The sequence below is a fragment of the Plectropomus leopardus genome, chromosome 4 (genome assembly GCF_008729295.1).
Source record: "Plectropomus leopardus isolate mb chromosome 4, YSFRI_Pleo_2.0, whole genome shotgun sequence".
Taxonomy (NCBI): Eukaryota; Metazoa; Chordata; class Actinopteri; order Perciformes; family Serranidae; genus Plectropomus; species Plectropomus leopardus.
The window spans coordinates 6,521,728-6,665,906 of NC_056466.1; the positions used below are offsets into that span (position 1 = coordinate 6,521,728).

General features: G+C 40.0%; 4 protein-coding genes and 1 long non-coding RNA gene across 5 annotated transcripts in view; all 5 read left to right on the forward strand.

Annotated features, from left to right (window-relative positions):
* The first annotated feature begins 4,571 nt into the window (after positions 1 to 4,571).
* rnf38 (ring finger protein 38) lies at positions 4,572 to 33,657 on the forward strand. Its single transcript, XM_042484609.1, has 12 exons — positions 4,572 to 5,246; positions 18,321 to 18,382; positions 25,349 to 25,551; positions 26,045 to 26,438; positions 27,488 to 27,652; positions 27,946 to 28,116; positions 28,490 to 28,675; positions 28,797 to 28,900; positions 28,979 to 29,063; positions 29,316 to 29,437; positions 29,535 to 29,634; positions 30,199 to 33,657. Exons 1-12 carry the CDS (start codon positions 4,649 to 4,651, stop codon positions 30,259 to 30,261), a joined length of 2,253 nt encoding a protein of 750 aa, XP_042340543.1. The 5' UTR covers positions 4,572 to 4,648; the 3' UTR covers positions 30,262 to 33,657.
* A 4,234-nt stretch (positions 33,658 to 37,891) lies between these two features.
* On the forward strand, positions 37,892 to 47,564 carry LOC121941929. Its single transcript, XR_006105785.1, has 3 exons — positions 37,892 to 37,969; positions 46,613 to 46,700; positions 47,490 to 47,564. It is a non-coding gene; the product is annotated as an uncharacterized LOC121941929 (long non-coding RNA).
* A 3,574-nt stretch (positions 47,565 to 51,138) lies between these two features.
* LOC121941603 (neuronal acetylcholine receptor subunit beta-2-like) lies at positions 51,139 to 96,312 on the forward strand. The gene is made up of 12 exons (XM_042484430.1): positions 51,139 to 51,208; positions 57,135 to 57,280; positions 61,501 to 61,545; positions 61,634 to 61,743; positions 63,500 to 64,026; positions 65,354 to 65,844; positions 68,567 to 68,712; positions 82,048 to 82,180; positions 82,267 to 82,376; positions 83,919 to 83,929; positions 95,324 to 95,463; positions 96,283 to 96,312. The coding sequence occupies exons 1-12, from the start codon at positions 51,163 to 51,165 to the stop codon at positions 96,310 to 96,312; spliced, it is 1,935 nt and encodes a 644-aa protein (XP_042340364.1). The 5' UTR covers positions 51,139 to 51,162.
* On the forward strand, positions 84,788 to 110,597 carry chrna6 (cholinergic receptor, nicotinic, alpha 6). The gene is made up of 8 exons (XM_042485043.1): positions 84,788 to 84,928; positions 95,324 to 95,463; positions 97,682 to 97,726; positions 100,047 to 100,156; positions 102,215 to 102,422; positions 103,774 to 104,385; positions 107,326 to 107,598; positions 110,472 to 110,597. The coding sequence occupies exons 3-8, from the start codon at positions 97,700 to 97,702 to the stop codon at positions 110,595 to 110,597; spliced, it is 1,356 nt and encodes a 451-aa protein (XP_042340977.1). The 5' UTR covers positions 84,788 to 84,928; positions 95,324 to 95,463; positions 97,682 to 97,699.
* A 25,744-nt stretch (positions 110,598 to 136,341) lies between these two features.
* The window catches only part of chrnb3a (cholinergic receptor nicotinic beta 3 subunit a), a 16,667-nt gene continuing 8,829 nt past the window's right edge, over positions 136,342 to 144,179 (forward strand). Inside the window, exon 1 of the mRNA XM_042485487.1 lies at positions 136,342 to 136,677. Within this exon, the coding sequence (XP_042341421.1) occupies positions 136,602 to 136,677 (76 nt within the window). The 5' untranslated portion in view covers positions 136,342 to 136,601. The remainder of the gene's footprint in view (positions 136,678 to 144,179) is intronic.

The following is a 144,179-nucleotide window of genomic DNA, read 5'->3' on the forward strand; positions in this document are numbered from 1 at the left end:
GCAGGGAGGGGGGAGAGGAGGAGTGAGGAAAGGAGGGTGGGAGGGATATTTGCATATCATCAAAGTAGGGAAAGGGAGTGTAATGAGGAGAGAATGTGTGTGTGTGTGTTGGGTGTGTGTGTGTATTAGGAGTGGTGTTGATGGGTTGGGGTTGAGTGTGTGTGAAATGAGAGACCAAGAGAATATGGCATGGGAGGTGAGATGGACTGGGATGGGTTTTAGGTGTGTGTGTGTGTGTGTGTGAGAGAGAGAGAACAGACAGAGATCTCATGCATGCTTACCTTCACATGCCGTCCATAACACCCCTCACACACACAGGATACACAGAATATCTACACTATATTACTAATACTAGTTTATATCAGAACTCTGTAATATCTACGTAGCTGCCAATGTTTTGTTGTTGTTTTGTCCCTGTTTATTGTCTCTCTTTTATTTTTTATTTTAATATTTTGTGCTAATTTTGTGCTGCTGAACAGGAACCTGCTGAAAGAAGGTTTTTGCCTGAATCAGGCCTGTTTTAACTGTAACACACCTAATGTTATGTTTAATTCCTGTCTTGTGTAAATAAATGAAATGAAATGAAATGAAATGTGTCATGTGTAGGCCATATCCTGACCTTTGACGCAAAATGTGTAGTCTCAAGTCTCATTAATTGCTAGAAAATGAGAGAAATTGCCATGCTTCAACACACCACTGTAAGATGGAGCAAAATTGGTGTATGTAGGGGTAAAGACACATGCACAAACTTGTTCTATCCATTGAGAGATGTATCTCACAAACACTGTCACAGACGCAGGCTGGCCTCATTTATAGTTATAGTTTACAGGATATGGATGTCACAGTTGCATTAGAAATGTAGCTACGTTTGTGCACAAGAAATGTTTTTATAGTGAAATGCAAAATTGCAGCAACCACAGCAAGCAGGGAATGTTCCCACAACACTGGCTAATGTTGCCTTCAAATTGCAATAATGTTTTAAGAATACATTTTAATCTACATTTTAAAGAATGTTTAGCAATTGAAATAATGTTCCTTTACGGTTGAATGCGAACTAAGATGTGACATTTTAACTGCAACATGTTTTGGTGATGTTGATAATGTTCTTTTATAAAACGTTCCCGAAATGTTACATGAGAACAAAGGAAGAACATTTTAAAAACAACATTCAGGATGTTATTGAGGACTGAGATTACAGACTATTTTTTAATGAAAACGTGATGTAATGTGACAATAAAAGTAACTATAAAAAATCCCCCAAAACATTTTAACATTTTGATGATGTTTAGAGAATGTTACCCCAACTTTAAAAGGAACATTCTGAGAACTAAAAGAAAACTTGCTGCTAAAATGTTACTAAAACATTGCATCAGTTTTATTGTACCATTCTCAGAATGAACGCAAAAATTTCTTGTCGGACCTGTCCTGACCTGGCTTGTAAATGTTTTTTTTTTTTTTTTAAAAAAAGAAAAAAAAAATAAATACAATGTTAAAAAGAAAAGAAAATTAATTCACACACACACACACAAAGCATCAGTAAAACCACACACAAATATTACCATTAATATCACAAATAAGATACATTCACAAACACACACACACACACAATACATCCTCAAATACATACACACAATTTACAAAATACACGCGTGTCTACTGTGCCATTAAGTGTGAAAATATTGTTGTCTTTCAGCCTTGATGCTCAAAATTGAATTAATTTATTTCAAACATGAGCTAAATAAACCTCTTTTTTTCTGTTTGTCACTCCGTATATTCTGTCCACCTCTGACACTGTAAAACAGCACGCAACTTTTGCAAACACAGCGAACAGTTATTCTTAAAGCGAACTTCCAGAAGAAACAGCTGCAATGGGTAGGCTTGGTATTTGTAAATAAATAATTTAAAGCCCCTTTTAGCCTGCCTCTCTGCTATCCGCAGCTTCTGATTTAACAGGGAACATAATCGATTACCGAGCACCCACCTATTCATATTACCATAAAACTCTTTATGTTACAGTAAATTTAATAAAAATAAGTGATATTTAAGAGTTCTAAATATAGTTTCGTGGTGTTTTGTTGTCGGTGGATGTGTGGGAGTGGCGTGTGCTAAAACCCGACTACAAACGATGTCTGTGTTCTGGTATCGATTGGGCCCGCCTGGTGAAATCCGACTTGAGCGTTGACGGTCTGTCACATTTCACGCTGACACCAAGCGAGCACTGGGCTCATACACACACACATACACACACACTCGCATACACTCACACGCTGGGCTCACCATATTATCGACAGATCCGAGTCAGGAGTACAGTCGAGGAGAGCACATTGAAGGTAAGTTGTGGTGAGAAAAACTACTCCGGGCCGGGAAATTAGACCGGGTTTCAGCGGTGAGACTCAGAGGCGGGGTCATTGCTTTAAGATCGTGTTAATTTTAGCCGTTGGTTCTTTCTTTGTAATTTTAGGTTGACCACTTTTTAAAAAATCTTTCCCTCTGTGCGCTTTGCTGTTTGCCACCTTTCCAGTCGGGGAAACATCAACCCAACTCAACGAAATCAACCAGAATAAGTTTTTTTATGAAAGCCATTTTGTTTTGTTACTATTAACCAAGCAATTTAAAGGGATCCGAGGCGTGGGTGGCTAGCTACGGGATTTTTCTGTGTGTTGGTCGGTGGAGGAGGAGGGGTTGGTTCGGCTTGGCAAGCTAGTGAACGACATTACGCAGACTGGCTAAACAAGTTTAAATGGGTGTTAAAGTGGGTAAAGTTGCCGTAAACTCACAGGGGTGATTAATGTGGTTATTAGAAGGCGAATGGGTGTGATAAAACCGTCGTTATACGGGTGAATTAAGCGTTATAACGCGTTTACCACAGTATGCTATGCGCACTAGCATTAGCCTCCTGTGAGCTAGCGAGCCATGGCCGTTCGCTGCTCGGTTGTTGTGAACTAAACGTCGCTCGTGAACCAGGAGATGTAGCGTTACTATAATGTGGAAGTGTTTCCATATATTTGTTGTACTTAAGTTGTGGACCCATGGATACAGTTGCTGTCAGTTAAAAACGAGAGAAAATCGATGTTATCTCGTAATGAGGTCGTTGTTTAGTTAGTTGTTGAACCAGTTTCGGGGATCAGGCTTACGTTACTTCGACAAACTTGAGGGAAGTAGATACATCGGAATTAAAAACGCTGAAGTTAGTTTCTGATTCAACAGAGAGTCACGGTACACTGAATTTACATTGGTTAATGAGTTTTTTTATGCACTTCCTACTGCGGGCAAAGCATGTTGGAGTTTTTAAGCGAAGTTTCATAGCTGTCTGACATCTACTTTAAATTTGTGAAACCTTTCTTCTATCTGTGAAAATGTAAAAAAAAAAAAAAAAAGGTACATTTTACTGCATTTTGGACATGCAGATCAAATTTAACTAGGTCTAGATCAAAGAAAGGGGCAAAATATAATTTGAAACACAGTGTCTGATTTGTGAAACCTTTATTCTATTTGAGAAAATGTTAAAAAGAGACATTTGGTGGCGTTTTTCACATGCAGACCTCATTGAACGAGGTCCAGGACAAAAACCACAAAGACTTGGCAAATCTGGACAAAATTATTCCAGAGAGGCTAAAGATAACTAATATACAGTTTCAGGCTTGTGAAACCTGTGTGTAAAAATGCAAAAAAGGGAAGATGTCACTGCGTTTTTTGTAAGTAGACCACATTGAAACAGGTCTCTCTTGAAAACCACTATGACAGATCTGGACTACATAATCATACAGAAGCTAAATATAATTTAAAATACAGTTTCATATTTTTAAACTCTAATTTTATTTATGGCAAAGCTAAAAGGGAAGGTTTCTGCATTTTCACATGTAGAGTAGACCACATTTAACAAGGTCTCTATACTTAGATTTGTAAAATCAGGACTAGATTATCCCAGAGAGGTTAAAAAGTTGATACAAACACATTTACAGATTTATGCAAGAAAGGGGACATTTAACAGTGCTTTTCACATCCAGACCACATTAAACCACATCTCTTGAAATCCACAATACTTACTTCTACAGTACGAACACAGTCGAATCTGGACTGTCTTATCTCGGAGAGGCTAGATATTTTTTTAAAAGGCATTTTCAGATTTATGAAACCTTTTATTCTATTTGTGACACTCTAAAAAAATAACAGTACTTCACACTACAAAAGTTTAACACTACTTCACACGTATACCACATTGAACCACTACTCATTATACTTAGACTTGTCAAATCCGGACTAGATCACCCCAGATTGGCTAAATGTTGATACAAACACAGTTTCAGATTTGTGAGACCTTTATTCTGTTTGTGAAAGTGCAAAAAAGGAGGATTTCACTTCTTCGCTCACATGCAGACCACATTGAACCGAGTCTGGTTTAAAACCACTTAGTTAGTGAAGCGACGAATCTGAAGCTAACTTCAGCGTCGTGAGTTAAAACACACATGTTTGTGTAAATAAACAGTGGAGGTTAACATTTGTGTGAACAGTAAAAAAGAGCTCAGTTTAACTGTTGGCCACTTTGCCAACTTTGTGTTTTTAAACAGTGGCTAAAAGCTTCTTCTGTGAGAGGAAACGAGAGGAAAAACGCAGAAAAAAAGAAACAGAGGAAATCCCCCGAAAGGAAATGCCAATCGCAGCCGCTGGACAGCCAACGACTCAGGAGCCTCGAGTTTGCCCCCGGCTGCCCTCCACCCCGGAGCCTGTCCCTAAAGGGGCTGATTTATTCGACGAGGCGGGGGCGGCGGAGTCGGCGGAGCGGACAGAGTACGGGGGCGCGGAGGGGGGCAGAGGACTCGGGGGCTATAGTTACAGCCAGAGCGGCGCTAGGGGCTTTGTACAGCCCGGATCCACCAACGGCAGTCCGCCACAGTCCCCAGCCGCGTCCTCCTCTTTTCTCTTCCATCCACTGCACCCCCACCCCCACCAAATGGCCATGGAGCCCCCGAGGACTCGATCGCGATCTCGGTCTGGATATTACCAGCAGTACGGTGGTGGGAATGGCAATGGGATTACTGGCAGCGGAGTCATGGGATCTAACCATCACCACCACCACCACCATCAGCAGCAACTGCATCCACAGCAGCAGCACGGTGCCGGTTGCGCACCACTTGGAGCTCACAGCAACCACCCGGAGAACCAGCCGAGAGCACCAGGAAGTAACGCCTCCTCCGGCATTCAGAGGCTGTCCTCGGTTCCCGGAGCGCACCGCATCCCGGCGGCAGGTAAATGTCCCCACTTGTCATTGTCACTGACTGTTTCTATGCACCTTCTACCAAGAGATGAATTGCACGTTTTATTATTTGCATAAGCACTAAGTTGAGGTGATAAAAGTCGAGGTGTTTAAGGGGATAGTTCAGAATTTTTCAAGTGGGGTTGTATTATCTATTGCCATTATATTACATACAGAAGATGTTAGTCAACACACCCCCAGTTTGAAGAAAAAGACTGAAATCAGACATGGAAAAGATGAAATTTACAGCTCTGGAGGGGGGTCAGCAACAAAACAATGAAGTTTAGCCACTTCAAAAAAGTACCATCTGAAAAACATAAAGAGCAGATAAAGTGTATGCTATTTTGAGAGTATTTTCATCACTTTACCTTTCCATCAGACGTCTTCTTTTTACAGAGGAGCCAGTAATTGCTTCAGTTTCTCATCTATGTTCTCATCAATTCTACCAGACTCCATTAAGAAATTGAGCAATTTTAGCTCGCTGAACACAGGAGCTGTTTGTGTGCCGCTGCTTCAATCAGTCAGTTAATTTGTTATTTTGGTGAATCCAAACTAACCCTTTAAGTGCCAAAGACACACAATAAGACAAACAAAATAACTGATTGAGACAGCGGTGGACCAGCATCTCGATGTTAAATCTCAATTTTTCTGAATGGAGTCTGGCTTTTAAGAGAGCTATATAACATCTTAACTTTCCAGTTGAAAATCACGGCCTGACATTAAGTTAAAGCAGTGAAAATACTGTCAGTATAGAGCACACTTTAGCTGATATTGAAATTATTAAGAGGGAGTTTTTTTTAGGTGGCTAAAATCTGTTTTTTTGCTGACCCCTCCACAGCAGTAGATTGCTTAGCTACCATGTCAGATGCCTGCCTGCTTCTCCAAACTGGGGTTGTGCTGACTGACATCTACTGTCTTTAGTATAGTGTCTATGGATAAGGAACCAAAACAAACCCACTTCAAAAAAATTGAACTATACCTTGAATGCCTTGGACTGGTTTTTAGAGGCAAATTAAGAGAAGGAGGGGGCTGTCCTGGGGTAGGCATGACAAAAGTGTCTGTGCACGTGTGGACACATTTGTTCTATTCTAATTAGACAGGGTGTTTTATGTGCTTGACACAGAGCTGCAGTGTGGATGTGGTGCACACAGTTCGCACATACAGTAGGTAAATGAACAACAGCAGTCTGTGGTGTGGACCAAGGTAGCCTCAAGCTTATTGAACTGCTGTGCATAGTTAGTTACCCAGACGGTGTCTCTTAAGGCACTGTGGCATGTCTACTTTTAGTCAACTACACAAATATTGATGTAGCTAGGTAACAAGCCTTACAGGGTGAACAGGCTAATCTTTGTCTAAACTAGGCATAGCTACAAAATGATGGCTAGATAACCCAGAGTTTGGCTTTAAATGTGAAGTTGTGAAGAAGAAATAAGACATAAGACGTCACTTGTCGTATATTTCTGTGACCCCCATGTAAGGGCTTGTACAGCTGTTAAAGATACAGCTTTTTCACATTCACATCATCACAGTACTGTAAATCTTCACCCAATGCAGCACTTAGGATAAGAGAATCAGCCAAAAGACAAAGTAGGATGTGTCATACTATATGAAAGCAGATGGCTATGGCCTCTATAATAACAACAGGCATACCTTATCCCTGAGAAGGGCATATTTTGTTTCAGACAGGGGGTTCTCTGCTGTAACTATCTGGGTGAGCCATGCTTTGATATTTGTGCTTCACTGCCAAGCAAAACTTAGCATGAGTGTGCATGGACTGGCGCTGGGTGTAGAATACATGTGAGGGCACTCTGACACAGTGAATGCAGTGCAGCGAACCACACAACATAGAAACAGCACAGCTAGAGTTTCACAGTCAGCGAGGCTATGGAAAAGCTTTTCTTTCAGCACACCTAAACAGGCTTCTCAGGTTAGGAAAATGCAGGGTTGGTAGTTGTCTCCTGCGGTGCTTTGGGGAATATTTTTTTGTAAGTGGTAACTTGTTAATGAAACAAGTGGAAAAGGTGACAGAAAGAAGTGATTTACTTTTTTTTCAGCATTTCCTAATAAATGAACAACACCACATTGTTTTTACAAAGTATAAATTTGAATTACCGGCCACAGAAATGTAAGGACTAAATGACACCAGGGTTTTAAGAGGGATTTCTTATCCAAAAGCCTCCAGTGGATGGTTTGCTCTATTCTGAGCAGACTGACTGCTCATACTGATTTTACATATCGGGATAACTTAACATGCACTGACTAAGAACCCAGTCATTCCTCTCATTGAGCAACTCAAGATGTAGCTTAGTCACTACAGGTGTTATCTTTTTTTCTTTTGGGCTCACTGTTCAACCACACAATGAAATTATTAAATTTGCATAAAAAATCACAAAACAACACTCCAAATTCTACACTTACAGCTCCGAAAGTCTCTGTGTTGTCACCTTTAAACAAAAAGTGTCTGCATGTGTGTGTGTGCATTGAAGACTAAGCAACTGCATATAGGGACTGGAAAAACCTGTCTGGGAGAGTGAGAGTAAGAAAAAAAACCAGCTGAACATACATAAACAAACAAAGGCCCCTTCTGGACTGCCAGCCTATTGGTTGTCTAGCAGTTTGTGCGTTAAGGATAGGTCTAGCTTTGTATAGGCTTGCTAGTTTTGAAGGTGTGTTTTTGTTTGAGAGCCCATGAAGATGTGAGACACAGGATTTAAAAAGAAAAGAAGAAGAAAAATACTGTACACCAAGTTGCACTGCATCTCCACAGATAGATAGTGAACTAGTCAGCGGCCGAGTTTATCGGTCTGCTGTGACCTATGACCCATACTCTGTCATTGCAGCTTGGCTATGACATGTAGGATAGCACAAATCAATGGATAGAATGACTGTATTGTATTTCCATCCAAATGGATTTCGATCTAAAGGGGGAAGGCTCTGGCTAGAAATTCTATAGACACTCACTCATTATCTGGATTAATTTCAATTAGACCTGAAACGCACAGCACACAAAAGAACAGTAATGTGGGGAAAATCATAGGTGTGTGTATGTCTTTATGCGGTGGGAATAGTAAAATCTGTTGCAAAAGGACTAAATACTGCTGGAAGTCCTTCTTCATAGCTGCCATTAAACTGTTTAATGCATATCTATATATGTAAGGCATAATACTGTTTATTGTGTAGATGTGTGTTCACATGTTTATGCATTAATATGGGTAGTTTTTAAATGTCATATATTTATTGTTATATTTTCAGGGGTGATGTTGTATATACTTTCTATATTAATATATGCATACTTTTTTTATAATGATAGAGAAACCACATTGCACACTGGTCACTCTGCACATTACAAACTGTTTTTTTTTTAGCTTTATACATTACATGTAATTTCTATCTATCTATCTAAGGGTTTGCTTCATTCAGTAGCTGTGAAGCGCTTCAAAATTAAAGCGAAATGAATGAAATGAAATAAAAAACAGACAGCTTTTGAGTGCTATTTATACTGTGAATTAGCCAGAGGAGCTAATTTCTAGTTGAATATTCTTGTACACAACTGAAGCAGCTGGCTAGCCGGACCCTCCCCAGCACTACACACCTTTTATTAGACCCTCTTTCCATTTCCAGAGTGCGTCCTGCTTGTTGGGAGAGAGTGAGAGAGAATAGACTAAGTATCTCACTTAGTCCATTCTTCATGTGCTAGTCACCTGCGTTGGGCATGAAAGCTAATGATATCCTGTACTCTTCAGTCCCTCCCCTCTCTCTAGTAGTCTATTCTTAATCTTTTGGTCCCTTTGTGCCTTGTTCTTTCATGCGCGTTTTATACAGTTTGTAGTGCTCACATTTTTTTTACTTGCTATCTCATGTACAGTTCGCACCACTGTGCTTACCATTTTAAAGAAAATTAACATGTCTAGTGAGGTAAAAATACTCCTGAGAGCCCACGTCTGCAAAATTTAGACTCAAGGTGCAATAGAGAAGCATGGAAAATGAAGTTTAAGTTCCCACTGAATGCTTAAAACTGCTGCCAAATTGGTCCAAGTGGATAAAAACATCCTCTGTAGCAGCTGATATCCTATCCTGATCCCGATCCACCTCTGTCACAACCTGTCCCCTGCTAGTCGCACTCACTTCTCCCTCCCCCCTTTGGATCAGTCAACCTTTTCTGTACCCCTCCGGTCCATTTTCTCTGGCCTCCTCTCTCACATTTGTCTAATGGAGGGATCGTTTTAATGGATTGCCCAAAGCAGCAGAGGGGCAGACACTCCTGCCACTCTACCTTTACCCCTTCACTCCACTCCTATCCTCTCCATCCTTCTGTCTGAAGCAGAAGTGGAAACATGCACTCTGTTTTTCTTCTTCTTCTTTTTTTTTTTTTAACTCTCCTTTTGTCTTGTCGCCCAGGCAACCCCCTCCGGTTTGAAGAGAAACTCTTTCACTTGGATCGACCAAGTAGCAGGGGTTCCCTGCCACTCCGTCACTCCAAATAAACAACAAAGCAGTCACTTTGGTCAATAAGAGAAGATCCTGGGGGTAGAGGACGGTGACCTCAAATTAGCTTTAAACCCAATAGATGGCCTCTGATCTGGTTCGAAAACAAGATGTACTTCTAAGAGGGAGTGGGAGTGAGAGAACCAAAGGTCACTAAAAGCCTTAAGTAAGGTAAATATCGAAAGAACACGAGGGAAGCCAGCGAGAGTGCAATAACTGGGCTGGAAATGGAGACAACAGGAGAGTCAGCTTTAAAAGAAGTCAAACAGTGGATAATGGAGTTATAGGAGTTGATGTTAGGAGGAAGTGCATTGCATGAGATTTAAAGGAAGGTCAGGCGCAGAGAGGACGGGGAAGGAAAGGAAGAGCTGATTAGACGGAAGCACAGGAGAAATGGCCACATGAGGAAGTTTCATGGAAAAGGGCTTGAGGGAGACACAATCATGAGTATTATTGTAAGCAAAACACAGAGAGGAAGCATACCTCACACACGCAGCTGTGTGTGCAACCTGGGACGAGGCGTGGATACTGTGACCGCTAAGAGAAAGATGAAAATGACATGATAGTGGGGCCGGTATATAGGTGGTTGGAGCTGAAACTAGAAGCATTAAGTTTGTGTGTGTAGGTAAAAGTGTGTGTAATAAAGAGGATGCAGTCAGATGACACCATGAGAGATGACGTAAACACCAAAGCATACGCACGTTTTTAGCGAGTCTACTTTTTAATTATTTTGATTTTGGCGTTTCTGCTCACTCTGTGTGGCACATAAAAAGAGATGGATGCAGAGTTAACCCCTTGAATTAATCAGTTTACAATCCAACCTTAAGAAGATTAAATTCTCATCAGCCACAGATACTTAACAATTCCACCATTTATTGGTGCCTCACTCTTTCACTTGAATCTCCAGTTGCTTTTGCAGCATTTCTCTACAGATTGTTAGCATTAGTGATGTGCATAATTAGTCGACTAGTCTATCAGGCCTAATATTACCCCCCTCCCTAGTTAGCACCAGAAATACTCATCAGTTAAAGTAATTATTAATGATATTAAATGAATGTGCACATTTAAACTACCTAATAACACACATTTAAATTATTATTTCTTTAGGTCATTTCCAATGCGATTGTGTTCACGTGATGCAAATTCCATTATAATATTCACGTACATTCCCTAAAGATGTATTTTCCTAAAGAATATTGTTGTCATTAAATGTTATTTGTTAACTTTTAGTGAGTTGTGTAGGATAATGGGCAAAGTGTCGCTCATTTCAGCAGCATTAAAAATACGATTTGGATATCTCAAGAGGGAATAGAATATCTTGTTTTCATACAATGTTAAACCTTATGGACTCAGTTTTGCTCAGTTTAGACTAGTCAGATAGTCTGAATTTAAACTTCTGTTTAACGGGCAGGGAAGTTATTCATTGGGAACACCCTAGAAAGCATCTTCAGGTTTTTCTTGCCATTTGAACATAAACCCTGTTTGAGTTCTTCCCTATTCCCTCCTCTTGTTGCCTCTTTCTGCCTCTGTTGTAACGGTTATGCAAAGTGAGTTTGCACCGTACAGGTACACGGACTGAGTTCCCCACTGCAAGTCTGCGTACATGTTTATTTTGGGAAGTAAAAATGTTTGTTTTGATCCTTTCTGTAGGCTTATAGTTGCAAAAAACATATTTTGTGTTGTATTTTTGGCCAAACAAGGATGGTTTAGAACATACTAACGATCAGTCTTTTTGGGTTTTTAATTTTCACTGATTTAGACAAACTTTTTCAGCCAGAATGCATGTATTTGTAAAGCCACAGCGTGTATATGTTTGTGCAGGCTTTCCTCATCTATAAAGTGACAACTACCTTTTATTATCAGCATCATACAGCCATGTATTGCGGTATTTGTGGTCACTTATTGAACCAAAATTGAAGTATCTCGAAAGAAATAATGATCTCAAATTCAGATAAAATGATATTTGAATTTATTCATTTCTCCCCTCCTTCAGTGTCATTGTCATTGATCATGAGGCTATAAATTGTTCTTTCAGTGCCCTTAAGACACAGAACAAGTACATTTCTTCCGAGTTATTTCCATTTGGCTCCTCGCAATGTAGTTTCAATGAGTTGATAGCTCAGTTTGTGGTGATAGTGTCAAGATTTATGATCGAAGAAGAGAATTAATGCTGTCATCTTTCTCTGCATTTCTGTCCATTACTTTATCTCCCCTAATGCTCCCTCTCAGCTGGCTTCTGTCTTTCAATGAGCAATAAGGAGGAGAGGGAGATAGTGAGGACAGAACGGGTAGTGAGAAAGAGTAAGGAGTGTGAAGGAGTATGTGTATGTTCATGTGCCTCTCTGGCTTTGTGTGTGTGTGTGTGTGTGTGTGTGTGTGTGTGTGTGTGTGTGTGTGGCCTTGTTTGGTGCCTGCCTGGGTGGGCTGGGAGCAGAAAGAGTGTCAGAAATGTATGCATACATACATACAGATTGACGTCACCATAGAAACATAGTACTTTTACAGCACTAGGAAGAAGTTAACATACGTGAAAGCAGGAGGGCAAAGGTAGATTGTATGTAAATTAATGTGTTTATTTGTGTTTAGGATATGTATCTTAGAGCTATTACCGGCAGTGAAACTATGGGAATCACAGTCTGACAGGTATTGTCCTTGAGCTGCTAGTGAGTGCTGGATATAGTGCTAGAGGCTACTTTAAAAACTCATGTCTAAATTCAAACTTTTTGGAAGATTATTTTTTGATTAATAGTGTTTTGTATGCCTACAGTGTAAGACAGTGTGTTAGGATTAGCAGCTGTCTCACAGTGCACACAGTTTCTCAGTTTTGTGGCCAGAAATATAACAAGAAGATGACAAGATGTAATGGGTTCATTTTAGGAGTCGCCAAAAACGTCCCTGATACTTCACTGTCTTAAAAAGACACTTGGTAATCCTTCACACATATAGTCTTTAAAGAGAGTAGAGCACTATTTTAAATATCCCATGAAAATAAGAATATGCAAATATTTTGCTATTTAAAAGTTTAATTGCTGGACACAAGATGCCTTTCATTTCACAGGAAAGTCCTTTCCCCTGTGCATGTGTTCTGAAGGTTTCAGTTTTCCATATCACACTTGCTGCATACTTGATCCTGATTTGTTTACAAATGTGTTGTGATGCAACAGTATTATCCCTGTATGCATGTCTTAAATGCCGATTTCAGGTGAGCACAGAGACACTTTCCTCTTCAGCAGATGAATGCAAAAACAATTGTCTCTGCATGTAAATCCTTAAGCAGGACAATCATAAGTAAGCAACAATGAGCAAAATAGATTCTTAAGTGGCAGGGGACTCTAAATATTTTTGGCATAGTGAATCTTAGTTTGAAAAAAACATGGCTATAAAGGCTGTTATTAGCCATGTAATAGGTGATGCCAAACTCAGGTATGTGTTGGGTGTGTCGAGGAGTTCAAGCCAAAACATCAAAACATGCCTCAGCAAAATTACATAAATTGATTCTTGTGAAGGATGCATGAATAGACTAACTGTAGCTCTCGCAGGCTTATAAATTAAAAATTTCAACTTCACATGATATTTGCAGTTTTGTGTCAATCAAGCCAACTGAGATTGGTTTGTCAAGGAGGGATATGCAAAAGCATTCAATTCATTCTCTCATTTTATTTTATATACTTTCTATGGTTGAAAACAGGTTGTTTCTTTGCATTTCAAGTGTATTCTCATTTTAGCCAAAGCAATACTTTTGCCCATAATAACTTTGCGGTCGAGTATGTTGAGTGCGAACACCTGCGCGTGTTCTGTGGGATGCATAAGCGGTTTTCAGACTTGAGAAGAAGTGCGGGATGGAGGAGCAACCTCAAGGACTGCAGCAGTAACAGAACAAGAGAGGACGATAATGAGAAAGATAATGAGGAAGGAGAGAACAATAAATAGATGGTGGAGGACAATGAAGTGGGAGAGAGGTAGAATCAGTCCCATTTCTACACACATACACACACACACAAACACACATGGTCTGTGTGAAGCAGTGTTAGGCAGGTAATGGCTGGGCAGGCGTTACATGGCTGCCTATTTTAAGCCCGTATGCCAGCTTGTTACTCGCCTCAGCTTTGCACTAGGGTGTGAGGTGTGCTGTGACATGTGTTAAGGAGGCGGGGTGATGTGAGAGGTGTGTGTGTTACACATATGCCCGGCTGAAATTTGTCTTTACGTTCTGTATGCATAAATTTGCAAAGTTCTGCAGCAGTCGAGAATGTTTCTGTCCATTTTCTCATTTGTTTCTGTTCAGCTGCTGATTTGTTAAGTAGGCCTGTCACTTATTTATCATCTTATCGGTCCAGCCATCCTTTCTGTTCACCCCCTTTTTCCTTGTTTTTTTCAGTTTTGACACAAGAAGGGACGTTTAATGGAGAAAGACTGCAACAGAGAGGGTGATGGAGATCATGGGCAGAGATGGTGCGATAGGAAAAGCAAGGAAATGTGGATGCTGTGAGATAAAGCAACAGGAATATATGGAAGAGAGAGACAGGCCAGGCAGATAGGGAAATAGATCTTCGGCAGGAAGGGATGGTGATGAAGTGATGGAGAGTGTGAGGAGGAGGAGGATGTGTGAGGAGGGTGTCTGAGCTGAGTGCAGGTGGGGTGGGGATGAAAAAGGGAGGGAGAGGTGGAGGAAATGGATAGAAATAGCTGATGCACTCTGAGGCTTACAGAAAATCAATAGCAGTCAAGAGGGGAAGCCACAACCCCCACCCTACACCCTCTCCCTCTCTGAATGCTCTCTCTCCCCCTCCAGTCGTCTTCCTTATGTTTTTTCCTCCCTCTTTATCTTTCCCCACCTCCCTTTCCTCCTCATTGCTCTCACCCTTTCATGTGCATTTCTAGCCTTGTCCTCTTCTTCTGTACTGCCACTTTGCCTTCTTCTTGTCCCCCACATTCTCTCCCCCAGTTGTTTCTCCCTCCTTCACACCCCCTCTTCATCCTCACCTCCCATCGCTGTTGTGCCGGCCTTGTCTTTCACCCTCTTTCCAAGACAGCCTCTTTTATGGGCTGCTTCATGCATTAGATGGATCAACGGGTATCCATAATTTTTTTTTTTACTTTCCAAAACAAACACTTAAAGTCGATGGTATTGTCTGGATAATAAAGCAGATCAGAGGAAAAGATCACAATCACATCCCTCTGTAGGATGGACACCAACTTATACCAAATTTACATTTAGCTTGGCAGTCTGTTGTGGTCAAAGTTAATTGCTTTAAACATGCGCACACCTTCTAAGTGTGTTAAAGGTTGTCAAATAGTTATTGTAAATGAAAGCTGCCCATAAAGGCCCAAACTGACATCAAAGACCTAGCGTCAACAAATGCAAATGCAATGAGTGTTGCAATGTCTTGGCGAAAAAGTTGCACCTAAGAACAAATTCTATTTAGTTTATGCTAGCAAACAATAGCACAAACAGTTACTAAACATTTCTACCAAAAAGCTTAATGCTTAATGCACTTGAATTGAATGGCTGAGTTTCATTTAAAAGCGCCTGACGTTCTGCTGCTCCATCTGAGCCCAGAGTATGCTCTCCGCATCGGAGAGGTGCAGTGCATAATCGAATGGTATAAATATTTCAACAACACAAGGTCCAGCCCCAAAAAAAAGAAATGTTGCGGCAGATGTTTTAATCGTGGTTGGTTGCCACAAATAAATGAATGTGTGGGAAACTATGCTGTTGACTTAAGCCATTTGTTTGCTGTCCTCACGTCTGTTTCTCTTTTCATGCACTGAGTTGAACTGCCAATCGGAATGATTTCATTCTCCAACAGGCTCAGCCAGCTCTCACAATGTGCTGAATTGGTTATAAATCAAGATGATAAGGGCTGTATAGTGCCAATGGTGCGAGACACATCGCAAAAACTTGGGCGACACTCGTTCACTGGTGGTCTGACATTGACTTTTGGCAGATTGTGGCTTGATGTGTTTGGGCCCTAAGGCTTATATTTGTTTTTGGTAACACATATCCATTTTGGATGTGCTTTTTCTTACCCTAAAAGTGCAGGTTGTCTTTATTAAATCCCATTGTTTCAGTTATTGGTGTTTTTGTTAAATTTAACCCCTGAATTCTCTCCTTCATCCATTCCCTCTTCTTTGCTTCCTTTCCCACCAACATTTGCAACACTGACACCGACTCTGCCCAAAATGTGTCTGTTATGTGTGTGTGCATAAGTCTCCAGTATCTTCCTTGACAGGAGCGTGTGTGTGTGTGTTTTAAGTATTAACATATTTTAAAAGTTTTATAATATTCATGAAATCGTCCATATTAGCATTTTTTAAAATTTCCTAGACGTAGGCGAAGAAATTACCGTGTCCACACGCATTGAAATTCATCCCGCAGTCCCACTATTCAACTTTCCTTGAGGCCCTTAGTGTCGACACTAAACTGTGTGTGCAGTGCTGTGTGCAGTCTTTTAGTCCAACAGTGGACATGATGTCATCGAAACATTTTAAACCTGTTCTGTAGCTTCTGTATCGCGCTCTATAGAGTGACTCCGACTGAATGACTCGTCTCTGACTCAATTTACCGGACTCCGACAATGTGCAAGTGAGACCATATTCAGGGAAGGAGCTGGATTTTTGCCTATTGTCACCAGTGAATGAGTGTTGTACAGAAGAGCGCTATGCAGCCGCCGAGTCCCATGAATGCTTCACCAGTACTCCGTCCCAAATCATCTCTGCAAAAATAGCCTTTTAGCCGGTTTTCACTACACTAATGTAAGCTTTACTTAACTCAACCTTTTCAATCCATTTATTTTGCCTGCTCTGGGGATTGGAGAGGAAATGCTTTTTTGAGGATTGAGGAATTCAGTTGTGAAAACCTCACTCTGTCTGCCCCCCCCCCCCCTCTCTCTTCTTTGTTGTCAATCACAGCTTTTCTTCAAAGAGGGAGGCTGTGAGCAGGAAAAATCCCACAAACAAACAGCCGAGAGGTGAAAAATGCTCTGTTAAAAAGGCTTTTTTTGCATCTATTCCCTTCTAGTTTAGCTCTCTTCATCTCCATCGTAAAGGTAGCCTTGTCTGGAGTGCCCTTGGGAGTGCTTACCCTTGGTGTGTATACCACTGCCACCATCTGTGGTGAGGACGTCCCCAGCTAAAGACGTGCCCATGACAAAGGGAAAAACAAAAGCCAGAATGAATAGAAAAGACAATAAAAAGATGAAAGGATTGTGGAAAAACAAAAGAGTAAAAGTCTTAGCCGTGATGCAAGCGGCGGTATCATCAGAAAGCTTCTCTAATCCAGGATTACTGTGTTTATTTTGTGTGTGTGTGTGTGTGTGTGTGTGTGTGTGTGTGTGTGTGTGTGTGTGTGAGTGCAAACCTACATCTACTGCCTCTGATCTCCAGAGTATACCATATGTGTTTTTGTCACTTTTGCGCTGTACACACGGTCACCACCCCTTCTCATAAACATGTTGTCATTGTTTTCAGCTGCTGTGTTTTAAATCCAAGTTGCATGAGAACAATAACAACAAAAGGATTAAACGTACTGTATGTAGATAAACAGAAGTCTCCCCAAAATGCCAGGGTATAATGGTGCTATCAGTTTCAACAAAGGGTATTACCGACACGTACGGTATATTGAACTGTAAATGAATACACAATACAGTGAAAATTAACTCAGGAGCCAATGCTAGTTGAAACACACAAAGCAGGACAAAACTTTGTTGAGTGTAAGGTATCCTTGCAGGTGCTTCCGCTTACCTGTAAATGTAGAAAAGTGCAGAAAAGTGATTTTATGATTTGGCCTTTCACACCAACTCGAGGTCTTGTGTTTTTATGTCAAATGCACATTGTTCCGGTCAAAGTTAAATCACATAAATAAAGAAACTCATAAATATTATGACAGTGTTGGCTGATTGTAGGCAATGTCCAGTGATAGTGAATGTATGAAAACTACTTTAGCAATTTCAAATTTAAGTATTGTTTGGAGAATATTACCAAACTTAGAAGGTCTTTCAAGTGTTGATTACTCTATGTATGTCGGAAATTGTGGAAATTGAGGTGTGGGTTTGTTTTTAAGCAAGTGGATGATGCACCACAAAGAGAAACTGGATAAGTAAAAGATATAAAAAAGAAGTAACCATCAAATCATTTTTACAGACCTTCATGCAGCTTTTTTTCTTTTTTTTTACTCTTTTTACTAACGCTGTTTTCTGGCGCATTTGTGATGACAACGGACACACCAGAAAAAACAAAAAAGAAAGGAAAAGGCAATGGAAAAGTTGTCTATTGCCTATTTTCAGCATGGTTTTCCATGTTTAAAAAACCTGCATATACATGCTAATTTTGGCTGAACATTTACAGTGACTAACATTTCATTTTTATGTTTTGATGGTCTTGACCTTTCAAACAAAAACTTCTCAGAATTTCAGAATCAAATGTGTCACAGTTCTGAAATGTGGAACGTGTAGGATCCCTGACCAAGTTTAACACTGTTTATATAAAAAAAACTGAAGTGTATGTAAAAAACATCAGGCTTTTAAAAGATTTGTGGGTCAAATATGTCTCACTGTGTTTTACCTTTACCTTATCTGTGCAGGAGCCTCTGGTGGGTCCTACCACTGCCACCCAGATCATGCATACGGAGAGGAAAGTGATAAGGTAAGCTACACACCTTTTAAAATATTCATGTTTCAACATATGAAATGAATGGATGTTTTTAAGTTGCACACTGTTGTGCACCCTGTTTGAGCTTGTGCTGCGCTATGACTCAATATTAGATAATTTCTTCTCTCAGCTGTTGCTGGGTGAAGGACGCATACACAAAGAACCAGGCCACATCCTGACTTTGTGTGTGTGTGTGTGTGTGTGTGTGTGTGTGTGTGTGTGTGTGTGTGTGTGTGTGTGTGTGTGTGTACACGCAATGTATATGCACAGTGCTGTAAGTGAGTCTCGTTCTCCCCTGGTGATCTCACAGTAGTCTAAGAGAGTAGGAGGCCAAGTTGTAGCCAGCAAATATGACTGGAATTATTTTTGGTGTTGCCACAGTCATGAACTTAAGTAACCCATAACTTTAACTCATTTTGATATGGATGTCTACTGTCAAAAAATTACAGTTGTTAAAATTCCCTAAGAATTTCTGCTATAGATGCAGTAAATTGAAAAACTGCAGGTAAACACTGCTCTTTAATGAGTAATAAATGTTACACTCTGATTCACATATTGTGTCCCCCTGCACATAATTGTTTTTTCTTATACAACTATACAGCAATAACATAAAAGTGAAACATTTAATGTTTTAATGAAACATTCATATTTATATATTTTTAAAAAATAGACAAAAGGGCATTTGTCCTGAAATAAATTTGAATTTGGGCTATTTAGATTGAAGCTTTAGCTCTGAGAAACTGATATTGTTCAGTATGAAGTACTCTTAGGCTGTTAGCCATGTTTGTTCTGTATATGCTTTTAACAGTAGTACCTCCTTGAGAAACTTAAACACAGCACAGTTAGCAAATCTCAACTGTGTTTCAAAAATGCTAAAGTATGTTTATACAGTATGCATTAAATACATTATACAGGTTTAGAGAGCCTGCATAGAGAGCATAAGCCTGTGGCAAGTATGTCCTCCCAAGGGTGGAGAAATGTAAAGTCTGCTTGGTTGTTGTTTAAGCACAATCCTTGTGGAAAGTTGTACTCACAATGCTCCACTTTTTTCAGTTTTCTTTCTTTTGATTTGATTAAAAAGACATTGGAGGAGCTGATCGAATATGGGTGCAGTATGGGTGGTACATAAATGCGCCCTCCATACTGCATCTACAATGTCTATGAATACATAAGGGGAATTTTGTATACATTGCACATTTTCAGCATAGTATTACTGATCACTTCAGCAATATTACACTTACTGCTCTCTTCACTGCCCTAAGTCTCTGCCAGTTCTCAAACTTTTGTTGCTACCTTGAAACAAGTTACACCTAGCGCTGCCGCTGGCCATCAGCCTGCTGTGTACCACAGGGCAGGGGTTTGTGCTTGCTAAATTTGACTTGCTACAGCAGCTAAGGTCCAAGCTGTCGTGTACTCTCTTCCTCCTGGGGAAGTAGTGACCTAGCATTTGGGAGAGTCTGGGAGTCTGCGTCTGCTTTAGCTAGCTAATTCCTGTCTCATTTGTGGTCTGATAAATAATAAATCCATTAAATGTGATGCCCTGTGTCAAACCTTCCAACATTAGAGGAAACATCGACATGAAATATAACGTCATATTGAGGTGTTACTCGGCTAACGTTAGCTTGATTGTTAACTCAGAATAATTGCTAACTTGCTAATGTAGCTGTTGCTATCTTGCTGTTTGTACTTTATCAGCTGATGTTACAAACGGCACCACATCAATGCAGTTTAGCTTACTTACAGCTAGCTGGCAAACCTTAGCTTGCTAACTGTATTGCTAGCAAAACACTATCTGAGTGCATATGACAGTTGGCTAGCTGGCCAAATTACTTTCCCAGCTAACATGATCCATGATACTAAGTTTTGTATTACAACAACTGGTGTTGATTTAGTCAGCAATAAATAATGTAATGGTACAAAATGCTTTCTTCAGGGGCGGCTACTGAGCTAACCATAGCCAGAGCTAAGGTTAACCAGCTACATATAACTTAGTTAATTACTCAATATGGGTCTGCTGTTTGTTGCTTTGTGAATAAACTAATTTACAAACAGCAAGCTACTTAGTATCATGGAGCCAATAGTCCAAATGGTCCTCGAGTGTGAGCAAGAGGATGCTGACTGCAGTTCACTTAAAGGCCTTGTAGAGAGGTGTCACTAATAACAAGGATTTTTTGAAAGTTAACATCCAGAAGCTTCAAAAAGCAGGCGGGGGGGGCAAAAAATGGTGAGGAAGGAGAAGGGGGGAGGCAGGATGCTGAGGTAGGTGTTGTAGAAAGCTTGGAGGGAGAGAGGGAAGGGAGAGAGGGGGGTGAGGCCAAAAACAGGGAGGGGGTATTGCTAATGATTTCACCTCCAGCTGTGGGACTTGGTTGGAGTGAGGGAAGGGAAAGGAGGGGAATGAGCGAGGGAGGGAGGGGGAGGAAGGGAGGAACAGTGGCAGAGGAAACAAAATGGGCTTTGAAATCTTGTTGATGGAAAGAAAATAAGTGGGGGAGGGAGAAGTGTTTGAGTGTTAGTGGAAGCATGTCTGCAAATATTAATGAATCTGTAAAAGCAAATGACCATATTTGCTCAGTGTGCAGTGTGCACGTTCAGGCGCAATTTCTGGGGCACGAATGCTGGAAAACAGAAACCTGGGCTCAGTCGTGTTTCTTAGGTGTGTGATCGCATGCACTCTGCGGGCCTCGCTTTATTTTGGTTCTCAGCAATGACAGCGAAGCCACAACAGCTGCTGGTCAGAGTTACTGTGTGTGTGCGCGCGAGTGGATGCATGCACATCCCAAATGTGGACATAGTGAACTAGAACGTGGTAGGGTGTGTCTCTACTCATGCTTCAGGATATCTGCTCAGCCTGGTGTGTGCACATGCTGAATGTGGACACAGTGAAAGGAATTGAGGGTGTGTGTGTGTGTGTGTGTGGTCTCCACATTGTGAGCACTGCAGAATGTGCTGTAATATCAGCCATAGAGCTGTTCACAATGTTTCTGGGCCGTGCCGGGAGTCACCGTGTGCATCTGTTTGTCTGTCTATGTGTGTGTGCTGAGCCTGCGAGAGTCAGCATGTTTTTTTTTTCTCTATTTTTCTGGCTTTAGTGGAAACACGTTTGAACCAGACGTGTGTGTGTGTTTATATGTTCACAGCCAGCACTCTATAAGAACATAAGGCCACATTAAGGCATATTGCTTGAGGACACACACACACACACAGACACACTCCTTTGTCTGACACCGCTCCCCTCCCACTAACGCGGGTAGACAGGCCCATCAAACTTTCATACTAATGGGCAATAGTCTGCATGTGTTAAGATAGTGTGTACGTGTGTCTCTGTGTGTGCCCCGTCTAAGAACTTCTTGTCTTGTCCCCTCAGATTTTAGGTTGGGGTCTCGGACAGGATAGGACAGACAGAGGCAAAAAAGGGGGAGGCAGCAAGAGGAAGAGGGGTTCGGCTTATCTGATGGAAGGAAAGGGGGGGATGGGAGGGCGTTGTTGAGGAGGGTGGGGAGTGTGTGTGAGGAGGGGATATGTCAGGCTTGGGATGGAGGAGGCTGCCTTAGATATGAAAATGGGCACAGTACATGTCCCTAGGGTGTTGGTGTTGGGGCTAGACTGGTACAGAGGTTGTGGGGTGTCGGTCGGAGGAGAGGGGGGTTGTTGCTGAGAAGAACAGAGGGGTTTGGGGGTTGGGGTGGATCACTGGTGCCCTCCAGCCTGTGTAGAAATGGGCATGGAGTGTGGTTTCTATGGTTCTTTTGATTATAGCGTGATCATAGCTTTACTAAATGATGAAGATGACTGTATGACTTTCAGTGCGTCTTTGTGTGCAAAGATCCTCAGTAACACAAGAAGACCTAATTGTATCTGAACAATTTGAATCAAAGTACTTTTTTTTCTGCCGGTAAATACGTAGCCTTTGAGAGCTCCTAACGTCGCCTCTTGTTAAAAATCTCTTGGTGTATCCTACACTTAGACCCTCTTTGCTCCTTACATTAAAATTTTGGGTGATGCTTGACCAAATGAAGATATAGGTGAAAATGCACCCAACATGCCTTAAGGACGAATTGTGATCTGATCGGTGAGACCACCTCCAGAGTTCATCAAAGATGCGTTGTGACCACATTGAACACAAGTTTAAATGCATTTACCCCTTCAGTCCACAAACAACAACTACATGGGCAGAAATATCGCACTGTTTCAAACCAGCAAGGTAGCAGCCATTACTCAGTTAACGAGCTAAGCAACTAGCAAAAAAGCAGCAAGAAAGTCTATAGATATTGAAGACTCTCATGAATGGAGTCAAGACCAAAGTATACAAGCAAAACGTGCCAATTCACATCAAAATCAAACCGTTTATGAAGTAATGTGGTGGAGAACAGCTACCACTGGTCCGGGACAGAACAAATAGACCTCATAATAGACACTGAGGAGACCTGTTAATATCAGACGTCAATGTCATCAGGTTAAATCATATGTAGATACAATCTGGATCCGAGATGCATCTTAGTCTGTTATGACTTTATTGTTTTTGTGATAGCTAGGGTCTTTTTTTCTAATTCATAAAAATAGTATGTCTAGTTTTTCATTGTTTTAAGTACCTTTGTTTGACAAGGGTATTCCGATTAATGATGAAAGGTAATTTTCAAAAAGCAGTTAAAACTGGGTATCGGCACTCAATACCTTGTAGGTATCTACCGAAATAACCCAGTACCAAGTAGTATCAAAACTTCTTCAGTTGAACAATAACTACATTTGATCCTTTTGCACGCATATCAAAGCCAATCACTCGAAGCATTCTTTGATTTAATCCAACATGTGATCAGCCCACTGCAGCAGCAGGTACAACCCACAGTACACAGTCTGTGGTGTAGTAAAGTTGAGTGCGATGTATTTGACGGAACTGGCAGTTCGCCATACCAAAATGCCACCAAGACATTTGAAAGTATGACTAGACCTCACCCCTGTAGTACTCTGTACTCTGTCTCGGTATTGGCATGACTTTTAAGGGTACTGGTTTTGGTACTGGTATCGTAGTTTGTTTTTTTTTTAAACAATACACATCTTTAGTAACAAAGGTTAATATTAAAATTCCTAAAGACTGTGACATGTTGGCAATTATGGAAAACAACAGTATGTTTAAAACAGTATGAATAGAAAATGAACATAAAACTATTCCTTTGTTTTGGGTCATTCTACTGCACAACTCAAAAGCTGGTTGTGAAGTATATTATGCCATTACTTCCAGAGAGAACGAGAGAACAGAAATGCATATTGAACTATGGATGAGCAGGTAAGGATGCTTTTAGATGTAACACAGCTTTGAGACGTTGGGACCGGCCTTGTCTTGGGCACAAAGGCGCAGGCATGGTAATTTACATTGACTTATTAAAATACAAGCAGACACACACACTCAAAATCGTGGTTTGTAACCGTCGCGACGACCCAAATATGTTCTGTCATTAAGGGTCTGCGCGCCCTGAGGCTCCCAAAAGCTTCAAAGCTTCTCCTCTTTTTATTATAACCTTAATTTAACCAGATAAAAAACCCATTGAGATCAGGATCTCGTTCACAAGGGTGACCTGGCCAAGAGGTTGGCAGCACATGTCATAAACGGTAACATACAAGTTACTTTATCAGTCTTACGCACTTATTCTGTCCGTACTTCCCCCTTATCCATGTTTCTCTTTTTCCTCTTCTTTCTGTTCCTCTGCTATCATGCAATCCACTCTGGTCAAGACTAAATGAAGTCATTATAATTGTTTGTCTTTCCCACGAGCTGGTTGAGCTCAGGTCACTTCCAGTGCTCAGAGTAAGCGATAGAGCCATTAGTGTACAGTGTGTTTTGGCCCTACAGTCAGAATATATTTTGCTCAGGTTTGTTTGAAGAGCAGCGACTGCCTCTAAAGAGCTTCAGAAGGTATTGTTCTTTATAGGCTGTAGAACTCAAACAGTGGCCGCTGCCCATGTGTGAATGTGAATTTGCGCAGGTCTGCGGGCGTTTCCATTACTGTGTGTGTTTCTGCAGCCTGCTCTCCAGCTGTTTCCTGTTAGCTATCACACTGCTCTCAAGGTTGCTGAGCTGTGTGTGTATGTGTGTGTCTGTGTGTGTGTGTGTGTGTGTGTGTGCGTGTGTTAAAAGTCACAGCCGCTGAGTCATTTTTATCACACTTTTACAACGTGTCTCTCCCACGAAGAGGGGAGGTGGAAGCAGGGATCAAGTAAGTAGAGGAGGGGGGAAATGTGTGGACATGGTAACTCTGAGGAAGTGTGTGTGTGTGTGTGTGTGTGTTGTGTCTCTGTGGTGTCTCTTAAAGAACCGGTGTGTTCTTCAGAGCACAGCTAAGGTCTGCGTTAGGGCGAATGACTAAGAACTGACACATGAGCGTGAGTGTGTGTTCTTGCCTCACCGAGTGCCAAGTGTGAGAGTCACTGCTTGACTGTAAGTGAAGTGACTCACAGATGAGTTGATAGGGTTGAAACAGAGTATACGATCACTCAGACTGAACCTGGATGACTACATGTTAAGCTATGTCACAGTTTTTCGGTGTATCACTGACTTTATTTTATTCTCAGAGAGAAAGTATTTGTCAAGCTCTCCAGTCGAGGGTGTGTAAGTATGACTCGCACATGGGCTTGTGAGTGCTTGTCTTGCATTTCCTCAGTCCAAGAGGAAGTGACTTTGCACCCTCGGGGCCTCAGAGCACTGGTGGTGTAATATGCTCTCTTTCACACACACATGCATACAAATACATATTGAGCACACACACTGGATCATACAGGAAATGCCATGAGTCACAAAGGAACTTAGTGTCTATGCACTAGTATGGATTGTAGGTTAGAGGGACTGTAAAGCATGGTGAAATTGATTTGATACGAGTGCTATGGGTCACTAACCACAACACTCATCCTCTCTTCCACTCGCGTTTTTTTCCCCTCCTTCGTCCTCCTCCTCCTCTCCCTCTGCAGAGTGAGGAAAGCCCCAGTCCAAAGCGCCAGAGGCTGTCCAGTCAGTCTGTCTTGGAACAACTAACCTCATCCGCCCCCCCACCATCCACTCCATCTCCCCCCATCCGCCCCTGGGAGTCAGGACCCCCAAGTCGGAGACAGCCTCACCCCCACACACACTACCACCAGGAGAGATGCCTCACTCCTGCTCGGCACAGACGCAGGTGAGTTGGTTTTTCTTTTTCTACAGCTTATGCCTGCCATACACAAGTAGTGTATGGTAGGCATTTAGTCACACACCACAAGATTTTGCAAAGACTGGGAATCTTGCAGGGTCACTATTTGTAATACTACACCTTCCATGTTAGCTGTCTACCCATTTTGCTGCTTCCTGTTTGGTCCATGAGAGAGGGCACCTATTGGTTGTAGACAGTGTTCACGTCACTGAACTTCAGTATTTACACGAGCTAAGACTATGATGATATTAAACATACTTGATTTTGTGGGAACATCAAGATAAGAAAAAGACTTAAAACGGCTCGCACTGAGTTTTATGATCACTTGACACCAAATAATCAATTGAGATCCTAGAAGACACCACAACTATAGCAAAATTCATTATTTTATCCTAACATTGGAAATTGCTCCATAGCATTGAAGTCACTCAAAAAGTAATGCAGCGTAATAAGTTTACTCTGCGCCTTTTCCCACCTATAGCCCTCCAGCAAGGCGTCAGCGTGGCCGACTCTCCAGACCCACCCGACACCTGCCTCCCCATCACCACCCCTCCACCCAAGGCCCCACACCTCGCCTGTCGCCATCGGAGCACCAGGATGAAAATTTCCACCACAACCCCCATCCCTCCACACACCAGACATACCCAACACACACTCCCAGCGCCTACGGTCAGCCTCCCACAGCCGGAGGAGGGGGGGGCGGTTTGGAGGAGCCCCGAGCCTTCCACCCTCCCACCTTGTCGCCACGACTACTGCACCCGGCTGCCCACCACCACCACCCACATCATCATCATCATCACCATCATCATCATCAGCAACAGCATCATGCAACGCAACAGCAGCAAGGAGCCATGGTCATGGACTTACATGAGCAGGTTAGTCTGCAAATTCTTTCAATTTAAGCATGAGAACGCAAGAGACTTTCAGTACATTGACATGCACAGTTTAGTTAAGCTACGGGCATACCTCTATTAGAACATATACCCAGACTACTGTCCTTGTCCCAGTAAACATGCACTGGGGGAAAATGGATTTATTGACGGAAGTATGTCCTACTCCACTAATGCAGGTGGAGAAATGCCCTCTCTCAGCTGGTTGCATTAAACCTACATTATTTATACAGCCTCTGATACAGACCGAATCACAGTCACAACTGTTTATTTACAATAACTTTGAGGCATAAAAACGCCACGTCACATACATATTATCAAAAAAAAAATCAGTTTAACTGTAGCATATGCTGTATTTTCGAATATTTTCACAGCTTTACCTTGCCTTACAACAGCCCTTACCGAAAGGGGATTAAAAGCCATTACATTAAAAAACACCAGACTCCATTTTACTACACTGAACAGCAGAGTTAGAGAGGAACAATTAGTAAAATATAGTGTATACTTAAACTGATGGTGACTTCTTTCTTTCCGGTGGCTTAATATGTTGCTGCAGCACCGTCCACAGCAGTGCAATGCGTAGCTTCCCTGCCATTATGGTGGGACTGTACTTTATTTTTAAGAGGAAGGGGGGTTGCTGGGGTGTGACTATTTTGATTAAAATAAATATAAAATACTGCCTTTTAAAATTTTGTATTTCCCTTCCTCCTCTTCAATGCTTTTATTTTTTAAATGACTGGCCCATTTTGCAGCACCCCTTCAACTCTCTTAAGTGACAAACAGTCCCTGTCTGTAAACCAAGGGAGGCCGGTGCGGCAATGAGGATCAAATTATCAGGGCGTTAGTCTGATTTTGAGAAGTCCAAATCAGCACAATTTCAGTTAGACTAACATGTTTACATGTATTTTGAGTCCACTTTAGTCAGAATAACACAATAGTTCGACTTTTTCTGACATGATGTAAACATACTGACTGTATTTGTCTGTGTGTGTGTGAGCTTTATATTAACTGGTGTGTGTGTGTGTTCTTCCTAGCTGCAGCAGGCCAGTGTACCCGTCTCCTACACAGTGACCCCAGTTCCTCCACACGGTCTCGCAGCACCTTTGTGTAGCGGCCAGCACCTTCCCCCTACCTGTTCCTCACAACAACAAGTCCCCGCTTGCAGCGTGGTCTTCAGCACTGGACAACACTACCACCCGGTGAGAAGAACACAGCAGTTTGTAGGAGTGTGTGGGTTTGTTTGCTAAGAAAAAAGTACACTTTGTGCTGTATAGTCTCTCTGATGGCTCAGCCAAAGAAAAAATGCTCAAATGGAAAGATGGGGTGTAAGTCAACATGCAGAGCATTTCACCGTTTGAAGGAGCTTTTTAGTCTTGTGTGTCTTGGCTGCCACCTTGTGGCAACTTATGGCACATTACAATCACTGCAGAGAGAAAACATGCATTTAAAACTTTTCTTTTCGTCTTTTTCTGCCTATTCACCACTTTTCCAGATGCTGCAGGCATGCTCAATGCAACATTTGCCGGTGCCCTATGCCTTCCCCTCACTGCTATCCAGTGACCCTCAGTTCCTGCTTCCACATCCACCCCACCTCTCTCACCACCCGCCCCACCTCCCCACACCCGGACAGTTCCTGCCTTTCCAGACGCAGCAGCCCCGATCGGTAAGTGAATGGCTTGTGTTTTTATAGTTTTTCTGGTATTTATTTCTATTAATTTGCACCATTATATGCTAACATTATTTTTAGCATAGAATGATGCATTGTAAAGACTTGGGTGTGAAAACAGGAAGTCATTAATGTTGTAGTTTACTAGTGGCATTTTTATATAGACTTTAAAAGCAATACTAGTTATTAAATAAGTTGTTGCTGAATTAGTTCTTGTCAGATAACAAAGAGGTATCTTCTATCCAGAAATAATATTATATTAATAGAATAATAATAGATAAATGTTCTGCAACACAACTTGTAGACATGTTTGGCCCAGTTTTTGTCCCACCAATTGTCATGATCGATAACGTAGCGTGTTTCTTCTCAGCCCTTACAGAGGATCGAAAATGAGGTCGAGCTTCTGGGAGACCAGCTTTCTGTAGGTGGAGGCTTCAGCTACGCCCACCATCACCACCACCACCATCACCACCAGCCGCCCTCCACCCTGCCGCCCTCCACTCCACTCCAGTTCCTCTCGCACCATGACCCCCTGTCGCAGGAGCTCTTTACAGTGGTGAGTGGATGCATTACCATGACATCATCATCATTTTTTTTTTCGATAATGGCAGACAAGTATGATAAAATTAAGCTTTTACACTTGGTGGAATAAAAATTCTTTGTCCCATTTTTCACAGCCCTATCCCCACTTTATGCCTCGACGGTTCACAAGCCGGCGTTACCGCTCTCAGCAGACTGTACCCCCGTCACCCTACCACCCCAGCTTCCTGCCTTACTTCCTGTAAGTCATTTTCACTTCCTGAAGTTTATGTATCTCCTCAGAGATGTAGCAAATATACTAAATGAACCATGTCTACAGGTCAATGCTTCCTGTGCCCCCAAATGTGGCCCCCACTATCAATCTAGAGCTGGATGTGGACGACGGAGAGGTGGAGAACTATGAGGTAGGACAAACTTCCCCAACATTCAGCACCTAATAATAATAACACATAATATACAGAACTTATTGAGGCTTTTTTAAACTTCTTTTGTCAGCCAGGTCACTCCCAATCAGTTTCCACATACAGAAATGATTTCTTCATACCTTTTGAAGACTTGACTTGGACTAGAGAGAATCTGTCTTCAAACAGCTTTAAATACTGTTTCCACTGTGAACTTTGTTCGCTAAACTCTGCATTTCTGTATGACACCTTTAGGCCCTGCTGAACCTCGCAGAACGTCTCGGAGAGGCTAAGCCCCGTGGTCTAACTAAGGCGGATATAGAGCAGCTTCCATCATACAGATTCAACTCCAACAACCATCAGTCTGAGCAAACACTGTGAGTTACCTTTCTGCCTTGAAAAATCTTTGTGTTGTGGGGAATCCGTCTTGTGGATGAATGTTTTCAGTGCCACCAATCTCATTTTGTCTTTCAGGTGTGTGGTGTGTATGTGTGACTTTGAGTCTCGCCAGCTCCTAAGGGTCTTGCCGTGTAATCACGAGTTCCACGCCAAATGTGTAGACAAGTGGCTAAAGGTGAGTTAAAAAAACACAGCGTCATGGAAAACTGTAAATGTATTGACTGTTTTTCTTTGTTTCCCTAAAATCAAGTCACACCTTAGTCTGGTACAGCAGAATTCATCCACTCATCGTTGATTTGATTTATTTTGATTTGATTAATTTAGCACATGTTAAAAACGACAGTTATATATTTTAAGAAAAGGAGACATACGGGGAAAACCCAGAAAACCCTCAAGGGGATTGACAAGTGGGATTCCCCACGAAACTATCCATCAGTACATCCAATCTCTTAACACTGATCAAAAACAATTAGAAAGTTGGGTATAGTAAAAATATATAAAAAAGAAAGGGACAGGCAGATGAGAACAGAAATAATTATGTAAAGAAAAGAAAAAAACGTCATCATATTGGGCTGTTGTTGTAGTAGGATAGTGCTACTTTGGCATATATTGTATGTCTGTCTGTCCTTGAAGAGGGAAAAAAATTGAGCTGTGGTGTGTTTATCTATTATGTACTATCTTCTAGCATTTTTGTTTTTACCTGTTTAACCCTCATCTCCTTATTTTTCATTCTTTCCAGGCTAACCGAACCTGTCCTATCTGTCGAGCCGATGCCTCTGAGGTCCAGCGGGATTCTGAGTGACCTCATATCGCCACCCACAATCCCTTACTCCCCTTTTGAATGCACCAACCAATCAGTGAACTTCTCTCCTTATGACATACACCTCAGTTCACACATTCTGCTACATAACTGGGACCAGTGCTCCTTTTTCTTTCACTCCCTATCCCCTGGGACACTGAACAGTAATTCTCACCTGGGATCAGCAACTTTCTACTGACTCGTGCTCACCTTAACGCTGGACTTCCTGGGCCTTCTGTTTTGGACTATTACACCCCCACTACTCTGCCTTCTGCTTTTGGTTACCCCTTACTATGAATGGCCTTTGAAACACATACACACAGTGTCATGTGCAGGTGGACATATATATATGTGTATTTTTCTAAACTCGTTATGAGCCCTGGAAAGAAAGAAAGACATTCTTTTGAAAACATCTGTATAGTTGTACTAACATTTAGGGAGAATTGGCAGTCCAAAGATTATGATAAATCCCATTGTTGTTATTCTGGTTATGATTAAGCATTCACATCTTGGCTTGCAGAGACTGTCATTTTTTTTACTAAACTTATTATAATTGCAGTTGAACAGTATCAGTCCATTTTTTATTTCTTAATGTGTATTCTTGCATTCCTCAGCGTGAGAGCAGTCTGTTTGGGACGAAACAAAGATACTGTACACTGTATATCAAAGAATGAGCAACTTTGGAACAGTGAAAAATAGACTTTATTTTCTCTATACGCGCGTTTGTGTGCAAGTGTGTGCAAGTATGTGTTCTTGCGCTCGTGTGTGGGTGTGTATGTGTGTGTGTGACTCCTGTGGTATTTATACAGTTCATGTGGTACAGTGCATTGACTTCCTTAATCCTGTATTTTCCACTCAGACTTAGACTCACTGGAAGCTGAGGGTAACTTCAGCAGTAACTTTATAGCCAAGATTTGTTTAAAAATCAAACTTTAAAATCAAAGTTTAGGAGCAGGAACACCTCGAGGGAAGTTAACAATGCTTTTGTGTCATGTTTCTTTTTATTTTCTAAGCCACAGATCATTAACACACTCTTTGATTCCGTCACTCCATGTCTGTCCGTCTGAGTCACTTATGCCTCAAAAGAAGGCATTTGAGAACCATTTTTGTAATACAGTACGTCCTAACTTAAAAGAAACAGATTGGGACTATTTTTCTTTCTTTTTTTGACATTTCCACTAGGGCACATTATGTGAATATAGTCAAACTTACAGAGCTGACAAGGTGGATGCAAAATATTCATTAAAAATGTCACCAAAACATTAAAACATGCTCAGTTTACTAGCTTTCTTCCAGGGATGAGGCCTTTGAAAACATGTGTCTATATCTGTCTTTGTAACCAAACAGCTTTTTGTCACTGTTGGTAGATATAGATGTAATGCTTTCTCCATTACTGACAGGGAACAAGTTTGAAGAGACTTAAAAGGTCACAGCTAAATCTACTGTTTCACCAGATGGTGGATGTGACACTTCAGCACTTTAATATGTAGATATCTAGACCTACACGCTCTTGTCATTCAGAAAAAAACACTGATCAGTTTTCCCACAGTCCCTTTGTACGAAAACAAACACTCAAATGCATTAAAATCACTTATGTTCTCCACATCGACTTTCAGTACCTACCGAATCCCAATATGTCAGTTCTCTTATTTTTCTCACAGCACATTCACTTCCAGATGTTTGGGGTTATGTTCACTCTGTAAGGTTTACGTAAGCATGTGATAATGTAACTCAGAGATGTTCCCGCACAAGCACAGAGCAGGCTTTTTAATGTAATTACAGCCGTAAGTGGCCGTTCGGAGTTCAAGCCCTTTCTCGGCCAACAGAAGGAAACAGCTCAGTTGCCAAAATCAAAGTTGCAACCAGCAGCAAGCAGGTTTCAGGCTTCACAAAGTGGAACAAAGTCACTTTGACGATTCAATTCTGTATGAAAAAGGAGTGAGACCAATCACAAGCTTGTATTTATCATCACAATGTATGCAATATTTCAGCAATTATACACTTAAAGTTCTGCCTTTTGCTCTGCCTTTATCGGATGTGAACGAAACTTGGTGTGTATGTTCAGGATGTAGTGCAGGATGTCTCCACTGAGTTTAATCAGGATTGCTTGAAGACAACATGAGTTCTGACCTATTTCCTGCTAAGCCCCGCCCTTTGTGAAGAGTTTTTGATTGATAGCAACCATTTTTTTGTCTTACCAATCCTGCCTATTTATAATAGACCTGTGTAGCTCTGTCCTGTAATACTGTATTTCAAATTTGGTATTGAGACAGTCAAAACCCAAAAAAGTAAATGTCACAAAACTGTTTTTGACATTATGCACATTAGCAAAATATCCAACATGGTGGCCTTTATTGTCAGAGAGGCTCTTTCTTTTGAGAACATTGACATGTGGCTGTGTTTCAGATTTCAAGTTTGTGTCTCTAGCGCGTTCCATCTCACAGCAAATTGAGTAAAAAAGCAGATAATGTTTATTAGTCCACGCCTACATGCACCAATAACTATAACACTTCAGATCGTGGTTAATACTTGGCCTCAGAGTATTTGTACCAGATTTGGTGAAATTCGGACCACCAGTTATTGAGGTACATGTTTCTGGCCTCTGTGGTGCCCTATGTGTCAAACTCTAAATATTTTAACGAGCACATTTCCATCCACTAAAGATATTCACCAAGATCAATGATGATTTGACTAATTGTTAATGAGTTATATCCAATTTCCTGCTAAATTCTGCACTTGCAAAGATCTTATGATTGGTGCATCCTGTTTTATTCTGGATACAAAATAGTATGACACAAAACTACAGTGGTGCTAATTTTATTTTTATTCCAGGATGGTAAAATTTAAGCAATGTCACTAATGGGTCGAGCATTAAACTAACTGTTACACAGGAACAAAGTAAAATAGATATCACCTCACAATGAAATTAACCCTCTTCAGCAACAGGTTCAGGCATTAATTAACCTTTAAATATAGTTTCAGCACTCTCAGCTCATCCTATCAGACATGTCAACACATCACTTTCCCTTCATTCATGCCATTGCATGTTCACATCTGGTACATTTTCTGAAACTTAACGTTGCAGTCATCAAAGTCCAAGCCAAGCGAAGCTGCACAAATACTGTACTGTTTACCAGGACCAACACTCATGTAACAGGTGGTTATACTGTCTGGCTTAAAATACATTTAACGTCCACATGAGGGGTATGTCCAAGTTTCTGTCCTTGCTCTTGCAAAAAGTCCACTGAAGGATCCACTTATGTTGGCTACATGTGTGACCTGTTCACTATTTCTCTACTGCTTCCTACAGGCTCTGCTAAACATTTTAGTGTTCAGAGTCCTCCTTTATTTTTGGCCTCAGGGTGGTGCTAGGGAAAGGTAATAAAGTATTTTATATCAGCTGTTGTTTTTTTTTTTTTCTCACAGAAGTACATGACTTTCTCAATGAATTACCAGATTTTTTTTTTGTTGTTGTTTTTTTAATGAACTGTATTATTCTCATATGCGTTTATCAACATGCTGATTGGATAAATCCATAAATGCAAAATAATCCATTTAAGGATTTATTTAATAAAAATCTGTAAATGAAAAAATACTTGATTATTTTATTTATTTTACAATAGATCCCCTTTTGTTGTTACTTTTGCAACGACTAACCTTCTCTTCTTTGTGCTCTATATCAAAACATTGCACTCACACAACATTCAATGGGCAAAGATAATGAAGTTATGGCAAAAATGTCCACCTTTATGAACCATTTAAACACAACAAAACTTAACATATGGTATAGATATAAATAAACATTTTAATTTTTTTACCATGGCCTTTGCAGTGATGTGTAATTTCCCAAAATAGTCCAAGAATGTGAGGGCTGAAACTGATACTGTTTAATAGTTCTCTTTTTAAACTCATTTACAATGTTTGAAATAAAACATTACTTGAGTTTCTCATGGCATGGCCTGTTGACATAAGCTCATTTAACTCAAAGATGATATTAAGCTGAACAGACTTCTTAGAAACATTTAAAAGTGGACAATAATTTGACTGCAGCCATGTTATTGACTTTTTACCCTGGTAAGCGCTTTTGCCACAAAATTGACCCCACAGATACAGAGTCACACATTTTGACGGCTTCCCTAAACCAATCTGAACTGTTGTGTTTCCCTAAACCAATCTAAACTAATCTATCACCTCACCTACTGACATCTGGTCGATCTTCTCATTAAATTAACACTATCTAATCCTCTACATCAGTTACATTACTGTGTACTATATAAACTTAATTAGCTGATGCTTTTATTGAAAGCAACTTACAGTAAGTGCATGTGGATAAAACCCAGAAATTGCAAGAATCAAAAAAGTAACATTCACTTCAGCAAGTATACTGAACTGCTTCAAATGCTAACTTCCATCACAGTCATAGGGATGGGTTACAGATGAGACTGCAGCTACTATAATGGAAACTTTTAAACTACTTAACTACTTTTTTAGAGAAACATGCAGTTTTAAGTCTGTTGAAGTGAACAAGCAGTTAGAATTTGATGTAAAGGGCCACAGGTGTTTCAGTTCAGAGCACATCTTTGTCCCAATCTATAAAACAGCATAATTCTAAGCAAGTTTTGAGCATGAAGTGTGGTCACACAGGAGGAGTGAACTTTCAGTAGGCTATATTTAAAACCGTAAGCATGCATATTAAAAGAACACTTGATATGTTAGGGTTGCTGGTGCATTGTACCACAGCACATTGCACAAGGTAAATAAGGGAGCTCCTTGCAGCTGAAAACATTTTGAGGGATGAGGCACAAAGAGTTATATTTTTGAAAACCATTTTGTTTTTTTCTTGGCAGAAGCATTTCAAGGTTCCAGTGTACATTGGTGCATCTATTTTATCATTTCGTTTTTTTTCCGAACAAAATAGAGTATGCCAGATATTGTGAACTAACTGCAAGAACACAAAACTATGACAATGCTGGTTATACAGCTTGTCCTAAAGTGTTATATGGACACATGTCTCCCTCTGGAGGAGGAAAAAAGCAGTACCATGAATACAACCTGCTCTCTTCAAAGATCGAGCACTCCCTGTTTAAATGTGGCCCCATAGCTGAGTCCCATATTTCCAGAAACAACCCCCACACTCTTAAAGGAACTGGACCTCGTTCCTATATTACATAATTTAGGTATTCATTCATTCAGGATTGCTATTCTTTTTTTTCCTTAAAGTGTTTTTCTCCCTGTGTGTCATCAATATGCTCCACCATATCACTATCACCAAGGTCAGGAGGTGTTTCCTTCTTCAACTATTATTATCATATGGATCCCTCATATGCATGAAAAGCCAACTTATATCATTACTTAAAACAACAAAATAATGAATAAAAAAGTTCAAAACAGCCATCCTTGTAATCCAGGCTTGCTTTGTTATTCATCCTGAGTACTCACAACATACAAGTCAAAATGAACACATACACTGCCTGCCTGTTTTGTGCAGGATGGTCTGCAGACATTGTTGCTGCAGTGCAGTTCCCCGTTGCTCAGGGTTGCTACTGTTCTCGGTTTGGGACTTATTATAAGGTCCCTATTCGTGATGCTTAGGTGAAGGAAAGGGACAGGCGATGAGGATTTTAGAATTGGCCTTCATCGCATGGTCCTTGAGGAAGATGGAGTGTCGTTTGAGTTTAAGTGGCACATTTTTTCACCACGCACTTTGGACTTGAACTGTCCTCACCCTCTGGAGCAATACAGACAGGCTTGTCGGATGCAGCCAGCAAGCTTCAAATCACAGCGACAGAGTAACTGTTAGAGCTCTTTTACCTTTAGTTGGGTGTGTGCATCAATGTGTTGGTGATTTTGGTCACAGTTAAAGTAAAAGGATTTCACTGTTAATCACGTGGCCTTCAAGTCTTTGCTCAATTTCCACATGATTGATTTACCAACCAGGCAAAGTGGGCAGCTGCCCCGGGGCCCAAGGAACCGGTTCCACCATCTCTTTGAAAATTTAGACTTATCTTGTCATAACAAACATGTTTACTAATTTACAAATTTACACATCACTAAATTAAAACAGGTTGCACCATGTAAACTTATTCTTTGATTACACCCAGTAACTGCCAGGCAAAAAAATTGTCAAACTAATTTAACCAACTGGCAAAGCTAATGGTAGCTTGCTAATAAATGACCCCTGTATCTGACCAGACACTTAAGGATAACTGATGTCTTTATTTCAAACATGTTAAATACAAAAAAAACAAAAACAACCAACCAAACAAACAAAAATACCCAAAACAACCAATAGTTAAAAACATATCAATAACAAGAAGAAAACAAACAAAGACATAATAAATACAGCTACATAATGCCTCAATTTACGTGTGCAAAAAGTAGGAAGAAGTATAAATGCATTTTATCTTATACCTTTATTCAATGATTAAACCATTATCAATAACAACCTTATAGAAATCCTAACAATGTCACACACATACACAGCTATATGTACATATTTAATATAATTATAATTTTTGATAATATTTACTACTTTTTACACACCTAGCTATATATAGACCCTTATTTAGATTTAAGCATTAAATATATACACATTACGTCATTACCCAATTAACTGGAAATACTGACTATTCAGTTCAATTAGGAAAAACATTTCACAAAAATAAGTAAACAACATGTTTGATATCGACTTCCTGTTTACATTATTGGTTGCCTGTGATTGGACAGGGTTTCAGACGTTTCCTGGCAACCGTTTTACTTCACCGGGTATTAGCCTTATTAGCCGGTTAGCATGAGCTGCAGAGCTTCAGAGGCCGTTCATGTGGCGGAGGAAAACTCGGAAAAATTGAGTCCCGACTGGAAAAAAAAAGGACGTAAACGCGCCCCTTCAGTTGGAGCAACAACTCGGGAATTATGCGAACATTTTGGGTACACAAACGTGCCGACTTTGACAAAAATGGCGGACGAACGTACATGTTTACTTTTTGGTAAGTAACTTTTTGTGGTCAGTTCATCTATCCGTGCACTTCAGTTCTTCTCACATGTGATTTCTAATGTGGTATTAGGTTGCAGTTGTTAGTTGCTGTTCGCGTAGAGTGACCTAGTTAAGTAAGAAATGTTATTTGCCCTAAAACGTCGTGTGTTTGCGGTTGTAGGAGCTGTGGTGCAGACAGCTGTCAGCTTGTTGTTCATCAGTTTTCTCGTGCTGCATTCAGACGCCTTTTCACATACATTTAAAGTTTTGAAACGTGATCAAGCTGGTTTGACTTATTTTGAAAACACGGTTAAAAAGACAAGGGGCAACTTGAAAAGAGATTTCTCACAATATGCAAGAAAGTTGGAAAAGTGACCTTAAAATTAGTTAAAAAAAGGGAGTAAAATTATTCTTGATTAATTATCAATAAAAAAATAAGGGGAAGTGTTCAGAAAACTATTTTTTTATACTTTTAAATTAACTTTTTAATCTGTCTATCTGTTTTGTAACTGAACCTGTATCATCTTCCCCTGTTTTTGACAGAAATCAAGATAATTTGCACAAGTTTCAAAGTGTTATATTCTCTGAGCAACAAAAATGCAACGCATTTTCTTTGTTTTCCATGTTGTTTCCACTTCTGACTGGAAAGCCTTCACACTGAAGACTGAGGAACAACTCATCAACTCAGGAAATGGGACCATTGGAGGACCATGTGAATGCAGCTCATGGCTTTACCAAGTAAGAGTTTTGTCAAGATTTAATGGTGCAAAATGATTTAATAAATCAACAGTTTACTAAACCGGGTTAGACTGAGATTTACACTAAGTACTTACGAAGGAGTTTATGCATACACTTACTGATGAATTAATGAAGAGCTGCAGCTTATGACAGATTTAAGATGAGTCTTGCTGAATGACCTGATCTTAAAGCACAGTGTCAGATTGAAATTAATTATTCACTGATATTGTTTTTTAAGGGCCAATACTGGTTATTAGTAGTTAATTAAACTGATATTTTTAACCGATATGCATTCACAGTTAGAACATCGAAATTTTTCTGTCAATATTTAGAATTTGAAATATAACAAAGTCCCACACAAAACTTTGTTTAAAGGCCTTTAACAAATGTTTAATCAAAACTGAAACATTCAACTTTTTTTTTTTTTTTTTTACAATCAAGTGAAAATTTAAATAAAAAAAAATAAAAATAGCTCCCTGAGTTTTTACAAAATAAAAGTTCCTCCTGTGCTGACACTTTTACAGTTTTTAATTAATTCATTTTATTGGCAGCCATTCAAATAAATAGCTGATATAGATAATTGGCAAAGTGCCAAATATTGACCCCAATAATTAGCCAGGCTGATAATCCATCAACCCCATGTGTTTATATGAGATATGTTTTGTACTGTTAACCTCATGACCACACTGTTAAGCAGGTGCAATGCTTTTTCCCAGCATAGTAATAATCTACACAAAACAGAGAATGAGAAGGAATGGTGAGTTAATGGGGGCTCTGCTTCTTGTTTTTGCCGCCCGGCAGGATCACCAAGCCGTTAATGTCCACATACGTCACTATAGGAGTGTTACAGGAAGAAATGGGATGCAAAGCCTCACTGTCCATTTGTTTGTGACTTAAAAATAACGATATGGCTTCAAAATGTAGAGCTGAAACGTTAATAGGACCCCGTCATTAGGTTACTATTGCCATCTAGTGGTGATGCATTATATGCATGACCACATAATATACATGCATACAGTTCTGTAGTCTTAACTTCTTTATCGGGATGGATTTAACTAATTAGCTTTAGTTTTTTCAGAAGCTGTATTTCAACCATACAACAGGTAATAAAAGAGAAATTCTAAACTGTTGATTTAACCTTCATCTATAGGAAAATTTGAGTAAATGTTCACCTGGTTTGTGCCACAGAAGCTCATGTTCATGCTCATGCTGTGAAAGCTTAAACTGAGTGTCTGATGTTTGACTGAAATTGTTTTGAAAGAAACGTTTGACTGATTGTTTGAATCCGATCCAAGCTGCTGTCACAATGTATCAGCAAAGTGGCAGATGTTGCACTAAGAGCCAGCTAATCCGCCTAATCTGAGTAAAACACTTCCAAAACATCAGTAAATGTAATCAGCTACACTGAAATATCGTGCCAATAAAGAAAATAGATCAATTTTAAGGGCTGCCTTTCAGAGACGCCCCCTCCATTGCAACCTGAGGTGAATTTACAGCTGCTTGAATGTCCTGGGTTGTGATCTTACCTGCATTGTGCATAAACCCAGGTGAAGATTTTAATCTTATTGACAATCCAGTCATGTTCAGTAATCACTGAGACAAGATCCTCTTTCATTTAATAGATGGAATTACAGGTTGGTCTTAAACATCATCTGTTAAAGGTCCAATCAGTAACTTGAGGACTCTGAGCTAAGAGATATCTGTTATTTAAACTACAGTAAAAATTTGTTTAAACCGAGCAACATACATAATGTTTAAATATACTTTGTAGAAGTTTTTCTTGACAATAGATTGCAGTATTTGATTTGGCAGTTCCTCCTATTATTTTGTACGACAACATAACAGCACATATACATTTTTATACTTTAAAAAAAAAACCTTTAAACTGTGTTTAGTGAACTGGAAACCTGTGAAATGTGCAGATCAAAATCTAAAGTTTCTATAACATAACATATAGTTACAAATATAGGGTGAACAACATATTGCCTTGCTTATATCTCTGTATATCTCTAACATCTGTTTATTACTAATTTATTTGTAGTATTTTTCTCCTTTTATATGTATGTGTTAAACTATTATAAAGAAAATTATTTTCCTGCTATGAAACTGTAGCAAGGACTTGTGCCAAAAAAAAAACTAAAACTAAAAAAGTCACTAAGTGGAGTGCAGATCTCCACCAGTGGGCTGCCCAGACTGATCGCAGCCTTTCTAGACACTGCAGTGCATCCCAGAAGCATCGTAGAGGATAATAAAAATATGTGCCATGCCTATTTTTGATGGAGCCACATTGGTGTGTTGCACAGGGCAGATTGAGTTTTCCTGATAACAGGCATTGTATGAGAAATATAGATATGATGTAATAACGAGGAAGGATGTACCTTTACACCTTTAAAAACCATTTGATCTTTGATTCATGTGGTCTTTTAGATTTTTTGGATCTATTTACTGGACTTTTGACTTTTAACTGAGTAAACTTTAGGCTACAGCACACCGAAGTAGTTAGTAACAATAAAAACAATTAAGATAGGCCAAAATGGTTCAAAATGAAAACAAACTTTTCTCTGGATGTCAGTTTTTGAGACATGACAAAAGGCCAAAATGTGGCCAACAAGGCTAGCTGTTTTTAGCCAAGACAATTTTGGAAATCCTGTTTCCCTTACTGAACGGTTAGGAGGCATCAGTAGTCTGTTACAATAAAAGTATTAATAAAACAGGTTTTTCCAACTGTTGTAAATTACAGCAACCACAAGAGGTCCTAGAGCATACAGTCATAAATATGCACCAAAGATTTTAGTTTGCTAGATGAGCTGTGGACAGACAGATACTCACACACGCAAACACACAACCAGACGCACGATCCCCTCCAGACTTATGCCTGGGGAGATAATGATAATAATTACACTCCCATAACAGGCTGCAGACATTTACTCACGTATGAATGCACATGTGCTCACGAAAAAAAATAAAAATTATAAGCTAATGTGATGATATAAGAGCACAGAAGGAGGACTAAATGCAGGATAAAAGCTCAGGGGGCTTTGATGACTGTGACATATTACACCTGTTACCCTCTGTGTATTTGTGTGTGTGACTGTGTGACTTTGCCTGCTTGTCTGTGTCAGCGCTTTTCCCCCTGGACAATATGTATTACTGCAAAATAAACTCCACCTGGTTAATATAATACTTGCATCAAGGTACAAGCATTTGCCATATTTTAGTTATTTTTAACTTAAACATGCTACAAAAACTGAAGTCTAAGTAAAATGAAATATCTTTAACCAAGACAGTATGTGCTTGTTTTTTGGCTGGCAAGTTTATGACTTGCTGTAAGATGTTTTGTCTTTTTGCAGCATTTTTTTTGTAGTGTAGCAATGCCAGTTTTTAAAAATTTCCAAACTTATAGCCTTATTCTAAGGCAATGGCTCTAGAATTTGCTAGATTTTTCTTCATATTGAGAAAACAACTTAGATCTTGTATCCAGACAGATGTGCTTGCTTTTAGTCTGGCCACACTAGTTTTCAGATATCTGTTGTTCTTTGGGATAAGATATTTTCACCTGTTACAAAAAATCTTGTTCAGAGAGTTTTTACTGTTCTGTTGGCAGATAATTTTGCTATTTTTAAGGAATATTTTCCCCATTTATAGCTTTGTCCCCTTGTGTTTAGAGTTGAGGTTCTGGCGTAATGATTTGAAATACAGGAAATTGGATATATGTTTTATGTTTTGCAGGACACCAGTGACTTTTTCTTCACACTCACCAATTTGCCACTGAACCAAGCAACTGTGCCATAAATATAGTACCCAGATTACCAAGTTTGTATTGACAAATGACATAAGATTATAGGGTCAAGTGAGCTGGTGCTGTTGGGTCAGATGTTTTGTGTTTGATCTGTACAAATACATTCATCAGATAGGTGAAAGGGAGCAGTGCCTCTTGAGTCTCTATTTGCTTCTCTCTCCAGTTTATTTTATCACAACATCCCTCACCTCCCATTACTGTGCCAATGACACTCAGATCTCCTCTACTCTCCCAGCCTCAAGCCCTCGGGCTGAGCTGTACATGTCTTGTACACCTCCAGCTCTTATCCACTCTCAAGAAGACGGAGTGACTCTGCTCTGTGGAAAACTCTGCCCTGCACACAACCTCGTACATTACTGCTCATGAACCCACAGTGGCTTCTTTTACAGATCTTTCTGTGATTTCGGAAAACTGTTATCCACAGCTTTGCTGTTACTTCTGGTAACTTAAAACATTCCCTGATAGAGGGACGTACTGCGATTGAAAAATGGCCCTGGACTCTTTGACACAGACCATCCATCAATTTTTAGTATATTCATATCATTTCATATAATAGTATATTATATACCACTTGTGTAATAATAATTTCAGTTGGTTGATGCAGCAGTTTAATGGTCTGGTTTGTGGATTTCGGATGATATATTGGTAGAAATTGTATCTAATATTCATTGCTATGTTTTCATTAGTGCATAATCACCTGAAACTGAGAATCATGTTTTCGTTACTTGAGACATTTATCTCAGCCTGTTCTCATTCTGAACTAAAATACTGCAGCTTTGACGGTGCTTTTGGTGTAAGATGGTGACGCCAAAAGCAAATTTTTGCCTGTGCATGAAATGCCACTGGATGGCGTCAGGTGAGAAGAATGCAGATGGACAGAACTGTTCCCGGTTTTATTATATGCTGACAGATGTTTGTTGATGTTCCACGGTTAATTTCCATGTGCTTGTGTTGTCTAAACGTAACCATGTGCGGTGTCATCCCACCATGTGCATTTGTTGGCATCAATTTAGCGCCATCCTTGAACGTAAACAGCAGAGGCTGAAGGATACCTAAAACATAATATGTAGACGTGGACATCCACCACAAAGTGGCAACATGTGACAACTTGGGATGAGGACGTGTTGTTTTTCTATATATAGAGCAGTTTCTCTTCCACAGAGTGATTTAGATTATAGATTTATTAGTAATTTTTACAGCACAGTTTTAAAAAAATGAAAAATGAAAAAAAGTATCAAGGCTCTGAGGAGTTACATCTACACGTACTGCTGTCGTTGTTCATGCTTTCATGTCAGCCACCGTAGTTCTTGTTCATGCTTGGCACATGAAAGAAGTTTCAGTTGGTTGCAGTCTGCAATCTCGCCACTAGATATCAATCAGTACTAGACCTTTCTGAAATGCATAACCAATATTCTTTTTTTTTTTTTTTTTGAGTTTTTGTTGTTCAGTAATGAGTTCTAAATTGTCACTAATTATAACCATTCAGAGTTTATCATCCAGGCTGTGATTGATCAGTTCAGGAAAAAGACATTTGAGTTGAACATGTTTCAATTAAATGCACCTGGCATAACTAAACAGCCAGCTAGCCAAACCCAAACCTCGCTTAACTTACCCCTGCTGTCTTCTGTCTTACTGCTTGAGCTGCAGAACGTAGTTAAACTGGTGTCACTGGGCTCACTGAGCCATGCTCTGCTCTACCTCCTCTCCCTCCTTTCTGCTGTTGGTGCCCTCAGACTCACTAGACTGTGAGGTTTTACTGGCAACAGAGCTAAATAAATAATTAGTTATTTTAAAACATTTGGCTGCATCAGCCTCAGATGATCTCTTATCTCTCAGATTTTCAGCACCACCTTTTTGTTTTTTTTTATCTTTGCTGGAACATCTTGCTCCACATTCCCTGATTTCTCCAAATGTCACCTCTTGAGAGAAATGATGAGGGGGTGGGACCCGTGAGGACTTGACCAAAAGTAATTGGCTGGGCGAGAGAGGCTGGCAGGTATAACAACCAACTGCAGTGAGCCGGCAGCCCATTTGTCTGGGCCAGTCACCCAAACAGCACCTGGTTATTATTTTTGTGTATATTTTGCGTTGCATTGGCTCATTTGTCAAGCGGCCCACCGGGAAAACTCCCGGTGCTCCAGCTGGCCAGTCCGACTGTGACCCCATATGACTCTGATGAGTCTTTCTACTGGCTCACTGTGATATTTCATGCTTTGATGCCCACCCTTGGTTGTTCCCTTCCTCCTTCTATTTCTATCCTCATGCTCCTCCTAAAGGGCTGCATATTCATCTGCTGCTCTGCTGCCCATTCCCTACCCACTTCCTCTTATCTGAACACAACCTTGTTGTGGAAAAGATGAGCAACAGGGTCCTTAGAAAGTCTTAAAAGGCACTGAATTCATTAATCTAAAAATAAGGCCTAATGTATTTTAGAAGTCTTAAAAGTAGGATTCTGTGAATCTTTTTTTTTTCTTTTCAAAATCTCAAAATAATTGGTGACATATATATCTGTATATCGCTAACATCTTTTTCTTTTTAAAATAATTTACCAAATGCCTCTCTCATTTACATCAGGCAACTCAGGGTAGCAGAACCAACACAATTCATGTTTTAAATTACAAAACACATTTGAGCAAAATTGTTCTACAACCCCCGTTTTTTTTCCTTTTTTTCATTCATCATAAAATTAGTCTTTAATTTAATTCCAAGTGGCATTAAAGTCTTGAAAAGTCTTAAATCTAAAGTGCCTTGATCTGTGGGAACTCTGCACAAGAAGTGAGATCTTTTGACCTTTTTAGGCACTTCACTAGAAAGGTCAGTTTACTGGTTATTAGGGGAAAATAACACTTGATGTTGTAATTTGACTGGACATCTTAGCTGCATAAGGAAAAACTAAGGCAATCTGACTAATTTGCATTTTTACATCTGATCTGATCACATTTTAATACTCAGGTCTGAATACAGAGACCCATGGATTGGATGTCATCATCCATGTACTATATGGTGACACTGATGACATGTCAGGTGTAAATGGGGGCATAGTGAGGTTTTTTTTTTGTTTATCTTAGCTTGGGCTAGGAGGCTAAAAAATCAGCATTTCTTTGCATTTGGGGAAGTGTGAGCTTTACAGGGACCAAAAATCAGGATATCTCAATCTCTGCTGCTTTAATTTTGACCATATACACAAAAAAATCTCTCACTGGCCCATCCCTTAATTTTAAAACAAAGTGTGACACAGACCCTTTAGACCTTAAGTATCCCTTTAAAGCCTCCTGCAGACTGTGAGATTATTTGCAATCTTATAAGTTTAGTGCAAGCTACACTGTGCAACATGGATCTTAATAAACTTGGGTACGACATCAAGTTTGATGTATGCATACTGTACGATGACATCACTTACTGAATCGCAGGCTATAACCTACGTCCATGACGTCAATATGCAAGAACAAAACGTTGTCGTTGTGTGTCATCCATGAATGCTGCTTTAGTGGTTAAAAGCAAATTGTAAACAAACAAATCAAGCCCTTTCTATTGTGGCATTTATGTGTCAAAAAAAGTATGAAGAAGAGGAGGAAGAGAATGTAGAGGCTTTCGTGGCTAGGGAAAAGAGGCCAACTTCGCATGCCAATTTTGCAACAAGAGCTTAAACTAAGTATTAGCATCTACTGGCATTCAGCAGTGTTGTGTTGATCAGTGCATCATTTCATGCTGCATTTCTGTGGGTTGGTTAGTAGACGTAGGTCGTAACAGCAGTCACACAGTGGGATGATCATTACAAATTTCTGACACTGTCAGAATTTTAAATTTAATGACAACAGCCATCCTTGAATCACTTTAGACCTATAGCAATGCTTAAAGTAAAAAAATCAAATCAAATCAGAATGTAAAAAGTAAAGAAATAAATAGATATATTAATAAAAATGTTCATTTCCATAATATTTTTTGTCCAAGCCACAGGGAGCTACTGGAGAGGGGCTACCCCTTGGCTGGCATGAGCACACTCACTCAGGTGTAAGTGTGTGTGTGTGTGTGTGTGTGTGTTTATGAATGGGACTGGAGGCTGTTTGCTGCAGCCTCAGCAATCCTTCCAACATGCATACTCAGCAGACCTTATCTGGATAAATAAAGATTTAAAACCAACAAGCACAGAGCTCTAACAGAGGAACTCCTCCTCTGTGTGATAAGTTGATACACTGGTCTCACCAAACACAGTGTGACCAGATTGTAAATATACAAATGTGTCAGGTGTCATCTTGGCACTGTTATTCAGCAGCCTGCAGCTGAGAGAGAAAGGTAGTGATGGAGCCGTAGAGTCGGGGAGTGTTGTGGATTGCTGTAAGCTGTGGCGCACTCATGCCAGTTAACTTGACTGAAGCAGAAACACACTTCCATTATGGCAGATTGAAATGTCCACTGGGCCGTGTGAAGGAGTAATATGTTAGTTATATGGCCTGGACTGTGATTCATTTATGCACATGCTAAACCCATCAACAATGGCACAAGAGTAAATCTCTTATCCGTCTTTGTTGTGACATCATTATTTCTGTTTTCAGGAGATTATGTGAGTGCACGTGCATTAGGAGATTGTGTGTGACAGCATGCAAAAGAAGTGTATTCTGCTTATGAACTGCATGTTTTATCATATCTCATAAAACAAAAACAAACCTCTCAATCCCCCCTCGCCAAAAGAAATCCACGCTTGCGTCTGTCAGCTGCTGAATCTGCAATGGGTTATTTATGAGCGACAAGCAGAAATATCTTAAAAAGGTGCGTCTTGTTCATGTCCTCTCCTCTTTATTGCATTCACACCGAGCCTTTCTCTCTTTTCACTGCGACTTCTGCAGCAGAGTGGCCCGCGACATGACTCTCCTCTTAGTGTGATGGAAAATCATAGCCATGTGCACCGATCCAACTGTTAAAAATACACTTGGCGTGAGTATAAAGGCATGCCCACACACACACACACACACAAACACACATGCAGCATAACTGAGTATTCTGTATAGCAGCTCAGAGGTAGATGATGCAGGATAGTAATATGTACCGCAGACATTAGATCCTATCTTTTAACCCTTTGAAACCTGAGTAAATTGGCTTCATTGCTGTCAAATACATTGGAAGAAGGCAATGAGTTTTTCCTTAGCTTTTTTCTTTTTCCCAAGATGTTTCTCCTAGATTTTTAAAAATAATTTTCTTATTACACCAGTTACTTGCAATTCGTAAAACATGAATCAACAAGTAGCTTATTGTCTTTTTGTCCGTGTTTTTGAAAGAAATCGCACCAATTTGCTCAAGGTTTAAAGGCTTAAATACTTAAAAGGCGTCTGAAAGCAGCACAAGAAAAGTGATGTCCCTCCAGGCTTCAGAGGTTTAATACAGTCTCCCAAAAAAATGTTTGTATTGTACGTTTCTGCAAACAATGGATATGTTACATTTGTACATATTTTTAGCAGATACATTGAAACTTTGTGTTTCTCAACAATGTTGTTTTGCAGGCATTTACAGTTTAGGCATAAAATCCACTTCGTTATGGGAAGAAAAAGATTAAGTTTGGCTCAAAACACCCAGGCTTGGTGGCTCAAATGCTGCTGGGAAATGCTGCAAAGTGCCGCTAATATCACCTAGGTTCAGTGCCACAAACACCAGTGGAAATGCTGCAAAGGTTAGCCAAAAAAACCCCAAAAACAGCCAATGCTTATATTATTTGTTGGTCTCGAACAGTGGTCTGCACTGGCCTACAGCTTGGAAGATGTCCTGCCAAGGTGACATGCCATCCACCATCCCCTCCACCTCCAGATGACGTAATCAGCTCATAAAATGTCAATTTAGAAGCAGTGCTATGCTATGTATGAAATGTACCAATGAAATATGTACTTGAATATTCTTAGATTCTGGATGTTCACTAAGGAAGAATAAGTATAAGAGTTAGAGGGAAACATTTTGTATCAAGATATTTTGGCAATATTGTATTGATAGATGGATGCCAAGAATCATTTTTATCGTAAAATAATAAAATAAATTGCTGTTTCAGTCCACTTGCACAGTAAAATCTGACAAGTTAGTCCTACATAAAATAATCTTGGAAACTGATTGCCTTGATGAAATTACCTTGTTCTTTCTAAGTGTTAGCAACTTCAGTAAAGTTAGTTAGTCTGACTTAACTTGATCATGACAAAGAGGATTTTACCAACGATGAAGTAGACCTCAGAGGTCTGTTTTGTTGACATGTTTAAGAAAATACAAATATGACTGACTAGTTTGCAACTAGCAGAATGCAGATATAAAAACTTGGTTTACTGAAGTTGCTTCAACTTGGAGGGATTGATTTAACTGAACATGTTATATTTAAGTTGCAACAACTTCACAAAATTTATTTCAAAATGATTACATTTAAGTAATCTTAACAATTAGATAATATGTGAACATAAATTAAGTCTAACAGTTACATTTAGTTACACTCTTCAAGGCAATCCGTTTCATAGATCTTTTAAAAAGTAAAATCAGCTTGTCAGATTTTACAGTGTGACATAGTTTACTGCAATAAAATGACTGAAGTGAGATGAACAGACCGAAAACGTAATCTTATTAAATAAACAGATGTTGACAAAGTTCTCTTTTGGGGACATAGCAGTTGAACTATAAAGTTAATAATCCCAATATACAGTATACTATCCTAGTACTCAGTATGTCACAAAACGTTTAAAACACCAAGAATATTGTATTGTTACTTTAGTGTCGTGATATTATGGTATCACTGGGCCTCAGGTGATTAGCACCCCAAATGATTATGTCCATCCACCCATGCACCCATGTATCCATGCATCCATCCATCCATCCATGCATTCATGCATTCATGTATCCATTTATGCATTTTCATCCGCTTATCCGGGGCCAGGTCGTGGGGTCAGCAGGCAGAGCAAAGCTCTCAGATGTCCTTTTTCCAAACACTTTCCAGCTCCTCCCATGGGGTTCCTGGGGGTGTTCCTAGGCCGGACGAGCTGCTGAAATGATTTTCCTCCAGAAGGTATCTGGGCTCAGCCTTAGAAAAAGGTTAAGGAGCTCAGATATCGGGGGGAGCTCGGAGTAGAGCCACTGCTCCTTTGCTCCCTCGAAAGGGGACAGTTGAGGTGGTTTGTGCATCTGATCCCCCTCTGTGAGAGGTGTTCTGGCACATCCAACTGAGGCCCCCGGGCAGACCTAGAACACGCTGAGCATATGTCATTTTAAGAAAAAATAATTATGTAATTTAACATTTTTTTGCATGTGGAAGAAACAGATTACACAAATTATTTTAGGCAGTCTTTAATGCTAAAGATTTGCCCTGATATGCTACCAAAGCTGTGCAGCAGTGCTGTATGGCTTGTCTTCCTCAGTGACACCTGAGCAGCTCATGATACTGTTATTGGGGATCAACAAAACTGGTTTATTGATTAGGATCCCCATGAACTGTTACAAGCATGACAGTTGCTCTTCCTTAGCCACTCTTCCTGCATTTCTTAATCGCACATTGTATATGTTGTGCTTTTTTTTACTCATTGTCAGTACTTTGCTGCAGAACAGTGGAGAGAAATCCTCTCCCCACTCCTCTTTCACACCCTCTTCTCCCTCATTATGAGCACATCTGCTCACAGCTGGCTCTCTACGGGTGTCTGCTGCTATTTCAAACCATATTCCAGTGATCAAAAGCTTATATTCAAACTAAACTCACTTTGAGTAAACTAAACAATCAGACTAAACAATCAGCTTTGAACTCCCATCATATTGTCTTGATTTCTTTCAAAAACATGGGAAGAGGGCCCTGAGCAACAAAAGAAGAAATGACCCAAAAAATTGCAAGAGATTAGTAAAAAATACAATGAAATTATCTGAAAATTATTTTTTTAGGGAGGGGGGTGCTTTAAAATGTACAATAATTCTATAACATAATTTTAAATATGTAATTGTGATCATTGTATATAGTTTTCCCCTTGACATTTTTCCCTAGCGTTTTTAAAAATAATTTCTAAATCTGTTAGTTTCTTGCAGTTCATGGAACAATTCTTACCAAGTTGGTCATTGCTCCCCACCATTTTTTTAAAGAAACCACACCAGTTTTGTTAGGGTTCAAAGGTTTCAACACTTGTGAGAGGTGTCCGAAAGAAGCACAAGAAAAGTTATGTCACTCCAGCGCTTAAGTCAATTCAAGTCCATTCAATTTTATTTATAAAGCCCATTTTCACCAAACATGGTTTGCCTCAGAGGGCTTTACAGCATACAACATCCCTCTACCCTTAGACCCTCACATCACCTAAGGAAAAACTCCCAAAATGGTTAAATGGTTAAAATAACTTGTGCTTGTCTCACATGCAGATTTGCAAGTACAAATGGTTTCACACATTTTCGATTACAACCACGTGTTATGGTCTCTTGTGCGTTTTTTCCTGTTTGTATTGTTCAAGTTTTGGTTCACTTAGTGCCATGAAAAGTAGGCTATGAAAGCACCACTGGCAGAACAGAGGCCATCCAGAGCAGACAGGCAGCTGAACATCAGTTAAAGCCGTGACGTTAATGTTTTCCACTCCTCAAGGAGCATACACACACACACACACACACACACACACACACACACACACACACACACACACACACACACACACACACACACACACACACCTCCTCTCCCTGACCCCCCTCCTCCTCCTCCTCCCGCTTCTCCTCCTGGCTTCACCTCGGGGCAACACGGACTTTCATGGAAAATCGTCCCTGGCTTCTTTTTTGGACTTAAACTGCAGGTAGTTTCCCCGAGGTGATAAATGCACAAGAGTCTTCTCTTCGCGCCCTGCACTTTTTCCAGCTGCGCCAGTTTCTTTGCGCACCAGAACTTGTCCGCGCTTCATCCAGAGGAGAGCGAACTTGACGCAGGTGAGCGCTGATAATTTCATCCACAGGAGAAGAAAAAGTTCGGTGAGGATTTTCTTTTGGATGACAACAACAACAAAGACAACAACACCCATTTGGACAGCTGGATTTTGGATCGAGTTTAAATTTCACCGCGGCTGATTTGTGGCTGACGGCGTCGCGCAATGGGCAGCACAGCTCCTTTAATACTCGGCTATAAAACAAAAGACCAACATGCTGTCTTTGGCAAATAAACATTTTCCACAAAGAACCTCTTTGCTGTATTAGAGAAGTTTCATATTCCGTTTATTTTTTGCGGCAGAAGACGACCAACCGGAGCAGGTGTTTGCCAACCAGCGCAGAGAAGAGAAAGGAGTTCAGTTGAAGGAACGAAGGATTTCTACATCACGACAGGATATAAACACCGTTTATTACCGCTCTTCACATTCAAAACACTTTTTTTGAAGGAGGACAATATAATAAAGTATCGAAGTTTGTCCAGTGAAGCGGAGAGGAGATGACTGTCAACACTCTTCTCCTGCTCTTCACTCTCTCTCTCACAAGTGAGCTCCAAAATTTCTTTTTTCTTAATATTTAATTGTTTTGTGGTAAATGTCTTGTTTGTTTTAGTTTGTCTCTCATAGTGCTGTGCTCTATATTGTAATATTTTTGAACTTGATTCCTTGGTTAATTTATTTTAGGTGTGTGTATGTTTGTGAGTAGCGCTTTGTGACTGTGTATCTTAAAAAGTGCTGTATAAATAAAGCTTTACTTACTTAAATTAGACGCTGTCCAGGGTGCTGATGGACACACAACTTTGCCATCATGCATTAATCTTTTATACAGATAAAGAGACGAAGACATGAGATGAAGTCTCTCTCTCTCTCTCTCTCTCTCTCTCTCTCTCTCTCTCTCTCTGACACACACGCATTAAGATGGAAGATGAGTTAATTACATGCAGGAGAGATAACTTGAAAGCAGTAGCATGTAGATAATCATGCACAGGTCACATTAAAGGTGGCACCAGTTTGATATTAACTTTTAATCAGATGCTGCACGAGCTCTAATTCAGATGCTTCTTTGCAGTCAGTGGTTCATTAAATCATCAAGCCAACAGACTGAACAAACTGCTGCCTTCTATTTTGGAAAGATATGTTCCCATTCATTAAATTTGTATGTACTTAAGTTACTTAAAATATACAGTTAAGGGTTCAAGGATGCCTACTGGATTACATTACTCTTAAATCTGATTTGATCATAACACCATCTTAAAGAGTGAAGCCAATCCTCTACCAGAGAGACATCTTGTTGTGTCATGGTAGCTAGGGCCATTCTTAGACATTTTTGACTATAGTTTGTAAAATAGGCAGTGGCATTTTCTTACTTTTTTTAGCCTACATGTAATCTGGCTATTGATATGACTGTTTTTATATCTCTATGATGCTATTGAGGTTTTGAATGCTATTCAAAACCTTCTGCACATGCCTGCCCAGTCACCAGAAGAAAATGTTGGCGTTGTATGCTTCTGCAAACCATGAATAAGTGACACTGGCACGTTTCATACGCATCACATCACCGTTTCTAAAGTGACGTAGTATATGAACCGTCATGTGGAGGTGGAGGGGATCGGGGATGTGTGCCAGCGAGGCCAGAAACCTGCAAAGCTGAGACCAACAAACAACAAAGCAGGATTTAATGGGTCATTGCTGTGTTTTCAGCCTTTTTTAAGGCAACAGATGTGAGTGTTTTGTAGTGACCTGTCGCTGTTTTTCCATGAAAAGTGGTTGTTTTTTTAACCAAGACATCACTGCTTGGTAAGGTGGGGATTGTGCCCCCAAAACCTGGCATTTTTTTTAAAGATATTTTTGGGGGGCTTTTTTCAGCTTTAATTGATAGGACAGAGTGTACCTGTGAAAGGGGGAGAGAGAGGGGACGACATGCAGCAAAGAGCCGAGGCCGGAGTCGAACCCACGACCGCTGCGGCGAGGACTCAGCCTCTGAACCTGGGGCGCCTTCTCTATCCACTAAGCTGCCGAAGTCCAAAACCTGACATTTTAAGCCAAATCATGATCTTTTCCCACCTGCAACCAAGTGGTTTTTGTGCCTAAACCTAACCATGTGTTAACCAACAGTTATTTTGGGGGTGATTTGGTTGGCCGGTCATATCAAATACCACTAAATTGCATTCTTTTATGGAGGTAATGTTTTATTGACACAACTACATTTGAAATTGCAAACGGATATCATAATCGGCACAAAATAATCCATCGTGAGTAGTCTGTCCTCAGGCTGCTAAAATCCCCAAATTTCTAGAAAGAGCAATATCAAGACATAATGTCAGTGTCCTTATTGATAGCTACAGCACTGAGAAGCTCACTCTGTGCTTAACAACATAAACAGTTTCCAATGTATGCATGCGCTTCACGCTGCCTTTTAAAAAACATTGTGGAAATGATCTTACACAACCTGTCTCACCTACATTTGTATTCTGTGACATCTGATTTTCATTGTCGGTGTAGAGCTTGATAATAAGTGTGAGCCCTTTCCAACTAAAGACTGAGACACAAACTCAGAAGACCCCGGTGTATCCCAAACGGGGAGGATACGTCTTCGACAACAAAGTTGAGTTTTTGAATCAAAAGCAGCCACAACGCTCAACTTTTGCCCCAGAGACAGGGTTTGAACACTGTGTGTAGTGTTCCTACTTTTAAAATACTTGTAAGTAAAAGCAGACGGGCTCTTTGAATAATTCACGAAAGGCTATTTTATACCTACCACCAAGAAAGCACAGTCTCCTGTCTTTTAGGGAGAACGCTTAGATGTCTCCAGCACTGTCCTCAAAGAAGTGCTTCCCTTTATTAACCTGACCTTGTTTCAGGTTGACTCTTTTGCATGCTTTTCATATGAAATTGGATTCACTTTTAAGTTTTAGCGTTAGCTTGGAGGTTGGACATACATGTCTTTAAACAGGGCTCCAATAAACCAAAATTAACAAGACAAATTTAAAAAAAAATCAGAGCCATCAATGGTCATATTTGCTCTACAAAAACAACTGGACCCTGACATGAATCAGGTGTGACAGGCAACACAGTCGAGCATTATTCTGCAACATCCATCAAGACGAAGATACCCTGAAATCTAGGTTTGAATTATTTAAATGATGTAATACACCGAGAAGGCACATAGCACTTTGCTGTGTCTCCCACCATGTTGTTGTGAGTGTTTGTCTTTCCCTCGAGGCCCGGAGACTTGACCAGGCCTTGTACTATGCAATGGTGTTTGGCACCATTCCTCAGTCGCAGCTTCTGGGGTTTAGCTGAAGCTGTCGAATGGAGATTAAAAGACACAGACAGTCCAATAAAAATCTCCATCAATTTTAAACGATAAAGTTCGTTTACAGGTCTTTGGAAGTTGTGTTACCCCTGTTGTCACTCCAAAGGCTGCTGTTTAAAATCTGATAAATTGCCACGAATGATGTCACTTAAGTCTGTCTCTGTTTGGGCTGAAGGCTACAAGGTTAATAGCTAAGTCATCTGAAGAAAATGTTTGCATTTTTGTTTTTCCAGCAGCTTTTTAGACTCCAAACGTGGGTGTGTTGTAGTGACCTGTTGCTGTTTTTGCAGTGGGGATTGTGTCACAAAAAGCGGTTGTTGTTCATGGAGACATCACTGCCTTTCCTGCAGGATTGTGGTAGTAAATCATGTATTTTAAGACAAAACACGATCTTTTCCAAACCAGAATTGCTCCACATGTGCAATATTTATTTTTTGGGACATGCAATAATGTTAAATACTTGTATAGCTGCACTGCAATGTGTTCAACCATGTTAATAGGTTTATATGATGTATGTGTTTTGTTGATGAATGTATACGTGTATGTATGTTTTTTATGCTGCTGTAGCAGGAGAGTCCAAAGCAAATTTCCCTACAGGAACAATTAAAGTAAATCCTATATATTCTAATCTTGCCTTATCTAATGAAATGGTTTTTTGCGCCTAAACTTTATCGCACATTAACCACAGTGTTGTTAAAATATGAAATGTCAAGGTATATAATAACATGCAATTGAAACGCATCCTTCTTTTGCAGATGTGCACCATGCCAACTTTTTTTTTCTGGTGACTGAGTTGAGTTTAAAAATGCAAAAAAAAAAAAAAAAATACATCTGGGGGTGTAGAATTTAAAAGAAGTGAGCTCAGCAGAAAACTTTAGCCCACTAATCATCTCTGCTTTAGGCCAGCAACTTGAGGCTGCTTTAGCCGCTCTTAGCATAACACGCCCAACCTCACTGGACTACAGCAAATCAAGTTGCATTGTGGGTAATGTGAAGAATGTGTTGAATGAAGGGGATAATGTCTCTGGCTCTGCTTCAAGTTTACTACTTTTTTAACTGTCCATTGTGAGTCAGGCATGAGAGTTTTAATCGTCTCATCTAACTCTCAAAAACAAAGAAAATAAGTGCATTTCCTAAAATGTTGAGCGTTTGCTTCCCATTCTACCCACTGAGCTACTGGGCACCCTTTAGCTTTTACTTTAACAATGTATTTTTGTATTTGTGTTTCACGTCATCTGGTGCATTTTTGATGGCTTTATGACTGTTGTTGGATCTACAGATTGTACACATGGAAACAAAGAGTATAGCAGTGGATCAATAGAGACCCGCCCCTCAGTCTCTTTCTCTCTTTCTCTCTGAAAACTCAGACCAAACTCAGATGAAACAGTAAATGTAAGCAATTATGCTGCACTGCTGTAATATAAAAATTTGTGAACAAAGGATTGGTGCCATACTGTTTCCTGTATTGTTAAATTTGAGAAAAAATTACAGTAAAACTAAGCAGCGCAGATCAAATATAAACCAAGATTCTACTACTGCATTGCCTGTTTCTCACCAAAAAAAGGTTTTCACATATTTTAGCTTTCTTTTTGACTGTAATACGAGATCATTTTTTATCAGCCAATATATTGCAAAAGCGAAGGTCACAGCCGTTTTTTCTTTTTTCTCCAACCTCCGAGGCTGAAAAATTAAGCCAATGCTGCAGTACCAAAAACTGTAGTTCATTGAACGACCACTTGGGGCCTGCTTCAAAACACATCCCCATAGATCCCCATTTTATGCCAAAAAAATGCCAGACTTTTAAGTAGAAATGAGCATGTTTACAGCTCTGTAGCTAATTTCAACACCAATGACAGCTGCACGAGGGGTGAATTCTTTTATAACTCACCCGTTTACATTTTATTAAGGCCTAAAGTTACACTTAATTAAGGGCAGAGTCACTCAAGTGACAGGCTGAATGTGAGTCGTCGCCACAGTCTGTGAGTCAGATCCACCCCTAGCTCCTCCACAGCGCCAGCCTCTTGTCCAAATAAGGTCACTCCTGCCACACAACAACCAAAATGCCAAACTTGACTATGTCCATAATTATCAATTCTATAGTTTTCTCTGGTAATATAGCCCCAAATTCTAAAGTATTTATTCCTTTCTCCTACTTAGACAGCCCAGTGTTTTTAAAAAGACCACTTTTCCAGCAGTAAAATACTTCTTAAAGGCCTCTAACTATTAAGTTAACCTTCATTTTAACATCTCTCATGTGCAAAGAGACTACTCATGTTCTCACTTGATGGCAATTCATCTAATCCCTGAAGTTAAACTGTAGACTGAAATTCCATTAAGTTGTAATAGATTCCCCTGCCTCTCTCAGGCTGAACACATCGGCAGTCACATGCAAACTTAAAACAGCAGGGTGCTGTAGTTAAAAAAGGAACATCCATGCTCACTCAGCCTTCCCTGCATGTAATCTTACAAAAACAGACAACTCATGTGGCACAGAGGGGGCGAAGCATTCCAGATATTAAACGCTCTCTGCGCTGTTGTCAGTTTGTTTGACAACGTAGACATAATGGCTGTGGGAGCTAGGAGAGTGGGTCAAAAGCATTTTGCTTCTGACTTATTCATACGATCACTTTTACATAACCAATATTTTAGGGCTCAGGAAACACAAAGCTTGAGGGATCCTCTCACAGGGATGGATGCATGGCTGGATTTTTGTTTGTTCTTTTGCTCTAAAACCCTGCAGTAAAGCGTGAGACTGCGAGATGCTCATCCATACACACACTGTCACATTTTAAAGAGGACACGTGATTCAGCCTAAATGCCCGTTGGTAAATTTACTTCATTTACAGCCAACTTGTTTATTGTTCATCATTCATGGTGACAGTGGACTGAAAACATACTGTGACAGAGAGGGGATATCACGCTTGAAACTGCAACCCACACGCACACATAATGTGGTGACATTTTTATATGCCATGTTATACTGAAATGGAGATGCAGAATCATTATACAAATACTGTTTTCTCTTCAAACAGAGCAATAAAGGTACATGCAATCTACTAATATAGTAAAGATTTCAAAACAAAGATGCATCCTGGGGTTTATAACTCTTTCAAAATAAAACGTTTTTTCTCTCTCTGTGTTGTGAATGGTCTGCAGGCAGCAGGGCAGAGAATGCAGAGGAGCGGCTGGTGAACTACCTGTTGGGTCCAGAGCGCTACAACAAACTGATCAGGCCAGCTGTCAATAAGAGCCAACAGGTCACCATCTCCATACAGGTGTCTCTGTCGCAGCTCATCAGCGTCGTAAGTATATTTATATGTAAAAACACACATTTGTACACATGCAAAAATACAGATGATCATGTATCAGAGACACTTTGCGGGTCTGCAAATAATTGCTAATTATTTCTACATTACCTATTACACTAACATCCTTATCAGGACAAATTGTTAATAACCAATATCCCTTTTTTTATATTATCATGATTGTGACAACATGGATTCATATGTTTTAAAGCTTCTAGCAATCACAGCTCTGTAAAAAATCATAACAAACTTGTAATATGTAGCAAAATTTTACATTACTTTAAAGGGATATAGATTGGATCTTTTCAAGTGGACTGCTGTCAGTGTATTAGCTGCAGAAACTGTCACTTGGCTTACCCCTAATTTGGAAAAGCAGGCTGAAATCCAACACAAAAGCTAAGCAATGTACTCTTGTCAGCAACAAATGTATTTTAGTGACCTTAAAGAGTCCTACCTAAAAAAAATCTACATCAGTCTAAGTGTACACTATATTTAGAATATTTTCACTGCTTTATCTTGCCATCAGGCAGCAATATTTGAGAGTCTGGTGGCTTTGATGAGAGCATAGATGGGGAGCTGCTGTTAACGGCTTCCACGTTGGAGCAGGGGTAAAGTGATGAAAATACTCTAAATATATTATACATTTAAACTGATAATGATGATAACTGATAATGCCCCATCCACAGCAGTACATTGTTTAGCTTCTGTATATGCCCTCCAGCTGCCTCCCCAAACTGGGCAATGCAGACATCTTCTGTATGTAATAGACAGACTACGGAAAAGCACCGCACATAACCCCACTTCAAAAAATCCGAACTATCCCTTTAAGCCTTTAAAGACCGCATGATTATTGTATACTTTTTTTTGTATCATAATCCCCCACACAGTTGATTTCACTTACGTAGCCTGATTAGTGCTCTTCTCATGACTGTGTGGATCTGTACCAGCGGTGCTTGTTTGAGGCCTCCATCAGGACAGGACACCCTGACAATTACCATATTAATGCTATTAGTTTCGAGTTTGGTGACATTGCATGAAACCAAGCATTACACTCAGGACATTTTTTCACAATGGGAACAGCACACAAGTGTTACTGATAACGTCATTCAACTGTCCCAGTATGCTGTGACTTTACAATTACACAACATACACTGCAACAGCTTCAGTGTAGCGTCTTTATACAGCTTCATAAATATTACAACACTGAATAAATATTACATTTTCATGTGTTATAATAAAAACTTTATGATAATGCAGGTTAGGTGAACCTGCAACTTTGAATTGCCTGTGGGTGTAAAAAAGTCTAAGGGTGCACCTCAAGTCTCTTAAATTGCATCCATATTGCAGTCAGTTGTGTCTTCGTCACTACCACCGGAGACATGTGGAAAGACATAAGAAAATCATAGAAGGAGCAAGGAAACAAGGAAAAGTGTTTTTAAAGAAATGAGTCCTTTCCTCCAAAGTGCTGTGAAGCAATGTCTGTTTCTGATCACAGCTGGATGCTGTAGAGACTTTTGATGGAGTTTTTGTTTCTGTACACATGAGCACTGTGCTAATACTAATAGAGGCACAAAGTTATCAGTGGCAGAGCAGCAGTTATTTCTGTTTAACAAACACCTGCACATGAATAACAACCTGCAGTCTGTATTTATGATATTGTGTTTCGCTCAGAGGCACAGAATGCGTTTACATTATTTATTCATTATTTGCTTCTGTTTTTTGTTTTTTTTATACTGATTGTGAATTCATCATTTAATAACCCAGAATATGAATATGGTGTCTTCTCAACACTGGAAATAATTTATTAGGCTAAATGTTTCTGGGAAAATTGAAATTATGCAGCTCATCATACTGGACGCTCGGGAATTATCAGTCCCGCATGTGACTGAATGGTAATGATAATTAATGTAAAAAGTGTGCCTTGCTGACAGACAGACTCTCTCTGACATTAATTGTTTCCATAATGAAAGTTAATGAGGGAAATAATATATTACAAAAAGAAAAATATCTCTAATAAATGGAGAAAGTTGTTTGCAGTCCTTTTTTTCTGATTTTTAACTTGGCGGCGAACTGGTAAACATCTCGGGAGTAATACTCTTGAGGTTAATCTGTTAACTGACTTCACTCTGGTATGAAACTCCAGCATTGTTGTGATGAATCAGATCGGTCCGATCAGCTGCAGTGTCCAATCAATAACTGACAGGTAAAAGACTTCCATGGCTGCTCTCTTGTACCTTCACTCATGGCTCCTCGCTTCTCGAGCAGAAATAAGAGCTTTTAGAGGGTCTTCAAGATCAGACCAGAGCGAGAAAATATCAAATAAGAGACTTGGGATGCACCCTGAATCTGCTGGTCTGTCTCTTCGATTTAGTCCTGTGATGGACAGGTAACTAATCAGGATGTACGCCGCCTCGCCACCTCGCCACCTCACCACCTCGCCACCTCACCACCTCGCTGCCTCACACCCAACACATGCAGGGATAGGCTGCATCTTTCCCACAACCTTGAACAGAATAAGCAACTTAGAAAATAGATGGATGAATAACTTTGGATTTCTGTATTATAAATAATCCATCTCTGGATTATATATGTTATTTGAACACTAAATGGAGTCCCTAACTGTGTTATTAGCACTCTAAAAGCCAACACACACCAAATGGACATAAAAAAAAACAGTGCTGGCGATGGACGGCTGTTGTGTCGCATCATGTTGCATGTATGTCGGCCAGACAGTTGTGCTCGGATATGCCGCAAAGACTACAGCCAACGGGCGACTTGTATGTACATTCTGCGCTTGTGTGAGAGGAAATAACTCTCCATACCAGCAGGCGGCAGTAGTTTGTATTCGACGTTCAAAAAGAGAAGCCAGAGGACCGACAGGACAGATTTAAAATGCAGGTCAGCAAGTTAGCACATTAACAACACAACCTGATGTTGATAGAACAAATGATATTTACTGTGTGTTTACAATAACGTTTCAATGGCTAAAAATGTAATCTCATCTAATATAACAAGTCTGTTTCGATTTCACGCCCTCCTGACTTAAGCTGTTTGTTTTCTTTTTATAACAAGCATTTCTGTTCTTGTGCACTGAGCTGAACAACCAATCAGAGTGTTTTCACAGATAAACTCTGCCGGCCCTGAAACAATCAACATGCTGAATAGAGCCAAAAAATAAAGCATACAAGGGCCGACTAGCCACGATGTGGGACACACCACAAAAACTGTTTCGACAGACGCTGACTGACGGCCCGACATTGACTGACGGCTGACCGTTAGCTTGGTGTGTCAGGGACATAACACACTTGATTCACTGCAATGAAGGTTTTCAAAAGCTTCACTGTGGAAAACTGTAGTGCCGACAAGCAAGATATGAACAAAGTGAAGAAATATCACAGGCATTTTAAGAGTCCTCACCTCATTATACCTTGAAACATGATTTGCTATTTCATGTAATGGTATAGATATATAGACATACTTGTCATAACACTTTCTGTTACTCAGCCTAGCTCCGTCAAAAGTGCTTCCCAGCAACCCCAAAGCCATCAGACACACAGTAGTCTCACAGTTTCATTCTGTAGCCACCAAATTTACTTCGGGTGCACACCCTGAACTGTCAAACTCCTGCACAATGAAATAAATTCAGCTCCATTTTAAGTCTAAGTTTGTGACATTTTGTGAAGGTGTTGGAAGAGAGGTGATTTTTCTCGAAAATGTCTGTTATTGCCCTAAAGGTGTGCTCTGATATTTTGGTTTGACCTTCAGCGTGTTGTGCTAAAATCACTGCCAGTCGTCATTGTGACGGTCCCTTTGGTTGGTTTCTTTGCTGTGTCTGTGCTTTCCCCATTCCAGACTGCAGACCTGGGTCCAGCAGTCAGTCTGGTGTATGCAGACCTCATCACCATAATTCTTTGCTTTGAGCGTTTTGTTTCCCTTTTCCTTGTTTTTACACCACGACACCCAGATAGCACATTTTCACTCATCCACTCACCACACTACTGACTCTAGAAAGTTCTCCTGTTTATGTGTGACTTGTTTTGATTACTTTTTTTTGGTTAATACATTACTTATTTTTTTAGTTTACCTGTCTGTTTCCCACTTTTGTGTCCAACTTTAGAGCCAGGCTGTGACAACAACATTATAAATATTCAGCGAGGGATTTTTTTAAAAGGATGTGATGCTCACTGTGTGATGAGCTAACTATTGTTTTCTTGCAGAATGAGAGAGAACAGATAATGACGACCAACTTGTGGCTATTTCAGGTACAATACAATCTTTTCAAATGCCCATACAGTGTTCAATATGCAGTGTATACAGTATGTTGATGGTTTTTAAACGCTCTCCCTGCAGGAGTGGAATGACTACAGGCTGAGATGGGACCCAGAAAAGTACGAAGGCATAAAGAAACTACGAATACCATCCAAACATATCTGGCTCCCTGATATAGTGCTCTACAACAAGTAAGTATGAGCACGTCATCACACCAAACAAAAGACCAGTTTGACATTTAGGTAATGTAGTTCTATTACTAAATTCAAGTAAAAATGCTACTACATTTACAGTTTGTATGTGTGTGTGTGTGTGTGTGTGTGTTAGCCTCACATTCATGGATTACAGTATGGTAATAATGGATTTACAGTACATTCATTCTTCAGTATTAAGAGGTTTTCCAGCATCACCAACAGAGCGTTACAAGCAGAAGATCTGCTGCTAAAATAAGCACGTCTTTAAATAGGGATTTTGTAATTAAAATGTTCTGCATTCTCTCTCTTCTAAGCCTGTTTTTTTTTTTTTTGCTGAGGTGGAGGGGATTAGTAAGTGCTTAATCAATGTCTGCTTTAGTATCGCTTCAGACGATCACTGGGGAGAGTGTAGATTTGTCAGATTATTATCACTGCAACTAACACAGAGAGAAAGAGAAAGAGAGAGAGAGCGCTACAGTGCTTCCTCAAAGTTAGATGACTTCAAGTATGCCTAATTTTAAACTTAGGTTGGTAGAAATCTTAAAAAGGCAAAAAAGCAAAACAAACAAACAAACAAAAAAACGCAGAATTTGAAATTACACCCTCATTCTGCAGCTCTCCCCTCTCTGTCATGAGCCCCTCACATCAGACAACCACAGATATATGCACATGATTCATACAGTAACCCATTGTTCATAAAGTGATTTATTTCCTTGCCGCACTCTTTTTCTTTTTGTTTATCAGACGACAAATGAGACAAGAATTAGCTAACTAGCCACCCCACGCTCCCTGCGCCTCACCCTAAAGCTGTGGACTGCTTCCCTGTGAGGATAGTGGGCAGCAGCTTGGGAGACAGATCTTTGGTTGCTGGTGGTATTGGCTCAAATTTGGTCAGTGGCAGTGCAAAGCCTTCAGCGCCAGGTGTCACAGCAGGCTGGTGGCCATGTGGCAGTGCTAGGTCTAACCTGTGTAACAGCAGCAACAGAAAGTTTGCTGATCCAACAGGGAGCTAACCGGTCCCCCAGAGATGGGGTTTGTGCCAGCCGGTTTCAGGTTGCTGCTACCACTGACTGGAGGTCCATATCTGGAGCTGCTGCCAACTCCCACCCATATGAGGTGGTTTGTAGCATCGTGGAGTGGGTTGGAGGAAACACTGTGATTTAAGGCTCTTGCTAATGTCAGCTACATAAACGTAAACTTGAAGCTGCAGCTGTGAGCAGAAGGTTAGCAGAAGGCAAAAGTATTAACAACATTTGTTCTCCATTTCAGAAGCACTTTGCCAGTATTGACGTGTTTTGTTTTGGTTTATTGTCAGACCCTTTTTTAGACTCTCTTTTTTGAGAAGTCAGTCATCCTTTTTTGGGTTGCTTTGCAGTGTAGGCAGTTGGTGCCAATGTTGCAATAGTAACTTTCTGCAGGATTCTCCATTGAATCATACTTTTACCATCTGAGGTGACGTTCACGAACATCTTCATTGTAGAACAATCATTAGGAACACCTCTCTGAAATGACCTGTGACTGGCCAGAGTCTCTCGTCACAGTGTGGATTTTCAAGAGTCTGAAAAAGTGCACAGAGGAGGTGCAGAAGCCTGTTTCTTTCTCAGACCACTACAGTATTCTCAAAGTTTAAATGGGATTTTTGCACTTGAATGCCAAAGTCAAACTGCCTTCCCCATCTGAAAGTGTTAATTGTAATTGTAGACTCTGAATCCATACTGTCTAATTTTACACCTCACCTACGACCTCTTCACAGTGCTGATGGCGTGTACGAGGTTTCCTTCTATTGCAATGCTGTGGTCTCCAACACAGGAGACATCTTCTGGCTTCCCCCGGCCATCTACAAGTCGGCCTGCGCCATCGAGGTGCAGAACTTCCCCTTCGACCAGCAGAACTGCACCCTCAAGTTCCGCTCCTGGACCTACGACCACACAGAAGTGGATCTAATCCTCACGAGCGACTTTGCCAGCCGTGACGACTTCACTCCAAGCGGAGAGTGGGACATCGTCTCGCTCCCAGCTCGCAAAAACGAGGACCCCAATGACATCACCTACTTGGATATCACCTATGACTTTGTGATCAAGAGGAAGCCGCTGTTTTACACCATTAATCTGATCATTCCGTGTGTGCTGATCACGTCGCTGGCCATCCTGGTGTTCTACCTGCCGTCGGATTGCGGGGAGAAGATGACGCTTTGCATCTCAGTGCTGCTGGCGCTCACTGTGTTCCTGCTGCTGATATCCAAGATAGTTCCACCCACCTCTCTCGCTGTGCCACTCATAGGTCAGTCAAATCTATGTGTTTATGTGGACGTGTACGTAGTTAGAAGTCTGAACCATAACCTACAGATGAGTCATGCATTATTGATAAGTCAAAATCTTTGCTAAGTTATGATAAACAATTCCTGTGTGTTACTTTTTTCAAATCCTCATTGCTACATGAAAATAGTCTCTCATAGCCAGACTTATCTCCACACTTGTTTTAGGGCTGTTGTGAAACAACAGCCTATGAGAAAGCAGCCTATATGGTAAAATGTCTTAAAATGTTTTATGTGGTGTCTTCTTTTGAAGGGATTTAGCCATTTTAATGCCTGAGCTCGCCTACCCATGTGCAAATATTTCACTAAAACAAATTTCTTCAGACACTATTTTACGAGAGCACTGTTGCTGAATCCTGCTTTGTTAAAAGAAAAACAAACAACCCATAGCATTTTTTCCACTTTGGGTCCAGACACACCAAGTGGATGGTCAATCCGTTGGTCAATGTTTGCCTGTCTGTGAGTGTCTTTGATAAATTCCTCAAATTCTCAAATTGTGCTTGTACAACAGAGGCCTTTATTTGAAAAGGGATTATGTTAGCGACAGACCTTTATTTCTAATTTTCCCTGATTTGTCAACACATTCTCACTCCAATGCTTGGTCAGTGGCCGTACATGTCAAAATATGATGCTTTAGGTATCACTCAAGTGTCATTTTTGGATGCTCAGGGATGAAGTGTCAATTTGCACTCATTACATACATTGCTTTTCAAAATAAACTGAGGATTTCACAGTAAATGTATAGTTTCCGCTTGTTAAATACACAGTCCATCTTTAGGCTTCTTCTCTTAGCGTAAGCAGCAGAAAGATGTGGTTGGATTCCAAAATAAAATACATAATGGTTTTCCTAAAATAAGTGTTTGCTGATGAGGTTACCTGACAAATGTCACTCACATAGTAAACTACACATACCAGCACGTTATGTTGTCAGTAAAATAACAAACAGTAGTTTACCAGATGAAAGTCCGGAGTCTGTTTGACCCATTCACCTCCACTCCCACCTGCCCTATGCAGCCTTTCTCGCTCTTCACTTTCTTGACTTTATGCTGCTGACCGCTGCGTCTCATACCGCCACCAAAGGGTAATTTGTTGCATTGGTATCTGATGGAATTTGTGACGTGAAAACATACTGATGTGGAGCAACATGTCCATTTTGGACATGTTGCCAGCAATTATTTGAGATGCAGCCTTATTCAAAAACCAAGTAACTATTAACTCACTGAGAGCAGTGTGACTAAAGGCAGCAGCAATATTATCTGTTAATGATGCCATCTCGTCTTTTCTCTCTTTAAGGTAAATACTTGATGTTCACGATGGTGCTGGTCACTTTCTCCATCGTGACCACCGTGTGTGTCCTCAACGTGCATCACCGCTCCCCATCCACCCACCACATGCCCGACTGGGTCAAACGCCTTTTCTTAGTTCGCCTCCCCAACTTCCTCCTCATGAGGCGTCCGGGCTCCTCCAACGTCCGCGATAAACTCCGCAGGAAGTACACCAACCCGAGCACCGTGGGGAAAAACAATTTCCAGAGCAGCACAGACAAGAGGCAGTACTCCAACATCAGACTCGGTGGGATCCGAACAGACGCAGACTCTTTCTACGTCAATGAGGACTTGGCACACAAGTTTTGCTGGAAGGTGGACGACATCCCAGATGGGGGTGGAGGGTTTTCAGACTTCCGGAGGCGTTTGGCTGTTCAGTGGGATGCAGATGTGGAGGAGGCAGTGGATGGAGTAAGGTACATCGCTGAACACATGAAGACAGAAGACGACGATGAAGGGGTGAGAGATAAAGCCGTGGTTAAAAGAATGAATGAGTGCTGATGAGCAGGAAGGGATAGGATCAGTGGATAAAAGACTGAGTCATTTTCTTTGTTTATGTGACATGCACACAAAGTGTCCAACCTTTATGAGTTTACAAGACACCTAAGTTGCAGTGGTCCAACATTTCATTACTTTTCAGTTATTTCACGTTGCAGTCTAAAACAAGATATTCTGCTTTCTCTAGAATATATAATTGGACAGAATGAGAGAAGAAGAGACCTATGAGAGCAAATTATTGAAATGAATGATGACAAGGATGCAACAGGGAGCAAAAATATTTGTACAAAAAAGAGGTTGTAAAGGCCAAATGGAATATGCCATGTCTTTAATAATTCAGTATTTGCTTATGTCTTTCTGTTTCGTTATTCCAACCTGTCAATCATCTATTATTTCCTCTGAAAATTTCCAATAACCTCATAAAACCCTGCACATACTCTCTTACAAACACAAACCCGAACCCCAGAATTGTGGCTCTGGGCTTGTAAACTTCCACCAAACTCCCACACTTAATAAATATTACAAAAAAGTTTTGCAGCTCTAATTGCTCTTGGCAACTTTAATCTAGCTGCCTCTCTTCCTATCAGCAGCTGCAGCGCAGTTAAAATTATACCCTGATATGCATTTGGTGTCCTCAGCGGTTCATAGACACAGCGGCAGTTAAAAAAAGAAGCTAATTCAATTAGTGCCTCTGATCACTACTAGTAAGCTTTAAGATTTAGCTCCATGAGTCGGTTAAAAAACCCCTCGCTGGCGTACTTTATTGTCTTAAACTGATTTGTATTAAAATGAGAACCCAATAAAAGTGGATTAAATATGCAACCAATGGTAGATATGATATGCTAGATATGATATTGTGCCAAAAAGTGATGGCAAAACTACATGTATTGGGCAAAAACATCAGCATTGATCCTTGTACAAGACATGGAAATAAAGTAGCCTGTTTTTTCTTGCATTACATTGTAGTGCTGGTTAGTCTTAGAATTATAAGTACACCGTTAAAAGAGAATTGTTAACCAACTTATAATAATTACTTCAATCAGAAAACACATAAATGATTTTTTTCAAATAAGGTCATTAAGTTCCATTAACACAACTGAGGGAATTTAATTCATTTATTTGTTACTAATTAAAGTAATTATTTTAACTTGGTTAACAGTACTTTGCTGGTTAGATTTCACTGTATTTGTTTTGTGCTGTTTATTTGTAGCTTTTCAGCTTCATATCTCCACCGGCTGTAGATGAGATTCATTCACTCATTTGCACTTTAAAAAGAAACGAATTGTTTTAACTTAAAAAAAAAACAGTTAGTGTCCGGGCTTCCTAAAAATTTAAGTTGACTGAATCTGAGGAGACAAGTTGAAGTGGCAGTCCAGAAACGTATCCTTTTCTAAGTTTAAAAAATAAAACAAGAGAAAATTATTTTAGGATGAGGACTAACTGATGTGTTTATGTAATCTATAACACCACAAACTAATATAGTAAAATAATGACATGCTCCGTGACTTTTGAAGTAATGCTAGATACAACTACAGTCAGCGAGCTAGTTATCAGACATGCTGACGATTACAGTTGACGTTAGAGCAGAAAAACATTTTAACCCATTCCTTACACTTGTCTTGTATTTGTAGTTATGGAAAGCCTAAAAGAACACTTTGCAAACTCTTGAAAAGCAGAGCGTCGTTTTAACTTCAGCCCTACGTATCTGGCACAGTGGTGCAGCGATAAGAACTGTCGCCTCACAGTGAGAGGGTTTTCGGTTTGAACTATGCACGATATTATGGGCATGTCAGTGGTATCGGCAGATATTGGCTTTAAAATGAAATATTGGAATCAGCCAACATGCTTATTTCGGCCAATATGACAAACTGCAACCGTCTCTCATCTCCACGCCAGCCATGGAGCAAAGCAGAGTCGGTGTGGTGCAGCTTTACGCATCTATTCGAGCCCTCTGACTCTGGGTGCATTCGTAAATCCAATCTGATGCTCTGCACGAAAATGAGAGAGCTGTTGTTTGAAGCTTTGGAGCGTTCGGTTTCTCCAAGAATTTACAAACGGTTAAGTTCATTACACATTCACTCTGTTTGGCACTTTCCTGCTCCCCAGACAGAGTGCCCAGAGTGAAACTCCCAGAGTGCAGTGCTCTGGATAACCGAACACCAGTACACTTCAACAGCACTCCAAATTTACGAACAGCCCAGTTTGTGCCATTGTACGCTCCGGCACTCAGAGCGAGTGTTTAGGAACGCACCGTTTCGGAAGGAGCGTCGAGGGAATTCAGTTTGGCATGTGAAATTAGCATCAACTGACAGCTGACTTTGAATTTTTGATTAGCTTTATCCATATTATCTAATATCATTTGGGGATAACAATCCCCAAATCAACCCAGCTTAAGCGCACTGTGAAAAAACCAAAATAATAATTTTTCAAATTTGGATTGAGGCTAATGTCTGATAATTTTTTTTACAATTTTTATTGTGCATGTAAGACCCTAAATTATGTATTAAGAGAGTTTTGAGGGATTTGGGTTCCCAGAGGCTTTAAACAATCCTCACAGAGCTCATGTTGTGAGTGAAAGAGGTAAAACAGTGTTTTAGGTCTGTTCCTACACACAAACTCTATAATCATGATGTAATCAGTCTTAAACACCTGTGGTAATCTAACCTTGTTGGTCTGGTTTCAGATCATAGAAGACTGGAAGTACGTAGCCATGGTGATAGACCGTCTGTTCCTGTGGATCTTCATCCTGGTGTGTGTGGTGGGAACTCTGGGGCTCTTCATGCAGCCGCTGTTCCAGAGCTACAACACACCCACTGCTGATGACACAGAGTGAGTCACTACACACTCATTAAAACACTCATTTAAATACATGACAAATTTTAGCTCAGCAAAGATTGTCAGTTAAATTTCTAAAATATAAAAGAAAGAAGTGTTTTCTGTATTCCCGAGAAATGACTCGACCCCATTCCTCTACACAGAGATGCTCTGCATTTCCGTTTTATTTGATTTTAACTGATGACATTCGAAGTTTATGAGTACTATGCCATATTTTTCTTCTTTTCTGTTGTGCTTCTGTCTTTGTTCAGCCCATCACTATGGCGTAAAGATATGGAAAACAAAACGCTCTGATTTAGAGTGGCTTTGAATTCTCACAAACTGGGCATTTATTAAAATGTGATTCTGCTTATTGGTTCCTGAATTTAAATTCTCACCCTGCAAAATATCCTCAGTACTTTCAACATCGGTGCCTGCTGGTGAGGAGAGTTATTTCCGCTCATGCAGCTGCAGAACGTTCATGCTAGTTCGCCATCGGCTGTTATCTTGCTGTGTTCAAAAGCAACTTTTTGTTTAAGACATAGTGTTTATGGCAGCCTGAATCTGATGGACGTTTCTTTGTTTTAATCACAGTAATTAATGAAAATCAGTATTGCTATACAAAATCAGACCTGATAACGTTTACATCATAGCCAGCCCTATGGTAGTTGTTTCTGCTCATGCTAACTTCTTAAATATTTCTCCTCATTTCAAACGAACCACATGATTTTATGGAGTACACTCTTCATTCATAGTTCCATTTACTTTTTGTGTTTTTTTTCCTGCAGGTACGGAGATTTCTAGGATTTTTGTGACATGAAAAAAAAGGAGAATAATTAATACTCATGGAAACTATAACTGTGACGCTGCACCTGGCTCTGATTTGTCCAATATATAACCGGTCTGGTCAGTGCAGCCAGATGCATTGGTTCTGTTTGCAAAACTGGACCTCAAACAAACAGAATCATACTTGGACACTTTTTCTATGCATGACTTCTGTTTTTAGCAGACGATGCCTCCATCTAACCTCACCATCATCACAGGCGTGGTGGTCTTGATATACTTTTTATGATCAAATTTGTGAAATCAGATGACGTTATCATGGAGCCAAGATGCCCGTGCAGTGCACAACATTCAAGACTGATGCTGGCTGGTTTTCTCAATGTAAAGATCAACCCCAAACCACAAAGCTGGTGAAAAATTCTGTTAATTTGTTGTCTTTGTTTCATGTTGAACTGGCTGTGCCACTGATGGATCAGTTGAAGCTCTTCATAGACTCAATGTGCAATAGAGGCACGAAGGTTCATTACACATAATAGTTACTATAAGACCACAAGGTCTGCTCTCCTCTGCAGCACTATTGATGTGCAAAATAAGACATTATAAGACATTATACCAATTGTTCATGTTGGCACAGTACAATGGACCATAATTTCTCCTCTCTCAAACCAAGCTCTATTGTAACAACGCAAGGACAATTGGTCCCATTCACATTTTCTCTTCATGAAAAAATTAATGCATCGTCACTCGCTCGGTCCTTTTCATGTTCTGCCTCAGAGCTTTGTGCCTCATCTCAACCATCCACCTCCCCAGCAGTGTTGTAATTTTAATGCATTGTCTTATTTTAAAGAATGTGCATCTCCACTCGCTTTCTCTTTCTGTCTTTCTCCCACTTGTTTGGTTCTTTTCTTATTTTCTATGTGTGCAGTATCACCTCTCACTTGTAGCATCACCAAGGTTACATACAGTATTATCAGTAGCTGTGACACCGACTGTAGTCTATTACATGTTGAATAAAAATCTCTGGATTTTAAGTGTTTGGTCAGTGCTGTTCCCTCATTCAAATATTACTCAGTGTCTACATCTTGTCACTTAAAGGACCATACCAATGGTTTTTGTACAGTCAGACCAGTAAATCCTGTGTGCATAAACATTGCTTTACTGACAATCATGCAACTGATGCTGTCATTTTTAAAATGCTTCCAGGGGCCCATTGGTTTCCCTTAATTTTAGTATACTAGCAAAATCAACTTGCACAGACTTGAAACCTGCTCAACAGAACTAATGCATCGTAATTAAAAATGTTGTACATCTTGAATGGTTTTCATTAAAGGGATACTGAGCCAATTTTCAATCAGGTCTGTGTCACTGCGGCGACAGCAGCGTTGGAAACTCTGTGAACTTTTGCCTTGATCAAAAATCCACCAGATTCACATCATCTGACAGATTTCAGTTGGCAGATGGGCAGAAAGCTCTGGGAGCTGCTGGCATGGAGGGGCACCTTTACACCAAACACTTTCTCCCCACTGTGGAAATGCAGACCTGGTTGAAAATCAGCAAACTATCCCTTAAAATTAAATCACACCTCTGCAGTGGACATAAGCCCAGTTTGTTTTCTTAGCAGAATTATAACTATCATACTTTTAAATGTGTGCAGTGGACTGTAAGGTGGCTGTATCATGTAAACATTTGAAAATGTAAGCTTTTCTAGCAAATATTCCAAAAGTCAAAATATGGCTGCATGCTATTGAAAATGACTGGCTCTAACAGACGTGCATAGATTTGACTTAAACATGACAATCCACAGATATGGTTCTTTAAGTTTGTATGATTTTTTTTTACTTTTATTTGGCATATAACAAGATCAATTGGGAAAATGTACTTTTTCATTTTGTTATTTCATTTATTCTTGATTTGTAGCCAAAAACATGTTTTTGTGAGGTCACAGTGAGCTTTGACTATAATTCAAACAGTTCATTTTGAGTCGAGGCGTACATTTGTGCCAAATTTAAGGAAATTCCCTAAATGAGTTGTTTAGATATTGTGTTCATGTAACTGAATAAAAATAATTCACATTTTTGTGTCAACACAGAAAAAAACAGGAAAAATTCATAATGACTGAATAAATTGACTTAATGTCAAATGTCTCTTTCTGCAAGTCTCAGTATTTATATTTTATAATTTTTCCGTACATTTTAAAGGATGGTATGCGACCAGGGTGAAAACAGATCAGAGTCATCATATCAAAAACAGAAAACAATTCAGCAGAAGTTCTGCACTTAAGGATAAATATAGTTGAACCACTCTCTCAGTAAGATAAATGTGGAGAAACTATTAGTGGAAGAGAAATAACTGTATTGCTTTTGTGGACGGGATAACTGACAGTGTTAAAAGACTCGGCTGAGTCCTGACAGGACGGCATTAAAATGAGGTGTTGAGCAGTCAGAGGGGGCAGACAGGGTTGGCAGAAAGTTGTGCAAGTATTTTTACATTTCTCAAAAGTTGGTATAATGACACTAATGTGTCATTTGTGATGTGTTTTATCTGGATGACCTCAACATTTTGAACCTTTCCCAAACTTGTTTTAATCATGTGATGATCAAACATCAGAAGACAAGCTGTTCTGTGTGTTTTGTGAGTGTGCGAGGTCTTATGAATGCTCTAAAATACAATGTGCATTTGTCCTGTTTAAAAATTGATTAATGTTTGTCTGTGTTTTTTGGTGAGTTAACACACACACACATTTGAAATAAAACCCCTTTTAAGGCTTCACTCTGGTCAGTGGATCTATCTGAAGTGGAAAAAGGTTGAATCCACATGCAGGGTCACAGTCTGTTAATGGACATTCTGGTTATTGTGCGTCTTGGTGTGTACGAGAAAGCCTCCGTCCTCAGTCTGACACAAGAGGAAATGTGCTCGCCAGCACTAATGCGCTTTTGTTCCATTGGAGGCATGTGTGTGTGTGTCTGTGTGTGTGTGTATCTGTGTGTTTGAGAGTGCATGTGCCCAAATTTGCCATCGGCCAACGAAGAGGTAAAACCAGGTGAAAATAACATCACCTTCCAACTGTCAGCAGCCTCTGAAGACAGAGCACGGTGCTGTTACTTTTTTATGTACTACCACTGGATGAACACGCAGACACGTAATAGACTATGATAAGATTTAACCGGCACAAATTCTTTATCTCAGCAGAAGTGAAGCACTGATTCCTGAAGTCAGCATGTCAGCAAAACACTGAACCTTCTGCAATGGTGGACAGCTATCGACAGAACGTGTATTTACTGAGCCCTCTCTGGTTTGTGTGTGTGCGTGTGTGTGTGTGAGTGTGTGTGATAGTTACCAGGTGCCCCAACCTGTCAATACAAGGTTGACTGGAGCATAAAGGTGACAGATGTGACCCTGGTGTGTCTGGGGGAAAAGGCAGGAGAGGACAAGCCGGCCAGCTGTCAAACTATAGATTTAATGTTGTTCTGTGCAACTTAGCTTATACATGAACGGTACATTACAGAGGGGCTGTAAATGCGACGCCCTTGACTTTGCATATGTTATTTGACCCATACATGGAACAAAAAAGGGAGAAGAATATGGTTTATATAATACACTTTGAATATACAGGTACATATATAACTAAATAATTCATAAGAAAACATGTTAAAATCTGATGTGTAATTCACATGAGAAGAATATTGTTGCTTGCAGCTGCTTGACTGTCATTCTGTATTGTTTTAAGTCTAAACCCTCAACTATGCATAATGTCAAGCCTTTATAACATTTAAATGGTCAATCTATATAAAAATTCAACCTCTGTACAGCTGTCACAAAAGCAGCTATAGACTTAAACTGTTTTTTATTATTAAGCTGTAAACATGTTGATTTCTGCTGTAAAGTTGAACTCTTACAGTCAGCTGTAAAACCTGCGTCGTAATTGAAAGTACATAGAAATTAAACAAGTAGTCCACACAGGAGGCTAAATGAATAAAATGTTCAAATAGTTAGCTACTTTTAAAGGTAGACTACTATTTCTTCTTTACTAAAAGTAAAGAAGAAATAGTAATTTATTAAGAAATAAATCCTAAAACTGGATGAAATAGATATAGATAGATTAAACAGTTAAAAGGAATCGAAAAGTAAAGGTTAAATGGTTTCATTTCATACAAAATTTATTTTCATTTTGTTTGATGCCAAACTAACTCCAACAAAGAGCTGACGTGAGAGTCATTTCTCTTCCGATTTCTGAATGGTGTCACCGTTTTTCACAGTGCAGCACTTTTCCAGGACACTGCTCTTTAACTGATCTCTTTCCATCTCTCCTTTTCATGCTACTCTACCTCTCACCTCACCCATCTGATCTCTGCTGCAGCGTTAATTTAAGTGAACCCAGCTTTTCAGATCAGCAGTTTTTGTCCAACACACACGTGTACACACTGAGCATTTTGTCCATTTGTTAAGGTACAGTAACCGTGGTAACTGGAGTGCAGTTATCACTTTTTTAACGGCCATTAGTCCCAGGGAATATCCAGTATGCTGTCACGCAATAACACAAAATCCCCTCAGATTATAATGATTTGCTCCGAAGTATGCCCTAACTGTAGAAAACATTTATGAAAACTTCATATCAATACAAACAAGAAAATGACTTTAAAAAGTGCTGAAAATACGAAAAAGAAATCTGTATTTATTTTATATCATTTTCTGTGACATAATTGTAAATATAAAAACATTATAATTATAAATGTAGTTTAATGTTAGTATTAGTATTAGTAGTAATAAACAGTAGTTTTTCCCAACTGTTATTTTAACTTTTAACATATCTTCTTTTTTTCATTCAGACCACCACTTAAGTCTTTGAAACCAGCAAATTGAGAGCAAATTGGTATTTAACAAACAACTTTAAAAGACAAAGCCCAAAACATTTGCAAAAAAATTTCAAAAAAAGAAAAAAGGTTACAAGAAAATTATCTAAAATTTTAAAAATCAAAAAAAGATTTAGAATAAATAAATAAACAAGAAAATGAACTTCAAAAGGTGCTTAAATAGTTTGAAGAAGATGTATGTTTATTATAATAATTAAATACAAAAATGTTATAAAAATAGTTTTCTTTCTTTTAGATCGTCTTTTAATAATCCTCTCATTTTTTGGGTGTATATATATATATATATATTAACATCATTTTCCTGTCACCTTTTACCAATTTCTTGTAATTTGTGGTCCGTCATTGCCATTTTTTCCCATGTTTTTCAAAGAACTCGAACCATTTTTCTTATTTTTTTGAATGCAGCACAACAAAACTGATGTCAATCCAGGTTTCAAAGGGTTAATGGAAATTCTGCAGTGGAAATAATCTCTTTTTTTCCCCTTCATCTCATTTATCAATGCCTCAAACCGTTTAACAACCATCAGATTTACATTCTTATGCCCTGTGATGTTTGCCACTGTTAAGAGATCACTGTGGATAATCTGGCTCCGCGCGTTGCTTAAGTTTCCTACAGTTGCTCTCCTAAATATGGAGGGTTTGTCAGACACCCCTGCAGTCATCCAGAGGGCTTGTTCTGCTCCGTCTACCCGCGCTGGAGCCTGAGGGGGGAAACACTACAGCTCCTTCACACACACTCCACCAAACCTGGACACGTGCCAGGCTCCATCTCTGTGGCCCATTCCTCTTTTCTCTTCCCTTTATTACCCTCCTTCCCCTCATCCTTATCCTCCTCCTCCTCTCTATTTCTTCTCTTCCACTCCCCTTACTCCCCCCGCCCCCTTTCTCTGTCTGTTGTAAATTGCGTGTGGAGAAACGGGAACTAAAAATACGCCAGTGATAAACCCAATTATCTGTCCTTCTTCACACTACACGCCCAAATAGCTGAGAACATGGGACAGGCTGAGTGCCAGATACCAGCCTTCACTGAGGGTCCCTGTGCGTTTGTGAGTCCTCACCTGAGAGAAATCATTTCACATCTTCAACTGACTGTCGCCACCTGCGTGAAACCACAGACAAACTGACTACAGCACCATGGGTGGAATATGAGACAGCGGGCCCCGGGCACAGATACGCAAAGGAAGCCATCACCTCAAGACACACAGACTTTGTGGTGGTTTTGTGTCCCTTTGTGATCATTTTATGTCTCCTTGTGGCTGTTCTGTGTCTTCTCGAAGTAATTTTTAGGCCTTTTTAAGTTGTTTTGTCACCCTTTGTAATAATTCTGTGTCTGCTTGTGGTTGTTTTGTAGTTGCTTGGGTCTCTTTGAGATAATGTGTCTCTTTGTGGTCATTTGGTGTCTCTTTTTAGTTGTTTTGTTTCCTTTTGCAGTCTTTGGGTCTCTTTGAGGTTATTGTGTTTGTTGTGGTCATTTTGTGTCTCTGTGAATGTTTGTTGTCTTTCTAAGGTAGTTTTGTGTCCTTTTTAGTCATTTTGTTCCTCTTTGTTGTCATTTTGTGTCTTTACATTGTTGTTTTGTTTTACTGGGGTAATTTGGGGTCTATTTGAGGTAACTTCATATGTTTTTCGGTTATGTTGTGTCACTTTCAGGACATTTTGTGTCTCTATGTAGTTGTTTTGTGTCTTTTTGTAGATGTTTAATGTCACTTTGTCGTTGTTTTGCCATCTTTGTAGTTATTTTGTATCTATTTGCAGTTCCTTTTCATCTCTTTGTGGTCTTATTGTCTCTCTTTGTGGGCAGATATAAAAAGGCGTCTCTACCTCTCCTACACAGGAGCAAGAAACACAGACTGTGGTGGTTGTTTTGCATCTCTGCTGTTTTTATGCATATTTTTGTGTTTGTCTCTTTGAGGTCATTTTGTGTCTCTCTGCAGTTCCTTTGCATCTTTCTGTGGTCATTTTGACTCCCTTCGTGGTTAGTAGATATTGAATTGAGTGACATTTTGCAGGTGAAGGTCAGGGGGGCCCCTGACACTTTGGGCCCCTGGGCCCATGCCTGGTAGGCCTGTACAGTAATCCAATCAAGCATGGCACTGATGCTTATAGTGAGAAATTGATTTTTGATATAATTATTATTTTGGACCAGGGAAGAAAACTAGCAGAAAGAAAAACAGTAATGATAAAGTTGTGCTGGTGCAGCAGTAGGCTGCTCCCTGATGACCCTGCAGTATTATACTTTCTGAGTTTTCACTGTGTCTTTGTGGCTCTTCTAGATATCGCCTGCTAGGCATGATGGCTTAAGTCAGCTTGTCCCACAGGATAAACCACTTCCAGCGGCACACAATATTTGATCGCTCTGTGCGTCAGCCTGCATGTGTGTGTGTATGTGTGTGTGTGTTTGTGTGTGTGTGTGTCTGAAGATGACCAGAAAGGACACCAGCTCAGAAACACTCCACTGACAAATAAATTCAAGACAAAAAACAAATGCCAGACTTTTCTGTCCCATGAACAACTCTGAATATTTAAAAGACTTATCCTTTCCGTTAATTCACAGTCTGCACAGCACTGATGCACCACACTTGGCAGCTGAGTTTTAATTTTGGCTTTTCACTTCGTTTCAGATATCCAAACCATGTAAAAACATCGCCAATGTTGACAGTGCATTTGGTCTCTAATTACACTCCCCTTCCCCTTCTGCCGCCACAGTGATGAATAAAAGATACGCAGCTCTGCAGACAGTAATGAGTGTGATGCTCTTAGACAGCACTTATGATGTACTAACAGATTTTTGAGCTTGTTTAAGTATTCCTCTTGCCCGTGGCTCGAGTACGTATGAGTGTCAGATACTCCTTCCCTCACCATCACAAGCTGTAACAGTCAAAGCATTGCCAGACTGGTGAGCTGCCACATTTATTTCACATTTATACCCATCAGTTTACAATCCCTGACTTGCAATCTCCTCACACTCAGACCTGTGGAGTGATTTGCATGAGTGCACGCATGTAAAGCCCCATGTGGCGACATTTCAGGACTTTAAAGTAGTAATCTGGGAGTTTTATATATCATTTGGGGCAGAGATTGGTGTCCCCAATTTGATTTATTGCACTTACAGTCAGCCCAAGGTAACCCATTTTTGGACGACATGCACTGGACCATATGACATTTACTGTGTCCCAAAGGAAATTAGTTTTGCAAGACCAGCATGTGTGTGTGTGTTTCTGTGTGTATGTTCACTTTTGGCTCTAGAGTAAAAAATGGTACCTGCTGCTGACTTAAATCATCCCCATGTAGGTGTACTGCTCACCCTGCTGTGTATGAACTTACACAGTGGTACACTCACACTGTGGAGCTATAGATCTACGTGGGCAGAGCCAATCGAATTATTGCTTTCTATAATCAGACAAATGAACAGATGTGTCTGTGTAGGTGTGTGTATGCGCTCCTCCACCTGCATTTATGGGTTTGTGTGTGTTCATTAAGCTGATAATCCTTTGTTAAAGAACAAGATTGCTTCTGTTGGCAGACCTTGTGTCATTTTATGTAAACAACAACCAAATATAATTTATATAAAGTCCTCACTGATGTTGTTTTTCATCGGCTGAATATACACTTTGCTTGAGTGCTTCCTGCTTCAGAAAAAAATGAAACAAAAGACTGCTTTCAGGTATAGACTTAAGATTCAATGGATGCAATTAAGCCACAAATGAAGCAATAAATAGCCATTTATTACATTAATAAGGTGTTTTGTTACCCAGACACAAACAGTGGGGTGCTTCAGTATTCTTGCTCCAGTCGCTCCACAATGAATGTCCAACCTGCTCATATGTTTGATGGCTAAAAAGGCACCAGAAACAAAGCAATGAATCACTAAAACTTACCTCAGTGCCACGCCATCCACCATCCCCTTCATCTCCCAATGACACAGTCAGCTCATATACTACATCACTTTAGAAATGTTGATATAAGACGTATGAAACTTGCAAATGTAATGTGTGGGCTGAGTCTTCATGCTTGGCTGTAAGAGCAAGTCTCTACTGATGAAAAAGAGGCATTGATTAAAAACAAACAAACAAAAAACAAACAAACTACTATTCGATGAAATCGCAGTTATGTGATGCATGCAATAATTCTGACCTACTTTTACTTTTCAGGACCTAAGAAAAAGTTTTGGGTTATGCAGCTTTTAGCACCAAATGTAGAATTTGGACAGTCAAAGCTGAAATAAATGTTCTCCTTACAACCTTACTGAATCAACTGATTAATTGCATGTGTTGTATCACCAGTATATATTTTAACTTGTACATTGCATCATCATAAGCCATTTATAGAACACAGTATTGTTTTGTTAGTCTGACTGAATGATTTCCTGGATGCAGCAGCATTGAACCTATCTGACAGTCTTACTCTGTCCATACTGCAACACCGACCTCTTTACTATACCACCACTCTTATTCTTTTTCTCACCACATAAGGACGACATGATATCCACATCTCTGCCTCCTAGAAGCTTCCAGAAGCCTCTGATCACCTCCGCTCCATTAAACCCATCTCGGTGAGACGATCATGCCAAAGAGAATAAAAAAGGCCATCCAGATTTCATTACTTGGAGTTGAAAATAAAAGCACTTCTCCCGGGGTCAGGGAATGTGGTGCAGATATGTGGATGTGAATAATTCAGGATGGTCTAAAAGTTCTAGCGAGGGAGAGATAGATATTTTTATATGTTGTGTTTCAGTCGAGGCAGAGAGATGGCACCAGTGTACGTTGTATGAATGAGAGCAGGTGCATGGGGAAAAGCATGTTGGAGGTATGTGAGGTGAAAGGAGGAGGGATGACAGACAGAAGAGAAGAAATGTGGTGAGCGAGAAAGGAAAATTGAGAAAAAAAAACCAAAAGGACTGGGAGGAACAGAAAAGCAAGAAAAGAAGGGCAGAGATTGATAAAGAAAGTTATTGTTGAGACGACGACTGAAAGAAGAGGAAGTGCAAATGGAGAGAAAGGAGGATGACACTAATGGCTTTTGGGCTCGGCGCATCCAGCTTTTACGAAAAACATGAATTAAACATTGCCCAGGGCAGAGCAGCAGCACAGGCCATGGTGCATCACACTAAACAATCCTGGCAGAAACATTGATTCTCACCTAGTTCCTCCTCTGAACCGCTTCACTAATAAGGCTGGCGAAGACAAGCGTGTCATGACGCCACACTGTGAGCTCAGCACTTGTCAGATGGCAACACCAGCAACAGCAAAACCACATTATCCCCACCATGCTTATTCTGTTTTTCCTCATCTGTCCTTTTCATGCAGCACTTGTCTGCTGGGATTAAAATCCTTCGAATAGCTAAATAAGGAAGAGACGGAGGAAAGCACAGTGTTGTGATGGTTTCACTTGTGTTGAAATGAAGGGATACTGATTGTTGTGACAACACGCAGACATTGTTGTGAAGGTTGATTGTGTTTGTTCTGGTGATATGGCCTCAGGGTGAAGGGGAGGTCCTGACGTGAAGTATGTGTGTGTATGTAAGTGTACACACACTTATGCTGCATATAGGATATTTATATCCCTCATGTCACATCTGGTGGAATTTCACCTGAGGCAAAACACCACCCTGTTTCACTTAAACATCACAATTGTACAATGATAACCATTTCATGCCTTTTCTAATTGGAGCCTTTTCATTATCTTGGTAATTAATTTAAAAGATTATATTAATCGTCACTAATTAATATTAATGGGTGTATTGGTGTTGGCTGATTATTTCACACTCCACATCAGGGGGTGAAATATATCAAGAACACATCAACAGAACATAATCTGAACAAATTATGGTACATTTTGAATGAGAAGGTCATTTAAGTACAATTTAGTGTACATTTTGTTAGGCTGAGTACAATTTAACAAAGTGAAAAAGTTTATTTTTAAGATCTAATAATAAACTAGTAAGGACAGACAATACTTAATAGGCCTACTGGGAAAAGGCATAGGTTTCATTTCAACAATTTGGGTTGAAAAGGGGGTTTTCGGGGTCTTCCACAAGTTTTTAAGCTTCAAATAGTTAATTTCCTGAATTCTGGGAAAAGTGTTTGTCCTGCTTTGTGCATATTCCTGATCAATTTATGGTATAAATGTCTTTAATTTTGTCATAATAAATGTCCTCTGCAACTTTAATGTTTTATTGGAGCTAATGTTACTGGGCACGGGCTCAGGGACTCAAGGAGGATCCCCAAGACCTCGATTTAGAGTGACTCCTATTAGCATTTGCTAGTAAGGACACATGAAGGAACACTGAATAATGAAACGTCATTAATTTAAACAGAACTTGTTCAACAGGAGGCTGTGATGACAAGAGCTCACCCCATGACACCAAACAACCGTTTCCAATTTATCAATGTCAAAAGAAATATGCATGTGCATCTGTGGGTGTGTGGGTCTAAAAATAAGCAAGGGTGTAGGTTTTGGTTCAACATTGTGGAGGACACATATGAAACAGTAGTTTGAAGCTTCTTAAACAGAAGATTTTAAGAATCAGACAATTAATTTCTTTCATTATATTGACCTTTTTCTGCACTAGTTTATGGTGTAAGTGTCATTTGACAAAATTAAAGTCCTCTACTACTTGTTTTACCAGGGGAGACACATGCACATGTTCTTGACATTGCAGGAACCCCCGAAATCTGCACTTCTGCACAGACACAAGCGCGCACAAACCGTGAGTAAATCCAGTCTCTCTCTCTCTCTCTCTCTCACACTCACTATCTCTCTCTCTTCAGGACACATCCTCCGGTTGTGTCACTGAGGGTTTTTGTGTCCGCTCAGCTCAGCACGGCTAAGTATCACTCCCTTAATTACTTTGTTTGATGACGTCAATCCAAGCGTGGAAAATCGCGGGCTAAATTTAAACATAATCAGCGCGATCCGGAGGCACCTGGGGAGCATATAATACGAGCAGCGCCTCTCAGTGAGACATGAAACGATGTTTCGGGAGCAGCTAAACTTTCCTCCTCGGCGCTGCGCAGCGCAGTGCTGCAGTTTAGTGGCGGGGAAGAGACACAACAGCACGCATCTCTAATCTTGGATTTCACAACGCAAACAGTCCGAAGTCATGCAAAGAATATACTTAAACTCATCAAAACACACCCCTATATGTTTCATAAAAAGGTATAATTCGACATGTTATTGTCTCATGCGAGAAAAATGTAAAATGCTGAGAATATATGAAATATCCCTCTGAGTAAAGTAAGCTGATTTCAGCACCACGGACAGCTCCCTATCACTGAGGCTCCTTTGCGCTGTCCGTGGTGCTGAAGTGGTACAGTTGTCTCATTCAGTCCTGGATTTAACATCTCATAGAAACTTTCTGCCACGTCTTTATCAGCTGGAAATCCTGCTGAACAACTTCCGACTACTGACAAAATGTAATTAAGTCAGGCATCATTCTGTTCCATTATCATGATTATTGACCTATTGCTCTGCCACAAACATAATTAAGAGGTCGTTGAAAGCTCCCTAGTGTGAGTTTTTGCTATTTTACGGGAGCTTTTTTCTGTTTAAACCTGAAAAAAAACATACAGTGCTGAGTGCAACACTTCCATTAGTTGCCAATGCCATGCGTTCCTCTTGAATTTAGGCTAAAATTGTATTGTTCGTTTTCTTTTTCTGTCACCCACGGAATCAAATCACGCCTGTTATCCTTCAGAGCTAGTATTAGGGCGGCTCTTCCCTCCCTGTGCGGAGTCCGTATGGATGCGCCAGAGGGGAGCTTTGCGCTCATAGGGGAGGGACGAACGAAATCAAGTTCGGATCACATCAGGAAGGAGCGCACAGGCAGAGTGAGACAGGCGGCACCAGGGGAGAGACGCGCGTTTTCGTGCCATTACACTCAATTATTTTTTCTGCTCATCGATTGAACCGACAGCGTTCATTCAGAAAGAAAGTGAAGAGGATTCCCAAACTACACCGGGGGAGAGATGCAGCCAGCGGCGAGGTGGACTTTGCTGCTTCTTCTCGTGGGTTTGATGGCACAAGGTAAGTCGGATTTTACTTCAGGCTGGGTTATTTATAATGCAAATGTGATGCTTTCAGACGTATATAATTTTTTTTTGATCGATTAAATTGAAAGAATGGCGATGGTAAGGTGTGAGATTTGCGCGTAAGTGCCTGAACAGTTGGATTTTGTGGTTCAACCAAACGCCTTTCAATAACTTTTTCTTCATTTGAGAAGTCAGCAGTAAGACAGTGGAGTATCTGCCCCGTGCGTAAAAGCCAAAGAAGTTCCTCAGACTTTAACGCTGAGGTCATTGACGATCTTTTTCCCGTTTTATCATTGGAAAATGATAAAATAACCTTTAAAGTCTCCAAAGAATTAATGCCAGCCGTCCACTTCAGCCGTATGAACTCAAAGTTATTTCAAGTGTTTTTCTCCCTCGACATGATTGTGTCACAGACCTCATCCATACTATCCAAGACTTGCTTTTGTGTTAACTAGGCCAACAAAATGAAATGCGAAAGAATCCCGGAAATGAATTTTGATGAATGCAAATTTTGTTTTGAGGCGTCAGTCGTGATTTCAGGAAAACCAAAACAGATTAGAATTTGTTTACAGGATCTGCTTCCCTGTTTACGGCGGGCGAGGGAGTTTTGTGGGGTTATACGGGGCCTGTGCTAACATTGTATTATTCAAACAGAGGGCAGATAGGCAGTTTTCAGACAGCGGCTTGGGCGTCTGCAAGCATTTGATTAAAAAAAAAAAACACCCTTTCTAATAGCCATGTACGTCTTTGGATAAGTCTGATAACCTTGTTTAATTTTACCTCAATTAGGCTATGGCATGTTTAAAAAGTTATTGACTTTTTATCAGTGTGTTTACTCTTGTATGTCTTTGTGAAAAGATAGACCGTGCTGTTACAGCTTTATATGAGGATATCGTGAAGCCGGGCCATCAAAAGGTTATTCTAATGTATCCTCGCCTTTTCAAAGGGGGAATTTTAAGGTTACAAACTATGTTTAGCTTGATTCATTTTGGCTTCAGGATCAAGCTGAGGCTGTATTGATGGTTCAGATTGGGTCAGAACAAGAAGAAAGCAACTTTGTCTGTGAACATTAAGTTGAAATTGCCTGGATAAGGAAAGAAGGAAGGGAGAGAAGGAAAGAGAGAGGAGGTACAGATTAATGTAAGGAAGGAGGAGACGGAGGAGGAAGGAGGGATCTGGAATCATTGAAATGCACCCAGACTTAATCACTGACCGCAGTTGAGGCACGGAGCCTGGATGTGACCTGGAGCCACTCTGTGGGATATATACAGAGAAAAAGAGGGAGAGAGAGAGAGAGAGAGAGAGAGAGAGAGAGAGAGAGTAATTATGCTGCGGCATTTCAAAGCAGAAACGTAAACATTTGCTCCAAGGGCATAAATAACAGCATATCTGATTTATGCAAGGTGGCAGATAGGCTCTTTTATGGTTTATCAGGCTCCACACACATATTTCATTCCATGCATGACCCTCTCGGCTGGGAGGTGTCTGTGTGTGTGTTAATGTGTTTCTCTCGCTCTTTTGTTCTCTGTATTTTCAGAAGTTTACTTTGTACTGAACAATTTTTAAAATGGTTGTGAAAAGTGGGGAACCTGATCTCAATCTGCACAAATTAATATGAAATCAGACACGGTGCTGAAGAAAAAGTGGAGAGTGTAACCACCTTGAACACTCCTGGGGTTGCTGGTATTTAGTGGGGGCTCAGCTACAGTATGCAGGCTTGTTTCTGATACATTTCAAACAATAACTCTGCTGCTAAGGACTTCTTTGTGTGTGATGAAGTTTGGAGTAGTGGGTTGAATTTACAGATCGCATTGCACAATCCCACAGTTGTTTTGCGTCAATATCATATAATATACCCTCAAAACGATCATTTGTATATCACCCATGTTACCTTAAATCGTGAAAAAACTTTTTCTGGTCGCACGCCTCCACAATAAACAAGCAAACAAACAAACATTCTTCATGAACTACAGTAAACGGGTCTGTGTTTAACAACAGAACAACCAGAGTATCCATTCAGAAACTTTCGCACAAAAATGCAGTATAATCCTAGTCTCATTATATGATCAGTACTTCCTAAATACATGCATTCTCGCAAAAACAAAACAAAACAAACAAAACAAACAAACAAAACCCACACGATTGTAATCATGTCAGCACAAACATTCTCATTCCTGTTGCGTTACAATCACAGACTATATGTAAAGTTATAAAGTTATAAACAGTTTAAGGTTTCAACGCTGCTCAAGTGGGCCTTATGCGCACGCGCGGCCAGGCAAACCCAGGGCGAGCTACCCGGAGGCGGAAGTGTTTGAAATTGTGGCGTTTTAGCGAAAAACATTTGTTTGGGAAAGACATGAGCAACTGACTGCATAAATATGACTTAAATCACGCTGCGGGAGTTTGTAAACGGATGTTTTGATAAAACTTTGCAGCTGAATGCTCAAATTCACGATGAATGTTCACCTTTTTTTGGATTCTTCTTTCATCGTGGCGGCGGCACGCGAGGAAAACAAAGTTTTCTTTACGACTTTAAGGCAACACGCGGTGAGTAAGCAAACTGATGTTAAAGTTAGCATCTCGTTGGGGACGTATTCTTTTGATATGTGTGTTTTGTAAGACACGTAACGCTGCTGTGGGCACATTTCCTGCATAATATTAACAGAATGAGGAGATATTTAGGCGATATTGGATGAATGTTCATCTGTGCAAACTGCCAACCTGCTTTAAAGCTTTGCATGACCAAAGCATGACGTTTCTGTGTTTAGACAACCCAAAGCACTGTATAAAAACTTAAAGAAATACTGTGGTTTTGATCAGATATTTAAAAAAGAAAAGTTCTAGTACCCTAAAGCGAATATTTTGGGCAGTGGACATTAAGAGTTGACCGATATTTGTTTTTCAGGGCTAATACCAATACTGATTATTAGTACTTAATGAGACTGATAACCGATATCTGAAAACAATATGCGTTTACTATAAACATGAAAATGTTTCTGTCAATATTTAGAAGTCGGAATAGCAAACTCCAATGCAAAGCTTTCTTTAGATCCCGATAACAGATGTTTAATTAAAACTTTTAACATTATCTACAGCAAGTTCCCTGCAACTTTTTAAGAAATAAAGTTCAGGGAAAATTTGACTAAAAAAATAATGAATAAGAACAGTTTCCTGAGGTTTTCCAAAGTAAAAGTTGCTTCCATGTGGACACTTTCTTTGCATGCATTGCAGACTGCTGTCTCTGGTGGTTGAGTTTGATACGCACACTTTTTCACGAGGCTACATGATTTTATCGGCGAGCATTAAAATAAAACACCTGTACAGATAATCAGCAAAATGCCAAGTAATGGTCCTTATAATCGGCCAGGCTGATAATCTGTTGACCCTTAGTCAAAATGTTGTGCTTTGTAAAAGCTTCCTCCCTGTGACCTCTGTCTAATAGCTCATGCGGTCGATAACCAATACCGACATCGATATATCCACTTTTTTCCCACCTAAATTTAGTGATTAATGTTTATTTTCCGTAGTGGAATTACCATCATATTATGCATACTCATCACAATGGTGCACCATGTTTTGCACATGTTCAATTTGTAATATTGGCAGAAATCAAAATGTTGGCTGACTCTGATATTTAAAGTTAAAGCCAATATCTGCCGATACTAATGACGTGCCGATATTATTGTGCATCCCTAGTTCAGAGTTCACTTAAATCCTGCTTTGACAGTGTGGATGTTACCAGTCAACCCGTAAAAACAGCAATGAAATGTGTTTGGAGGTTAAAAAGTCATGATTCTAGGTGTCAAGGTATCATCACCATGTTAAGTGCAACATTTCACCACCAGACAGATTCTCTACATACGACATCTGTCTCACACCTGTCTGTTTTGGGAGAGGGATCTCTCCTCAGTTGCTCTTCCTGAGATTTCTATCATTTTTTTCCCCTATTAAAGGATTTTTTTTAGGATGAGTTTTGCCTCAGCTATTGTGAGCAACAGAGGGATGTCATATTTTGTAAATCCCCAGAAGGCAAAATGTGATTGTGGGGCTTTATTAATAAAATGGAAATTGAATTACAATTTGTGATTGCTCTGATCAACATAAATATAACCCACATCAAACCCGTAACATCACATCCTCTTTCAGGATTGAATTTCGGCAAATTGTGTTGAACAGCATGCTGCACCTTAAGCTTTTAAGCTTTTAGCCTCATACTCATCTACTCATGTAGAGGTCCCCGTGCCTTCAAAATACACAAAAACATAAAGAGTAATGGCATGTGCGCGTGCATACAGCATATATATGTAGCCTGTGGTGCTTTCCAAATGTGCTGCTGCTAATGTGTGACTTCAGCCTGTAGGTATTTTCATCACGCTGTCCCTTGTTTTCAAATAGAGGCCGCTCTGGATTTGAATGCATGACTGATGATCCGGTCAGTGAACTGTGGTGATGAGGTGTGTGTTTGTGTGTGTGTGTGTGTGTGTGTGTGTGTGTGTGTGTGTGGCTGCGTGGTAACAAAGCTTATATCACAGTAACATTTATAGAGCAGAACACAGAGCAGAGGGGGCGTGGTTAAACACAAACTGAGTCACAGATAAATGTGTTGAACACCTCACACTGCAGTGCTCGCTTCACAGCGCCGTAATCGTCCACCTGTTGTCATTAACGTCCAGCTGACTGCTTTACCACAGCACCTTAAGTTTGGGAGCGTTTTCTTAATTTCCATGAAACACAAATCCAGTGTCTGTTGACAACAAAACATATTTTATTTTATTTATTTTTTTTATTTTTATTTTATTGGCTTTCCAGGGTTAAAGATCCAGTGTGCAGCATTTAGGGGGATTTATTGACGGAAACAAAATTGAAAGTTTTATTTGGTATACTCAACTGAAAATAACAATGCTTGTGTTTTTGTTACCTTAGAATGAGCCATGTATCTACATAGGGAGCAAGCGCTCGTCTACAGAGACTGGCGTGTTGTACCACCTTGTTGCTACAGCAACAACAACACAGGCGCAAGAAAGGGACATTAACTTTCACATTTCATGTCAGAAAAACAGATTTTATTTTTTGCTTTACACTGCTTTATATTTTTACCAGTTTTATTCAAGGGGTCCATTTTTTTTGGAGAGGAAGTGACCTCTGCAGATAATTTCACTCCGGGTAAAACCTCCTAAACGTCTGGATCTTAAGTTATCACAGAAAAAAAAGGTGAGCACACATACCGTGCTGGGCTGCTGTCCTGTCTCCGACATGCTAAACAGTGTCGGACAAACACTTATTTGAAATGTGAAACTGCTTTATTCAGTGTTTTTACTGATTCTGGTCCGTTTGTTTTAGAGAGGAGGAGACCTCTGCTGATAATTCGGCTCAAGCTTAAAACCTCCCGAACTTCTGGATTAGAAATAAGATGAGCACACATTAGCTGGTGCTGAGTGAGCAACCTGTCTCTGACATGCTAAACACCAAATGAGAAACACTGGTTTGCAAAGAGAGACTACTTTATTCAGTGTTTTTACCTGTTTGTATCACCTGGTCCATTTATTTTGGGGGAGAAGGAGACCTCTGTGGATAATTTAGCTCCTGTTAAAACCTCCTGAACAATGAACACTGAAGGTTTTCTGACTTGGAGTCCGTGTTTGGCACACAGCAGAAGTTTCAGCTGGTTGCAATCTGCAATCCTCACCACTAGATGTCGCTAAATCGCCCTAAATCCTACACACTGGACCTTCCAGAAGACATTTTCTTAAGTCCAGAGAGAAAATGGGCTCCTCAGGGTGTCATTTACACTGCATCAACAAAAAAAAAGTTTTAAAATGAGAAAACCATTGTTGAGATATTGAACTACAAAGGTTGAATGACTCCCTCACATAAAACATATTCAAATTCACGTAACCCACTTTTTGGGGAAAGCGCCTTGAGGGGAAGATGTGCAGTTTGTATTTGATCTGCTCATTTTGAACGTTAAAAATGTTCATTTTTTTGTCTGCATGAAAGTGTGTGAGTGCACAGAGACGTGTGCGGCCTTGTGTGAATGTCGTTAGGCTTTTAATAGCTCTGTATTGGCCCGTATGTCTGATAAAAGAAAAGACGGAGTGAATGAAAGGAAGTTGTTTGCAGGGTTTTGACACTGTGTAGTTGCGATGAGGAAGAGCTTTCTGCAGTCGGGGCCGTCTCATCCTTTCCTGTTCCATTTACTGGACACACACACACACACACACACACACACACACACACACACACACACACACACATGCTATCCTATCTTCTGTGGCTCTTTGCACCTGTCTCTCCACTTTCTCACCCATAAATCTCTCAGGTTCTGTTGCTGTCATCAGCTCTCTGCTTCATCTTACTCGGTTTTATCTCCGTCTTCTCTGCTGTCTCTCTCCCTCTTTTCTTTTCTCTCCCCCGTTTAATCTCTGTCAGTTGACTTCAGCTCATTTCAACTCAGCTTTACGGGCACAACAGGAAAACAAACAGCATGAGCAGAGCATTTCAGCTCATCGCTAAGCAATTACTCCTTTATCCAGTGTTTACCATACAAGCATTGAACATGCCCAAGATGTAAAAGTCTCTTTCAGCGCCGTCCCTCGCGCTCTTTCCTCTCTGCCTCGCTCGCTCTCCTTTAAAAGCATTTGCATGCTCAGGGGAGAATGAAGGCTAAATGGCTCTCTAACAGTATCCTCTCAAACAGCCCATAAAATGGTCTGTCCTTCTCCATCACTCATTATCCATCCTTCACTCTCTCCTCCTTTCTCCCCTCTTCCATCCCTTAAAACTCGCTCTTCATCATCGTCCTCAATGGCAGTCATCTCTGGGCTTTTTTTTTTACAATATGAAGGTTGACCTTCGACCCTCATGTCAAGGGTGCTTTAAATATCTCATGGGATCTATATTTTACTAACTTGCTTTCGAAGTGGTTTTCGACAGTTTCTGCACAGTGACTTTAATAATTGATTCTGTACGTTTGAGTGCCTTAACTGTACGTTCTGCTGCGTTTACTGTCATCATGACCTCCTCTTCCTTCCTCATTCATAAACTGCAGCTTATTTTCTTTTAAAAAAGGAGTCTGGTTGATTAGACTATTGATTAGATATATTTAGCACAGCAGCATTAAAAAAGACAATTTTATACATTTTAAGAAAAAGAGACATGCAGGGGAAAACCCAAAAACCTTCAAGGGGCTAGACGAGTGGGGTTCCCTACGAAACTATCAGTACAATATCTTGACTTTGAGGTAAAAAAAATCATAAAATTGCAAAACAAAAAAGAAAAATAAATTAGATATAGATCCTAGCTACACAGTAATGTCCAAAGACATATCCGGCTGCCTCCTAGGTTTGAATTATTAGGTTATTATGTTAGGACGCAGGCAGTTGATAAGCATGACTATGTCTCAGCTGTGGTCAGAGAAGAAATGCTGGAAGGACACAGCTGCTACATGTTTGACATGACAGTACAGAAATACTACACAAAAGCTGCTTAAACTACATGAAATTAAACTCTTATTACTTAAAAAGCAAGTGCTGATCAGGCAACCCAATCTCCAGAAAAAAGGTTGCCAGTATGAATGTTGCATGTGTGTGTTGTTATGTAGCGGATACGTTGAACGTTGTTAATATTTGGTTAAGTTAAGCCTGAAAAACCACTTGGTTATGTTTCGAAAAAGATCACGTTTTGGCTTAAAACATCTTGTTTTTGGGGCACAGTACCTGCTGGAGGAGCAGTAATGTCTCGGTAGAAAAACATCAAAGAAACACTTTCTGTGGCACTATGCCTGCTGGGAAATAAGCGGCGGGTTGCTAAAAATTACTCACGTTTTGTGCCTAAATTGATACAATAATGTGATAATCATATGATAATAAAGAGTTTCCCACACACTCGATTAGTTGTGGCGGGCCACCACAGCTAAATCATACGCGGCCACAATTCAATTTTTGGAGCTGGACTATTAATTAAGAGCTCTATTAAAATTTATATACTATTCAGTAATTTATAGCGCGCTTCAAAGTAAAACTTAACTGTTCATTATGTCTAAAAGTTTACTTACAAACATCTGTAAACAGCCTCTGATCCATGACTTGATTTGATCACCTGTGACAGGATCTATCGAACAGTTATCGTCCCTTTGAGTGACAAACTGCTGCAGGTGAAAGAAAGAATTTCAGCCTAAACTATTGGATTTCAGAGTGAGAACACAATGATAGTGATGACAAAAAATACACAGCGACACTGACAGTATGATTGTAAAATCACGGTGTGGTACGCACATTTGTACGTGCTGATTTTATTCATCCAGAACAAAACACATACTCACGCGTAGCAAGACTTTTGTCTTCCATTTACTCCCATTTCGGAAATCATTTTTCCCTCCTTCACCTTTTTGCCGTGTGATATGCAGATGCTGGCATGATGAAAGTAGCCTGTGAAAGATGGTGGATGAGATAGGTAGAGTAACTGGAAAGAGAGAGAGAGGGAGAGAAGTGAAATGTGGCAAATCCAGATGAAAGTGGGCAGAACCTGTGGCTCATTTTCTGTCATAATTGGTTATTTTTCGATTCCCAACATGAAATGCATCTGACCATGTTAAGTGTGTGTGTGTGTGTGTGCGTGCGTGCGTGTGTGAGTGCAGGGTCCTGTTTTGATCAAAGAGCTGGTTTAGTCAGTGGATGTGTAGCAGAGAGCAGCTCTGCCTTTTTGTAATTATACCAATAAGTAGCCGATGCACCATGACAGTCCATTTAAGTCCATCTAATTTCTTCACTTCTTTTCTTTTATCTGCTAATTACAGTTACCTTTCATTCTTCTCTTCTCTTCTCTTCTCTTCTCTTCTCTTCTCTTCTCTTCTCTTCTCTTCTCTTCTCTTCTCTTCTCTTCTCTTCTCTTCTGCTGTGTATTGGCATAGGCTGTTTTCGTTTTTTTTTTTGGCAGACATGGATCAGATGTAGTGTTTGGTATCATTCTTCTCTTAAACACTACTTTAGCAATGTAGCATTATGCACATGGGCACAAGGCTGAAGTCTGGATTTCACATAATCTGTCTGAGTGACATCTTAAGAAGGCTTTGCTTTAGTTTCACACCTCTCCTCCTCTCCTCCTCTCCTCCTCTCCTAATCCTCCTGTCCTCTCGGGTCCTCTCCTCCTCCCTCTCCTCTCTCTCCTAATCCTCCTCCTCTCCTCTCCTCCTCCTCTCCTCCTCTCCTCTCCTCCCACCTCCTATCCTCTGTCCCCTCACTTTTCTCCTCTCCTCTCCTAGATCTCCTCTCTCCTCCTCTCACTCTCCTCCTCCTATTTTTTTTCTCTCCTCTCCCTCCTACTCCTCCTACCTCCCATAATTCCCTCCTCCTCCTCCTCCCTCATTTTTTTTTTCCTCCTCTCCTTCCTATCCTCCACTCCTACTCCTCCTCTCCTCTCCTCCTCTCAACCACCGCCTAGTCCTCTCCTCTCCATCTCCTCTCCTCATCATCCCTCCCCTCTTCCTCCTCTCCTAATCTCCTATCATCATATCCTCTCCTCTCTACAGTCCTCTCCTCCCTCCTCTCCTCTCTCTCCTCTCCTAACCTCCTATCCTCCCCCCCCCTCTCTCCTCCTCTCCTCTCCTCCCCTCTCTCTCTCCTCTCCTCTCTCCCTCTCCTCCTCCCCTTCTCTCCTCTCTCCTCTCTCCTCCTCCTCCTCCCTACAACCTCCTTCCACCTTCTCTCTCCTGTCCCCTCTCTCCTCTCCTCTCCCTCATTCCCTCTCCTCTCCTCTCCTTCTCCTCTCCTCTCCTCTCCTCTCCTCCTCCTCTCCTCTCCTCCCTCTCTCTCTCTCCACCCTCCTCTCCTCTCCTCTCCTCTCCTCCCCTCTCCTCCTCTCCTCCTCTGTTGTTCTCTCCAGAGGGCTGTCACCATGAGTTCAGCACCAGCTGGGTTTCTGGTGTCATTGTTGTCTGCATGAACAGGGTTATCTTTTGCCTTTGAGGAAGAGATCTTGAAGTAATAGGGTCAACACCGTTTCATCATTAGGATTTCAAGGCCTCTCTCCAAAGAAGTCCAATTTAATTAAGAGTTTTTCCTCTCATCTAACTCAGTTTTGCGGGTTTTAATCAAATGAGGGTAGTATTTAAAAAAAAGAGTTTAGGGGAAAACAACAGAAGAACCTCGAGGCAAAATCTGCTGCTATCTTTGAGTTGACACGAGTTCTGCAAAGTTCCTCTGAGCGCTAGATGTCTTCTTTGTCTTTCTGCTGCTGCTGAAATTTCTTTCTTTGTTTGCTCGTGACTTTGTTTGTTTTTTTCCTTCCTTTCTTTATCCAGGCTTCCAGGGGATCTTTAAAAAGTCTTAAAGGGCATTAAAGTCCTTAATAAGGCTTTAATTGGTTTTAAAATGTCTTAAGTTGATCTGTTAAAAGTTTTAAAAATGCAAAAAAGAAAAGGATTTTATTAATTGTTTCTCCTGTTTTTTGGGGTTTTGTTTGGTTTTGCGTAGTAAAATCTCTAAATAATTGGTAATAATTAAAGTTTTAAATCGTTGAAATGCCTGTCAAATAACAATCACGCAGAAACGGATAGAGGAACCAACAACACATGTACCACATCCAATCTATTGAAAAATTAAAACGTTTTTTTTTTTCAAGACAAACCATGTGTATGCTTTTATAATAATATATGTTTTCCATGTGTTGGTCATTTTTTTTCTGCATTTTAAGTATATCATCTAACTTTTTAACTTGACCAGAAAAGTTGCATTTCTGTTATCATAAACATTTGGGAAAAATTGCTCCGTTCCGTGTCATTCAGCATTAAATTGTCTTAAAAATTTTAACTTGTCTTAAGCTGTAGGAACATTGTTTTTCATTTTGTGTGTTTCCTCTCCTCCATCCAACAACCTTGAGAGCTGCCCAGCAGAGACGAATGTGGTATTATTGATCTAGATATTAATAGAGGATGATGGGGAGCGAGTGGGGTTTCCGTGTGAGAACTGTAGGAGCACTGGTGGTCTTGAAGGAGGAGGAGTGGGTGATCACCTTCATAAACAGCAGGAGGGATAACCGTCATGACTCAGTTGGCCTCGAGGCAGCAGACTGAGTGGGGAACTTTCATCTCGTCACTTTGATATGTTTCACTTTGAAAACTTTCCCGGCTTACACTGCCGGCTTAAACTGGTTCATCTTGGAAGAGTGTTTGGTTTTCCTGTTTTTTCAATATCATAACTAGATTTAAAGGTAAATAATAATAAAAAGTATTTCAGTCCTGGTTGATTTGTCAGCATCTGTGGTTAGTATGGTAACAGCATGTGTTGTTTAATTAGAATTTGGGGATTAGCAAAACTTCTGCAGCTAGTTTGTCAGACATACATCAAACAAGCAGCTGTTGAATCTGTTTACAGTGCAGCCAAACAAACTCATGTTGTGTCAGTAAAGACGTCAGTCAATATTGTCCCTTTCCCATCATATCATGAGCAAGCACAATCTTATTTCATAATGCACATGGCACGAATAATTCTCCCCACAGCAGCAATTGATCTGACCCCCCCAAAAAACCAAACAAAAAACAACTAAAAGGTAATTACTGAATGTTAATATGCTGAATGGCTATTGGTTCCAAAAGGATGACCATGATTCATATAAAAAAAATGGACTTTGTTAATGTTAAGAATTAGGACATTGGGTATATTTAACAACCATAGGACATTGTTTAAAATTCACTACAGTTTGGATGCACATGAAAACATAAAACTTTAGCATTTTAGCATTATCCTTAAAAGTAAAATGTTTCTGTTATGTAAGTCTAAGGACAGGGATATAAATGGGAACACAGTACGGGGAAATGGAAAAACCAAAAATCAGCACCTCCTCCTGCAACTTGATTCCTCACCTGTGCTGAAAAAAAGAGAAAACTTTCAGCACTTCATCTGCTGTCCTCAGGCTACAGCCTTCAACTCCTCTGCACTAAGTTAAAATAGCTTGCCGTGCATTTTCCACTCCGCAGACATGCTGATATTGTGCCTCGGGCCTTTTAGGCTCCTTCCTGGATAATTAGTAAATAAGGCCCTACTTATTTTGGTTATGTATACAGCATTTAAGCTGCAGTCCAACCAAACGCATACCTATATTTAGGTAAATTATAATAAATCATGCACTCATACAGGATGAATCCCCTCAGCTGCCAACACCTACCTAGAAAAGAGGACATGCTTGTCACTGTGATTTATCTCCATTTAGATTTTTTTATTTGAGCTTGAATAAATTCTATTCTAGGATATCTTGGATATGGTAATATACCACCTGCCCATAACGCTACCTAAAAAAGCAGACAGCAATACTCTTGGGGCATTCAAACTGGAACTCCTACATGAATTTCAGCTGTGGTCAATTAATTTATGAATCCAGGTCAGTTCCAGCTGTTTGCAGTAATGCCAAGTTCTGTTCAGACTGAAGTGCAGTGAACCAATTATCCTACAGAATAACAGATTATTTATCATTTAGAGTGGACATGGCTGCTTTGTGCTCCCTGAACAGTTGTTAGTTCTCCGACTCTGTTTAAAGCAGCCCGATCACACAAAGAAACACGCTAAAAGTTAACTCATGTCACAGACTCGTTGAAAGTAGACTTTTAACTCTGATGATCTGAGCAGACGAGCTATAATCCTGAGGGACTTCTTTATAGACGATTCATCAAATATCATGAAACATTAATCCACAAACTCAAAAGACTTATTGATGTGACGCTGCGGTAAAACTGGAAACGGATGATGTCTATTTTTCTCACAGTTCTAGGCTTTCAGAAATCTATGACTTTTTCCAGACAATTCGATTTCCACGGGATCTGTTGCATTTCTTTCCCTCTTCTTTTTCTTTCAGTCTCTTCCTCTTTTTTTATTCACATTCACTCATCCAGTCAATGATCTCTCTTTCTTTCTGTCTCTCCCTTTTGTCTCTGCTCCCTTTCTGTCTGTCCAGACTGCTATTCATCCAAGGCAGAGGACCGGCTCTTCAGGAAACTGTTCAGAAGATATAACCAGTTCATCAGACCGGTGGAGAATGTCTCTGATCCCGTCACTGTGGAGTTTGAGGTCTCCATCTCGCAGCTGGTCAAAGTTGTAAGCTATACACCCAAACACACACACAGCAGTAGCAGCTTAGTTTCCAGAAAAAAATACCTGCAAACCACAGATATGTTACATTTGCACATTATTTTTTACAGAATACATTAAAATTTTATGTTTCAACAATGCTGTGGTTAATGTGTGGTTGGGTTTAGGCACAAAATAGAAACAAAAAAAGAAAAACTTAGTTCTCCACTTTTCATGGCATTGTTTTGACAGGAAATGCAACCATGTCTTAGTGAAGCAAACAAACAAATACCCAAAAAAAAACCCCAAAAAAGCTGTACGTGCCACTGTCCCTACTAAGCAAAAACTGCTTTTCGTCGAACTATCCTGGCAGAAAATGCTGTGATGTCTCCGTAAAAAACAACCACCTTTCCTGCACTAGCCAAGCTGGAAATGTGGCCATGTCTGGTTAAAAAAAAACAACTGCTTTTCATGGTGTTATCCTGGCAGGACATGCAGCGATGTCTCGATAAAAAACACCCACTTTTCACAGCTGTATCCCAGAAAGAAATGCAGCAAAGTCATGATAAAAAAACAACCCCTTTTGTGACATTATCCGATCAGGATCACAGTGATGTCTCTGTGAAAAAAACAACCACTTTTCACGCCACTATTTGAGCAGGAAACAAGCGCTTGACATGGCACTGGAAAAACAAATGTAACATATTCATGGTTTTCAGAAAAGTACAATGCCAACATTTTCTTGTGGCGACTGGGCTGAGAGTATTCACATCAAGGACTCAGTCCAACATGATATCAAAGGTGTTTTAAGCACCTTTGCACATTCATGTCCTCCCTGTGTCTCAGGTGAATGTAACCAAAATCGTCTTTCACTAATAGCATCATCTCAACAGTATGTAAGTGTCTGTGTGAGCTGCGAGACGTCTTCCAACGAGCATCTTGATCATATTTCCCACCTTTGATACAGAAAGGCAAAAGATAAGCTGCGGAACGAGAGAAGTGAAAGCAGAAAGTGAATGCAGTCTTTATTTAGTCTGTTCAATTTCACGGATTCCGAAAATGTCACACAGTGTTGTTAGACACTGCTGTTTTGCTTCGGCAATGTTAAGTTTAATGCGGGTGGGGGATGGTTTGGGGGATTGCAGCACATCCCCGGGTGAAAAGAGGTTTTCGGCTCAGAATGGAAATCCTCAGATTAAGTGAAAATTGCCTGCAGGAGCCTTTTTCAGACCGGACTGATACGTAGCTATATCTGCTTGCTCGGCAAGGTGAGATTAATCTAAAGGTGAGTGTTTGGATGTGTGTTCTTGGGAGCGCTGAGTGAGTGTGCCACAGTGTGTCTGCACATATTTTCACACGTCTACTTCTATTCAGCGTATGTGGCCCATGCATTTCTGTATGTGGTTTCTGTTGAATTCTGTGAGTCACAGGACTTCAAATCAAACTGAATGAGGGTCACGGAGAGAGGTGGAGAGGAAGTGACATCTGTAACCTCGCCATCTATTATTAACTCACTCATGGTCAACCTTTTCAGTCAGTCAAGCCCCACTATGGAGGGCAAAGGTCAAAGGAGGAATTTCTTTTTGAAAATGTTTAATTTGTATTCCTGGTGTGTTTCTTTTGTCCTCTTTTAAAGGGACATTTCACCTTCAAATAAAAAAAAAAAATGCATATTTTTCTGTAGTGCTGTTTATCAATCTATATTGTTTTTTGTGAGAGTTGCTAAGTGTTGGAGATATTAGCCATATAGATGTCTGCTGTCTCTCTATATTTTAAAACTCAACAGCAATGTCTTTTTCCAGAAATCATGTAATGGTTACTCAAGATAATCCACAGACCTTGTTATGACCTTGTGTTTTTTTCTGCTGAACTAAACCCCCCTACTGAATCACTGTGCGCCAATACTGCTAGCGCAACTAGCATAAAGAGGCCACCAGTAATGTTTACATTTCAAACTGTTACAAAAACGAGCCTCTCATCCACGAGTAGACACACTTCCTTCTGTGTGGTGGTATGGTCGGCAGGTGTATTTTGGCAAAAGAAAAAACAACCTACATGAGACTGCTCACAACAAGGTCTGTGGATTATATCAAGATTTTTTTTTTTGTTTTTTGGGTGAACTGTCCCTTTAAACCCCATATGGCATGCACTTTACTTGTCCTTGTATCAGCTGCTGTATCAAAAACATTCTCAAATGCACAAATTTCTGCTGGCTAACAATGTCTCTTCCTTCTTGTCTCTGCAGGATGAAGTGAATCAGATCATGGAAACAAATTTATGGCTCAGACATGTAAGTGCACACACACGCACATGCACGCTGAAAAACAACCTAACACTCACACATAGCCATCACACTCAGCGTTTATTAACTATTTCATTGACCTTTAACCCTGTCTTGAGGTCCACAGAGACAGAGGTAAGTGAAGCCTGAGGAGGTCATATATGTTTGCACATACCAATACATACTGAGCAGACATCAATATGGGATGCCACACGCTGTCGCTCTCTCTCCCTGTGTGTGTGTGTGTGTGGGTGTGGGTGTGGGTGTGGGTGTGTGGGAGAGAATGAATGTCATACATCACTGAAATGTTAAACACAGTGAAAAATAAAGGAGATGTGAGGCGCAAACGCGAAAACAAGAAAACAAAGATATCTCAGATAGACACTTGAATGCAATCAGCTGGTGATCAATGTTAGCAGTATGGTTAGTCACGCTCCGTCTCTCAGCAGATCTATAGCCACAGACCCTGAACTCCTGGCCTCCCACAGCCGGGTATTCTCCTAAATAACACATTTTGTCTCTGTCTTTTAAACTGATACCTTCCTGATACCGCTTATTTTTTTTTCTTATTATTTTTCTGTATTAAATCTGTATTTCTTTAAAAAAACACAAACATAATTTAGGCTTCAATCTAAAATAAGCATTACATACATTGTGCTTTTAAATCAGTGACTAACTGCGGCCAAACAGCTGCTGGATGCTGATGTGATTCGGTTGTGGATAAGATGACGCTGTGATCGCTGAGCTCTCAAATGAAAATGAATTGAAATGCCTGTAAAGGCTGGTCGTATTTGTTGTCTGTAATGGCTGAGCTGTTTATTTATAACAAGGCATCACTAATGAGAAGCTGTGTCAACGCCACAGTCCCTGATAAAGACTTTGAACCGCAGCCAATGGATTTACAGTGTTAGCCGTTTTAGAAAGCCCCCCTCGATGAATTTATTGCATCTGTTCTGCAGTAACACTGCAGGGGATTCCTTCTGCAACAGCAGACCATGTTTCGAAATGTGTTGCACTTTATGCTCCTTAAAGCCAAGCTCAATTCACTACTTTTAAGAAAGGGTCACATTTTAAACAGTACTGAATACTTACAGCTGATCTTTGTGCTCACAACACTGAAGTAGCAAAATGTAAGAATCATTTCTCCGCCTCCTTCCTCTAACCATAAGGAAAAACATCAAATCCGTATCCTCTATCCATTTAAAATCTTAGATTATATGGGTCATAACTGTATTAATAAAAAATACATTTACATAAATGAATTAATCAGTTAATTAAGTAAAAAGAAAATTAAATTTAAAAATTTTGGGAAAATTAAAAAATTAAAAAAAAAAAATTAAAAAAAAAAAAATCTAATAAAACAAATAAGCAGTCAATGAAATAACGCAACACTCCAGAAATTGTCATGAAATTGGTAAATTTAGAAAATTATCTTTTAAAGGCTAGGGGAAAAACTATATTTTTATGATCAAAACTGCATATTTAAAATTATGTTATAGAAATACGGTAATTAATATTTTTTAAAATCATTTTAAAACCTTTTTCTCATGTTTTGAAATTAACCGAGCCCATGTGCTCAGGTTTTTTAAGGGTTAACCAAATAGAAAGGAATAAGAATAATAATTACATGAGTAGATTCATCTATATTTTATAAACTGTATACCATATACCTCGACCTATGAGAAATTACATCTCCAGCCAATCATATTGTAGAATAATGAAAAAGCCAGTGTAGCATGAAGTGGTTAATTAAACAGCTCCCAGGTCATAACTGGATATTAATCCGCCTTGCTAATGAATGAATTCATCTTGAATGACATGCAAATAGCCAAGACTAATGGATCTACGGCTCATGAAATGTTACCCTCAGGTTTGTTGACAGAATAGGGAGTGATGGCACAGTCAGGGTCTGTCAGTGAGCTATTTACTCAGAAACTCCCCTTCTCTCTGAGCTGCTCTGTATTCAGATCCGATTGATGTTAGATGTCTTATCATGTGCTTTGTGGCTCAATTACCAGGAGGAAGTGCATCAAAAAAAATACATGTTTGCTGGATTTTCCATGAAAGCAATGAACGCACTCGGGAGCTCTGTGAAACTCGTGTTCCTGTCTATAAACATCAGATTCTTTTTGCTACCTTATCCTTATTTGGCTCCACTGTAAAACATCAAAGGAAGTTCTGCCTGCAGTATAAATATGTATTTCAAAATATTCCCATGAAGGGGATCGTCTCTGCTGACTAATACTGTCTGCAGTGTACAATGCAAAACACAAAACAGATGGTTGACTCCACAATATGCTCTCAATGTTTTTCTCTTCTTGTCTCTCAGATTTGGAACGACTACAAGCTGCGGTGGAAGCCGGCAGAGTTTGACGGGATTGAGTTCATTAGAGTCCCATCGAACAAGATCTGGAGACCCGACATCGTGCTCTACAACAAGTGAGACTGACACATTCATCACTATTGTTTTAACTCTTACTGCAATTATTATTAGATACACAGACAGAGATTCAGACATCAGAAAAACAACAGCACTGGTTATTTGTTAAAAACTAAAAACAATCTTCATTCATGTTTCCCTGACAAATGATCTGGGAGCTTAAGTGGAAGTAGCATTATGCTTCATATCCCCTTAAGGTCAAGGTGGATTGTTCTGTGTTGAAGTGTCTGCCTTTGACATCACAGTTTTTAAGCCCACAACATTACTGCTTTGGTTCTTGTTTCCAACAAAAGCAGGAAACTGATTTCAGCAAGAAAAGCTCTGATAAATCCACTGTGCACTGCCTGCCCGGCACCAAACAGCAGAAAGACAAAGTAAGCGACTAGCTAAAGAACACAATGAAGCATTTTGAAGCTAAAGAGCTGCAAATAAAAGTGAACATTGGACTAACATTTATAAGATTACATTTATTAAACTCGAGCTGATGCTGCTCTGTGTCTGCCAACCCAGTATAACTCCTAACTCATTTTGTATCTAAGCTCGGTCAGTCGCCCTCAAGTCAGCGCACTGAGACACCCTTTAGCAGCGGTATTCGACGCACCAGACTCCACTTTTTACACTCTGAAAAACTGCCTTGTTATAAAGAGCAAAATAATTGGCATAAAGGCAGGCGGAAGGAGAGGATGATGGGAGAAACAAACCTCAGATGTTCACTAGGGAAACTGCTGTTTGTGTCCCGTGAGACTCCAAAGGTCAACTGGGGTATTTTAATATTAACAGTTGTGCTAGTATGTAACGCACACTGCACTAGTGACATATGTCACAAGAAGTTGCATTATGTTAGCAACAAACAAACTTATTTTGATGCAAGCCATGATGTTTTTTTCTAAACCTAATCACGTATTTTGTAGACTAAATCTAAGGAAGTAAACCTAAAAAATGTTTTTTTTAATACAAGTTTCTAAGTTTATTTTAAAAAGAAACTATGCATTTAACAAGCAGAGAGTCTACATTTCCTTAGGAAATCATTATTTATTTTGAAAGGACACAATGCATGTCACGAGCATAAATTTAATTGCCGTCCCTGAATGTCCAAAACTGACACTGCAGATGTACCTGGACTGTCAGAGTTTGATGTGTAGGGCAACTTACCAAGCATTGCTGTTTGACAATTTGGGAGTGAGAATATGTTGTCTGCAGATGTGTTGGCCCAGTTTGCGATCATGTTCGCCATAAAAACTGAAGAAAAAAAAAGCTGAAAACCTGATGGTGTTGTGTTTACAGCTTCTGCTGCCCCCAAGTGACCAAATGAAAAAAACAAAACAAAAACAATAGCTGCTTTTAATTAAACACATTTTTCTTATTTTCCAAACGAAACTTAAGTTTATCCAGAGAGATGGCAGTTCAGAAACTGCTCATGACAGTTTTTTAATGGTCACATTGGCATATTTGGAGGGCAATGACAAAAAACCAAAAGAAACACACTACTTTGTCCTTTCTGCATTAGAACCTCTGTTATTAACATAATTAAAGTATTACATTAATGCCAAGTAGCTTGAAAAACAAATGTCTGTTATATCTCTAGCTGCTGGGCTGTGCAACAGACTGTACCGTAATTACACCGAAATATGCTGATGTCTTAGTCTATTGTTCAGGGTTAGTTTGTGCTCTAGTCTTTCAATTTCTGTTCACTTAATTGTGGCCTAATTCCTTCTTTATACTCACAATAGGGACTCGTAGTGTTAATCAGAGACATTTTTATATTTCACAATAATGCCTAATGCATTTTCATTGTTCTCTGTCTTCAATCCTGATCCTCTCTTTCTTACCTCCATAACCTCCTCTTTTTATCTTCTCCCCTCTCTTTTGTTCCTCGCTGTCATTTTCTCCTCGCCTTTCCTCTCATTGTTTGATGTCTCTGCCCCCCTCTAACCTTTGTGTCCTTTTCAAAACCCACATATGCTTGTGTCATATCTCCTTCTCTGCCATGGGACTACACTGCTTGATTACACACACACACACACACACACACACACACACACACACGTCATAAACAGTGCTGTAGGTGATTTCCTGGTGGAGGATAAGACCAAGGCTCTGCTGAAGTTTGATGGCACCATCACCTGGGTTCCTCCAGCCATTTTCAAGTCCTCCTGCCCCATGGACATCACCTACTTCCCCTTCGACTATCAGAACTGCTCCATGAAGTTCGGCTCCTGGACGTACGACAAAGCCAAGATTGACCTGGTACTTATAGGATCGAAGGTCAGTGTTTGTGACTGTGTCCAAGTTTGCCTACAAGGAAAACTCGGCTAACACTCATCCATTTAGATACTGCATGTATTTACTGTACGCGTCATTATTTTTGGTTTTTGTTAAAGACACACTCCACTGATTTACCAAAAAGTCCAGTTTAACACATGGTTTATGTCATCAAACGGTAGCTGTCAGGCAACAAAGCTACCTGGTTAGGTTTGGAAAAAATAAAGTAATTTGACTTTAAATTAGTTTGCTTGTTTGTCATGTTATGTAATGTAACATAACCGAAAAATGTCTTACAAGGGGCATTGGTGTGCAACGACTACGTAAAATACATATCGTTATGTCACTTTACGTTCAAACAACATTGACTTCGGGCTCCACACAAGGCATGAACTGGAGTCTTGTAGGTTCAAGTCTCATTTTGTTTGACACATCCACGCTATGCAGACTTTCTCGCTCTTTATACTACGTCAGTTGCTCTCAGCATCAAGTATTTGCACTGTTGGGTTTATACTGGAGTCAGTAAAAAGTTCAGTACATCTCAAAAAGACACTTAAGGGGCTAATCACAGCGAGACTCATCGCGGCAGGCGCGACCGCTCCAAAAACGCCCCGGAAGCACATCCGAAAAAACAGCCGAGCGCGGGGCTGCGTGCACATACTGCATGTGTGTGGCCAAAACTGACATTGATGACCTGGAAATAAGAATGGGCTGGTCATAAACTTGGGGCGTGGAGTTTGAAAGTTGTGGGTATTTCGATAGCAGGAAGGGTCTAATGAAAGATGTCACCGAGTTGAGTTTTCTTGTTTGCTCAAGAAAACATCAAAAAACAAAAAGTACCCCTTAAAACATCAGTGTGTGTTTTGGATATAATAAGAATTAAATGTTGGAAATTATATTTTAAGAGTAACATTTTTGGAACATTTTATGGTTTAACATATTTGTTTTTTGCAAACTTAAAGGGACTCTGGTGGATAATTAGTGGCTGCACTTGCATTTTCTTCTTATTTTTCTCTTAGCTTTCTCTTACTGTAAGATTTTCTGTGAGTGCTGTAAACATCACAAGACAACCTTATTTACTGTAAAGTACAGTGATCAGAGTCTTACAAGAATATGCAGTTTTTTGAGTGAATGTAGACAGAAAACTCTGGTAAACGATCTTTTTGAAGTTGTTTTTCACATTCAACAAATCCATCTGCTTCTGGAAAAAAACTATTTAAACCGAAACCATAAGCCTTATAATGTATATATATAATATAATGTATGACCAGAGTCTTTGAAGAATGACAAAGTGACACTGAACTTCATTAAATCATTGCAGGATTTGATTTTAAGACCTGTATCCATCTTCTAGGTGAACCTGAAAGACTTCTGGGAAAGTGGCGAGTGGGAAATCATCGATGCCCCAGGCTACAAACATGACATCAAGTACAACTGCTGCGAGGAGATCTACCCAGACATCACTTACTCCTTCTACATCCGGCGGCTGCCACTCTTCTACACCATCAACCTCATCATCCCCTGCCTCCTCATCTCTTTCCTCACAGTGCTGGTTTTCTATCTCCCGTCCGACTGTGGAGAGAAGGTCACGCTCTGTATCTCCGTCCTGCTCTCCCTCACTGTGTTCCTGCTCGTTATCACGGAGACCATCCCCTCCACGTCGCTGGTCATCCCGCTCATTGGAGAGTACCTGCTCTTCACAATGATATTTGTCACGCTCAGCATCGTCATCACCGTGTTCGTGCTCAACGTACACTACCGCACGCCAATGACCCACACTATGCCGAGTTGGGTGCGCTCTGTGTTTCTTAAAGTGCTGCCGAGGATTATGCTGATGCGGAGACCGATTGATGAAGACACCAAGGCTGGGGGGTTGGACAGCAGTGGGGAGGCAGGAGGAGCTGGAGGGGGAGGAGGAGGCGGAGGAGGGAAAGGAGGAAAGAAAAGGAAGAATAGCTTGATGCAGGTAAGGCGTCCCAATCCCAAAACATCAGCTGCGTTTCTTTAGCGGTCCCACTTTCCCTTGTTCACTTACCCTTCTCCCTTAGTTTCAGGTGTCAGCAAACATCGCAGTGGGTGATCAAACACCAGTTGTAGCTTAGTGCGATACTGCTTTTCACATATCATCAGAAATATTTGCAGACTCATTTCAATGAAGCGAAGGCATCAGCTGCAGAGAAATTCAATACATCGCCAGGCACTTGGCAATTAGCTGAACTAGTTTCCGTTTAAGAAATTATAATGATTATCATAACTGTCATAGCTTGGGTTTGTAATATCTTGCAAAACAGCATTTTTTAATGCCTTTGCATATCATGATGGGAAAAAAGAAATTGCACAAGCTGTACAGTACAATAATCAAAGTATATATTGATTGCAATTAGTTGTATGACATTCTTCAGTAAATATAAACCTATCAAAGGCATTTTATTTAGAAACTATGTATTAATAAATTAAATCTGTTAGATTCATTAGAAAAAGTGAAATTGAAAAGCATAAAGGATGGTGAATTTATTTAAATTGTATTTAATGTTTTTTTTTTCCAATTTGATCATCTTCTTCTTTGGTGGTAAGTAAATGATGTGCTTTACTGCCACCTAACCATGGATGTATCCAACATAAATGCAACGATTACTATGATTTTAAACAAATTGGCAGCGCACAAATAACATTACACGCTTGACATAAAGTCACATAGGTTAAGTTTAGCAAATAAAGTTACATAAGTTAAGTTTAGGCAAGTACAGTAAGATTGGTTAGGTTTAAGAAAAGAAACATGGCGATGACATGCCTTAAAACGTTGAAAGACTTAAAGTTTTTCATGCTTCCAAACACCAGTTTCCTGGGGAAAGTCCTGATGTTTTTTCTCGCTCCAAATACAAAACTGCAATGTATTATGTGTGATATACCTCTCTGGAGTGACCATTGTTGTTGACTCGTTCCCTCGGCCCTCTGAGGCTCAATCTCACCAAGTTCACTTCAGTTTTTCAGACAAATGAAACAACAGTCATGATGGCGGCGGGGATCCCCCTGAGGGCAGGTCAAAGGGGGCATGTTGAACCGCTAATGAAACGCAGCTATCTTTTCCACTTGAGCAAGGCTCTGACCCAAGTGTAAAGTCCAAGTGGACCTGTTATATAAAGCACAGCAAGTTTGGGGCTTATGTCATCTTGATGTGGCTGCACTGGACCACAGTATTTGATGAAGGCCATATGAGGCCAGGAGTAGATGCACTACTACACCAAACACACTTCAGACACCTTACATTTACTGTGTGTTATTGGATATTCTGGACTTTCAGAGAGGCTCTAATGGAGGCAATCATAGTGTTTCACTCTGTTGTTCACGTGAAAACACAGAAGAAGTTATATTAGAAAATTTTAAAAAGAGACGCACAGAGAGAAATTCAAACCCTGGCTCATTTCTCACCTCCTCACAGCTGCTTAATTATGGTGTGAAGTGGGTGTGAATGTCCACTATACCGGCCCATGAAGAATCCATACTCATTTATACATCTATCTTTTCAAATTCAGTTTACTTCTATAGCTATCCTAGTCTTGTTTGCTTCTATCGTTGATAAGAGAGGGCACGTGGGATTACACTAGTATACCAACAACCCAGTCACCAGAAAACATGGTTACATGGATACATTACATTTGCACATTATTTGAGAGCTGATATGTTAAAACTTTACTCTTTTTCAATAGCGGTTCAAATGTGTTAAGTTTGGGCACAAAAACCACTCGGTTATGGTTAGGGAAAGATAATGTTTTGGTTTGAGATATCAAGTTTTTGGGGGCACTGTCCTGGCCGGGATGGCAGAGATGTCTTGGTAAAAAACAACCATTTATCTTGCCACTATCCAGATAGGAAAAGCAGCAATATCTTGGTTAAAAAAAAAACCCAAAAAACTGCTTCTCATGCTTAAAAAGCCATCCGAAACACAGACACGTCCCATAAAAACATTCACATTTTGGGGCTGAAAAGCTGAAGGAATAACAGTACATCCACATTTTGGTACCCAAATAGCTGCTGGAAATACAAGACAGACTCACTAAAACACGAGCAATTTTGTTGTTTATTGGTCTTGAACAATGGTGTCCAATTTGGCAGTCACCTAGGTGACACACCATCCACAATATCCCCTCCTCCTTCAGCTTTTATATTAGATTACTTTCAAAACAATGATGTGATACCTAAATTGGCAAATGTAACATTCATGATTTGCAGAAACATACAATGCCAACATTTTCTTCAAGCTACTGAGCTGACGCTATAGACTTGACTTATTTCTGCAGCTCTGAAAGACAACTCTATATCTAAAACTCAATCAAATGTGTTTCAGCTGTGGGACAGGGAACATTACAGCGGTCACCGATTGTGCTAGATCTCAGGCAGATACAGCATGGCGGAGCAGTCAGGGGAAGTAACTGAACTGTTTCCAGCAGTAAAACAGGTTTCTTTAGAAAATGTATTCCTCCTTTTGGGAAACAAACTTAAGATTACCTCTGCCAACAAACTGAGTGTTTTTCTCCATTTCATAGTTTGCTTATCAGACCATACAATAGTCTTGCAACTTCAAGTGCTCTTCTAAAACCTTTTGGGATTGAGCTACTCACTTCCTGAAAGTACTGCCAGGTGAATCTACTAAAAAACTTTCCTCCGCTGGTGAAGAACTTTAAGAAAGTTCTCAAACGCAGTGCTCAGAGGATGTACTTGTTAAAGGATTTTCTCCCAAAAACACTGGAAAGATTCAACTCTTACCTCAATATGACCTTGTTACCGGTGCAGTTCCAGATTTATCCCAGAGATCCCAATGTTAAATGTGTAATTATCACCCGAAAATGTTGCCTTTGAGCTAAAGCAGAGTGTGAAACTTACTTTGAACTCTGGTTGTGATCCCCAGCAGGTTGGAGGAGGCTCTCTGAACTGTCTGGAGTTTGGGGACAGTAAGCTTTCATCTGTTGAGGGCTGCACTGGGAAGAAATGCCCTTGCCCCTGCCAGCACGGGAAGGAGACCCCAGAAACACCAGATATGGGGAAGATATCCCGCCAGCTGAGTCCACAGAGCATCAACACGGTGGTGGCCTTTTCTGTGGTGTCACCTGAGATCAAGCAGGCCATCGAGAGCGTCAAGTACATCGCTGAGAACATGAGGAGTCGCAACAAGGCCAAAGAAGTGAGTCATTCTTCTTTCCTCTGTTTTTGATCACTCTGAATATATAGAATTAAGATTTAAGATTTTCCACTTCTGTTCAGCTATCCTCAGAAACGTGCAAAAATTAGGATGGGTGTTGGTTCTTTTTAACTGTGAGGAATTAATTCAAGTAGTATTGAATTGTCTCTAGCCAAATGATGCCTGCATGTGATTGATTTTGCGATGCTGATCCCATCGTGGACTGTGCTGACTCATTGCTGATGAGCAAACTTTATGTTTCTCCCGTCTCCAGAACCGCTCTTTCACTGGTTAACTGTTAGTCAGCTCAATCAGCACGAGCCGTTAAATGGTCCTGATAAACTCATGCCGACAATAAAACGGCTTCCATAATAACTGTTAGGTAACATTAGCTATGTGATGCTAACAGTTAGCTCTGTCACTGTGTGTGTAGCCAGGTGGACTCTCACAAATGTACTAAGCGCAGAGCTCACACTTCTGCAGCAGCAGCTACACACAATACTGTCAATGGTGTGGTGAAGTCGAGCACGGTGTATTTAACGGAGCTATCAGTACAACATGCCGAAATGCCACCCAAAACTTTTGAAAGTATGACTATACAACACACCACTCCAGTCAACTGAATGAAGTACTCTATGGTGTTTGTATCGCTTCAAGAGTACTGGTATTGGTGCTGGTATCGTAATTTTTTAACAATACCCAGCCCTAGCAAGATACACCTGTAGGGTTTTCTTTTGTGTTGTTTTTTGTTGTTTTGCTGACATTTACTGTCAGATTTTTACTGTCTGAGCAAAGTAAATGAACACATCCTCATACAGTAGTTTGTGTGATATCTAATGAATTGTGCCTCACAAAAAGGCATCATGTTGAGTAACGCAAAACGTTAAGTTATGTAGGTCAGGTTAGATAGTTGTTTAGGTTTGGCTGTACCTTAAAATACTTTAAAGTTCACTTGATGTCACATGATTCCAAACATTGGTTTTCTTGGTAAAGGTCCCTTGTTGTTTGACCCATCCACCACCAATCCAGCCTGTCTCCTTACACAGATTTTCAGTCTTTATACTACTTCTTTCTTTGCTTCTGTTAGTGCATTACCATTCCCAGTTCTGTGGGTCACATACAAATTGTGTTGCTTTTCGTAGTTAAACATACAAACAGTACATGAGCAGATACTGAGTAAATCCGTAACATTCATCAATGAAAGAACAGAGACTTTTCTGCAGAAAAACAGTATTCTTTTCCCTAAGTAAATATAGAGTAGCAAAGGATAATTATTTAGGCAATGCTGCAATACAAAGTTTTAAAGTGTCAGCTAGCTTTAGTGAACACGAAATAAAAAGAATAATGAAGTGAATATCAGCTTAAGATAAAGTAAAAACACATCTGAGGAGGGAGACAAATGGAAAGAGTTTAATGAAGAAGAATTTTTAAAAAAATCTAGACTTCAATTAAATACATCAGAATGCCATTTTCAGTATCGGAGATTGGTTAAATGAGGTTTATGACAAGACAGGTGGCATGATGTGACATTTGAAAAAATAACATGATCAGAAGGACCACTCAGGGAGAGGAACCCTCCGTAACTGTAGACTGGAGCTATGAGTTTAAGTGCACTTTGACCTCCTGTGAAATATAAATAATCAGCTGCTTCCTATTTCCTCAAGTTATTTTACTGTCTAATATGGAAAAAGTGAATTAGAGAAAAAGAGTTAACTGTGTCACAGACACAATTTTATGCACTTGACACCAGTTTTAAAGTAGTTTAGATAATTTGGTTTTAGTATTTGCTTATTTACAACATGTCTTACTGTGTGTGTGTATCCTTTCCCGCCAGACTATATATGTGTATATATATATATGTTATAATACTTAATAGAATGACATAATGGAAGGTAGAAATAATTGCTGATATATAAAAATATTATAATGCCAAAATATATAATATAGTTATAATTAATCACCATTACTTTTAAAGAAACATGCTGGCAGGGGCCACATACAAGACAGCTGTCACTGTATCGTCCCCTGAGGAGAAAACTTCTTTACTATATGTGTTGAATTTAACACAAACAACAATAATATATTCATTTTTCAGTCTTGCTGTGAATACAATTCAGCTGTTTTAAGCTGTACCATTTTAGGAAATACTGCACTTGATAAAAAATCTGGATCAAGTCACACAGGAAATATCATATTCCAGAGTTTTTAAACTCTATATAAACCTACAGTCACTCATAGAAAGCAAACGCACAGCGAGCGTGTCGATGCATAATGTATTTATGCAAAAACACCCGAAGCAGCGCGGCCTGGGAGAGCTGTGCTGTGATTCTGCACAGCGTTGTTGCAGATGCTAACCTGCGCCATAAGTTAACAATAGTGTAAGTTAGAACCAAATAATTTTGGGCTTGAGTCGAGAGCTCTCCCTCCTCTCTCTGTTATGAGCACAGTGGGTGAAATCTCCCAATGGAGAGAAGCAGCCTTTGATATGCAAAACTTGTGGCTCAATCAGCTTTGTCTAAACGCCTGTCGCTGCTTTGACGCTGTGGTTTGAATGTGATTATCATAGAAATCCCCCCCTCCCGTGTAAATTATGTATCAGTTTTCTGTTGGCTTACAAGAAATGTTCAACTTTTTCTCTTCCTCTTTCTTTCCTTGTTTTCATCTTTGCCGTGTAATCCTCGCCTCACCCCATCGACTCCCTCAAACATCCCACCCTCTGAGATCCGAAATCGCCTATTTACCCTCACTGTGCACCTCTCCTCGCCTGCTTTTTATGAATAAAAAAACAACCCTCACTTTTCATCTCTCATCTGTCACCACTGTCACTTTCCTCCGTCTGCTCACACGTCTTGTATTGTCCCCTCACTCGCTCACAGGTGGAGGATGACTGGAAGTACGTCGCCATGGTGATCGATAGAATCTTCCTTTGGGTGTTTGTGACGGTGTGCGTCCTGGGAACCGTGGGCCTCTTCCTCCAGCCGCTTTGTGGCTTCGTCTCATAACTGCTAACCCTAACAGGGTTCACTGTCGCCCTGTGTCGACCAATCCTGAACAAGTGACTAACTCTCAGTTGACCAATCAGAAGACAGAGTTTAAAGTCCTAAAGCGCTATTTGGTGTGCAGGTTTTGCTTCTTGCCTTTTGCAGAGAGCAGTTAGAAAGAAACAGTGAAGTTGAGGAAACTGTTATCAAACTGGCTGTGTGAGTAACAGATTCAAAGATTATAATGCCTTAATTTTATGCCTTTTATGGCTGCTTATTTTATCTCACAGTCATTGTCATAGACCCTACAAAATAGCTAAAAAAGCTGCACTCTGCACTGAGATAAACTTCACAGAAACAGGAAAACGTGCAATGTATCTACAAAGCCTGTTCTTTCAACTTTCTTGACCCTTTGAACAGTTTAAGTGCACAAAAAAATACTATAAAATTATCAGAATGATATAAAAACAATATAAAATAAACACAATAAACTTTATTTGAATGCTTTTTAGTTCATGGCTCAAAATAATTAAATGTATCTCTGTTTTGCAACATTTGTTGATGTGGCAATGTGTTGTATACAAAGAGAATAATGAACAGTTACTGCAGCCGGGCCAGCAACACAAAGCAGCTACTGTGGTTTGTTTGTGGTTTACATGCTGCCTTTACTGGAATTATTTTGATGGTATAATAGGAAGGTCTTAATGGGAGCCCCTTTTTGTCAGTAAGATAAAAATAAAAAAGAAATTAAGACACATCCCATAGGTGATTATAGTGAGAAACTTTACTGAAATAATGACTTACTTTTCTCAAAATAATGACCTAGTATCTCAAAATAATGAGTTAGTATCTCAAAATAACAAGAACTTTCTCAAAATAATGAGTAAGTTTCTTTAAATAATGAGAAAGTTTCTTGGAAATAATGATTCATATATTGATAAAGTTTCCTATTGCCTTTAGATACTGTCTCATTATTTTGAAAATGTTTCTGTTGTTTTGAGATACTAATTCATTTTTTTGCGAATGTTTCTCATTACTATGGCTTGCATGATCTTGCTTTTAGAGTTATTTACACCCAGGTGTCCGTAGCCAATAATGCTGTTCACACCTAGTGTATATATTGCTGCACATCCTAGCAACATCAAATTATGACGTTAACATAAATGGGTCTTGCCAACTATTCTGCTTAAGTTAATGGACACAGTGTGCAATCAGCAGCTTTAAACAGCCAATGCTGACTCAAACAGCTCAAACCCCAGTGTGCGAAAGTCCTTTGCTTGACTGATTCATTCACTGTATCTTACTCCCTTCATATCTCTTTGATTATGAGTCCATACGCATAAGCCCCTTTACCACTGCACAAAAAAGCCCGCTTACACCCACTAACATCTGGCTTTTCAGTGTAATGGAAAAGGTTAGAATCAGCTTTCACACCCGGGTCAAACGACTAAGCAGTAGTCACGGGTGTTTATCGGCTCTGGGTCCGATTGGCAGTGATGGAATTACAACACTCAGGTGAATGTGCTAATTTTAGCCCTTTTACTGACGAGATGCAATGATGCAACACCACAAAATACCATAATTCTCCACCCAGCAGCGCTCAGACATCATTCCAAATTAGTCTGCACTGAGGTAGAAAGAGAAATTGAACAAGTAAGAGATATAAAAGAGAAGTAACCACCCTAACATTTTCACTGGCCTCTATAGTGCTTTCTCGTGTTGGTGACATTGAACGTGACGCAACGGAATAACAAGAAAGACATACTCATCTGCCACAGGGCCGTGTACAGCTCTACTCTACTGGCAATGGCCAGGAGTCTGTCATCTACTTTTAGTGAGTTTTCCCATGTTTAAAAAAATGTGCAATATTTGGTGGAAAATGGGTAAAAGTGTCACTCTTTATACCAAGTCATCTGACATTCTGGCAGTACATTTGTGATCTTTTTCTCATAATTATCACTTTAAAGTCAAAGAATTTCTGAAATTGTGTTACACTAGTCCTAACCATGACCTCTTTGCCCTAACTCCAACTGCTTCTGACCTTGACGCGTCAATGTGAGGAGGATTAGCCAATCACAGCATGCAGTGGGATTCATAACAAAGTGTCGTGGGAATGGGTGTAAATAGCGGATAGCTCCTGTGTTACTCTTCTCACCCTGGCACAAATAGACACTTGTTTTTCATCACACTAACAGAAGTGGGCTTCCATAGATAGCTTAATTTTTACCAAATATTTAATAACTGCATTTTAGCTTAGAGTGCGTAGTGATGATTCCTGCATGGCTCTACAGAGGATTATCCAATCTTGGCTTGGATCAAAACTGCACATCACGTAGTCCTTTAGGACTAGAACCTGAAAATTAACATCTGACAGATGTTAGCGAACTGGGAACTTTCCACATCCAGTAGACGTGATACGAACTCTCTACCACACTGAACTCCACCCTGCAGCAGCTGGTGAACTCTGCCGCCATTGAGCTGACTGATGACTGTCGTACCCGCTCCCCAGTCTAATACATCAAGCTGTTTACTGTCAGAGCCCATAGCGCTCACCGCTTTCTTGTGTCATTTACAATTAGAGATACGATTTCTGGCGCATTTGGCAGCTCTTTAAAATAAATAAGGGCAGGCTGTTTTTTTTTTTGTTTTTTTTTAATTAGAAACCATGTGTTTATAAATGTTCTCTCTGATTAATGTTCCACAAGGTAATTGGTTGGCCTGGTAAATATTGGATTAAATGCTGCTTGATTAGTTGCTCCTGAAATAGCATTGCATTTATTAATGCGTGAGAGGATTCTATCATCCAATTCCATGGCTGTTAATTTAATCTTTTTTTTCTTGTCACTTTTGATTAAGTTTATTATTAAGAGCAAACATGCAGCGCAGCAAACATGCATGGCAAAAATTTTGATTGCTTTGAACACAAATACATTGTCATCAGATTAAAGCACTATAATGGTACTGCTTCATTTTTAAAATTTCATCTATCCCCATACTTTTTTGTTATTCAATGAAGAAATGCACAACTCATGCTGAAAGGGAGAAAACATGTTTGTACAAATAATCTTTGCCTTTCTTTTGTCTTTGAACTTAAAATAAATGCAATATTTGTTCAAATAACGTGAAGAGCATTTGCTGGTAAAGGTTTTAAAATATGCCACAGAAAAATAATAACTTCATTGTGAAAGACATTATGCATAAACATTTTCCATGCACACACACACACACACACACACACACACACACACACACACACACGCTAACACACACTAACACGCTAACACACACTAACACAATGACACAGGAGGATTGCTTGGATATTTTTGTTGTCATTATGCTCAAAAAGCCACCAGAGGTATAATTAAGCTTCCAGTTGCAACATCTAATTAAAATCCAGACATGTTGGTGCTTTTCAAAAATAATTTCAGTGTTATGATAAAATGTATCATTATGCATGACAACGACATAATAACATTTATTTATCAGACGGTCAAATGCTCAGCTGTAGTTTTCATGTGTAATTACAAGTTGCAGTAGCAGTGTCAGTTGTTGCAGGTTGCAATCAGTCAGTAATTTGTGGATATGCATAATTTAGATTTATTTACTGTCGCATTCCTGGATTTTGTTTCAGAATAATTATATTTGGGCTACACCCAGTGCACTGTTACATCCCCAAGCTCTCATATATTATATAAAAAAATACAACACATAGCTGAGGACATCCACACATTTTATGTACTTTGGGGTTGAGGCCAATCCTTTAAAAAAAGAAAAAAAAAATAAGCCCCTTAGTTTAAATTAATTTAAAGCTACAATATACAATGGTATTTTAAGCCAGTAGCTCTCAACCTTTTGATCAAGGACCACTAAATGTATGAGCAGTATGTCACAGATATCCGTTTGATAAGATTTTGCTGCAGGGATCTGATTTTGATTGTTAGATATAATTAGAACATTTACTCAAGTACTGTGCTTCTGTTGAGTCTTTTTTTTTTTTTATCTCATGCAACTTTAAATTTCTACTCCATAGTTCAGAGGGAATTATTGTGCTCTTTGCTTCACGACAGTTACTTTAAAAATTAAGAGTTTTGCTTGTGTAGCTGAAACAATTAGGATTTCTTAAAATATAATTGTTGTTAATCTCTACTCATTTTTCATGCAAAAACATTTTATGATTTGAATTTCTCAAATATGACGTTATGTTTATCCTTTCATTATTTTGATTTATTAAATTTGCTTAACTTTTTCTGCATTAAGTGCTTTTACTTTTAAATTTTCCTCATAGTACTTACATAATTTTACTGTTATTAGTAACAGAGCAGTTTCTGTAATATTTTTGCATCGTACCTTTTTTGGGATTGGCAGAAAGTGGTGTACATGCAGTGGACTTACTTGAATGCAGAAATTTCCCACAGCACTCAAATAAAATGTATCATTATGTAGTGACATACATAGTACACAAGGAGTGATTTCAGACACACTTAAGATTTAAGTATCACTAATGAGTCAACCCAAATATAAACCAAACACAGCTTGAATGTTCTGTCCAACAATCCTGCTGTCCTTAAACATTGATCGTTCAGTGTTGTGTGTAACAGAACTGAGCAACAAACCTAAAAAATTACTACAAATGCAGCTATACAATCAGAATATTAGTTTTGAAATGTGTTTATTTGAAGTTTTTATTTTTTAAGTTGAATAATTGGGGTCAATTTAGAGTGTCTAATTCACCTGAATTCACGTCTTTGGAGTGTGGGAGGAAACCAAAATACTTGGGGGAAAACCACACAGACACGGGGAGGAGCGTGGAGACTCCACACAGACAGTAACGTCTGTCTTTGAGGCCGCAGTGCTAATCACTGGGCCACCATGCTGCCCTGCGGCGTGCTGCCCTGCGGCGTGCTGCCCTGCGGCGTGCTGCCCTGCGGCGTACAGCCGGCAATGGTGGATGGTGCTGAGCCGTTGAGGTGAGGAAGTCTCAGTTGGATGTGGACTCCTCCCACCTGCCTTTGTTCTTCTTCCTCAAACTGAGGACGTGGCAGATCACTTTCCAGACAGAGTGTCTCTTTTTTCTCTCCGGGAGCTTCTCCTCTGAGGGTTCAGGCTCGGGCTCAAGTTGAAGGGCCTCTAAAAGAGTGAGGGAGTCCTGCTCCTTCTCCTTCAGCTCTTCCTTCAGATGGGCCGCTTCTCTCTGGAGGGCCTGGTTGGCCTCTTCTTTAGCCTTGAGCTGGGTGGCGACATTGTGGTTGATTGAGGTCAACTCCTCCAGTCTGGTTGCCAGGCTCTCTAACTCCCGACAGAGGTCATCTTGCTCCTCCTTCAGGTCCTGGATCAGCTCCTGATCCTCTTTCACCCTTTCAGCATGAGACTGTTTCTCTGCCTCAAGTTCTTGCTGATGGGTCTCTTTTTGTTGCTGCAGCTGCTCACTCAGATCCAGTCTCCAGATCTGCTCTTTCTGGAGTTCACTGGTGAGAAACTCAATCTGTTTCCCCCAGAGACTTTTTCTTTGGTCTCTGAGTCCAGCCTGGTAGAAAGCTCACAGACCTTCTTCTCCTGGTGGGCAATATGCTCCTCTGCATCCTGGAGTCGATCCCTCCACACTTTGACCTCGGTACTTAGAGCCTTGTTTGCTGTCTCGCAGTCCTTCAGTTGCTTGGTCCATTTATTGGAGCCAAAGGCCGATAGGTTCAGCTTGAAGGTCATGGTTCAGGTGAAGTTTATGTCTGATCAACTTGTGTTGTTGAAATCAGTGGTCTGATTGTCATCTCTGTTCAAAGTTTTCTCTCTTTCAAAGTGGTGTGTCGCCTGTTGAAAGGTCTGAAATGGGATGCCTATTTCATTACACTGACCTCCAGACATCATTAATGACTCAATCTGTAAATGAGATGTAAAAACTAATTCAATCCTTCAACAGTCAGAGCACAGGATTAAACCAAAATGATTGACACACGGTGACTCTGTCACACAAAATGTAGCTTTTTATCTATAAATTTCACTCTTCAGATATTTCTGTGAAAATATCTGTAATCAGGGGCGGGTTAAGAAATGTTTAAATGAGGGGGCCAGACAGGGACCCAGATTCAAAGAATGGCAGCTCATCTATAAAATGTGTTAACTCATAATATATAATGGTTAGATTTATTAATGAAAATTTCTGGACATTTTCTCTCTTTTTTAATAACAATATCATATAATCTCCCCCGCCTGCTACTCTGATTTTCTCAGCATTCATACACAATCACACACACCGATGGCAGGAGCAGTGTGAGGTTCAGTATCTGGCCAAAGGATACTTTGACATGTGGAGCGGAGGAGCTGGGGATTGCACCACCAACCTCTCTGGTGGATGACCCACTTTATCTTCTGAGCCACAGCCCCATCCCATTGCAACATTAAGTAATTAACATATCTTTGTTGCACACTGACATCACCCACATAACATATTTTCAACCCATTATTTAATATTATTGTAACCCAAACCGTGATCGTTTTATTAACCTAACTAACAAATGTTGTTGCCTAATTCTAACCGGACTGTATAACAACATTAACCACGTTACAATATGTTTTAGCTTTGCATCACATAGACACGCTAAAGGACAGACTGACTCTATTTAATGACCTGGGAATGATAACGGGTTGGATATTTGTAAATCGTTACTATTTATAACCCCAAATAGCATACAGCAACGGACAGATTACAAGGGACCCCTGGACATATAAAATACCCCCCACCCATTCTGTCTAAAATAGAAGCAACACACAGAAGCAGAAAAATATTCATAAAGACCAGTAAACACTCATCCACCACCCACACACTTTATGAAGTCTTATTGAATTCCCGAAATGGCTCTAACATTAAGCATAAATCTCTAATGCAGAATAGTTGTACACGAACATAATTCACGGGTGATGTGGCCGCACACACACACACAAACACACAGACTTGGAAGAGATCAGAGAGAAGTTTGACTCACTGGATAATCTCTTCTATGGTAAGTTATGGTGCCATCAGAGCGTGAAACACATGGCTGTAGCCCAGAGGCTGCAGAGGCCTCAGTGATGCTCTCACAGTGCCAGAGAGCAGGGACAGCTAACAGGGACAGCTAACAGGGACACTGACGCTGGTCCAGAAGAGAACACACTGTACATGCTGAGCGGGACTAAATGCTACATTACACAACTAATTGTTGCCCAGTGGATTCAGATCAAATTAAAATCTAAATTAAATCGTTTTTTCTATTTTTTCTAGTCTTTATGGACAGTCTTCACATAGAAATTCTAGAGGAAGGAACTGTTATTGACTGAACAGCCCATTAACTGTGTCTTACGAGGCTGTTAAAAGCAGGACCCACTGTGGTCTTGATGTTGGTAATTATTTGCAAGCGAAGAGGTTCATTTGTTTCTCTGTGTGTACAGTATACAGTATGATGATGGATAAAGAACTGGCAAAAGAATAAATACCATGCAGACAATTTAACACCCAGTGCTCGCTCAATAAGTCAACCAGCCGAAACATGCAGAGAGAAATTACTCTTGAATTACGTGTATTGCTTTTACAATAGTCTGCATTAAACAAAAGTGGCCTTCCCAGCCTAAATGCACATAATAACCAAATATTCAGTATGCAAAATGTGTCTCATAACTCATATAGTCACTATGAAGATGAATTGCTTCACTTGAGGTGAAGGTAAAAACATGATATCCTGAACTGCCCTGAGGCTTGTAATCATGCAAACTGTGTAAGAGACAGAGAGAGATAGAGAGATAAAGACCAAATGTTAAAGGCAACAGAGGAAAAGATTTGATTGTTGGGAAGGTATGAGTATAAAAAAGGTGACAAAATGAGCAAAACTTTTTTAAAAAATGAATTAAAAAAAGTATGCCTAAATGCACACTTTGGTATTGGTTTCAGAAACCTGGACAAACCCTTATTCTGATGTTAAAAACTTTTTACTTTGAAAAATGTGGATTTAGCTGTTAGTCTGGGGGGAGGGGACCGACCCCTAACAATAAATGAAAGTAAAAGCTAGACACTGACACTTTCAAGGATAACACTGAAGCTTGCCAGTTGCTCTCATCTTCCATTACTGAGAATTAATCCAGCACAAACTGCAGTGTTCATCTTAACTGCTGAGAGACCTCAGCGGGTAATGACAGAGGCATGTGGGGATGTTGCCAAGTGGATGACATTTTTTAGTTCAGACAACTGTTGGATTATAATGATGTATACTGTGATAGGAATAACTAAGTGACTCTGCTTTTGATGTAAGTTTTACACCCTGAATAAGAAAGAACAATTTGTTAACCTGACATTTTTAAATTTAATCAAGGTTTTAGTGAAGTTCTTGTTTTTTTTTTTAATCTCTGTAGAATCTGATGATTTACAGAAATACAACTTCCAAATTGTAATCCTGTTTCCATGTGTTAATTTATCTCTTGTTTCATATCAAATGCATATAATAAGAGTAAAAATCCCTCTCTTAAATTATATTAAAATGTTATAATTATATAATTTTAGGGTCCTGGCATAAATACAGTATTATATTTCCAATATATTTGATCTATCACGGAGATCTTTGTTCACAGGCTAGTTACATTTAACTATTTTCACTTGATTTCAGTCTTCACACTACGCTAATCACCTGATTGCTCTTGCTTGGTTATGGTACAGCCTTGATAGTTGTATCAGTGTTTCCGAGAATGTCAAACTATTATTTTAAAGGAAAGTTTGGTTTATTTAAACTTGGGTCTTACACAGAAAAAAATCTTGGCATCCAATTTCTGCAAACCATGGATATGTTACATTTGCATATAAACCTGTGTTTCAGCAACACTGTCCTTAACATGTTGTCAGGTTTGGGCACAAAAAGCACTTATAGTTATGGTCAGGAAATCAATCAAACAAAAGATCTGCACACTTTATTAAAAGCCGTAAACCCGTAAATTGTGCAGCATTTTGATCTAACACAGATCTTTGTGGGCATTCATCAGGAAAATGCCTGACTAGATCTCTGTTAGATCAAAGTGCTGCATAATTAAAATTCACTGGGAGCTTTTAAAACAGTGTGTAGATATTTTGTTTGATTCTTGCTTTGGTTTAATTTTTTGATCCAGCACCTGTAAAAGTCCTTTGGATGTGCATGCCCTCCCCCTTGCTTGTATGGTCAGGAAAAGATCATATTTTGGCTGAAAATACCCACTTTAGGGGCACAATCGCCACTAGAAAACCCAGCGATGTTTCAGTAAAAAACAATCACTTTTTTTGCCAAAGCAATGACAGCAATGACTCACAAACAGTTTGGTTGTTTGTTGCTCTCGAACAGTGGTCTGCAGCTTGGCAGATTTCCTGTTTGTTGCACTGCTGTCACATTCCCAGACCTCAGTGAGTAACATAGTTGACGATGTTATCATTATCACTCGAAATGAGGGCTGAAACTTTGAAAAAAAAAAAAAAGACACAGTTGTAGCTGACCAGAGTTCAGAGGCCATTATGCACTGAAGTCATAAAAATTTGAATTAGTCTACAGTTTGAATCTTTTCAGTGACACGAGGAATTGTGAGAGACTTTGGCTTGATACCGTGGGGTCTCAAATCTTTCATTAATTATTGACAGACATGCTGCCTCTTCATGCTAGTTTCAGTTGCCTGTCTGGCCTGATGGCAATATGCTTAACTGCACACAAGTACTACACACATGTACAAATAATACAAACATCCTGCCACTATGTACTGCATGTGTATTGCGAGGATACATTCTTAATGTATCAGCATTTCCCTGATGGCCCAAAAAGTGACAAATGGGTTAGCCAAGACTGTGATTTTAGAAAAAAAAGCAAAAAAAACCAAACAACTAGGCTGTGAACCCAACTGATTTGTCTCACTGTTCTCTCGATGTTTTGGATACAAAGACAGAGATGATGAATGTTACAGAGGCAGGCGGAGAAAACAAGCGACCTGAGATGTAGGGATGGTGTGTGGGTTTGCCTGTGGGATCCTGGGACACGAGCACAAACTTGTATTTGATCCCAAGACAAGCACTCACATGCCAGAAATGTTCAGATCAGGGTTCTCAATATTTGATGACCCAAGAAAACATACTCAGACCATGAATAGAGTGGTAGATAGAGTTCGACAGTCTGGCAGGCAGTTAAACCAACTAATCTGAGGAAAGCACACAGATAATATCTTAACTACTCAGTTTGTTTCAAGATTTTGTTTTCATTTTTGAGTTTAGTGTAAGAAATCAGAGAAGCCAGAGCTGCCACTGTATCGAAGAAACAGACATTTTAATGTCTGTATATCCTCCTAGTGTTCAGGAGAGGAGTGGACTCAGTCATTGGTTACAATGAGTTGAATAGAGATTTTTCCAGGAAAAAGGACAAAAATGCCTCAGATGTCTGACTTATATATTGAATTGATGCCTTTGCAGTGGTTTTCCTCACAGTTCAAAGCTGGTAGACATTATGCAACATGACCTCATACCTACTTGTTGCATTTGGCACTTGGACAGAGGCCCTTGCATCACTAAAGAGGGCAGCCTTTTCGTTGATGCAGAAGAGGCTCGTGGCAAGGAGGGTTAAGCGGTTAACGACATGGTTATGGTTGTGGAAAGATTGTGGTTTACATTAGTCACATAAGTCAACTCACATAAGGGGTCAGTGATTAAGTTTAGGCAACAAAATCTCGTGGTTGTGGTTTGGAAAAGATCACAGATGTCTTTTAAATGGCTTTGGTTACACAAATGGGGCTAGAAAGGCAGCAGTGTGTTGCTCAAGAAAAAAACAAAACAGAAAAAGTGCCACAACCACCATCCTTTCCACTCACTATAAGCACACTTTCACGCTCTTTAGACTACCTCTGTTGCTATCACAGGTATATCTACGTTGATATCTGCAGGCAGTGTCACATGTTGTATGCTAAAGCTAATATGCCTACTCATAAATTCAGCATGTGCTCAGTTAATGTGAAGATAGCTTTATTTAAAGCATTTTTTACCCCGTTACATGCTGCCCACTTGTGGCATTCCTATAGAAAAAGCAACATGCAGAGACTTAATTGGGTCAATTATTCACAGCCCTGACACACACGGCAACAATTGCAGCAATTTCAAGTTGTGTATTCTGGACATCTGACGAGTGTGTTACTGAGTCCACGCATACAGACACAAGATAGTGGGCTGTCTCTCTCTGTCTGTCATCCCTCTGTCTAAAAAAAACAAAACAATTAGCTGAAACACAATAAAACACTTAGTTCATCACCAGTATTGACCCCTTTCACATTAGACACAGTCATCTGATCCACTGTTACTATAAAATTATTGATTGGTGCAGCTTAAAACAAGCCCATAATATTCACTGAAACTCTCAAACACATGTATCCAACTACTTAGTTCCAAAGTTGCAGATTTATTTTTGTAATGAAAATGATTTTGTCCCTAAAATTAGTACATTGTTTGCATTGTAAATTTACTTGGAATTACTGGAATGTAACAATTGGAAGCAGCACCCTGCATAACATATTTTTGCAGTGAAATCACAGTCGGCAGTATGCAGTGTTTTACATCGCCCTCCTACTGTTCTGTCTGAAGTGTGCCTGTGAGAGTTGCTCAGTTTAACATTGAACATTAAATCTTGTGATTTCCTGCCTCCGCCAGCCATCAAAGGAACACCTCTCTGCTGCTGTGGACCGCATTGCATTTCTCTGCCTTTCTTCTTTTCCTCTACCTCTTCCTCCTCCAGTATCCCACAAGCTGAAAGCAAACGCATGCCTCTAAAAGGGAAAGTCAGAAACGCCCTCATAAGTACAGCTGAAAAAAGTAAGGGGATTATTTCTACACATAAAAACACAAGGTTTCCAATGTCAATAACAAAGACGGTGCACATGTTTAACACACGTGTAGCAGCACAGTCGGCAAAAGAAAGTGTTGGCATTGTACATAATAGCCAAAAAACTGAGAAGTTACATTTATATGTTTCATACGAGTCATAGTCATGATAAAAATAATATGTTAATTGTGTTCCATATGTTCCACTCTAAAAAGGGTTGTTTTTCCAACATCTGACATAAGTAATGTAACTTTTTTACTGGACACATTAAGTCATGCTGTAATAAACATTTGGACAAAATAAAATTGTCCTTCGATTTTTTTTTAACAGACACCCCTGCATTTGCTACAAAGAGTGGTTGTTTATTTTACAGACATCTACGAAATATTGGATACTTTAGGGCAGAACATGATATTTTCCCAACCATAACCAAGTTTTTTTTGCTCCCAAAGAAAAATGAAGGTGTAACATATTGACTGAAAATGTACAGATATAACATATCCGTGGTTTGCAGAAATGTGCAATGCTAACACTTTTTGTGGCGATGGACTGCTAACAAGACAGAGTTAATTAGGGACAAAAAATGTAGGCTTGTATATTCTGTGTGTGTGTGTGTGAGTGTGTGTGTGTGTTTGTGCGCGCGTGCACAATTGTTAAAGACCTAATTTTAGAGTAATTGATAAACTGTTTGCTCTAGAGTCGATGACAGTCATAAATAAGCTCTCTCTGTGTGTCTCTGGCCCCTCATAACTCTTAATAGCACTTTACTCCTGTGTTTACAAAATGAAACCAACCGTTCAAGTGAATTTAAAACTGATGCTCAGCTGTTTTACACTCTCTGTCAGCCACTATCCGAGTGTGAGCAATTTCTCACAGAGTAACAGAGCTTCAGATAACACAATTTGAGGTTGCATACTTGTTTTATTGCGATGCTAAAATTAGGACATTTAACACAATTTTCAACACTGCCATCAACCCTCATATTCATTTTATAAAATGTGCTTTCTTATTCACCCTCTAACTCTTCATCAAATAGAATTCCCACCATAAATCCTCGGCAGCATAATTACGTGTTTAAATATTACTCCAGTCACACTGAATCAGGCACAAGGTTGCACTGCTTCATCCATTTTCACAACTTGGCTTTTCATAAAGTCATATGACATGATTGAATATGCCAGTGAAGCACAGAAAGGCAATTTTCTAAAGGGACTCAGATGTAAATTTGTATTACATATGATAATGTTTCCTATTAGGATTGAGCTTCGTTCCTTTTAGCAAATCCCACGAAAAATAGAACATGAATCACCCCATACAATGTAATTCCAATTCTGTTTGACATCCCAATTTCATTTGACCTCCGTTACTAAGAGCCTTCTATTGTAGACGGCGCCCCATAGTACCGTGTTACGCTGCTCCATTAATGTTTTTCATTTCTCCGTGTTTCCTCTGCCTTCAAGCGTAGAGCTAAACTGGTCCTGAATTAAATCTAAAACTGCACACTTGTATACATATTAGGAAATCAAACGACAGAGCACATGAAACCCCGGTTGCAAAGCTTGATTATAGATAGTTTTTGGCCAGATGACTCAATATCTACGTCACAGAGTGCATAAAGCAAACTGGTTTTGCTAAACTCAACAAACCCATGACTTTATTGGACAAAATCAATTAATTGCTCCAAAAAGATCAAATGTCTCTGTCAGCCGAAAAGAAAGTCAATTAAGTCCTGCAAGGTCAAATCAATATTTGTTCTTTAGGTGTGTACTTGTAATGGTGGAGCAGGGGCTTGAAATAAAAAGCTGGTATTTACAAGGTAAACCACATTTTAATGCAGAGACTTGGTGTTTGGTCATGATTAGCAGTCAGTTGTATTCAGGATCCTCTCAGCTGGTGTGTTAGAGCAGCCTGTTCTTATTTTGAAGTTGTCCACTTTTGCAGTGATTTTGGCATAAAATCCTGACGGCATCAGGTTGAATTCTATGTACAGTATGCTTTTGTTGCCTCAACAAAGCTAAGACTGTACCTGACTCAGAATTTTGACAGTCGAAACAGATTTGCCAGTTCAATACAATTATCAGATCATTTGTTTAGGGTTTTTTTCCCTACATAGAGTTTTAAAGGTCGAATGTTGCTCCGTGGGATGTTCAATGTGACAGCGTCAGCCATGTAATATAATAAACAAGCTAACAGCACTTACGATGGATAGCAAATGTGCAACAACATTTTTGTTGACACTAGATATCAAACACCTTACAGTGTGATCTCTCGTTCTCTCTCTCTCCATGCCGCTGCCTTCACTTCCGCATCTGCTTGTATCAAAGATTATTGTGAAAATCAAGAACACTCACTCCGCAGCAAAATCTGGTGACCAAAATGTCCCCAGGAGTACACTGCTCAACAAAAAAATCCCCTCAAAAAAAACGGCTGCACGACTTGAAGCTATCTTAGATGACTGAGAGGTCTCTGACTGATTATTCAAATCTGTGACTTTCAATAGGCAGCCTTAAATATAACCATGTGCTTTTGTCGCATAATCACACCATGTACTTTTGTTGACATCCTGGCACCTGTAGCGATATACAAGAACATCAAAAGCAGGTGCAGAATAATACCGAGAGCATAATATGTGGACGCAGAAGTCATCCACACTATTCATTCATTAAAGTGCTCTTTCAGTAGGCTCTACATCAGTGATTTCAGGGAAGTCGTGCGATCTACGTAATGATCCGACACACTAAGACAATTGATATGACATATTCCTGCCTGTTATTCGCCATGATGACTCAGTGTGGTGGCATAAGCTGAGAGCGCTGTGACATCATAATGGATTTTTAATGACCCAGTCATTCGTCTTGTTAAAGACCTCTCACTAAGAGCTCTCCAGATAACAGGAGTGGGTGGCAAGAGATATGTTTTTATAATAACGCACCGATCATTCTTCAAGCATCAACTCTACCCGTTTAATATGTGTGTTGCACTTACAATCTGCTATGAAATGAAAAGCAGCATTCACTAGTGTCTCTGCTACACAGTCTAAGTTTCAGTCATCTCCTCTGCTGAGATTTACCAGGCACACTTTTCTGTATGTGACATTCAGAACATTAATATAGCAGCAAACCCCAATGTGTATGTAAAGATATAGACGAGTAATGGCATCCTGAGCAGAGAATTAAGTCAAAAGACCTTTGTGTGTTGAAATCTGAGCTTCTTTGTGGTTTGTTTTGGTAAGCCAGTCTGGCCACACTTGTATGTTAGTGCATGTGTGCATCCCAATGGCTGGCCCAATGGCTCACCACTTTGCACTGCGCTCATACAACAGTTATTGCTGATATCGGGACAACGTCATCACGGAGGCACTTTGTCCGCTTAATGTCTCTCCTTTAAGCCGGCAAAGGATGTAGTAACAGCCTGAATTGACATCAGCATAAAAGGGACAGCTAGCAGGACAGGACCATGGATGGGTTGAATGTGATATTTGACATGTCATGTGTGCAAGCCACTACGAGGGATTTAAAAAGAAGCTAGCATTAATTGGCAGTTCACTCAAGGAATAGGAACAGCAGCCAAAAATTTACAGCAGTGAGGTTTGGGAGCTACTTACCCTTTCAGCAAAGGATGAGATCAGCCACCATATAACAGTGGCAGTAAATAATTGTTATAGCCAGGTTATACCATTGTTATTGTTTATAAAGTGCTACTGATGCATATGCTTTATGTCATACTAGAGGCCAATGCTGTTGTGTTACATATCACAACCATCTCGCCTTTTTTGATTCCAGGATGCTGGCATGCTATCTAAAACCATACACTGGAGTGGCAATATTCCCCGTTGTTTGGTTCTGTGAAAAAATGCAAAGTCGTCATAAAGACGGGACTTTGTGGTGGCCCTGTAGCAATATCTCTGTGTAAAAAGCGCTACTGTTAACTCTGTCAGTTGTTGTTTAGAGAATTGTTCCATATTGAGAAGCAAGCAAAGACAACTTATATCTTCTGAATTTCACATAGAGCTCCTTTTAACAGAGCAAGGTGTGATATCCAAAAAAGTTTTATATTTGTACTTTTTGTAGACATTTGAAGATCCAGTGATTCCATGATAAATCATATTCAAGGCTTTTAGAAATCTTTACAGATTAGAGCACTATTTTCTATTTGTAGTGTGTAAATGGTAAAACGACAATGTGTGTGTGTGTGTGTAAGCTTATTAGAGAAAAAATATTCTATATTAAGGCAGGCTGGGTGAATCATTATTCTTTGATAGCTGCCACAGCTATACCCCCAGGATACTGCAGAGGCTTCAGAAACTGGTCTGTGCTAGGGTGGTATTATACAGTAGATGACAGTAGATGACAGTGTTTGTGTGTGTGTGTGTGTGTGTGTGTGTGACAGAGAGAGACAGCGATTGAAAGAGGTTGTACGGTGACAGAGAAACACTACAGTCTCAATGAGTCACATCTCAAAGTCTCTGCATCTTTCTGACAGCTTAAGTTAAAGTTTTGTGTGTTTGTGTATGTGTGTGTGTGTGTGCGCGCGCGCGCATCTGTACGAGCATGCATTGAAGGAGACGTGCTGTATGTATGTGTGTTTGATGCAGTAAGTGGAAGGAGTAAAGTAAGGAAGGGAGAAAGAGTCTGATTGAGTCATACCTTTAACTCTCAGTCCAGAACATTTTTGTGACAACTTCAGTGGCAGAGAAGCGATGTGTACATCTGTGTGTGTGTGTGTTTATGTGTATGTGTGTATGTGTGTGTGTGTGTGTGTGTGTGTGTGTGTGCAGATGGTGCATGAGTGCATGTATCAAGGTATGCAGCATCTACGGGTGCACATAGTGAGTCGCACTGAGTCAGATCTCTGTCTCTCTGTCAGAATATTTTTGTGACAGCCTCAGTAGAAAAGAGACAGAGAGGTAAAGTGGAAATGACAGACTTGGTTTTACTTAATGCCAGCTCCCGTCCCTCTGGTTTGTGTGCGTAGGTGTGTGTGCCTGCGTGCATGTAGGTACTGTGTATTTGCTTGTGTCTTGCCTTTGTTTTTCACTGAAAGGTCCTTTAGCTTTCTGCAGACAACAAACAAAATGTTTGACAAACAAAATGTCAGTTCAGCTCTAGATGCGTTAGGGCACACAGCAGAGCGGATGTTACATGACTGACTGAAGTGATGACTTGCACTATTAATAACTTCACTTCTATACTGCACCAGCTCTTCAGACAAATATTAAGTGCTACAACATACACTTGTATTAATCAAGTCGTGGAAACATAAATCTGTGAACACACTCACACTGAAGGGACTAACCTCCCATTTGATGAAAAAGGCTGGTCCCTACGAGGTAAGGTAAAAAAGATAAGGTGTTTTTATGCCTCTACGACAGCAATAGCAGTTATGTTTTCAGGTTATTCATGCGTCCCATTCTTGTGAACGTGATTTCTCAAGAACATCAAGAGGGAATGTCTTTCGCATTTGGAACAAATGCCCACTTGGAATTGCCAATGAACTAATTAGATTTTGGTAGTCAAACTTCAAGGTCACTTTGACCTCGTGTTTTTCTTTGCCATAAACGTGATATCTCAAGAACATCTTTCTTGAAGAAGGGAATTTCTTCAAGTTTGACACAAACATCCGATTGGACTCAACAATGAACTGATTATTTTATAGTGATCAAAGGTCAAGGTCAGTGTGACCTTGTTCATCTCATTTTCATGAATGCGATATCTCAAGAAAATTTAGAGGGAATTTCTTTAAATTTGGCACAAACACCCACGTGGACTCAAGGATGAACTAATTTAGATTTTTGTGGTCAAAGGTCACCATGACTGTGTGTTTGTCTCATTCTTGTTAGCACTGTATCTGCAAAAGGCCTTGAGGGAATTTCCTCAGTTTGGGCATAAATGCTGACTTGGACTCAATTATGAACCAATTAAATTTGACAGATCAGTGGTCACTTTGGTGACCTCTAGGTCACCTGTTAGAGTTTAGGCCTCACCTGCTGATCAGTTCTAACCCTTTGCTGCCTGTCATCCCAATTCTCCCCCCCACCTTTCTTGTCTCTCTTAGGCCGAACTGTCAATATGGGATAATGGTCTTAAAATTATTCTTTTAAAAAAAAAAGTGGTGACCTTGTCCGTCTCAGTCTTGTCAACGCGATATCTCAACAATGCCAAGATTGATTTTTTTTTTCTTCAAATATGGCACAAATGTCCACTTGGACTTAACAATGGACTGATTACATTTTTGTGGTCCAAGGTCAAGATGACCATAACCTTACCATGTCATTCTCATTAACACAATATCTCAAGAACACCTTGCGCTGATTTCTTTAAAAAACACAAATGTTCACCTAGACTCAATGATGACCTGGTAAGAGTTTGGTGGTTAAATGTCAAAAGGTTTTTGTGACCTCACGAAACGGCTTTTGGGCCGAAGCTCAAGAATTAATATGCTAATTTTGACAAAATTTTACATAAATCACATAAAATTATAAAGTTTATTTCCAAAGAATAACAGGTCAACTTAACTTTGACATCATAACATTCTGCAAAAAAACTTGTCTGGCCATTATTCACTGTCACATCTCAGGAACAGAAAGGGAGACGTTTGGTCTAGTCCTAATCTTGGGTGCCCACCTTGAAACTGTGCTGATTGTTTAGGTCTTCTGTGCTGCTGTGTTGAAGATGTGTGTGTGTGTGTGTGCAGCATCCATTTTTTATATCCTCTTTGCAGCAACATTCAGAGTTGAAGCACTGTCAGCTGTCATGGCTACAAATGAGTCTGGACAGACATGGATGTGAAATGCAGCTTGACTGGTTGGTGGAGGAATACAGCCGTGCGTGGTAATTCTAGTTTAGTCAGGGTTAAGGGTTATTATTTTAACCCTTAGATTACTACTTCATGATCATGCAATCATTTTGAATTGTCATGACATGAGTGCTCACAAATCATTCACATGGGAATCTTTGCCTTATCGACTATACTTCTCATATGACATGATGCAGCATTACACATATGGTTAATGTCTGTGTCAATCTCGAGGGAATTTGCGTAATTCAATACAATAACCTCCCTTGGGGACAAAAAAAGCTTGTGTGTGCGCATGTGTGTATGTGTGTATGTGTGATTGTCTTCCCCTCCATTTTCCATGAGCCCCTCTCATGCCTTTAAGCATGAACTGGTGTAGTAACAAAGCTAACGACATGTCATCTTCTCTCTCTCTAACCATTTCTCTCAGCGTGTGCCTCCCCTCCCCCTCCCCAATCCTGTGGCCCCAGCATGTGCTGGGCAGCGGGCCTGCCAGGATCTTCCTTGCTTTTCCGTATCATTGATAATCGACCGGCTTGGGGAACGAAGGAGCGGAATAGCAGAGCAAATGCTACCCTGCCACTGCAGCTGCTCCTGGCTGCCACGGCAACTGGGGCAGAAAATCAGACTTATCGCTTTTGTCATAATCAGCAACGGATCGCGGTTTCCAATCTCTCCGACCCTCTGTGTCTCTGCCCGCTTTCTTTTTTTGTCTCCCGCTTCTGCAATGCTCTGATTTTCTTATTATTTCTTGATTTTATCTTTCTCAGGTATGATTTTGCAATGTTTTTGTTTTTTTTCCTCTCTAGCTCCCCAGCTCCTCAGAGCCACGCTGTTTGTTTGCATACGTGTGTGCATGTGTGTGTGCATGTGCAAACATACACCAGCTCTTACAGAGAGCTCTTTACCCTGAACCTTCCATTAGCACGACAGAAGTCTGCAAGCGCTTCCTCCTGGGAGTCAGTGCAGCATGAAGCACCAGTGGTGGCTCTTTTATATCTAGCCTGTGCAGTCCCTACAGTCTAGCAGGACAATGTGAGCTAGAGACAAACTCTTCACATTGTTTCGCTACTGACCTGCTTTAAAACACAAAACTTGCACACAAGCATACACAGTAAGACAGGGTTTGTTTTGGATCTGAACGATTCTCTTTGAAATCCACAATTCATTCTTTATAAAGCTGTGGTCCTCTTCACCTCCGTTGTCAGTCTCCCACCCTGACACTCACTCTCGCTCTTTGTTTCCATCTAAGACTGAGAAGAAGATTTAGCTTTATTCTCTGCATGCTGCAGAAGCTGGTCACTCAGCCATACAGGTTCACTGCTTATAGGTGACACTTTGCACCAGCCTTTCATTGTCCCCTTTTGTTCTAGTGATTGCTTGGATGCCTGTTTTCCTTTTGTGTTACGTAAATAATGTTGTGGACTCTCAAGGTGAAAAAAAGTTTTATAAAATATAAATAAAGTACTGGTAGATGAAGGAGGGACAGTAGGAGGGGAGGAGGGAAGGATAATAATGTGACATAACATCAGTATGACAAATGACAGCAGCTGAAGTCGCAGGTATTAGCTCTTGCAGTGCAGATTCGTAGTCTGAATCATGTCAGCTTTCTCTAAATCTTCTTGTGTGAAATTTAGCTGCTTATATGCTTTTACCACCATGCATAGATCCGGTGTCAGAGTTATCACGCCAGTGTGCCATAACATAGTTCATCACAGACTTATATCCCTCTCTGTTATGTCTTTATATGGAATTTCAAATGGCCACTTTCATTCTCCAGTTCCTGATCTTACCTTTAAAGGGGCAGCCCAGCCATTTAATATGTCACCTCCATAAAGGACAAAGGAAAAATGACTTGCAAATCACCATTTTTTAAAAACGCAATCTCAGCAGTCTGAGATATCCTGTATTTTATTCCCTATTATGCGTGAAGCTCCAGAAATCATGGATTCCACATTTCCCATAACAAGACTCAACAGCGTCTTTCATTAGACCCTCCCTGTTTTTTTTACACCTCCAATTTATAACAAAAGGCTTTCTATCATAAAGGTAATTTTCTCTAGAGAGCTATGTTCTCACCAGAGGCTATATAAACGGTGGACGTAGCTATTGTGGCGTCACCCATTGGTTCGCAGACTGCTGTTTGGATGTCTTGAATTTGCCATTTTGGCTGTTGTCATCTTGTATTTTTTGAGCCAGAAAGGAACGTATTTTGACAGGCAGAGCTGTGGAGGAACGAGGGTTGGAAGGTGCAACTGTGATATTACCAGACTGTAGTGATGCCTTACAGACAGTCTGTCACTCAAAGTGGTAACGCTCTTAATAACTTAAAGCCTCAACAAAATGCAAACGGTGGATTTATATAAAAATTCAGCCCCCATTCAGTTGTCATGAGTGTTAAAATTAGCTGACGAGATCAGAACTGTTTCTTTGTACCAGGCTGTAAACACGTTTATTTCTGCCGCATGGGGATTTACTTTATTTTGGAGCAAGCCTCAAATGGCCATTCAGTGCGCTGCAGTTTTTGGCATTTTCACATTGGCTTTATTTCACCTTAGCCCCAGTTATTGCCAGTTGGTTTTCACATGCTTTGCGAGCTTTCAGAAAACATACACAAATATGGCTGTACAGACAAAAGGAACCATCCATGTTGGAAGTGAAATTTGTGGGCTCCCCCTTTTAATTTGCAGTCATCCTAATTCTAAAGTCAAAATGACCTCTCTTTGCTTTCTCTGAGCGGTCCAAACTGCTGTTGGTTCTCATAAAGCTAGATATACAGAAACACACGTGTGTACACAGCCACAGGCGAATGCTCCTATTTCGGCTGTAGTTTACCCCTCTGTTTGGATTGAAAAGGTCACTGAACACACACTGGAGCATGACTGTTAAATGGTGGTGGGAACCATGGCGGTTTGATAAAGAGCAAGGAACACATTTGGTGTTAGTTTGTGTTGTGGTGTGTTGTGTGTGTGTGTGTGTGTGTGTGTGTGGGGGGGGGGGGGGGCACGCCTTTATGTTTTTGCATTAAGCACTGGACCATTAAGGTTAGCAAAAAGGGCAGCTGCGATTCTACAGTGATTGAGCAACATAACAACCAACAATATAAAACGCTGCATCAACATTCTTAGACAAAAACATGGCAATGCAATGCAATAAGACACAGATACAGTACAATAGAGTCTGGGAAATCACACAGATGTGATAATAGGATCCCATGGTGCTCTCTGCTACACTCAATTACTCTTTTCCCTCTCAGAAGGAAAGAAATGGGAGATAAAATGTAGATGAGGGTAAACACATTAGAAAGCTATTATGAACTATTAATGTAGATGGCAACACTGTAGAAATACAGTATCTTACTGGCAGGTTGGCTACAGTATAACACTGTAAATTTCACATTCTGCTATCGAATACTGTATTAAATTTAATGGGTATATACTATTGAAGTACAAAGGTAGTGACACTGTAAAATATCAGCAGGATGCTGTCAACTACAGCTGCCAGTAGCTAAATTCAATTTTATGGGATTTTTTTGTAGGTAAATATATATGAGATATTTACGTATGTACTGTATGTATGTCTATACATGCCCTGCATAAATATATATATTATTCATTTTCCCTTCTTACTTTAAATACATATTTTACTAATATTGGTATTAAGGTGATCTGTAGTTAATTTCATTCATTATATTTTAATTGCAATTGTACTTTATCAACACATATCAAATATCCTGCCATTAAAGTCAATAGAAAGAAAGAAAGAAAGAAAGAAGGAAAGAAAGAAGGAAAGAAAGGCATTTTCTGTTCCAAAATACTCACAAGTTTTGACAATTCTGTCAAAAAGAAGAAGCTTTTCACATTTCTTTCATAATTAAAGCACAGATTGCTCTCCCAACCTCCCCTCAGCTCTGACAACCTGAATGTGAACTCATTTTCTTAATTAACATGGATTGAGACTAATTACTGAAGTCGTCTGAAATTTAAAGACCATCCAGAGTCTGCATTTACCTCCAGCGTTGGATAACAAGACTGAAGCACTCACTGTCAGTTTGTGTGCACTGACACAGAAGTTTGTTTGGGTGTTAGATAAGCAGGGAGGTTGTGCCTTTTTTATGTGTGTGTGTGTGTGTGTGTGTGTGTCAGTGAGTGAGACAGGCTGGGTTCCCCGTGGGCAAGTCTTGGCAATAAGCAGAGCAAGTGATCAGGTGCCTAAGCATTTAATGAGATACACAAAGCCAGCAAAAGCAGCCAAGTGCCATGTGACCTGCATGTGTGCAGCAGAGAAGCATGTGTCCATGGTGATGATGAATGGAGCATCGAGCCCCATGCATTTGCTTGCGTGTTTGTGCGTGGGTGCAGAATGATTCACCTCGCAGATCTTCCAGCTGCTGTTTGCTCAAAATTAATTACGAGAGAGAGAGAGAGTCCATCTCCTTCACTGGCTCGCTACGAGATCTTTACGAGTCAAGTAACTGCGTATTTGATTGCCCGAATAAATGACACAAAGCAAATGAATGCGAGCTCTCTGCTCTCTGTCAGATGCTCAGGCTGTCGGACCTTTGCGCCCCCATAAATCCTCTCCCGTTCCTCACACACTATCAGTCCCATGCTAGTTGTCTTTTACACACTGACACAGTGATGCATTTTATTTTGCATGCGAGGAAAATAAAACTGCTAGGCCTGTTGTGAAGCCTGATTATATTCTTGTAGGTACTATTTCTCTCTGTTCCACCACCATTAAGCTGTAACAGAAGTGAACTGAACCGTAGTGGATGCCTCAATTTCCCAACAGTGTATGGAAACTCTCTGCAAGATCAATAACTATATCACCTCATCCGCTCGGCTCGCACAGCAGATAATTAGATAGATTGTGCTACAGTAAGTGCTCACCCTTGCCACTTTACCTTTTATCAGCGAAAGGTGATAGCATTTGAAATAACAACATTAAAAAAAGAAAGTACAACCAGCTCCAGTCTTGTGGGTTCACTTGTACTGGAATCAGTCTCTAATCAGGGTCCAGGATGCCCACATATACATTAAGGTCTCTAATCAGATTTGGTCTCAGGATGTGATGTGACTGTATTGTTCCAGTCATCTGGAATCTTTTTGTTTTCCACTCCAGTGCGCAATGTGCTTATGTCATTAGCATGGATTCAGTTTTGCTTGAGATAGTCTTTGTGCATATGGTCTCACTCATAGTCTCCTGTGACAATAAAGAGCATGGCATGTCTGGTAAGGCATGACATGACACGACATGTATAGTATAAGTGTGTCTGTGTGTAGCTGACTGAATGAAGCATCAAATTGCACTCTCTTGACAATTTACGATAATGTGCAGACTCACTGCCTATAAAAGAATGTGATGGGCTTCAGGGAGGAAACTTGCAGGTCATTGCTTCCTGAAAGATGATCTTAAACCATTTATCATAAACTTAAGTGCTTCACTACATCTTTGAGTGTTACTCATAAAGTAAAGTGGTGAGCAATGACGTTTGGTGTGATCTTTCGTTTGAAACTTTGGGTAGAAACTTGAGTTGGACCCTTGATGAGGTCATGCTCCTGTTTGCAGCAGGGAAAATGTGGTATTTGTCAACCTGGCCCACATTTTTCAATATTTTTTTTGTGTCTTAGTGACTCATGGGAACAACATTTTTGAATTTGGTCCAATATTGAGAGAGAGAACTGTGGCCAGCAGTAGTGAAACAGGCTGCAATCTCCACTAAGGGCAGATGCACTGCATGCAAGGAAGCTTTATTTTTATAGCACATTTCATAAAACAGGGCAATTCAAAGTGCTTTACAGAGCAATAAAATATAAAACATGTCAGAAGATAGAGATTTACAATAAAAAAAGGGTAAATAGAAAAGATATAAAAGAAAATAAAGAAAAGAAATAATAAAATAAAATAAAATACTAAATTATTTACATTTTTTTCTAAAAAAAAAACCATTTAAGAGTAGCAAAAGTGCAGACAATAAGTACAGAAATAAAAAGATACTTTAAATTACTTAAAATTAAGTTTAAAATAAGTTTGCAGTCATTAGGGTAGAGTAGATATTCAAAATTGACAGTACATGAGCTGACTTTGTCATCTGGAGTTGGATGGCATGACATCAAGGTGGGAAGCAGACCACTGTTCACATGTTTTTTACTGATACATCAAAAGCTTCTCCAGCTGTGATTTTGCCAACATAAATGTCTTTAAAAACCCAAAACTGATCTTTTCTACTATAGCCAAGTGTTTTTGTGCTATGTAAAAATGTAACGTATCTGAGGTTTGCAGACACCTGCAATGCCAACATTTTTTTTTTTTTTTTGGCAAATGGGTTGGTACAAGAGTGAGTCACTGCTTTTAAACCTGGTATTAGATTACTCTTCAAAGAAATACCTGGAGTAACAATTATTCATTAAAAGTACAGATTTCTTTCCAGAAAATGACTTTGGTAAAAATCATGTACTATAATATTACTTAAGTAAAAGTCATAAAGTTATTTAATGATGTTGTCATATTGTTATATCAGTGATATTTAATGCACTTAAGTGTCAAAAGTAATTTTATGAGATTAAAGCACCTTAGTAACCTTAATCAAAGTCATATTTTAAAGTTTTAACAACATCAGTTAGCCAATTTATTCTTTGGTATATGGTTGCAAACGACTTAATCATATTTGTATTTTGTAAGCATGTTAACAAAACAGAACTTGCACATCTCCTATCTTCATCATTGGCAAAATCTTCTTTGTGATGAAGTTAAGTCAGACTAACTTGGTTTACTGAAGTTGCTAACACTTGGGAAAAGCAATGTAATTCCACTTGTCATTTTTTTAGTTGCAGCAACTTCATAAAGCTAAATTTTAAGTAAACTTAACGATTACATACAAAGTAAACATAATTTAAGATTAATAGTTATATTTACTGTTTCCAAGATTATTTTAAGTAAGATCAACTTGTCAGATCTATCTTTTATTTATTTATTTATTTATTTATTTATTTATTTATTTATTTCCCTCTGGATAGGTACCAGATCTGTCTCCATCCTCTGACGGGCCAGCCCTCCTCCGTCCCGCCCTCAGTCAAGCTCCGCTCCGGCAGCATCCGTCTCTGCACCGGGACGCACACAAACACGGGAAAAGAGGCTGCGGGGAAACAGAACAGGCGACAGAAGAAGAGGAAGAAGAAGGGGAGAAAATCACACTTGCTGCTGCTGCCCCACATTGTGAAGGCGGTCCGTGTTCTACAAAGCCACCAACAACCATCTGTCCTTCATTATTTAAAGTGGACAGCACGGCGGTGATACTCCGGAGGTCCCACTCGACTGCTGAAGTGATGCGCCCTGCAGGACTGTGTGAACAGTAAAATGATTTGATCCTCGCTTTGGATACATCCAGTCGGTGCTGTTGATGATAAGACGGAGCATGAAGTTTGCGGTTGCGGTGTTGTGGTTCTCCCTGGCTCTCGGGAAGGCTACTATGCAAGGTAAGAACCGGGAAACACGTCCGTCTTTAAACTGTTGAAGCTGCGCTGCTGCCCGTTAGCATCTCATTTATCCAAACAAAGCGTAAATTGACTTGGCGTGCAGGAACATTTGAACCTTTATGATGATTTTGGAGCGTTTTGCGCGATCAAAACACAGCATCCCACCACCTCACAATCTCAATCTCACAGAATAAATGACCAGCGCACACAATCCTGCCCAATGCTTCTTAACAGGGAGAGATTTTTATAAAGAAGCTGGCATTTTGTAAAATTCAGATGTTATTGCACTTTTAACCGTGTGGGAGGCAGCAGGACAAAATGTTGGGGTCAGGTTAGAGGAGCACGTTCATGATTTATTAAAGAATAGGAGCGCAGCGCCCCCCTGGGGATGTGTGACAGAGCAGGGTTGGATATTAGCTCCAAGAGAACAAAAGAGGACAATAAAAACATTGAAATGAATGGGAAAAGAATTCCCTCACATAATAAAGCTGTGACTCAGGTATGGCCTTGTCATGAGAAGTAAAGAATGAAATATTGCGTCGCTGTGGGGTTGAATAGGAGATGTAGACACCTGGTTTAACTACTGTGTTTTCTTGTCTGTTTCTTAGTGTGTGTGTGTCTGTCTGTTTGTGTGTGCATATGTTGCTGTTAGCTTTCTGTTAAGCATTTGCACCACTCTAATCTTGAGATGGAGTGGCTCTTGGCAGCACATGCTGTAAATCTCTTTTGCTGAATATTTATGCTGCATATGCGTATATATGTGTGTGTGTGTGTGTGTGTGTTATTTGGGGGGAGAGAGAGAAGTGATAACAACTTGATGAAAATGATTAATCCACCTTCAGCGACCAATTAGCTGTCCCAGTGTCAGTCCACAATTAAGTCAATGAGGAACTGCATTTTAAACTGACACTGATCTTCCTGCAGAGGAATTATGCCAGCAGGTTGGCATGCCATGTCATGCTGGGATTTTAAAGGTTCAGTTCACCCAAATTAAGAAAATAGCAATTTCACTTACCTCTAATGCCATGCAGACATGTCAGATTTGATCTGGTCAGGTTTTCATCTTGTGCCGGTTAATCTTACATCTCATAAAGTGAATCAAATTTCCTTTGTGGCATTCAAAGCTTCCTGAAAGTTGCCTTAAAAATTCAACCACATTAATTTCAACCACATCTGGAAAATCCGCAAACCTTGTTTCCCATAGGAAATATGTCTTTGGTGGAAAGTAGTTCAATTCACAACGGCTAACAGCAAGTCTTTGTTGTGTATGTCTAGGTTGTGCAGATCCATTCCAATCACCCGAAAAGTGTTGGCATTGTATGTTTCTGCAAACCACAGATACATTACCTTTGTACGTTATTATCTAGGGGATATATTGAAATGTTAAGCTACTTTGTACGATTTGTAGGTGTGGTTAGGTTAGGCACAAAAAAATGTAGGAATGACCATGGTTTGGCATAAAATCCCCACTTTTGGTGGCACAATATCTGTAAAATAGAACGCTTTCATGGCACTGTACCCGGTGGTCAAATTGAGGAGTCAGCAAAAAAGACCCACGTCAAGTGGCTGAATAGCCACTGGGAACACAGCAACGACATGCTAAAACAATTCAATTCAATTCAGTTTTATTCATAAGGCCCAATATCTCACATCACAATTTGCCTCAGAGGGCTTTACAGTTTATGACATCCCTCTGTCATTGGACCCTCACAGCAGACAAGGAAAAACTTCCCTGAAAAACAGGGTAAAACTTGTAGAAACCTCAGGAAGAGCAATTGGGGGATGTCTCTCTTCCTGGATGCAACAGATGTGTGTACAGAACAGATCAACATAATGTTGACAAATAAAACACAACCAGTATTGTTGTTTGTTGGTCTGCAGCTTGGCAGCCATCTAGGTGCCACCTAGGTGACACACCATCTCCTCCACCATCTGATGCCAAAGTCAGCCTATATACTACGCCACTTTAGAAACACTGATATAATATGATATGAATAGAACAGAATGCCTTTATTGTCATTGCATGAGAAATGTATTGAACTGTGAAGTATTTGTGTAGAAACATGCAATACCCTTGCATGCATGTTCTTACGGAAACTGGGCTGTAATATCACACACATGCAGTTACCTCTGGTCATGTGATGCTCAGTGTCTTTGATGTTCACTGAGTATGTGTGAACCAGCCTGTGTTGGCATGCATGCTCACATGCTGTGCAGTAAATGCCTCAGAGGCATTATGACTGATGGGGTTAACTGCTGTGTAAAGTCTTGGCTCCCCCAGAGGTACCTGTCCTGTTGCATTGTGGGTATACCAAAGCGGAGCTGCAGCTCAGATTGTAGAGCTTGCTTCCATCTCTCTGTCTTTAGGATTCTCTCCTGATTCTTGTCTTCAGAAATGTCCCTCATCCATCAGATATCAGTGAGAGCTACAATAAAAAAAGGGCAAAACCACAAACTTAAACGGTCTTTTGTTTGCACAAGTATGTAAAGAAAAAAAGGGTTCCCCTCTGTTTCCCTTTCATCTTTTTACCCCTCTCAGTGGTACATCCTGCTGTTGTTCCACAGAGAACAGAAGGTAGCAGCAAGGTGACCATACTACTGTGTCACCCATGGGGTGTTTTAGATTGAGGAGGAGGCAAGGTGTTTGTTTGAACACTAGGTCACCCCTGTGTCTGGATCAATCATCTGCACACTGTAGGTTCTCTCTCTTACACACACACACACACACACACACACACACACAGGATGCATGCATATGTACAATGTCTTGTTATGCCCTCTCTATACACAAATAGATACACGCTAACACATCATAATTTCCCCACGGAGAATCAGCCTCATCCCCCCAGCTGTACCTTCTAATCAATACTATCCCCTTCACCTCTGCCAAATTGACCACACACACACACACACACACACACACACACACACATGCACACATGCACACACATACACCCACAGTCAATCAGTCTCTATCAGAGGGAAAGAGCGGGCTCCTGCAGAGGACTCCATCCCTGCGGCGTTGAGGGGATGGAGGCGACGAGTTGGGCTCCTGTCTTTTTGTTGATGAGGATCTTGAGGCAGAGCTTGCTTCCTGTGGAGATGGTAGATGGGATTCAGCTGACTGTTTCAAGCTTTTACAAACTGAGTGCTTTACATGGGATCTGATGCAATGGGTGGTAATGTGTCTGAATCTGAACATGCTGCGTACTTTAATTTCAGATTACAACACACTCAACAGGAAACCGGAGGAGACAGGAACACACCCTTAAGCACTCTGAGTTTTCTCATTTCAGACATGTACATAGTAATTGAACAGTGCACATGTATGTTTGTCTTATTATAATTCATTGAAGAGACCTTTAATTTAAACAAAACCATCAATTAATTGATTTTAACAGCTCCAATATTGTTCAGTAACCTTTAAAAACAGATCAGTAACCCACAGTGTTACACTGGATGACGTGTTCCTTCAGCCTGTTGTCACTTTCAGGTCATCAAATATAATCGCTTTGTCACGTGCTTTGATATTAACACCAAAGGCACACTGTAGCATCTTTATAAGATGCTCTAGGCTTCAGCTACCTATGATGTAAACCCATCTGCAGCAATGCTTGAAGCTGAGAGAAACTGACTTGTTAGAAAGAGCGAGAAAGACTGCATAGAGCCCGAGGGAGGGAAGTGGATGAGTAAAACCAAAGCAAGTCTTTTACCCAAGAGTCTGCACTTTGTGTCCCATGCAAAACTAAAAGTAAATGTTGTTTTAATATAATTTACATATGGTCATCATGCACTTACATCACATAACAGATGTACTTATTTTAACCCCCAACATGATCTTTTTTTCTGACCAGATAGTTTTGTTGCCTAAACCTTACTGCGATTGTTTCACAACATTAACCACATATCACAATCTGATTTTATCTGTGTGTCACATACAGTCACTAAAGGATGCTCTGTGCATCACTATGAGGTGCTGAGGGGTGTGAAAAAGTGCTGGTATTTGATGACCTATCCATATCCAAATATTCCAAATATTCACAAGAAATGTATATTCATTCACCACTGAAAAAAAGTTTCCAACAAATCCACAATTTACTCTTGTTTGAGTAAAATACTTGCTAAAAACTACTGTGCACAGCTGTTTTAGAACATTACTGAGCCTTTTATTAAAAATAAAATTGATCTGTGAGCAGCTGAAACAAATGGGCTTGGGGCCACAGACAGCAATGCAACTGCCAGAAAAAAAATGTTTGCATTGTGCATTTCTGCAAATGATGGATACATTACATTGGCATGTTATTATACTGTGCAATATCTAGTTTTAACAACACTGTGGTCAACATGTGGTTAGGTTTAGGTACAAAAACCACTTGGTTACGGGAAAAAAATGTTTTGGCTTAAAATCCCTGCTGTCGGGGGCACAGTCCTCAATGGAGGTGCAGGAATGTCTCGTTAAAAAACAGCCACTTTTCCTGGCACTATCCTCACTGGGAAAAAAAGTGATTGGTTGTACAAAACACCCACATTTGGTGTGTTAAAAGCTGCTAGAAACAAAGCAATGGCAGAAATTTTCTTTGTTAGTCTCTGATAGTGGTCTGCAACTTGACAAGTGTCTCGCCTCGAAGACATGCCATCGTCCGTCCCCTCCACCTTGTGATGAGAGTCAGCACATATATTTTGCCACTTAAAAAATGTAAAGTTATTGTATGTATTACATCACCTCACAAACATTGATATGATATAATGAAACATGCAAATGTAATTTATTCATGGTTTCCTGAAACGTACAATGCCAACGTTATCCTCTAGTGACCAGGCTACCGAAATACCCCCCTTCAAACGACATCTTAAACGAGAAATAACATACACACAATAAGATAACGATACGGCCATTACATTCTTTCTTTCATAAATATTAAAATTCAGTGCCAGAGAAATTTGTATCTCTGTAGTGTGAATTGTATGAGGTAATATATGTAGCATGTTGGATGAGAAGGGTGTGCTTGTGCAGTGCAGAACCTTGTGCTAAGAAACAAGCTGAAAAGGGAATTTGCTTTCTCCTTGCTATCTGTTTCTGTCTGTTCTCATTCCCCTTGCCCCACTTAACTTCTCCTTCTGTACCAACCTCTACCCTGCCCCCTCGCTCTGCCTCGCTCAGACACTGAAGGGAATTGCTCTGGGTCACTCTGTCTCACTCCTTCCCTTATCAGCTCTCTCCATTCCTCCACTCCATCCCCCTTGTTTGGGAGGCTGTTGATTTGAACTTCTCTTTTCTGTCTATCAGCCTCTGCCCTTGTTGCAGCAGTACCATTGGCAGTGCCCGATATCGTCCTCTTATGTAGTCGAATGCTTAGAGCTTTGAGTTGATAGTTACTGTGGGAGGCTCTGTTGTGAGGCTCACGTATAAATACCACATAATGCTCTGAGCATCCAGCAAATGCTGCTGTCATCTGCATCTCTCAGAGTGAATTACAATGAGTAACAGGGACGAGGTTTAGTGTCTTGCTGAAGGACAATTTGACGGAACATACAGTACAGCTCCTGAACGGCATGCTGGCTGTCAGAGGAATCAAGTCTGCAAACTTTAAGCTATTGAAGTGTTTTTGAACAGTCTGACTATAGACTTAATCATTCGTTTTTTCCGAATCAAACATGTATCTCGATTGTTTATTTCCATCTGAGGAGTTAAGTCGAACCAAACTGAATTACACATCATACATTTTTTATTCTAAATTTGCAAATCATTTTAGTGTGTTTCCTTAATTGTCTACGAAACATGTCTGATATCTCCCAGCTGTCTGCAAACACCACAGACTGGTGGCCGACGAAGTGAAAGTTCCTTCATCGCACCGTCTCCTGCTCGACGTGAGCATCACTCTTTAACTGACTATTATGTCTTGTGCCTGGCTGCACAAAGCGCTCCGAGCTCAGCTCGTCTCCCCTGGCAATTGTCCTGTCTGAGGTGATCATGTCAGCGTGATCATTTTGTCAGCCTTGGGAGCTTAGATGCATTCGCTCGGCCATGACCAGCTGTCAGTCCAGGGTTGACACTGTGTGTGTGTGTGTGTCTGACTCTAAGGCCTTGACTTAATTTTTCTCTCCACTTACTTTGGAGACTCTGGAGATGTGGTTGACTTTGTTCATGCATGACTTTTTCTCTGTATGTTCTTAAACATGAAAAAGATGAAAGACATTTATGTGCACATCTGTCTGTGCACATAAATATTACATGCATGTGAGGGAATTAGCCATATAATCAGGGCTGTTTTCATTATTGAATAATGCATTTTCTTTTCTTTTATGAATCAAATTATTTACAAAATGTCTAGAAATACAGGGAAAATTGCCCAGAGTCCTTGATAGTGCTCTCACACATATTGTTTGGTCCATTTTGTTGTTTGGTCAGTCCACCACTTTGGTCCAGACTAAAATATCTCAACAACCCTTAAATGGATTGTTAGCATTTTTTTTAATTTTTATTTTTTACTGATATTAACGGTACCCAGAGAATGAATCCCATCACTTTAGTGACTTTCATTCCTTGGCATTGTGAAGTTTTAATTTGTGCTTTTAAGTGCAGTATCTTGACAACAATTGAATGGATCGCCATGAAATTTGGCGGACCCTAATTTTACCCTCAGGATGAATTGTAATAACTTCAGTTTCACAGACATTTGCAAAAAAAATCTCAGTCCATCTGAAATCTTTGTTTTTGACCAAATACCTACAATTTTGAGATTCAGCTGCACTTTGTGTTTAGTTCACATGCTAGCATGCTTAACTAAGATGGTAAACATAGTGATGATAACACCTGCTGAACATCAGCATCTCAGGACTGTCATTGTGAACCTCACAGAGGCAACTCAACGTCTTAAGTGACAAGCAGCAGCAATGTAAGTCCTCTATCATTAGGTTTGGGAAAAAAACCTAGTAACAGTACCTGCATTTGATCCTTTTGGTACCTGGATCTAGAAAAAAAAATGGTTTTGTATGTTTTTTCTTCAAATTGATTTAATGTGGAAATAGCCCACTACTTTAGCAACTACAACCCATACAGGCTGCAGTGTGGTGAATTTGTGTCTTGTGTGTATGACAGTTACAAATACAGTTCAGCATTGGCAGAGATGGCAGTTCAGTATAGCAAGATGCCACCAAAATGTTCAAAAGTAAGCTATACTGTATGGTGGCCTTTAGGTGGCCTTTAACACACTTATAACGGATATTGAATGAAGTGGAACAAAAAACCACATTAAATGAAGTACTCAGTTGTTGTCGGTATCACTGGTATTGGTGTTCATGCTGGTATTGGTATCATAATTTTTAAATACTCAGCTGTATCAGTCAGTATCTGCACAGGATCCATTCAGGCACAGTGTTGAGTGTAGGTCTCTTTATGTTCTGGCTGAACTTACACAACAAATCTCATACACAATCATTGTAGTTGCATTCATCAAAGGGAAGAAAATAGACTTTAACGTTGTGTTATCAGTGGACACGGA

What these genes read in the sequence shown, in the direction of transcription:
- chrna6 (XM_042485043.1), top strand. Translation starts at nt 97,700, where the DNA reads ATGGAAACAAATTTATGGCTCAGACAT. An exon ending in GGAAGAATAGCTTGATGCAG is followed by an intron (nt 104,386 to 107,325) that starts GTAAGGCGTCCC and finishes TGTGATCCCCAG; the next exon opens with CAGGTTGGAGGAGGCTCTCT. An exon ending in GTCGCAACAAGGCCAAAGAA is followed by an intron (nt 107,599 to 110,471) that starts GTGAGTCATTCT and finishes ACTCGCTCACAG; the next exon opens with GTGGAGGATGACTGGAAGTA.
- LOC121941603 (XM_042484430.1), top strand. Translation starts at nt 51,163, where the DNA reads ATGACTGTCAACACTCTTCTCCTGCTCTTCACTCTCTCTCTCACAA. An exon ending in CTTCACTCTCTCTCTCACAA is followed by an intron (nt 51,209 to 57,134) that starts GTGAGCTCCAAA and finishes AATGGTCTGCAG; the next exon opens with GCAGCAGGGCAGAGAATGCA. An exon ending in CCAACTTGTGGCTATTTCAG is followed by an intron (nt 61,546 to 61,633) that starts GTACAATACAAT and finishes CTCTCCCTGCAG; the next exon opens with GAGTGGAATGACTACAGGCT.
- rnf38 (XM_042484609.1), top strand. Translation starts at nt 4,649, where the DNA reads ATGCCAATCGCAGCCGCTGGACAGCCAACGACTCAGGAGCCTCGAGTT. An exon ending in AGACGCAGCAGCCCCGATCG is followed by an intron (nt 28,117 to 28,489) that starts GTAAGTGAATGG and finishes GTTTCTTCTCAG; the next exon opens with CCCTTACAGAGGATCGAAAA. An exon ending in GTGTAGACAAGTGGCTAAAG is followed by an intron (nt 29,635 to 30,198) that starts GTGAGTTAAAAA and finishes CATTCTTTCCAG; the next exon opens with GCTAACCGAACCTGTCCTAT.